This window comes from Urocitellus parryii, chromosome 3, assembly GCF_045843805.1.
Source record: "Urocitellus parryii isolate mUroPar1 chromosome 3, mUroPar1.hap1, whole genome shotgun sequence".
In the NCBI taxonomy this organism is placed as follows: Eukaryota; Metazoa; Chordata; class Mammalia; order Rodentia; family Sciuridae; genus Urocitellus; species Urocitellus parryii.
The window spans coordinates 215,125,011-215,249,677 of record NC_135533.1 but is presented as its reverse complement, the minus strand read 5'-3'; the positions used below and the strand labels follow the sequence as shown (position 1 = coordinate 215,249,677).

Genomic DNA, 124,667 nt, shown 5'->3' with positions numbered 1-124,667 from the left:
CCCCGGAAGCTGCCAGAACCCCTCGCGCTGGTCAGCTGCCCGCTGGTTCTGCGGAGGCCCCCCAAGTCCCGACCCTGCGGCGAGATCAAGGGCACACAAACTCCAGCGTCCCGGTTTTATTGCAAACTCGGGCTGTACCAAGTAGACAATGCTCAGGACGTGGGATGGGAGCAAGGCAGGACTCTCGAGAGCAGAGGCGCGTCTTAGATTAAATGGGTAGCCTCGAGGGGAGGTCCTAGGCCAAGGGTGTGGGTGGGCCCCAAAGGTAGAGGTGGAGCTTGGTCCCAAAGACTGCCACACTAGGGGCTACTAAAAACAATCTAACGACAGAGGGGCTCCAGGGCAATGGGGGCGGGATCTAAGACAAAGAGGTGCCACCGGAGGAGCGGACCCTAAAATAGGGGTGGTTGGCGGGGCTACCGTCTGGCTTAGTGGAAAGTCTCCACTTCCACCACAGTCCAGTCACCCTGTGGGGAGGCCACGTCATCTGGAGAGAAGCTGGTGACCGAAGTGATGCTGGCACGGGATTCGTCAAGAGGAGACAAGAGTTCGGCCCAGCGGCCCAGTTCGGCGTCGCTGAGCGGAGCTCGGGAGCTCCCGGTGACACCACCACCTCCCGCACCCCCTGGACCACTGCCGCTGCCTCCCGCAGTACCCTCGGCCGCCGCCAGCAGCAGCGTCCGGCTCAGCAGGTGCTGAACGACGCTAGCCTGCAGCGCCCCCAGCGGCAGCTCTCCCAGGCGCGCAAGCTTTGGGCTCCGCGAGGACACCCCAGTCCCGGACCCGGTCGCAGCCTTCCCACCACCAGCGCCGGACTCGGGCCCCTGATCCAGTGCTCCTGGTGTGGGAGTCGCCGACTCGGGCCCTTCCGCCTCATAGATGGTGCACAGACCATCAGTTGAGCCAGGCCCGGCAACTGGAGGCCACGGCAGGGCCGATCCTGCCGGGAAAGATTAGACCTTGAGCAGAGAGAGCTGGAAGTTCGGTCCCCAGTCCAACTGGCCCTCCCACAAGCTGCGAGCCCTGCCTCCTGCCCCACCCACAGCCAGGTCCGGCCCACAATCTCCCTTACCTGGCGCGCCGCGGATTGCCAGTGGTGGAGCCGAAGTTCGGCTCCAGGCGGCCGGGTGGCAGGCTGCGAGCTCCGCGTCTGCAGGTGGGGAGGCTGCGGCGCCACCTTCGGGCCCGCTGTCGTAGCCGCGCAGCTCCTCGGGCGTGCTTGTGGCGCTGCTACTGTGGCCGGCCAGGTCCGGGCCGCTCAATGTACTGGACGGGCTGCGCGAAGGTGGCGGCGGCGCGGCGGGGGCCAGTGCCAGGGTCAGCCGTGGACCCGAAGTGGAAGCATCTGGACCTGGGGTCGGGGGGCGGCGTGGAACCTGCGGAGGGGGCGAGGCAGGGGTCTGCAGAATGGGTGAGGACAGTGAGGGCGGAGCCTGTGGGGGAGTGGCCACGGGAGAGGGAGGAGCCTGAAGAGGGGACAAGGCCAGAGATGGGGCATGCTGAGGGGACGTGGTTATGGGAGGGGCCTGCAGAGTGGGCAAGACTGAAGGAGAGAGAGGGGGAGAGTCCAGAGGTGGAACCTGTGGAGGGGGCGGGGCAGAGAGAGACGGAGGAACCTGCCGAGGAGGTGAGGCGGGAGGAGAAAGAAGAGCCTGCAGAGGTGAGGCAGGAGGAGAGGGAGAGAGAAGAGCCTTCAGAGGAGGTGAGGAAGGAGGAGAGGGAAGGGGCAAATGGTATGTGGTAGGGGGAGAAGGGGCCTGCAGAGGGGGCGAAGTCAGAGAAGGTTGGGTTTGTATCAGGGAAATGGGCAGGAAAGAAGGTGTGGCTTGCAGAAGAGGGGAGCCCAGAGAAAGTGAGGCCTGCGGAAAGGAGGAAGCCAAAGGAGGAGTGGACTGCAGAGGTGGTGAGGCCGGAGAAGTTGAGGCTTGTATGGGTGGCATGGTCAAGAGAGAGGGAGAGGGCTGTAAAGGGGGCGTGATCAGAGAGGATGGGGCCTGCACAGGGGGCGTGCCCAGGGGAAAGGAAGGCGACTGCAGAGGCTGTGAGGCCAAAGGAGAGGGAGAAACGAGGGGAGCATCCTGCAGAGGGGATGTGACGGGAAGAAAAGGGTCTTGTGAGGGAGGCATGGCCAAAGTAGAGGGGTTGGCCTGAAGAGAGGGCGGAGACAAGACAGGACTGACCAGTGGAGGGCTCACAGTCAGAGTGGAAAGGGCTGGCAGAGAGGGCATGGTCAAGGGAGAGGAGGGATTCTGTGGAGATACTGGCGGAGAAATAGGGGCTTGTAGAGGGGCCATGGCTAAAGGTTGAGGAGCGGACAAAGGAGGTGTGGCCAAGGGAGTCGGAAGAGGGGACCAAGCCAAAGCCTGGGTGGAAAGCACATTCTGCCGAGGAGGTGAAACTGATGTAGCCATGGGCAACAGGGAGACCGAGGCCTCTGGAGGAAAGGCTATATCCTGGCATGTGGGTGGAGCTTGCAGGGGAGGCGTGGCCGGTGGAGAGGGGAGAGTCTGCAAAGAGAGTGGAGCATCCGTGGATAAAGAAAGGGGCGTGGCTGTCGGGCCGGTTAGTGTCTGTGAATGGGGCGTGACCTGTGGGGAGGATGTGGCAGGAAGATTCAGCAATGCAGGTGGAGGTGGTGTGGTGGGTGGAGAGGGAGGGAGTGTGGCCAGCAGGGGAGCCCCGGAGACTTGGGGAAGTGGTGCCTGTTGTACTGTGGAACCAGGTGGTGAGGACGTGGCCAAAGGAGGAGGAGATACCAGGCCCTGCACTGAGGCTGCGTCCTTTCTCGCTGATGTGGCCTGCAGAGGGCGTAGAGTGTGCAGTCCTTTGGACTTGGGCTGCGAGGTATGTGCAGGAGCTCGCGGAGTACCACGGGCCAAAGCCCCAGAACGAGCTGGGGAGGACAGTGGAGTAGCATTGGAGCCCAGGGGACGAGAGGCCGGCTTTTGGAGGCTCCCACCAGCATTGGGGCGCCTCCTGGCGGCTGGGCTGGGCTCTGTGGTACTGTGTTCTGTTGCACTGCTCACTGATTTCCTGGGCAACTCAGTTGGAGGACGTGGCCGGGCACTTGCAGCTGTTCGGGGGAGTCCTGCTTCTGTGCCCATAGCCTTGGACCTCCGGGCGATGGCTGGGGAGGAGGCTCCTGAGGTGGGCCCTGAAGAGTCTGGAGACAAAGCAGAAAACCGAAAGTGCCAGATACCTCCTGGCTAGTCCCCCTCACATCCAGGAACCACCTCGTCCTAGATCACATACCCTTTCGTGCTCCAGAGCTCAGGACACTCTTTTTGGGTGCTTCTGGGGTTTTTCCTCTGGCCACAGGTTCCTCAGCTGGAGGCTTGAGCCCCTTCTGTCCAACAGGGCCTGGCCTGGGGATAGGAGGAACCAGCTCTTTATTAGACCTCCCAAATTTACATTTTCCCATATGTAAAATGGGGCACATACCCTCTCTGCCATCCCCAAATGACTTTCACCCAATTTGCACCTAGTTATGTGCAAACATTCCTAAGCCCCTAACTCATGTGTAACATTAGAAAGTTCAGCCCAGCAAAGTGACACAGCCTAATCCCAGCAACTTGGTAAATTGAGGTAGGAGGATCACAAGATCCAGGACATCCTCAGCAATTTGGCAAGACCCTGTCTCAAAATGAAAAATAAAAAGGGCTGAGGATGTAGCTCAGTGGCAGAGTGCTTGACTAGCATGTGTGAGTCCCTGGGTTCCATCCCTAGTTCTATAGAGACAAAAGAAATTTATAGCAGTTGAGACTGTGACGCTAACCCTTGCTTAGGGAACTAAGGAGGTGGGGCAAGTTACCTGGCGGTCCCGCTGGCACGCCCCTGGCTGGAGATAGAGCCCTGGCCTGGGGTCTTGGCAGAGGCCCTTTCCCCTCTCCCAGCAGCTGCGGGCCTGGAGGCTGCAGGGAGAAAATTTTAGTTAAGGTGCCCCGGTATGGAGTCTCAGAAGCAAGAGGGATGGGTCGGGGTGGGGTTATGGGCTCAGAACTGAGGGAGCTGGGTACCTGGGCTCCGCGGACCTGCTCCAGCGCTCCGAGTCGGTGCCACTCGGGCTGCAGCCTCCGAAACAGCGGCTCCGCTGACGCCCCCACCTCGTTCCGCCAGGGGCCTTCTTCCCATAGCTCCCGTGGCTCCCAAAACTCGAAGGGCTGCGGCGGTGACTGGGGGAGGAGGCCGAGGAGACCCTGGGGGCCTGGGGGTCGCAAGACCCGGAGGGCGAGAAGCCGGCGACCGCACGGCAGCCGCTGCCTTGGCCTTGTCCTTCTTGTCCATCCCGCACCTGACGAGGAGACCGTCGGATGAGTATCCCAGCTCCTGACCCCCTGCGTTGCCTGTTGGGATCTAGACCCGGGCACCTCGCTGCCCTTCCCCAGCATCGCCCCCCAGGGGTGGGCAGACCTCCGCCCGGGCCTGGTTCCCCTTCCTTCCCACACACCCACACCCACTCACGAGCCGGTCTGCTCCTCCGAGCGCTCGAGTCCCACCCAACCCCTTTCCCCGGAGCCGAGCGGCGGCCCGCCCAGCCCCCTCCCCTCCCTGGCACCGACATCCACGCCCTACCCTTCGCCCCGCGGGAACCCCGAAGATCAGCCTCGGCCCGAGAGGGCAGTCAAAGGGTCCAGATGCGGGGGTCCGGAACGCACGCCCTGTCTCCCCACCGTCCCCCAGCGCCATCCCCCATCCTCCCTCGGGGATGCCAGCACCTGCCACGAGACAGGGCGGCCCCTCGGCCCCGCGAACTGGCTACCGGAGACAAAGAGCCGCGTCCCGGGCCCGCCCCCTCCCCCAGCCCGGCCCCGGCCCGCGCCCGGCCCCTCCACCTGCTCGCGGCTCGCTCACCTCCGGCTCCGGCCTCCCGCCGCTCCACCGAGGGTCGCCTGGGGTGGGGCGGGGCCGGAGCCCCGCGAGCGGCGCGAAGGCCAGCGGAGGGGGCTGCCGGCGGCGGCGCCGGGGGAGCCTGGCGGGCCCCGCCCCTCGGCCGCGGGCGGGGAGCCCGGGGCGCGCGCGCTGGATCCAAACCCGGGAGCGCGCCGAGGGGTGGGGAGAGGCTCGCGTCGGAGGAAGGGGCCGCCTCTCGTTGGTCAGAGGGAGGCCTATTTCCGCGACTCCGCCTAAAGACCCCCAAGACTCAACGAGAGGGACTCGGCGGGGAAATCACTTGGGGACCCCCAGTCCTCCCCACCTGCCCGCACGCACCTGCTCCGACCAGCACCCCGACCACCTGGAGACCAAGGCCCGCCTGGACGCGGATAGGCTGAGCCGTGGCAACAAGGGGGCGGGACCACCGCGCCTCTGGCCCACCGACCAATCCAGACACTGTGTCCCTGGTCCCTGTCGTGGCCTTCGCGACTGTGGAAGCCTGGCCGCCCAGGGGTGTCTGGGGGAATCTACCCCAAGGCTTTTCTCAGACCCTATGAAAGCCCTTAGCTAAGGTGGGATAGGTCTTGTTGCTAGGAGACCACAGCCCTGGGAAACTAGAGGATGCTAGGCAGACCCCAGATTTTTGGAAGAGGAGGAAGGGAAGGATGGGAAAGAGACAAGAAAAACAGTATGGTGAGATATGATATGGTGACAGTATGGTGACCCAGTCTTCTGTAGGGCAGAGCTCTTCCACTTCCACACCCTCCCAGCTCTAGGTCACAGCAGCGAAGGCTTCCCGCCAGATTTGGGCTTTGGGGAGACCAGACTACCAGGGGCTGAGTGGTATCAAAACAAGCGCATGAAGGATCTGAGGACATCTTTTCCGACTGCCTGAATCTAGCTTGAGCAAGTGGGAGGTGTCCTTTCAGATATCTTCACCTGACAGCACAGGGGCCTCAGCGGAGATTGACATGAAGGGTGTTCAACCAAAACTCGGGAGGTCTAGTGGCCTCGGAAATAAAAGGATTCTTGAGCCATTACAGTTGCTAGACAGAAAAAGGACAAGGTCCTGGAACAAGTTCCCACAACTTTCAGAAGCAGAGCTGGATAGAAGTCGGCAGTATGTCCACTGGACCTAGAGATAAAAGCATTTTTATTACAAAAAATTTGGGGAAGGCAGGCATGAATTGTTTCACTGAACTTTCATGGCTATAGATAAAAGGAACAGGGTAACAAAATCATGTAGAGTTTTCCGATAGGAAGTCAGTCCACAAGGGAAAAGTCTTGCTGCTTCTAGAATGGTCAGAATAGTAAGCAAGATGCAAGTGGTGTCCAGGGGTGGCAATGGGATTTGCAAAGGTTTCAACCTACATTCAGGAACATGGTTTTGTTGTTTGGGAACCACTGTTAACTTACTAACTCCCTTATCTCTCCTCCTCCTCCACTCTCTGGTCCTTACAATTAAATTGAGGATATCTCAGAATTTTTCTCTGATCAAGGGGGTGTAGACTAAAGCAGGCAATGGCCATTCTCAGCTGCCCTGTGCTGACCTCCTGATGAACCTCCCCTTGTATCTGAGGCTTTGTCACCTCTATCAGCCAAGTTCTCTCTCCATGTTGTGCTTTCTGCCTTGGTGCCTCCTGCCTCCCAGCTCACAGCCCCTCTTCACCCCATCCCACAGAATCAGCTCCCTGTCACATGGGCACACATGCATGCTCACACATGCACCGCTGCACACGGGTATGCACGCATGCACAGAGACATGAGCAATCCATCTTCTGGAACTCAGAGGGCTTCTTGATGAGTGTGTGGCTAGAAGTAGGAGACTGAGCTTTCTCCATTCAAGCTTGGTGCCCATCTGAATTTCCAAAGATGGAAGAAAGAGAAAGATGGCAAGCTCAGAACTGAATGCCCTTAGCCGGGTGTGGTGGCGCATGCCTGTAATTCCAGCGACTCAGGAGGCTGAGATAGGAAGATCCCAAGTTCAAAGCCAGCCTCAGCAATTTAGGAAGGCACTTGCAACTCAGTGAGACCCTGTCTCTAAATAAAATATAAAAAAGGGCTGGGGATGTGGCTCAGTGACTAAGCCCCTCTGAGTTCAATTCCCAGTATGGGGGGGAGCAGGGGGGGGAGAAAACTGAATGCCTTGCCTTATCCTCCTGATTGGATCATTCTAGGCCTTACCCCCTCCCCAAGTCTCCTGATTGTCACCTATGTCAGCCACTTGTGGCATGACAGCAGCTTGGCTCCCCTGCCTGCCTGTTCACCCATCTCCAACAGCACTCCCCTTCTGGTCACTGCCACCTGCCAGAGGCCTGATCTCCTGCCTTCTGACCGTGATGCAGGGGATCCTCCAAGGCTACATTGACCCCACCCTGTATTCAGCTGGGATCTGGACTCTGTTCTCCTATAAAAACACTCCCCAAGTGTTGATGAACAGGGGAACGTAGCCAGGTGCAGCGGCATGTACCTGTAGACCCAACTACCTGGGAGGCTGATACAGGAGGATCACTTGAGCCCAGAAGATCTGGGCCAACCTGGGCAGCGTAGGAAGACCCAGTCTCAACACAGCCAGGGGAATAAACAACACAGACTAAAGTACGCCTGCAAGAGAATAGGACTCAACAATTAAACAAAGACAACAACACAGAATACTGGCACACTGAAAATAGTAACTGATCTGAAAAGCATTACAAAGAACACACACACACACACACACACACACACACACACGCACGCACTCTATGATTTCATTTAGAGAACATTCTAGAAAATGCAAACTAACCTATAGTGACAGAAAGCAAATCATGGTTTGCTTAAGGATGGTTGGGGGCGTGGCGGGGAGGTTAAATGAACCGCCCAGTACAGCCACTCTCAGGTTACCGACTCTCAGAAATTATGTGAAATAATAAACACTTCTTATAAACTGTTAAATTTAAGGGAAATTTGTTACTCAGCAACAGATCTGTGAAATTCACATTTACAAAATCTTAGGGTATTAAATAACAAGTATTCGTGAGAATGTGGAAATATTGGAATCTTTGTGTGCTCTTGGTGGGAGCGTAAAATGGTGCAGCCCCTGTGGAAGACAGTATAGAGGTTCTTCAAAACATTAAATAGAGGGGCTGGGGATGTGGTTCAAGCGGTAGCGCGCTCGCCTGGCATGCGTGCGGCCCGGGTTCGATCCTCAGCACCACATACCAACAAAAGATGTTGTGTCTGCCGAGAACTAAGAAATAAATATTAAAAAAAAAAAACAAACATTAAATAGATACCACATGGTTCAGCAATTCCAATCCAGGACTTACAAAAAAGAATTGCAAATGACAGTTTAAGGAGATTGTACCCCCTACCATAAGCATAGCAGCATTATTTACAATAGCCAAGTGTAAACAGAATAAACAGAATGTGGTCTATCCATTCAATGGGATTTTATTCAGTTTTAAAGAAAATTCTGCCAGGCATGATGGTGCACACCTGTAATCCTAGCTGCTTTGGGGAGGCCCACTCTAGAGGATCACAAATTTGAGGCCAGCCTCAGCAATTTAGCAAGACCCTGTCTCAAAATCGAAAAGTTTTTTTTGCTAGGCACAGTGGCACACACCTGTAATCCCAGTGGCTCAGGAAGTTGAGGCAGGAGGATTGTGAGTTCAAAGCCAGTTTTAGCAAAAGCAAGGTGCTAAGCAACTCAGTTGAGACCCTGTTTTTAAATAAGATACAAAATAGTGCTGGGGTGTGGCTCAGTGGTTGAGTACTCTTGAGTTCAATCCCCCCTGTACCAAAAAAAAAAAAAAAAATCAAAAGTTTTTTTAAAAAAGGACCGTGGTAAAGTGTGGCTGGATTCAATATTTAGTACCAGAGACAGTGGCGGAGATAAAAAAAATAAAATTTTAAAAAGATGGAAATTCTGATACATGTTACAATGTGGATGAATGCTGAGAACATTGTGCTCAGTGAAATCGGTCACAAAAGGACAAATACTGTATGATTCCACTTCTATGAGGTCCCTAAAATAGACACATTCATAGAAACAAAAAGTAGAATGGTGGGTGTGAAGGCTCGGGGAGGGGGAGGGAGAGTTAATTTCAAAATGAACAAGAGTCTGGCAGTGGATGGTGGGGACGGATGCACAAGAATATAAATGTCTTCCATGCCCCTGAGCTGTGCACTTAGAAACTGGAGATGGTAAATTTCATGTTATGTGTATTTTACCAATTTTTTTAAAACCTGGATATCACCATTAGGTAAGTTGCCATAGGAATGGGATTGCGAAGTGGGAGCTTCCCATAGAACACTTGGAAGGCATTTTCAGGATTTGAGCTACAACCCAGCCATTCCATTCAGACATCTGCAACTGCAGCAGGTTCCCTGCAGTCCTATCAGTGTCCCTGAGCACTCTCAGTGCCCATGCCCAGGGAGGGCCAAAGGGCCAGTCTCCAGAACAGCTCTCAATGACAGATGGGCTGGTGGCTAGGTACTTCCAATTCCCTCACGTCTTTGGTGGAAGAACCTGGAGGTGTCTCCATCATCTCCTAGATTTCCCCCAGCACAGTGGACTTCAGACTGCCCACAGCACTATCCTGCCTTTTATCCTCATTAACAATAAACTGGCTTCTTGCTCCTCCCAGTCTCACTTCCTCGTTTCCCTGCTGCTTTATCCCCAGGATCACCTGCCAGATAAACTATTTGCATCAAATTCCTCCTCTCCACGCGTGAGGCTGGAGGAGATCAAACCAAGACAACCTTCCATTAATCACACATCCATCAATCAATTATTAATGCCTGCTGTGTCAGGCACCATTCCAAGGGCCAGCAGGAAGCAAAAGCCAAGTGACTAGGGCTGCTACTCCACTGACTAGGATTCTTGCACAAGGAGAGAAGCATTTGCATAGATTGCAAACAAACCTCCAGGGCATGGATCCCAAGGACAACCTTTCTGAAAGGTCTGTGCCTCCAGGAGGTCCTCAGAACACTTTTTCCAGGGCCACTGATTCAGCCTGATTTGTTATAACTACAGCACTTGTCGGAATCTGGCACTATCTTATTCCCGCAATTGTTTGTGTACTTGATGTCTGTCTCCAAAAGAAACTCTGGGTCTAGGATGTAGCTCAGCAGAAGAGTGGCTTGAGTAGCACAGGTGAGACCCTGGGTTGCATCACCAGCACCAACAAAACAAAACAAAACAACAAAAGAATCTAAAGAACACCCAAGAAGTTTCTGGACTGCCTGTGGTAGTACCCAGAGGGCCTTTGATTAGGTGATCCTGGCTCTAAGTGCCTCAGGCGGTCTCAGACATTTTCTTTTCCTCGATGGGGGAGGGGGCTGATGGGCTTTCCCTGGTGAAGGGATTTTAAGACCAAGAGTAGATCAAAGTTCAAACCTGGCCGCCTCCAGGTCAAAGAGAGAGGTCTGCTTGATTTGCTATTCTGTGACCCAGGCCAGGCTCCCCACTAGGTGACGGCAAGGTTAGGGTGGTGGTGGGAAGGCAAAGTCTTGGTTACCAGAAGTGGGGTTCCCAGACCAGAACTCCATCCCCAGCTACCAGAGTTCTCTGGCCCCTCCCTGCAGCCCCCAGGATCTGGGAGCAGCCTGCCCCAACTTCCCCGAGGGTGGGCCATAAGTCTGGACAGGGACAGTCAAGCTAGAACCCCCACTGGGCTGGCTGCATTGGGCTAGGCCCAACTCCTACCCCAAGGCCAGAACAGAAGAGGGAAGCCCCCCCCTCTCCTCTGCTCCTCAAAAAGGAGCCATCTTCCATCTGAAGACTCTGGTCACCTGTGTCTTGGTCGGCTTCGAGGCCAACTGGCAGTGCCTTAAGTAAGGGTTGGGGGAAACATTTCCACCCATTGCTGACACCTGTCCAGAAAGACGACCATAACGTAGTTTTCAGAGCCCAGGACGTCCCGTTTCCTCAGTTTCCCCCCTTGCAGCTGGACTGCAGACTCCTAAACCCCTCCGCTGGGGCCGGCTCTGTGCCCACCTGGGCAGAGCAGGATGACGACCCCTGGCCTGTCGGCGATCGTGTGGCGCCCAGAGCCGCGTGGACCAGCGAGGCGGGCCGAGCTGTCCGGGGGCGGGGCGGGGCGGGGCGGCTCTCGGGCTCCTGGCCCGCCCGCTGGCCCTGACTCACCCTGGCGAACCCGCCCGGGAACTCTGCGGGAGTCCCGGCTGCTCCGCTCCCAGAGACCTAGGAGTTGGGCCCGGCGTCCACCCCGGAGCTGTGAGTAAGGGGCTCCCCGCCGGCGGGCGTGGGATGACCAGGTGGGGGTCGGACTGGCGCTGGAATCCCGCGGAGGGAGGATCGCTCAGGTGCTGCAGACTCTGTGGCCTGGGCGGGACGTCCGGGACACACCGGGAGCTGGCGGGTGGGTGCGCAAACAGAGGCAGGCCCCAAGGTCGCCTGTCCTGGGAACCAGGCAGACCCAGCCAAGTAAGGAAACCTTCCACCGTCAGGGGTGGACCTCGAGGGTCCCGATCTCCATATCCTGTACTGCTGCTGGTGACTGAGAGGTCAGACAACTTGTCCCAGCGAGTTTCTCAAAGCCCCAGAGCCTTTCCACTGGGGGTGCAAGTGCACCAGCTGCTTTCTGAGATTTTTGAACTTCAACACTCCCCAGACCCCAAGTTCCTGCAAGGGAAGCTTGGAAACTGTGCTGGTGGGCTGAGTCCACAGGCTGGCCAGAGATCTGCTAAGTGGGCTATGCTCCCCCATTCCCCACCTCAAGTTCCCCTTGTGAAAAAAGCAGGAGTTGAACTTTGTGCTCTCCAGGGGGAAAGCCTGCTGTTTCTTCCTGGCTGTGGGTGAGGAGGGGTCTGCCTCCCGCCACCCCCCACCCACCTCTACTCCAGCAGTAGGAAACTAACCACCACATCATGAGGAGGCAAGAGGCCTGAGGGGCCCAGGGACAGGGAGCAGGAGTGAGGCCCAGGAGAGGGGCCTGGTGGTCCTAGATGGTGAGGCCCCCGTCCTGGCCTTCTGGAACACCCCTTCAGGGTTCTTTTTGTGGAGATGCCATATCACTGTGGGAGGTGCCTTCCTGAGACAGAGCATTGAGGGCCGTCAAGCAGACAGGTGAGGGGATTGGGATGGAAACCTTGACAAGTCACATCTCTCCTCCAAGTCTGGAAAACAAGAGCCCAGCACCCAAGCTCTCCAGGTTGGGAGAAAGGACGCATTGAGAACATCTGATGGCACACATTGAGTGTGGTCTCCGTTGCCATATTTTTTCTGCCCCTACCCCAGTTCCATCAGCCCCTCTTTCTGGGCTCTGCCACCAGCTCTGCTCAGACGTGGGGGGGGGGCACCCTGGTGTCTGCGGAAATTTAATGGCAGGTTTGGGACCAACAGGTTTGAGTCATGGAGACGGATAATGATAATCCCCTGCATCCGCCTCCGATTCATCCGCCTCCCCTGGAGTCACTGAGAAGTCCAAGGGGACCCTGAGGGTTTCTGTTTTTTTTTTTTTTTTTTTAAAGAGAGAACTTTAATATTTATTTTTTAGTTTCCGGCAGACACAACATCTTTGTTGGTATGTGGTGCTGAGGATCGAACCCGGGTCCCACGCATGCCAGGCGAGCGCGCTACCGCTTGAGCCACATCCCCAGCCCGGGTTTCTGTCTTTTTGCCTGTGGTTGTACACCCAGGAGGGTGGGCAGGCAGGGGGTGAAATTTACAACAATGTGAGGTGGGTCGTGAATGGTGACCAGGACAAGGAGTTGGTTCCTACCAGCGTATGTGGGTGGCATTGCTGCCACTGTCCCCAGCAACGAAACAGCATTCCTCAAAGGCCACCCTGGGCGAGTGGCTGAAATTCAACACTCCCTTGTTCTGGGTCTTCCCTCATACACAAATGTGTGTGCTCCAAAATGTCCCCAGGTGTCCCTTTTGGTGGCTACCATGTACAGTCATTCCCTGAGGTTGCTGAGCTGCTTGGGCTTTTCTCTGGATTAGATGCTACTGATGAAGGCTGGAAATATTCTTCCTTGGCTTTTGGTGAAGGCCTGGGAGTGTTAGTGAGCGTGGGGGATGGGCCACTGAGAGAGGATCCTGCACTCTGGTGAATAGGGCGGGCATGAGTGTCCATCATGTATGGGAAGACCCTGGGCGCTCCTTGCCTGCAGACCCCCCATATGAAGGTGGGAGCCTCAGAGGAAACGAAGGGAGTCTCGTGGTGAGGCACTGCCAGCCCTCAGGCTGGTGGGCAAACCTGCATTCCGTGTCATCATCCCCACCCTGACTTTATCACTCAGAAGTCATTACAAAACCTTTGGGGACATGGGGACTAAAAAGGGAGGCAGAGGTATGAGCACAGTTGGCTGAGGGATGAGACAAGAGCCAGGGCTTCCCTTCTCTACCTAATCCAGCCTGTGCCCAGTGACAGGATGGGGACAGGAGACTCTTAGAAGCCTGCTTAAGAGAGAGGTGATGGAGATGGGTAAGCTCCGATGCTGGCAAGGGTGAGCTGCCTAAGGACCCCTGCGCTCTCCTCCCCGAGCCGTGGCAAGTGGCTGCCTGCCTCAGAGGGTGGCGTCCCAGCTTTGTGCCCCTCGCCCCCATCTGTGACTTGGGCTGGCCAGACTGTTTTGCAGTAATGATACCTTGGTCCAAACGGAAGCCAGGGACAGAGGAGTGGGCCGGAAGCCGGGAGCCTGGCAGTGCAGCTCCCTGCCAGTTGTAGGTGTCACCCGGGAGCATTCCACTTGTGGTCCTCCACCCTTGGCCAAGCCAACACTCCCCTCCCTCACAGAGCCCAGTCTCTAGTTTGTACCTCAGGTGCTGGGTACAGCCCCTTAGAAACTCTGGTGTCTCAGTCACACACCACCCCCAGGGCTGGGCCACTCCCTAACCCCAGGGGCCCTGGTAACCAGAGCAGAGCCAGGTTCCAGCCAGGCTGCCAGCCGGCTTTTCAGGTTAGAGGTTGGAGGTGGTGCCCAGGAGCACCCCTGGAGGGGGTGGGGGACCCACACCCCGGAAGTCCTGAGCTGTGGGGCGCTCTCCTGCCCTGTGGCAGTGAGATTCTAGGCTGGAGTCAGGCAGCCCCAAGTGGGTGTTTGGGGGCTTCCAGCATCAAGGGTGGGAGGGGCATGCTGGGTTTGGGGAGAAGGCCACAAGGGAAGGCCGGGGGACAGGAACCCTGTGGACTGTCCCTATTGAGCTCTGAGAGGGCTACAGAGTCAGATCAGGGCAGGAGAATCAGAGGAGAAGAGGAGAAGCTGGGCACATGGCTCCTGTCAGGGAGCACAGGCTATGTCTGCCCCCCTGCCAGGGAGGCACCTCTTCCTCATGATCTCTCTACACTATCTCCCTGTTTGCTGTAGGCAAGATGATCCCCGTGGCCGAGTTCAAGCAATTTGCGGAACAGCAGCCGGCGTTCAAGGTGCTCAAACCCTGGTGGGATGTGCTGGCCGAGTACCTCACCATAGCGATGCTTATGATTGGGGTCTTTGGCTGTACCCTCCAGGTAAAGGACCGGGCCATCGAGAGGCAAGGCTGCACTAAAAGCCTTCCTGTCAAAGCCCTTGCCCGCCTGCAGACCGATTCTGGCCCCTTACCTCCCCTCCACCACTGGGGGTGGCCTCTGAGTCCTCCTGTGGTGTTCCCTGCTTTCACAACACTCTGTCTATCCCTGGGATCTAGAAAGAACTGCGGTTGCTGACTTTGGTAAGACTGTTGACATCCAGTAGCACAGACCGAGTGGCTTGAACACCAGAAACTTGTTACGGTGCAGTTGGTCTAGAGGGCAGTGGAGACCAAGGTGCCGAGGCAGCGGGGTTCCTCCAAGGACTGTGAGGGAGAATCTGTGCCCATCTTTCTCCTAGGCTCTGGCAGCCCCGAAATCTCGTGGCATTCTCCTTGTGTCTATGTCCAAACGTCCCCTTTCTATAAGGACACGGTCCTACTGGATTAGGGTTCGCTCTCACAGCCTCATCTTGATTACTTCTGCAAAGACCCTTTTCCAAAGAAGGCCACATTCACAAGGGGTTGGAGGTTGAGGACTTCAACATCTTTTTGAGGGGAGGGACACAATCCAACCCAACTCCTTTTTTTTCAGACAAGGACCGATGTGGAGGTTTAGCACCCGTCCCCCACAGTCAGCCAGCTGGCCAGGGTCTAGGACCAGGATCTCTTACCTTCAGCCTGCTTCTGTCCCCTGCCCCCTGCTTCATGATCCCAACACTCTGCTTTGCCACCTCCTCATTCTCAGGTGACACAGGACAAGATCATCTGTCTGCCCAGTCATGAACCCCGGGAGAACCTATCAGAGGCTCCGTGCCGGCAACTATTGCCTCGGGGGGTCTCCGAGCAGATGGGAGGTCTCCAGCAGCTCAGCGGCCTCAAGAACAACCTGGACCTGCAGCAGTACAGCTTCATCAACCAGCTGTGCTACGAGACCGCCCTCCACTGGTACGCCAAGTACTTTCCCTACCTCGTGGTCATCCACACACTCATCTTCATGGTCTGCACCAGCTTCTGGTTCAAGTTCCCTGGCACCAGCTCCAAGATCGAACACTTCATCTCCATCCTGGGCAAGTGTTTTGATTCACCGTGGACCACACGGGCCTTGTCTGAGGTCTCTGGAGAGAACCACAAGGGCCCGGCTGCCGGACGGGCTGCAGCGACCGTGGTGACCACAGCAGGGACAGGGACAGGGAAGACAGGTGAGGGAGAGAAGGAAAAGGTGCTGGCAGAGCCTGAGAAGGTGGTGACTGAACCCCCTGCCGTCACCCTGCTGGACAAAAAGGAGGGCGAGCAGGCCAAAGCCCTGTTTGAGAAGGTCAAGAAATTCCGGGTGCACGTGGAAGAGGGTGACATCCTCTACACCATGTACATCCGGCAGACGGTGCTCAAAGTCTGCAAGTTCTTAGCCATCCTGGTTTACAACCTGGTTTATGTGGAGAAGATCAGTTTTCTGGTGGCCTGTCGGGTGGAGACCTCAGAAGTCACCGGGTATGCCAGCTTCTGCTGCAACCACACCAAGGCCCACCTCTTCTCCAAGCTGGCCTTCTGTTATATCTCCTTCGTCTGCGTCTATGGCATCACCTGCCTGTACACCCTCTATTGGCTGTTCCACCGGCCCCTCAAGGAGTACTCCTTCCGTTCTGTGCGGGAAGAGACAGGCATGAACGACATCCCTGACGTCAAGAACGACTTTGCCTTCATGCTGCACCTCATAGACCAGTATGACTCGCTCTACTCCAAGCGCTTCGCTGTCTTCCTCTCAGAGGTCAGTGAGAGCCGCCTGAAGCAACTCAACCTCAACCACGAGTGGACACCTGAGAAGCTTCGGCAGAAGCTGCAGCGCAATGCGTGGGGCCGGCTGGAGCTGGCCCTCTGCATGCTCCCTGGGCTGCCAGACACTGTCTTCGAGCTCAGTGAGGTGGAGGCGCTCCGGCTGGAGGCCATCTGTGATATCACCTTCCCCCCGGGCCTCTCGCAGCTGGTTCACCTTCAGGAGCTCAGCTTGCTCCACTCTCCTGCCCGGCTGCCCTTCTCCTCACAGATCTTTCTGCGGGACCGCCTGAAGGTGATCCGCGTCAAATGCGAAGAGCTCCGCGAAGTGCCCCTTTGGGTGTTCGGGCTGCGTGGCTTGGAGGAGCTGCACCTAGAGGGACTGTTTCCTCCAGAGCTGGCTCGGGCTGCCACCCTTGAGAGCCTCCGGGAGCTGAAGCAGCTCAAAGTGTTGTCCCTACGCAGCAATGCCGGGAAGGTGCCAGCCAGCGTGACTGATGTGGCAGGGCACCTGCAGCGGCTCAGTCTGCACAATGACGGGGCCCGCTTGCTTGCCCTCAACAGCCTCAAGAAGCTGGTGGTACTGCGGGAGCTGGAGCTGGTGGCCTGCGGGCTGGAGCGCATCCCCCATGCCATCTTCAGCCTAGGTGCGCTGCAGGAGCTGGACCTCAAAGACAACCATCTGCGGTCCATCGAGGAGATCCTTAGCTTCCAGCACTGTCGGAAGCTGGTCACACTCAGGCTGTGGCACAACCAGATCGCCTATATCCCCGAGCATGTGCGGAAGCTCAGGAGCCTTGAGCAGCTCTATCTCAGCCACAATAAGCTTGAGACCCTGCCGACTCAGCTCGGCCTGTGCTTTGGCCTCCGGTTGCTGGATGTGTCGCACAATGGGCTGCGTTCCCTGCCACCCGAGGTGGGTCTCCTCCAGAACCTGCAGCACCTGGCTCTCTCCTACAATGCCCTCGAGGCCTTGCCAGAGGAGCTGTTCTTCTGCCGAAAGCTTCGGACATTGCTTCTGGGTTACAACCACCTGAGCCACCTCTCACCCCACATTGCTGCCCTCAGGGCCCTCAGCCGCCTAGAGCTCAAGGGCAACCGTTTGGAGGCACTGCCAGAAGAACTCGGCAGCTGCACGGGACTCAAGAAGGCGGGACTGCTGGTGGAGGATACCCTTTATGAGGGTCTTCCTGCAGAGGTGCGGGAGAGGATGGAGGAGGAATGAAGACAGGGTGGAGAAGGTGAAGGTAGAGGCCTTTGGATGCTTCTGCCCTAGCAGTGTCTTCCATGAGAAAGGGCCACTGGGTCCAGCCAGGAGAGGAGAGGCAGACATGTCAGCTTTGTGGGGTCCAGGAAAGATCCTGGGACTGGTTTGTCTAGAGAGACACAGGAAGTTGTGGATTTGGGGTGGAACCCCATACAAAAGGATTAACTCAAGAATTCTCAGACAAAAGCCACACCTGTGTCTTTGGCTGGTTGGCATGCCCTCCCTCTGGACATTCCAGCTCAATTAGTGTCACATATGGGAGTGGGGACACATCCCGATGGGATTTCCAACCCTCCCACCACCAACAAGCAGCTTACATCTGGGGTTCTCTCCCAAGGAGAGGATACAGACACAAGGGACCAGCTCCCCAACCTCCACCCCAACTTTGATGCTAAGTCTTTATTTATGAGTCCTTTGCTACAGACATGTATGTGTACCAAGAACAATCGTCCTCCTATCTGGTTATGTGCCAAAATCAACTGAGGGGCTAGGACAAAACAGAACATCTCAGGCCCCACCCTTGAAAGACTCATTCAGGAGCTTGGGTGGGGGCCAGGGACCTGCTAATAAATAAGCATGCTAAGTAATTATGATGCAGGTAGTCCTAAGCCTCTATGATGGAAACACTAACCTAAAGAATAGCTACCGGAATGTCTAGATTCTGTGCCACTTTTAGATTCTGGCCCTTTGAGAACCCAGTGAAAGCTGGGCACCTCCTTCCTTAGGAAAAAAACGCTCCTGTCACGCACATGCAAAACTCTGCCAGCCACCTCAGGCAATTGACAGTTCTCCCAGAGGACTATTCATGGACTTCCTAAGGTTGGCCAACACCTGCTGTGGAGTCTACATTCTTCTGAGGACAGGCAAGGGCTTTATTTTTGGATGTTCCCTGAGTGGGGGGACATGTACCTTTGGGTGCTTAATAAATAATCATGATTCTGATCTTTTATGTACACTCCTGTTATTGTCTATGTCAGATCAGGCGAGGTGGGCAGCGACCAAAGGAGGCAGATTTAAAAAGGCTGCTGAACCAGGCTTTATTGAGATATCACTCCCGGGCAGAACTCGATCAGACCCACAGAGGGGACAGGAGAAACTGCTTGAGAGCTCGACTAGACTGGACTTTTATGGGGCTTACAGCAGGAAGGGAAGGACTTGGGACAGGAAAAGGTGTTTTTAGGGTCCCTTGCCCCCTAGGAGTTGGTCAGGGGAGTTGGCTGAACTCCAGGATTGGCCAGGGGATCCTACTGATTGACAGGCGTTAGTCAGGAGATCTGGCTGATTGACAGGCGTTTCTGCCAGCAGGCATCTGATTGATGTTCCTTTCTGCGCAGGATGCTTTTTTCTAAGTCGCCACCACCGACCTAAGTCTAGACCTATTTCACAGAACTAAGTGGCTACACCTATCTGCCAGAATCAAGGATGCCTCTGTCCTAGGAGGAGAGGCACCAAAGGGGCTCAAGAGGGCAAGGTAGAGACCTTCTCCCATCAGAAGGAAAAATCTGGTGGTGTCTTCTGCCTGGATGTTTTCCCAGAGAATCCCTTTCCTTTTATCCTCTTAAATCCACATTTGAGTGTCTGCTCCACCCTCAAGTCGTCATCAGGAGTCTGAAGCCTTCAAAGCCCATCCCAAGGTGTTCCCCCGTGTTGGACTCCAGAGTGAGTAGGGCACTTGGCACAGCTTCACCTCGTGGGTTTGGCCATTGCCAAGTGTCTGCAAAATGTAGATTTTCCCCTGGCACCTTAGAGCAGACACAAGCTGCTATTGAGGGACCCAGGGCTTCAGACAGGGGCATTTCCCCAGCACCCACCTTACCCCTTAAAAGGATCTATTTAGGCTGGGGGGCGGGGGCAGGGCATCAGACAGAAGCACGTAACCCCAGGGCCCACACTAATTCTGGAGGTCCTGAAGCGGAACAGATGGGGGTGGGACGTCTGAAGGTCCCATGCTAGTGTGGCCAGGAATTTTGGCCTTGACCTTGGCCCTGTCATCGAGGTGAGAAGTCACACGGCTGGATTTCCAGAGCCCTTGCCTCCCGCCAGGTCTTGTCCAACCCTGAGCTTGCTGGGACTAGTTGAAATGGAAAGGGCTTCCCACGGATGCATAATTACGGTGAGGAGGCCGCACCGCACGCCAGCGGGCGTTCAGTCAGCAATTAAGCATAACAGGATCCTAATGAAGCACTGAGGAGGAAGCCAGTTCCGTGAGGGTGCGGCTGCCAGGACCCGACTCGGGTCGGGAAGAGCGCACTGCTACGGCAACCACGGGAGACAGACAGCTAGTGCACTCGCTCAGAAGCCAAGCGCGCGACCGCGTCCCCACCTCTTTACGCATGTGCGCCGTTTACCCTACACACCGTTCACTAAATGTGGGTTTACACACAGCGCCTCTTGGCGGAGCGCTCGGGAATTTACGCATGCGCACCCCAGTGGTAGTGGTGCGCGGGTGTGTTGCACGTTGCCCGCCGCGAGCTCTAGGAGGCGTTCTCCCTGGGTTGGGACTAAATACGCACGCGCGGAGTTTCGCACGCGGGCAGGGCGGGTGCGCGCCGCGGGCATGCGCCATCCAGGGCGAGACGGCGGCTCGGCGGGGTCATCCGAGCGCAGGCGCAGTGCGGTGTTTGTCTGCCGGACTGACGGGCGGCCCGGCAGTGCGCGGCGGCGGCGGCGGCGGCGGCGGGGAAGATGGCGGCGTCCTCCCTGGAGCAAAAGCTGTCCCGCCTGGAAGCAAAGCTGAAGCAGGAGAACCGCGAGGCCCGGAGGAGGATCGACCTCAACCTGGATATCAGCCCCCAGCGGCCCAGGCCCAGTAAGCACGGAGGCGTGGGGGAGGGGCAGGTGGGGCGGGGCGCGAGCTGCGGGAGGCCCCGCCCCCGGGACCAGGCCCCGCCCCCGCTTCCGGGGCGCTTGCTGTGCTCCTCCCCGCCCCCGCTGTCAGCCCGCAGGGAGAGGGTCACAGTGACCCGGGGGGCGTGGGGCCGGCGGGTTCCCGAGCTGCCGTTCCCAGGGCCTGGGGGTTCCTTCATTGGGGGTCTGGGAGCTAGTTACCAGGCCGCAGGCCAGGCCTCCGTACCCATTGACCCGCCCCCATCGCCGCGGTCGCCGGAGTATCTGTCACCTGCACTGAACTACACCCGTACCCACGCGACTGTTATCCCATCCGGGCCCCCGGCAAACGTGGTCATGTCCCAAAAGGATTCCCGTCAGTCCCTCTGTAGCAGTGACTGTCAAGAGTTCCACTGTCCAGCCTTGGGTTTAGCTGACAATCCTTTAACACTCATAGTCACACAGCTGGCCTGGGAACACCCGAGGTCACCCCCCACACACACATATAATCCTTCTAACTCCATTCTCCCATTTGACACCATGACTATATCAGGTGGTCCTTTCTTCCCAGCCTGGGATGACCTTGTCATTGGGCTCAGTGACCCCCTCCCACATAAAACAGGCCTCCCCATGCCCCTGTGACTAACTTCAGTGCCACTCTCTTGGTGAGATGTCTAGCCCTCTGGAAATATACACCATCTCCTAGGGTGGTGACTGTCTTCTGGATTCAAATGACTGTTTCCCTCAACACACACACACACACACACCCACCCCAGGCCTGGACAGTTGGGTAGGTCTAGCTCCCCAGTACACAAATGCCTCCTTTCTGATCTATGCCGTCCTCCCTGGCATCTTGTTGTCCTGGATCAACAGCTGTCTTCCCAACCCTTCACACACACACACACCTGGCCTTCTCATTGTGTTTCACAGATACCTATCTCCCAAGTCTTTTCAGCTAGAAAAAATTGGATTTTTCTCCCTCCCCATGGACCCTGTGACTGGCCCCCTCCTCATGATGACCCTTTCTGTCTCTCTTTTGATCTAGCCAAAAAAAAAAAAAAAGTTGTCATATCCTCTTTGGTATGACCCTGGAAGTTATATTTCCTTGTCAGGTTGACAGGAGGAGGAAGGCACCCCCCCTGATATCTCAGAATTCTGTCTACTCCCTGGTCACTGTCGCTTGACCTTCAAGTCTTACCCTCCCTCAGTCCCTATTTAGAGTCCATCCATCCCTCTTTAGACATGGGTTGGTTCGGTTTCCTCCCTGGGGATTCTCTTGGGGGTCCAGAGAAATCCCAGAGGTGAACATACTGTCTTTGGATGTTATTGGGGACTGGAAGCCTGGCCAAGACCAGTAAGGTCCCTGCTGGGTCCTGCAGGACTGTTGTATCCAGCCCCAGCATGAATGAGACAGGATTGGGTATGGGTTCCAGGGTACCTTAAGAGTGGCTGTTCCCAGTGCAGAGCAAGGCCCAGTGAGGCCCATGGCGGGCAGGTCCCAAGGAGTCCCCCCCAGGTGTCTGTGTCTGTCAGCTCCATCCCATCCTCCCCACCTTCCCATCTCTGTCAGTTTCTACCCATCTCTGCAGTTCGGTGCCTCGCGTCTCCCCTCCTCCTCATTATGATTTGATTTCTTTTCTTTTGGACAAATCGGCCATTTCTGTTGTGATTTATCGTGGTGTTGTTTTTTTTCTTCCTTTCCCATCCAGTTATTGTGATCACTCTAAGCCCTGCTCCTGCCCCGTCCCAGCGAGCAGGTACCAGCCTTTTTATCATCGCCGCTTGGACATCTGCACCATTGACCTAACCGCTGCCCTGGCCGCAGAATGCCATCCCCCTAGCCCCATGCTTCATGTGTATGTTCTGTCTCCTCTTCTCACTCTTACTTTCTCTGAGTCCACCAGAGCAGTGTGGGCCCAGCCCCATCTTCCTCTGTCCTCTCATCCCTCCCTCCTTCCTCTTGAGCTCAGGTTTGGACTCCCTAGAGGAGGAAATGGGCTCCCCTAATGAGTGAAAGTCTGTTGCCCACTGAGGGGGTGAGTGAATGTGTGTGTGCACATGCGTGTGTGCGTATAATGGAGAATGTGGGACCAGGTGAGTGCTTTATGCCTGTTTGGTCCATCTCAATAATTGGATGAATGAGTATTACCCCTGTGTGCTGTGCCTGCTCTCAGTACCAGGGATACAACAGTGAACAGAACAGACCCAGTCCCTGCCCTGTGGAACTGAGGATGCAGTGGAGAGCCATCAGTGGACAATGAACACATTCCTGGTTAGGGAGAACGTTCTAGCTGGGAGACAGGCTCTGCATGGGCTGGCTCAGGAAAAGCTGCTGGAGAAGATAGGATTTAAGCAAGGTGTCAGGGAAAGAGGCAGAAGGGGACAGCCCTGCAGATGTCCCTGCTCTGGTGCCAGCATGTTTGGGAGTAGACATAATGGGCAGTTGGGCTATGCTGGTTCCTGGGTATGGTGTGGCCCTGTGTGTAGGAGAGAGCACCTGTGTTGGCAGAGGTGGGGTCTGCTTTGTAGGTGGTTGTGTGCGTGTGGCTGGTGGGACTGTTGTATGTTCTCAATGTTGTGTGTGTGTGCAGATGTGTCAGAGGAAAGGGGGTGCTGGCTCTGCCTGTCTGCATGTGGTGGGGAGGTCATGCCATGTTGTGTTGTGTGTGTCTTCGTGTGCACATGGGCACACTTGCATGTGAGTGTGTGTGCATATTGTGCTGATGGCTTACACATCTAAGGCTCCTCTTGGTTTTCTGTCACTCATTCTCACCGTCCCTCTCCCTCTCACCCTCTTGCATTTACTCTGTCCACATCACCACGTGGCACCCCCTCTGTGATCTCTATTCTTGGGCCTTCGTGTGTCTTCCTTCCCCACTCCAGCCCACCTCAGATTCCTACCGTGCTGCATTTTCTGGGGGGTGGCAGCCCTGGAGGGCTGGTGGACTGTTCAGGGAAGGGGACTGCTTAGGGCACCTGGAGGCGTGGTCCTCACCCCAGAGAGCTGATGATACTGGACAAACTGGGCCCAGATAGCTCTAGGGGCAAGACCTGTGTGGTTCCTAGAGTGACAGCTCATGGGGTTGAGAGCCAAATGTGAGGGAACACAGGTACCCTCAGGTGCCACCAAGGAATCAGGACTGTAACAGGACAGAGCAGAGGCACAGGGACATCAGAGTCTGTGCAGTCATGAGCAATGGGAGGTGAGGATAGTGAGCGCTGCCCCAGCAATGCCCCCATGGCTCTGGCAGGACCTGCATCCTTTGTTGCAGGGTCCTCTGCATGCCCTCTCTCACTGGCTAAGGGCCAGCAGGGTCAGGAAAGGGCCTGGTTGACAACTGGAGCATATTTGTCTTTCTCTGCCCATTGGTCACTGGGCCCAAATGGCAAGGCAGGGGATATGAAGAGGGGAGGGGACATCTGTGGCGGGTTTTGGAAGAGTGGCAGGCTCTGGGATTTCCTGGGAAGGTGACCCTTGGAGGGTTCTTCTAGCCAGTTGCCAGAGGTAAGCAAGCTTGTTACCCTTCTGGGGCACCAGGTCCTCTGGAGTGTGAAGGGTCCAGGAGCCACACTGGCCTCCCAACCCCTGCTTCCCACCCCTTGACAGACCAGGCAGGGAGACCCTTATCCTCAGGGAACCTGCTCTGCTGTCCTGGGCCCCTCTCTGGCCTGTCTCTGCAGTGCCTCCTCTATATAGCTGGGCCCTAAGTCTTGGCTCCTGTCTATCTGTCTGTCTCCTGTCCTCCCACCTCGTAATGCCGCCTGCCCATCCTGGGTGCCTGCTGCCTACCTGCCTGCCTGCCCGCCTGCCTGTAGCATGCCCCAGCTGTCCGCATGCAGGCCACTGGACAGCACCAAATCCCCTCCCTGGCCCTGGCCCCAACCCTGCCCAGCCTTACCAGCCTCTGGAGTTGCTGTGCCACCCAGATCTCCTTACCCTGAGGGTACAGGCCTACAGGCCCAGCTTGGAGCTCTACCCCTGGCCCCTTGGCCCCAGCTCTGTAGACTTGACTGGGAGGCACCTGCTGGCCAGAGGGTGGCTCTCCCTCACCCTGGAGCAGAACATGGGGCAAGGCAGCAAGAAGCCAGGGGCCTGTGCCCACTGTCTCACCAGGGTGGTCTACCTCATTGTTGTTTGGCTGCGTAATGCAGTGCTGGTGGCAGGGCCAGGGCCCAGGCTGGTCCAGGGGAGTAGTCCATCCTCGCATGAGCCACTGTGGGCACTGTGACTCTGGGCCCGTTTCCTGGCAGAGGAGGGGAGAAAGGGATGTGTCAGGGAGGTTGCCTGGCCACAGGTCCCTACCAGGTCCCCACCTCACTTCTTCGTTATCATAGACTTTGGAAAAACCCCCAGCCTCTGGGGACCACCCTCTCCCACCAGCCTACCCCATCCTTCTAGGACAGGGGCCAGGAGAAGGTACCCTAAGGATGGCCCCAGCCAGCAGGGCAGGTGGCTGTGTCAGCCTGGCTGAAGGGTACGAGGGAGGGGAAGATGAGGGTCCCTACCCATCCCCAGAATGTCAGGCCTGGAGCTGAGACCAGCTGGGTGCTGACCCCCTCCCTGCTTCTGGTTCTCAACCCCCCAGCCCTGCAGCTCCCGCTGGCCAACGATGGGGGCAGCCGCTCACCGTCCTCAGAGAGCTCCCCGCAGCACCCCACGCCCCCTGCCCGACCCCGCCACATGCTGGGGCTCCCGTCAACCTTGTTCACACCACGCAGCATGGAGAGGTGAGCTGTCAGAGCAGGCTGGCAGGGGGTCAGGGCCCATTCAGCAGGGCAGCATGGGAAGTGTTGCTGTGCCAGCCCCGGTGAGAGGGTGGTGAAGTCTGGGGAACACTGGTGTGTGGGCTTGGGTTGCTTCAGGTTGGTTAGGAACCCCTTCACCAACTCCTGCTCCCTGTCCCCAGCATCGAGATTGACCAGAAGCTGCAGGAGATCATGAAGCAGACGGGCTACCTGACCATTGGGGGCCAGGTACCTCCCTTGCTCAGCATCTGGGTGGAGGAGGGCAGGGGGTGGAGGAGGGAGGACAAGCCCTGGGGACCCTCCAGCCTTGTTCCCTCTCCCACCTGCCAGCGCTATCAGGCAGAGATCAACGACCTAGAGAACCTGGGCGAGATGGGCAGTGGCACCTGCGGCCAGGTGTGGAAGATGCGTTTCCGGAAGACAGGCCACATTATTGCAGTCAAGGTGAGTGCAGTCCTTGCCTTTTGGACCTCTGTCTCATTCTCTGTGTCCCTGGTGCTAAGGTTCCCTCCTGGCCATCCCTTCTTGCAGCAAATGCGACGATCGGGAAACAAGGAAGAGAACAAGCGCATCCTTATGGACCTGGACGTGGTGCTCAAGAGCCACGACTGCCCCTACATTGTGCAGTGCTTCGGCACCTTCATCACCAATGTGAGCAGGTTCTTGACTGGCCCGGCCCATGGGGAAGCCTCAGGGTGCCCTTTGCCCCCACAGGGTCCTCTTCCCTGGGGATCAGAGCATGACTGGGGTGGACAGGAAGGCACAGTCACCCCAAGCCACATGTGCCACCCCTCCCTCTGCAGACAGATGTCTTCATCGCCATGGAGCTTATGGGCACATGTGCCGAGAAGCTTAAGAAGCGGATGCAGGGCCCCATCCCTGAGCGGATCCTGGGCAAGATGACAGTGGCGGTGAGCTGCAGGCCAGGGCTCATGTGACTGGGTTGACGGCCCCAGGCCATGTCCCCCCTTCACAGGAGTCTTCTGCTGTCCATGCTGCAGATCGTAAAGGCACTGTTCTACCTGAAGGAGAAGCATGGTGTGATCCACCGCGATGTCAAGCCTTCAAACATCCTGCTGGATGAGCGGGGCCAGATTAAGCTCTGTGACTTCGGCATCAGCGGCCGCCTGGTGGATTCCAAGGCCAAAACACGGAGTGCCGGCTGTGCTGCCTACATGGCGGTGAGTTGGGAGCCTGTGGAGCTGGGAAGGTGGAATGGGGTCTGAGACACTGGCCCCTATCCTGAAGGTGCATCCTTTTCTCCCTCCTGGTAGCCTGAGCGCATTGATCCCCCGGACCCCACCAAGCCTGACTATGACATCCGAGCAGATGTGTGGAGCCTGGGCATCTCATTGGTGAGCTGGGACCCTGCCTCCACCCTCAGGCTGGGAGTAAGGAAGCAAAGGAGGGCAGGATCTCCTTCCCCACCAGTCCAGCCCTGCCTGTCTCCCTGTCAGGTGGAGCTGGCAACCGGACAGTTCCCCTACAAGAATTGCAAGACGGACTTTGAGGTCCTCACCAAAGTCCTACAGGAAGAGCCCCCACTCCTGCCGGGTCACATGGGCTTCTCGGGGGACTTTCAGTCCTTCGTCAAAGACTGGTGAGCATCCCTACTTACCCTGCCCTTCTGCTCTGGGAGGCCTCAGGAAGCCAGGTGTGGCCCATTGCTCAGGGCTGCTAGAGAAGGCTGGCGTAGGAAGAGGAGGGAGAGGCCACCCAGGGATGGTACTTTGGCAGCTTCAGGCCGGCTACAACCAGGGGCTGTGCCAGGAGTTGAAGCTGGTACAGAACCATGAGCTGGGTTTGGACCTGTTGATACCTGGCCCAGTGGGTAATTGGTGGTCAGTGGGCTTTGCCACAGGATATTGTGAATGAATGGTGCTGCTTCGGGGCCAGCAGCCTAAACACTCTACCTTAGCAAGGAGAGTAAAGTCTTCAGGAAATCATGCACCAGTCTCCTGGGAGCCCACCCAACTCTCTAGTAGGACCTCCCATTCTAATTCTAGGTCCCAGGCCAGGCCTTACAATATGCTCTGGCTGGGAGACTTCAGGGATACACAGCTTGGCAGGTCCCAGCCATGAACAGATCTGGAAGACCCCTGGCTCACCAGAGAGGGCTCACGCGGGGAGGCAGCCCAGCCTGCCCCACCAGACTCTCACCTCCCTCCCCTTCCTCCTCTTCCTCCAGCCTTACTAAAGATCACAGGAAGAGACCAAAGTATAATAAGCTACTTGTAAGTACGGGGGCCCTGCCCTGCCCTGCCATTTGGGAACCCAACCCCCACCCTAAGCCGAGGCCTGGAGGAAAGACCCCTCATCCTAAGCCCCGCCCCTCGGGTCCACAGGAACACAACTTCATCAAGCGCTATGAGACTCTCGAGGTAGATGTGGCATCCTGGTTCAAGGATGTCATGGCGAAGACAGAGTCACCGCGGACTAGTGGAGTCCTGAGCCAACACCACCTGCCCTTCTTCAGGTAGCCACACGGTGGCTGCCAGCCCCACAGGGGCCAGGGGCTTGGCTATAGGCCCCCCTTCCCCACCTGGCCACCCAGCTGCCCGCCAGGGGAAACCTGGGTTCTGGACGGCCACTGAGGGCTGAGGACAGAAAGTAGGGGACACCCATCACCCCTGACTCCCTGCCCACCAGCCGTGGACAGATGGGCCTACTGGTCCCCAGCCCTCCCCACCCCGGGGTCAGCCGGCTATGTGCGTCCGGTGACAGACACTGTGAATGGAAGACAGCAGGCCGCCAGCAGACTCGCTATTTATTCAGTCGAAACCTCTGGGCTGGGCAGCCCCCAGGGGCCAGGAGAGAGCTCCCACATCTGCACCCCACACTTCCAGCACCTGCCCTCTCTCTCCCCCGACATGTGCTTGCTCTCCATGTCTCTCTGCCCTGTTCCTCTCTACCCCTCTGTCCCTGTCTGGCTTTCCCCAGTTCCTTCTAGTCCCCTGCTTCTCTCCTGGCTCAAGCCTGGGCTCGGGCACCCCACCCCTCTGTGGGAGCTCTGGGTCTACCTAGGTCTCCTTGAGTCCTCACCCCAGGATGGCGGAGTGGTCATTGTGACTGCAGCCGGACCAGGACTGGTTTCTCTCTCTCTTTTCTCTTTCTCTCTCTCTCTCTCTTTGATCTCAGGGGGTCCTTTTTGGAGTTTATTGTATTTTATTGTACTTGGTGGGGTGTTGGGGGGAGGGGGATGAGGAGAGTGTGTCCTCATGGGGTGTGTCGGTACCTTCAGAAACTTTTACCAAAGTCATGTTTAGCTGCTTGTGCTGGGGCCTCCAACTGCTCTCTGGCACTGGGGGGGCTGGGACTGGGGGCTGAGCCAAAGGGGCCTGGGCTACTGCTCCTTGTGGGTCCCAGGCCCAAAGAGGCCAAATACGGGCTCTGGGGGTTCCTCCACCCTTGAGGCTGGAGGCTGGCCGCAGCTTGGGGGTAACTTGAGAGCTTAGGCAGTGGAGGGAGCCCAAGGGGCCTCGGCCATGCAGGATGGCCTTCAGGGAAGGTGGTGAAGGGTGTAGTAGGGAGCAGCGGGCATCAGGGAGGTGGCTGGAAGGCAGGAGTGGGGCCAGGGAGCTGGGGGAGGGCAGGAGGAAGTTAGGATTGAGGGCAGAGGGAGCGGATGTGGAGGTTTGAGGATGTGACAGGGACAGGGATAGGCTTGGCTGGAGTGTCAGGGGAGAGCAGGCCAGGGTGTGGGAGTGTCGAGCCCCTGAGCAACCCTCAGCTTGCCCGCTGGAGCTGGCCAGCCCCCAGGCTACCTTAAGGCCTGGGATGGGGAAGGACTGGGCCAGCGTGCCCTGCCCCCAGCCCACCGCAGCAGCCAGAGCAGGATGGGTGTGTTTCCTTTTTGTTGGTGATGCATGCAAATCAAGTGGACAAGAAAACAAACAAAAAAGAAAAAAAATTAAATCACAAACATAAACCAACCAACACCAAAGGTGAGGAACCTGGCTGTGCACAGCTGAAGCAGCATAGGCCTAGACAGCCGGGCCTCTGACCTGTCTGTTGACTCATTACACTATTATATTCACACATGCCGCATGTTTAAAATGAAATAGAAGTCACCTTCTCTCTGCCCCCCAGGGAAGGCACCTTCGTCTCCTTTGTGAGGGGATGGGGGCGGGGGTCAACAGGCCTGGCCCCTGCCTTTTTGGGCAGCTGGAAAGGCCCTTGGCTGGTCTCACAGCCAGCACAGGCCTGAGGCTGGGCTGCCTGGGTTTGTTTTTATTTAACTTTATTTTCTGTTTTGTGTGTGTCCACCCATGCCCTCCCTTCAGTGTTGAGTGGGAGCCCCGGGGAGTCGCCCCTGCCTCCCAAGACTTCCCCTCCGCCACCAGCCATCCCTCTGGACCAGAGGACAGTCGGGTGGGCAGGGTCCTGGGGTGGCCTGGCCCAGCCCACCGGCCCAAGAACCCCTTCTCAGGCCACCAGTATTGCCCTGTTCCTTTTTAAAATAAAATGCCCTCGTTTGTAAATCCTTAGAAGCTTGAGAATAAAACCCTTCCCTTTTCTTCTGAGTCTGTCGTGTCATGGGGCTGGTAAGACCTGGCAAGGAGAGGTGGGAAGGGGCCAGAGGAGGGGCGCCATTCAGGTGGATGAGACCCCTGCATTGAGAGGAAACTGAGGCAAGCTTGGGAGGGGGTATTTGTAGTGACTGAGTATCAAGTGGCCTTTGTGAGGTACAGGTACCCCTTCTCCCCAGTGATGTGGAGCCAAGCAAGAGAGAAACCCCTAATCCCTGCAGGCCTTGGACACCAGCTCTGGTATCAACCCTCAGTCCTCCACCCCCGCTCCCTGCTTTCCAGGGTGGCAGCCCATCCAAGGCCAGGGTTGCCTGCCCACCTGCTGACCTGAGAGCAGCCCAAGTAGGTGCCACTGCTGCTGGCCCTGCAGTGCTCCAACCTCAACCAGTGCAGCATGCTGGGCACCAGACTCCTGCTGCTGGCTCTGCTCCCAGGGACCTCCCCCTTGCCTAGTGGGCCGATTGGTATGTAGAGGCTCGGGGCATCCTGGGTGGGTCACGCTCTCATTTCCCTGTTGTTACTTTTCAAGACCTCTGCTTCTGGCGATGGGGGTCTGGCTCTGTCCGGGCTGGCCATCTTCACAAGCCCCAGTAGCCACTGTGAGGATCAGGGCTGGGGGAGTGGAACCTTCTTTACAAATGCGTTTTGGAAGTGGGTGTGCAGATTGTATTTGACAGGGACCCACAGAACGTTGTGAAGGTACTGTGTGTGTGCAGAGTCACAGGATAGAGACCCCTTTCTGCTGTCCTGTGCTGCTGCTGCCCTCAGCCTGGGAGCAAAGAGCCAGAAGCAACAAACAAAACCCCAGACTCTGGCCGTCTGGCTGGACTGTGTGCCCTGAAAAGCCTCGGGGAAGGGCACCCCTGTCACCACTTTCCCGTTGGCGACTGCACCGACCTTTTGGGGAACAATACGACCGACATCTCTAACGAGCTGCCTGGGTGAAGGGAGAGACCTCTGACTTCACCCAGTTGACCCTCCGCCACCAGTGCTCCTTGTGGGGAATAGGCTCTGCAGAGAGAGAGAAAGAGGTCTCCCCAGGGGCGCGCAGCCCTGCGCCCTGCCTGGACGGCTGGCTGTTAAGCTCCGGGGCTCACGGGGCTGTCTTAGTAACTCCCCGCAGTCAGGGAACTTAGGGAAACCTTTTCGGAAGAAGGCAGTGGGTGGGGGGCAGGAGGTCTGGACACTTTCCTGGAGGGTTTAAGGGAATGCGTCTTCCTCCTCTGTGCTGCCCTTTTCCCGCTCCCGCCAGCGCCCCCGTTCCCCGGGGGACCTGGCCCCTGGCTGCGCAGGCCCCTTTTCAGTCTGGAGCTGTCTGACGCCGAGGACGCCTTCCCGCGCCGCGCGGGGCCGCTCGAGGTCCCGGCAGATAGCCGCGTGTTCGTGCAGGTGCGGACCCTGGTAGCACCCAGGGCAGGTGGGTACAGGCGGGAACCGGGCGACCCTGATGGCACCTCTGTCCCTCAGGCGGCCCTGGCCCGACCCTCCCCGCGCTGGGGCCTGTCCCTGCACCGCTGCTCAGTAACGCCGTCCTCACGCCCGGCCTCCGGGCCTGCTCTGGTGCTGCTAAGCGGGGGCTGCCCTGCTGACGCCTCGGTAGCCTTCCCGCCACCGTCGCACCCCGATGCGACCCGCCCCGCACGCTTCAGCTTCCGGCTGCGCCCAGTGTTCAACGCCTCGGTGCAGTTCTTGCATTGCCAGCTGAGCCGCTGCCGCCGCCTCCAGGGAGTCCGCCGGACGCGGGAGGCTCTGACCTCGCCGCCGAAACTGCGGGTGCGGAGAGTAAAGCCGGAAATTTGGGCGCTGGAGACCCTCCGGGAGCACAAGCGTCTCAGGCAGCCAGAGAGAAGCACCTCGGGGTTTGGGCATCTGAGTGTTAGGGTCTCTTGGGATCTGGGGCAAGAATCCCGTGAGGGCAGGGGTTTGGAACTGGGGTCTCTCTCTGGCTGGGTGCGCTAGATGCGGAGACCCCCCCCCTCCCCAGGGACCTGAAGAATTCCTCGTGGGGGAAATGAAATGGACACCGAATCCCCTCTGGATTCAGACTGGATGCAGAAGCCTGCAAAGGGACCAATCTGTGGGCCCTTGAGGTCGGGCTCCCAGGTTCGGTGCTGAGAGCCGGATCTTAAGACTAGAGCGCCTGACATTTGACATCTTCTCCCGTGGGGCCTGGAACCCTAAGGGCTGGATTTCTAGAGGGTCTAAAGGTGGCCTCCTGGCTGCCGTGGGGAACTGGATGCTTAGGGGCTACGCCCCCCCCCCCCAGGGGCGGTTACTGGGGATCGAATCCAAGGGTGCCTTACAACTGAGCGACAGCCCAGTACGCACACACTGACCCCACCACAACTTGAGATCAGGTCTCCTCGCGGAGTTGCTGAGGTCGGCCTCAAACTTGCAATCCTCCCCGCCGAGTCCCCGTAGTCGCTGGGATGAATCCGCACCGGGTGCTTAGGTGTCTTCGGAGGGACTTGAGGACCAGCCCCGGGACCGCCGACCTGACGTCCGTTTCTCTCCCTCCCGCCAGTGTCTGCCCCAGGATGAGGCCTGCGCGGGCGTTGGCAGCGGCAGCGGCGAGAGCCTGGGCGCCGACAGCCCCCACCTGCACACGCTGACGCAGCCTATCGTGGTCACAGTGCCGCGGCCGCCCCCCAGTAAGCACGCCGGGTGCCCTGGGGCCGGGGAGGGCAGCACAGCAGCGTCCCGGGCCCCGGCTTAGCGTTGCACTCTCCCACAGGGCCGCACAAGAGCCTCCCGGGCAGGGCCGTGCTCCCCCAGCCGCCCGCCCCGGCCCCGGGGGCCCTGGAGCCCGCGCCGGTGGTGGCGCTGGTGTTGGCGGCCTTCGTGCTGGGCGCCGCCCTGGCCGCCGGGCTGGGCCTCGTCTGCGCACACTCAGGTACTCCCAGCCTCTTCCCCACGTCCAGACCTGCGAGGCCTCAGGCTTCCTAGATCTGCCTCCGCTAGGCCCCAAGCTCCCCGCAGGGGGCGCTCTTACCCTGGCTCAGGAGCCTCTTCCTTCCAGCGCCTCCACTCCCAAGCCAGCCAACTAGAGCTTCGCCCAGTGGCCCTCAGCCCCGGAGGCCCCAGTGAGGCAGGTAAGTGTGTGGGGGGAGATCTGGAGGAACAGCTGGAGAAGGAAGGCGATAATGACCTTTCATAGAGCTAACTCTAGCGGCAGGCATGGCTCTGAGTGTTTTACACACATTAATCTTTCAAATAACCTTCAGGTGGCTATTATAATGCCCACTAGAGACGAGGAAAATGAGGCCCTGAGGTCTAGTAACTTGCCAAAGGTCATAATGTTTGGTGGAGCCGGGGCTGGAATTCATGGACTGGGGTCACTGAGGTGGACTGTGGGGGTCTGGATGGAAAGGTCCTCAGGTACTAGGCAAGGAGAATTTGGGATTCAGACCCAGTTTCCACTCTCCCCGCCACACAAACTGATATAAGGCCAACGCCTGCTAGGAAGGGGGTGTCTAGTTTCTCCACCTTCGCTCAGCCTGCTCCACTCCTTCCCAGCTGGAGCCTTGCCTGCAAGGGGCACCCAACCATGGGTTCAGGAGAAGGCTCTCCAGGACCTGATCCGCAGTTCTGGACACAACACTTTGGGGCCTTGATCCCTGTGCTTCTTTCCTCCCTTCCTCCCACCCCCATCTAAGCTCAAAATAAACTTCTGGACTGATCCGCTTGAGTTCTGGTGGGGTCAGTGTGTGCGTACGGCGCGGGGGACAGGCTTGGGCTTGTACCTGAGACTAGAATTTGCGGGGGAGGGGATTGGCGGAATCCTATGCCCATACACACGTGTGCTGGGGAGTCAAGGGCGATTCGTTCCAAACAGAAAGTAACACTCAACACTGCCATCTTAAGTTTAACATAAGCTCCACCTTCTCCCACCTCCACTCTGCAATCCTTCGCGCTCCTCCAAACCAGACCGTCTCTGCTGTGCACTAGCATCGCCCGGATCCTGCCTTAGCTCCATCCTCGACCTTCTGCCGCTGCTCGGGTCTTCTGGCTGAGCTGGACTCCACCCTCCTCCGAGGATCCATCAAGTCTAGAATTCCTTAAATTCCTTCTCTGAGTTCCTCCCTCCCCTGCGCATAAACAAAAGTAGGAATATTAGCCCCGGCTTAGAGAGGAGAAAACTGAAGCTCGGCAGCCTAAGCCACTCGGTCAAGGTTCCCAGGGCTACCCAACTCCACGGTGCAGGCTTTTGACCACGACCAGACAACTGCCTACCCATCTTCGGGAAGGAAAGCACACAAAGTAGGAGTTTTATAAGTTAGTTCTGGAATGTAGAGAGGACACGCGATCCAAAGCGTAGGCTCCAGTTCATGAATGAGACAAAACGCGGAACGTGGGTCTCAGTCGCCCCCGCCTCAATTCTGGTGCCAGTCTTATCATTCCCAAAGGAGATTCCCTTTGGCTCGCCAAGGTGAAGCCACGCCCCCATCTGCGCCCTTCCCGACGCGGGGCTTTCTGGTCTCTGCGGCTTCCGTAGCCCCGCCCTCCGGGCAAGCGGTCCTAGAGCGCCGGCGCCTCTCAGTAGCATGAAGCCACCGCAGCGGCGGCGAGCGGCCCCGGCACGCTATCTGGGAGAGGTGACCGGCCCCGCGGCCTGGAGCCCCCGCGAGAAGCGGAAGCTCCTACGACTACTGCAGGCGCGGCGGGGCCAACCAGAGCCAGACTCGGCCGAGCTGGCCCAGGAGCTGCGGGGCCGGAGCGAGGCTGAAGTGAGTGCAGTGCGGGTATGGGCGTGGAAGCTAGATCATGGGCGGGGCCAGGGAGTGGGCGGGGCCGCCTAGGCTGCCGCGGTCAGTGACGCGTCCACCACTGCTGGAAGTGTGGGCGTGGAGGCGTGAGGCTGAGGGGTGGGGCTGGGCTGGAGACCCAGTGGGTGCCCTTGGTGGGCGGGGCGTGAAGCTGAGGGGAGGAGCCGTGCTGGGTGGGGGAATGGGCGAGCTGGTCCCTAAGGCTGGGACCTGGCGTGAGGCTGAGGGGCGGGGCCAGGAGAGACGGAGATGGGGACCAACTCCGAGTGACAAGCGGTGGAGACTGGGGACCTGGCAAAAGTCGCAGTTAGACGGAGTGGGAATGAGGAGGAAGCAACAGTCAGGAAATGGGGTGGAGTGGACATGAAGAGGTCAGTTTCAGCGTCCGGGCAGCTCTGGGCTGCAGGAGGAACCAGAACAAGCCTGGCCCTTACATCTTTATTGCCTCGCTGTGCCCACTCTGGGGCCTTCTTCCGGAGCCCCCCGCAGAGCCTCGCGGTTCCGAGGCCGGGCCACGCGCAGGCTAGGGAGCTGTGGCTGCGTGTGAAGTAGGCAAGGCTGTGGACTTCGTTTCTCCTCTGCATCCCTGAACTCAACAGGCCCATTCGGCTTGCTCTTTTCCCCTCAGATCCGGGCCTTCCTCCAGCAGCTGAAAGACCGAGTGGTCCGGGAGGCCATTCAGAGGGTGCATCCAGGTGGCCCAAAACGCAGAGAGGCGGAGCCCCCAGCCCCCATAGAGGTGAGGCAGGTGGGCAGGGCAAGGCTTCTCAGGGCTGGCCTCTGTGGGAGCGGGGACCCCCAAGAGGGTCAGGTCTTGGGAGACCCTTGCTGTCTGACGCCTGCTGACCATGTGCCTTCGGACTTCACCCAGGTATGGATGGATTTAGTTGAGAAGATAACAGGCCCACTGGAGGAAGCCCTGACAGCAGCTTTCTCCCAGGTACAGCTGGACCCCCAGGCCATCAGGGTTGTCCCAGGAGACAGGTTGTACATATAAGCCCAAGTAAGGTGGGACTGGGGACGTGGTTTCAGTGGCAGAGCACTTGTCCAGCATGCAAGAGGACCTGGGTCCTGGGCCCTTTTGTCATTTCTGTGCCCCTGACCAGGCACGAGACACCTTGATCTTTCGTGGTGGTCCTGTCTTGGTGGCCATCTTCTATCCGTTGCATTCCTCAGAGTTGTGGGGAGGATTTGGGAAGCCGGGGAGGTGGAGTGCTCAGCCCAGGCCCCACAGGGCAGAGGGAAATGGGGGATTTTCCTGTTTCCTCTCTGCTGGCTCCACCTGCCAGGTGCTCACCATCGCAGCCACAGAACCTGTCAGTCTCCTGCATTCCAAGCCCCCCAAGCCCACACAAGCCCGTGGAAAGTCACTGATCCTGAACATCACTGGCGGGCAGGGGGACACCACCCCAGAGGCCCCTGGTCCTGCCTCTGAGACGCCTGCCAAATCCCCACATGGCCCTGCTGTTGAGGGAGACATCACCATGGACTTTGAGAAGATTTACAAGTACCTGTCCTGCTGCTCCCGGAGTGGTCATGTCCCAGAGCTCTCAGCAGCTGGTGAGAGGAGTTGGGGAGGGCAGGGGGTATGGGACAGGGGTCCTAGGTGGCAGGTCTTGACTTCCCTTACTCCTTCCCTTTCCATCTATCACCAGAGTCAGCTGTGGTCCTTGACCTGCTCTTGTCGCTTCCTGAGGAGCTGCCCCGCCTTCCCTGCACAGCTTTGATTGAGCATATGACTAAAACATATGCTCACCTGATGGCCCCACAGCCCAGTCCCTCTGGTAGAAGCCCTGGACCTGGGGCTGAGGATGGAAGTGCTTGCTCCCAGGGGCCAGAGGAGCCCAGCCAGACCAGCCCCCATGCCCCTGAGCAAGCCACGCCAGGGGAACCGAGATCTGCCTGGCAAGCAGCTGGGATCTGCCCCTTGAACCCATTCCTGGTGCCCCTGGAGCTCCTAGGCCAGGCAGCCACCCCTACAAGGTGAGGGGCACAGCAGGTGGTAGCAACACCCGAACTAATCTGGCCCTTAGTGTTTTGTAGCCATCACTGGGTTGTCATGAGGATTATTTTAGAAGGTCCCTGACATGGTACTCAATGTGGTCTAGTCTTTAGATGCTTTACATGTCAGGGAGTTGTGCAGGGGTCCCCTGGGGATGGCCAGGCAACTGGGTTAATGGAGAATAGGGATGCAGGACTCTACAGACAAGCATCCTGAACCCCTGGACAGACAGATGGAACTGACCTGCCAAGCCCAGCATATCCTTGTTCTCAGATAGCAGAGCCATAGCTGGTCCCCCATACTGTGACCTCCTCACATGCCCTCTTCCCTCTTTTGTCCACACTTTCATTATTTTCATCCCTGAGCCCTCTTCACTCCCCTCTATTCAATGCCCACCACTGCCGGCTCCTCATTTCTTCCTGGGGTGCCCTATGGCTTCTAATAAAGTTCTCATCTACCTGTCCTGCTCTTTTCCCCATGACTAAACAATGGGATTGGGGCTCTGAGCCTGGGGTCATGTGTACTTTGGGGGCCACACCAGGGAGGAGGGTGCAGTCACCAGCACCAGTTGCTGCCTGGCATGACCTTAGTGTGGCCATGAGGATCCCCTTGGCAACCGGGTGGAGGTGGGTCTTGGACAGGTGTGGTTGGGTAGGGCTTATGGGGAGACAGGTGTCAGACAGGTTTTCAGAGCAGGGCAATGTCACATCATACACGCGGAAGGTAGAAGGCAGCAGAGAATACTGATGCCAACCTGGAGGCACAAGGCCATGGGCTGTGGGAGGCTTAAGTTGGGGTTGAGGTGCCCCAAGCAGCAGGAGGCCAGAGGAAGGGGAGTGAGTCCCCAGAAGTGGCCTTAGAGCTTTAGAAAACCCTAGGAGGGGAGGAGAGAAGCAGAGTTGGAGGGGCCTTAGGAGGAGAGTGAGGAGCAAAGCTGAGTGGAGGAGTGGGATCAAGTCCTTGTCAATCCCCAAGATCCCACATTCCTGGGGGTGTTGCTGGGCTTCCACGCACCAACTACACCTGCTGTAGGCATGGAGTAGGGCCGGTCTGGGGTAACCAGGTGTCCTCCCACAGCGCTCCCTCTCCCACGCCTGACTAGCTGCCGGGGAGGAGGCAGGTTGTCTGCTGGCAAGCCTGTGCCTGCACACAGCTTTCCTTTTATAGAAACGTTCATTTCTCCCCACACACTGCACACAGCTCCCCTGGGGCACACAACACATCTCCTGGGCCAGCAGTGGAGCGCAGCCAGCCTACTCAGTGGCCATAGCCTACAGTGCCAGGCCCACTGGTTCCAAGGCACACTTGATGATGGGGGAAGGAAGGACAAGGCCCAGAAGGTTTGGGGCTGCAGGTGTGGTTCCTGGGGATAATCCCCAAGGTTGGCTGAGGATACCCCATCCCAGTTATCCACAGCTCCCAGCATCTCCCCAGATCGAGGGAAAGAGGTGTGTATTTATTTTAGCTGTGCCTGGCGCTGGGGGACAAGACACTAAATGTCTCCCCCTGAAGCTAGAGAATTGGGTTAAGATTATGCAAAAGCCAGACCTGGGTTCCACTTCCAGCCCAGCTGAACATGAGGCAAGAAGCTAACAGCAAGTCCTTCTTAAGTGCCTGGACCTCAGTCCCCTAACCTGTAGAATGGGGATGCTAACAAAGCCCAGCTCATTTTCACCATACGGAAGAGCAAATAGGCTAGGAAAAGGAGGCCCTGAATAAACACGCTGCTTACCACACAGTCAGCGCTCCATAGTATTTATTGTCATCATCATCATCGCTCTGGCAGGGAGAAGTGAAAAGGCATGAGAGGTGGGGTAGGGTGGCAGCGGGGCCAGCGGGAGGAAGCAGGGGGACCGATGGGGACGGAGGGTGGCATGAGGAAGGGCGTGCTGACCTGTACTGGGGCCCAGGTTTGGGGCGGGGATGAGCCTGCCCCGCACTCCTCTTCCACGGAAGGCTCCACACATCCTGGACACAACAGCCACAATGGGTCGTCAAGGGTCCCTCTCCGGGGCAGGCCGCGCAGGATATTATTAGAAGCAACCATCCAACCCGTGGGCCCGAAAGAGCGCCATTAGGGCCGGAGCTCAAGGAGGGGCTCAGCACTCAATCACGGTGAAATTGAGGATGGTCAGAAGACAGAGGTGTGGAGGACAAGGAGTGTCCCCACTTTCAGGAAAGGACACGACACTCATGCCCACAGGCAGGACAATAGCAGAGCCACTTACACGCTGGAAATGACGGGGATCGGTGCGGGAATCCTTTTCCCACCTGGGATTCAGAGTGCAGCGGAGAAGGGGCAGGGCAAATAAAGGCACGAGGCGGGACTCCGGCCAGGCCAAGGGGGAAAGATGGGCGGGGTTAAGGGAGGGCGGGGCTTCTCTTAACGCCCGGGCCCCGGGCTGGGGATTCCGGGCCAGGATCCTCAGCGCAGTCCTGACCAGGAGGTGCCCCTGCCCGGGTGACCCTCGGAGGCACAGTTAAGGGCCGGCCCGGGACGCCGAGCCCCTCACACCAACGCGTAGTCAAACTGCCCACGCTCGAGCGCCTCCTTGTGGTCGGTCCAGGACGAGGCGGGCATGCGGCTGTAGGGGTCGAGCAAGATGCGCACGCAGCGCACCATCAGCAGCACCAGCACCACGAGCAGGCAGAGCACGAAGGCGAACACCGTGCGCTGCTCTGCGTCCAGGCCCGCACCCACTGGGGGTCCTGTCGATGGCGGCAGCGGCTCCGGTGACAAAGTCCACGTCGCGCTCATGGCTCACATAGCCGCACGCCCTGCGGAGGAGGGGGCCCGCCCAGGGCTCACGGATGAGGCTACGCCCTCCCGCGCCTCCGCGTTGCCCTCTCCCGCCGCCGCCGCCGCCCCCAGGTCGTGCCTCGCAAATCCCCCGCCCGCGTCGCCGTCCCCGGGCTACGCCCATGGCCGGACCGCGGCTTACCACCACCACCACCACGCGGGGACCCAACTCCGGCAGTGCGCGCAGGCGGGGGCGCTGAGAGCCGGGCCAGGAAGCCCCGACCGGCCCAGCCCGCGCACAACAGGTGCGAACGCGCGGCCAGTGGCCCGAGCTACACCGCGGAGGCGAGTCCCCGCTTCCCCAGCCTCACTCCCTTTGTTCTCTGAGGCCGGGGACCCCTTCCCCCACCCACGCCGCCCTCTCCCCGCGCGCCCCTCACCCTGGCTTCAACCTGGACCCGGACGGGCCACCCGGCGGCCTCGCTCTCTCCAGGGACCTATACCAGCTCCGCTCTCGGTCTTTCCCCGGCGACGGCAGCAGCAGCGACGGCGGCCCCGGCTCAGCCCACCCCACCCGCCCCTGGAGCGGCGGAGACCGAGGCAGGCGAGCCGCGCGCCAGCCGGGCCGCCGCGGCTGTTCCCATGGAGACGGGGGCGGGGCCGCCGCGGGGGGCGGGGCTGCGCAGCCAGCGGCGCGCGGGCTGGCTACTCCGTAGTGGCCTGCGCCGGGACGACGCCCCCACCCCAGGCCTGGGCAGACACCCAGCTCCAGGACTCCGCGAGCACTTGGAACCTCACCCGGGAGTGAACAGCAGCCACTCCTCTCCCACCAACACCTCGGACCTCTGGAGCTCGGCGACTGCAGCTCCATCCTCCCCAACAGGCCCTTCAGCCAACACCAGAGAGTCCTAATACCACCAATCACCACTCAGTATGGGCGGCCAAGTTACTCCATCCCTGAGGACCCCAGCCCAGCAGATCCCCTAGGGGAGTTGATCCCCCTACTTTTCCTAGGCACTGGTCTTCCTGTCAACAAGCAGGCAGGGTCCCAGCCAGGGCAAGTCCCTCCTCTGGGGCTGCAGTTTCTTCTCTGACCTTGAACACCTGGCCTCTCCATGACAAGCTGGCCGGCTCCCAGTCACCAGCCACCACCCCCCAACCCCAGAGAAGCACACAGACCATCCAAGCTGCTCTTCTGCACTTTGGTGTTTTATTATTTCCAAACCTCAGGCTTATGTACAGGAAATAAGAGCACTGATAAAGACAGACCTAAAATGGCCTGGCTGGTGTGGCCAGCAGGCCCCTGGGAGCTGCAGCCTTTGCCCCACCACCCTGTCCCCAGGGGGAGTTCCCCTCCTGAGAGCCTGTTGGCACTGTGTGGCTGGTACACCCATGGTGACCCGCTGTCAGCAGCTCCAGTCTGGTGCTGTGGGGCACATCTCCAGCCACCAGACACGTGGCACCTGCAACCCCTTCCTTGTCCAGCTGGTTCTCTAACTCTCTGTCTGAGCTCCAGGCATAGACCAGAGTACTGTCCCCAGAGGTCTATAGTTGCCAGGGGTGATGCCCCTGTATATGTGACCCACATGATCCAGCCGCAGAGCTCCCTGGTCACTGCTGCCTTGCTCAGAGGATCTGCTCTGAGCCGGAGGCAGAGATGTCCAGGAGTCGCCAGGCTGCGTAGGGGTTGAGCTCATCCTGATCTCGGCAGAGGGCCCACATGTACAGCATGCGCAGCACCTTGTCCTGTGGAGCAGAATGGGGCATGAGGGACTGGGGCTCAGGAGGCAAACAGGGACAAGGGGCTATTGACAGGCAGGGGAGGACACATGGATCAGGGAGGAATCAGGGTGCTGGGATGGGTCCCACTGCTCAGGTCTTGGCAAAATTGGACAACCGATGATGCATCCTCTGATGACCAGGCCCAAACTCCTGTCCTAGGTTTCTCCCCATTCCCACCAGGTCACAGAAATTACTGGTTCCAAGCTGGCATCTGTGCAGGGTGGCCACAGGCAGGGTCTTGGGGGTGGGAAGTTGTGCCCCCTCCCCCCAGAGTTCCCCCACTTACCGGGTCACCCTCAACCACCTCGCCTTTGGGATTTCTGATCACCATCACCAGCTGGGCCTGGAAGGTGATGATCAGCACGGGACCCTGCTCCATCATCTTGCCCATGGCCAGCTGCAGGTAGCAGAGAGGGCAGCAAGCCTCAGAGAAGGGCCTAGCCCTCCCTGCTGCTCCTGGAGGTGGGACCTCTGCTGTGGCCCTTCCTCCTGAAGCACTGCCACTCAGACCAGGACTGGTCCACTTCTAGGAGTGGGGGGACATTTCCCATGAGACTCTTCCCATAATTTCAAAGACCAGGACTTAGACTGTGAATGTGCATGAAGGCCACAGGGGGGAAGAGAGAGGGAGCTGGCTCTGACATTCCTACTGCTCCCCAGAGGAAGGAAATCGGGGGGGTGGGGTGGTAGACTAGCCATTGGGGGCTCTCAGGAATGCAATGTCTGGGCAGTGCCCCAAACCTGCCTAATGACACAGGTGCTCCTGGAAGCATGATGGAGTTGCATCCTGATAAAACCATCAGAAGTTAAAAATCGGGGCTGGGGATGTGGCTCAAGCAGTAACGCGCTCGCCTGGCATGCACGGGGTGCTGGATTCGATCCTCAGCACCACTTAAAATAAAGATGTTGTGTCCACCGAAAACTAAAAAATATTAAAAAAATCTCTAAAAAAAAGTAGTTAAAAATATCACTGCTGAACACACACCGAATGCACCCAGCCTACAGCGCATCCTGGCGTAGCCCAGCCTGTCTCAGGCACGCCATGACACCTACATTAGCCTACATTTGGGCAAAATTCTAACACAAAGCCTATTTATAATGAAGTTATTACAAGGAATTTTAAATCAAAATTCTAAGTACAGTTTCTACTGAATGTGTATGCTTTTGCACCATCATAAAGCAAAAAAATCTGAAACCACGGAAGTGGGGGATCACCTGTATCCCAACCACAGGACTATGGAAGTCCCTTTCTGCAAAGGGACCCTGCAGCTCATTTAAACGCCTGCCTATACTGAGTGTGGGTGCTAACCAGCAGGTTGTCCCAGTCCAGGTGAAGCTTCCCCTGTCCCCTGTGTGGACCACAGCCCCCACCCCTCAGGGCTCCACCCTCAGAGGCACTTACGTCAATGTTGTCAATGTCTAGGACGCGTGAGTGGAACTGGAGGCCCAGGGCCTTGGCCTGCTGGATCGGGTGGGCCAGCTGACTGTAGGTCTGCAATGAGAGGCCAACATGCTGGTGTGGACGGCCATCCAGGGCAGGTCACAGACTCAGCTCCACTTGGAACCAATGTCTACACACCCTGGCACCTGGGTGAGCAGACAGTGGGAGCAGAGGCCAAGAGCATGGGTCCAAGAGGAGGTAGGTGCCACCAACCTGCTGGCCTGAATCACACACTTTCCTCTTTATGGGAAGAGTGTGTCTCCCAAGTGAAAGCTGTATTAATCAGCAAACGAGTAATTCTGCTGGAACGCCATCCAAAGCACTCCCAGGGCAAGGGGGCGGATCCTTGGCTGGTCTCTAACACTGGGTATTTACCTCCGCTGGACTCTTGGCCTGGAACCGGATGCCTTTTCTAGGATTTGTCCTAAACCTAAGGGTGCCTCTCTCATGGACCAGCCCCAAAAGACACCCTCACTGCTCTGTGCCTGCTCTCAGACTGCGGACACGGCCCCCAAGACACATGCAGTTATGGACATATTCACTAGAAGCTTCTCTGGGCTGGGCAGGCCCCTAGGATGCAAGACACTCTGAAGGCATATACTTTTTATGGAAATAAATGATTCTCAGAAGAAAAAAAATCGTGCCAATCCTGCTTTTGGCTTTTTAGAGATGACATTTCAAAAACACCTCAGTGAGCAGCTAGAACTTCAGCTGTGTTTCCAGGAGCACCAGCAGCTCTCTGGCAAAGATGATCAGCCACAGCTTAATGGTCCCAAACTAAAAAAAAAGAAAACCCACAACTCATAAATGCCTGCTGGATTAGTCACGGTGCAGGGGAGTATTTAAAAGGGAAACCTGACAGAATCTTCTGCTTTTTCCAAGTTGTTTGTGAGCAGGGTGCAGAATAGAATGAGCCAAAAAAAAAAAAAAAAAAGTCCGAATTGCTTCAAAGAAGCTGGGGAGGAAAAACAAAGCATATGGCCAAAGAGGCAGCTCAGGGAGAGTGAGGAGGGTGAGGCAAGATGGCCTGAGCAGACAGGCGCTGGGAGCTCCACAGGCATGGGGAGGCTGCCAGGAGCGGGGCAGACAGTGTTTGCTCTGGGGATGCCTGCCCAGCCTCCTTGTGCTGACTCTGATGGTGGCCCCAAGGCCCCAAGCACTGACCCTGGGAAGCAGCTGGGCCTTGTCAGGACGTGCTGCTCCCCCCTGGGCAGCAGATCTTGTAAGAACAGCCTTGTTCTTGTAAGACTATAAGATTGTAATCTTGTAAGATTGCCAGGTGCTTTGTACATCTAGGTTGGCAGTGTACCCTTGCACCCCAGTGAGGTAGGTGTGGTGATAAAGTCTGGCTCAGGGGACAGGTGAGCCAGGTTAGTGAGGTACCCGCCAAGCGTGAAATTCAGGAGTGCCAAGGGAACATCTGGTTTCTTTACCCAGGGTAATTCACTGACCTTTTTCACCCTCTGCTTGACCCCTGGACTCCAAGCCTGTGCCCCAGGCCACCTTGGCCACAGGGTCCTGCATCATATCTTTACGGCCACCTGACCAGAGCAGGAAAAGATGCTCAACAGGCCATCCTGGAAACCTTACCTTTACTCCATAGCTTAAATCAATTATGGCTCTTTAATTAAAAAAAAAAAAGAAAATTGTGGTATTGGGACTTGAACCCAGTGGCACTCTACCATTGAATCACATCCCAGCCCTTTTAATTTTTGAGACAGGGTCTCACTGACTTGAGATCCTCCTGCCTCGGCCTCCAAAGCAGCTGTGATGACAGGCGTGCACCACATGCTTGGCTCTTAATCAAAATTAATTTAAGATGAGGGGGGTGGGCAGGAGGCCCAGGAAAACTGGCAACTCTGTGACATCAGGTTGTCCCTTGGCACTGAGTAGGAGGAACCCTTTCTTACTGAGGAGCTTCTGTCTGCATGCAGAGGACCTGACGCCCACGGGCAAAGATGCATGTGCAGAGGGAGGGCTAGAAGGCTGGCTGTGGGCTCTGCATGGGGCGAGCACCTCTGGTGTGGCACTCATGGGCACAGACACATTTGCTGAGGGAGAGATGGGGGACGGGCTGCGGCTCTGTGCCAGCGAAGCATCTGACACAGACTCGCTCCCTTCCAGAGCCAGGGTCGTCCTGCTGTCCCATCCTCAAGCTAGCTAAGCAGGCCTTCTTCACACGTGGTCTTTTGGGGGGTGGGGGGCCTGGGGATGGAACCCAAGGCCTTGCTGGGCAAGCACTCTACCACTGAGCCACAGCTAGCCTTTCTGGTTTTTTTTTTTTTTTTTGGCAGAAAAAGAGAGAAAGAAAAAAAACAGTACTCACAGCTTCATAGCACCAATCTTTGAGAATGTCGAGCTCTCCAGAAATCATGGCCTAAAAAGGGAAAAGAAAAAAAAAAGTGTGAGAACTAAGTGGGCTTTTGAGGTAGAACTCTTGAGAACATTCTCTGGTGGGGGCCTTTCCTCAAAGACCCCTGGCCCCTCAGCCTGTGAGTGTGAGTCTAGAGAAGGACATTTCCACAGGAACCTAGCTCAGGGCTGGATCTAGGAAGGTAAGGGAAGTGCCGGGAGAGGGGCGGGGGGCAGGAAGGAGCCAAGCTCTGAAGGAGAAACTGTGGCCAGGCTGAGGCCCAGCACCCAACTCCCCCACCCACCTCCCTGCCTAAGTGGTGAAAAGGACATGGGAGCGGAAGGACTTCCTGTGGTCCCACAACAGGCCTAAAGAAAGCCTGGCCTGGCTGGGTGGGTGGGTGGGTGGGGGCTGCCCAGGCTCCTGTCACACCCCAAGGGCTACAAAGAGGCAGAGAAAGGCAACTGGCCTTGGCAGGTGGGTGGCTGCAGTCCGACTTAAGCAACACCCCCCTCCTCACAGACGAACGGGGGAACAAGAGCAGCTCAATGTGGATTGTGGGATTGCCAGGGACAAGGCCCAGGAAATGTCCCTTGGTTATGGGTGTGGCTGGGGCACCCTGTTAGAGCGTGAATGCGGTAGGTGCCTGCTTCTCCCTGACCCCAGAAGGCCACACCAGGGCACCTGTGAGGAACAGCCTCAGGCAGGGAGAAGGGAAGTGACACTAGGAGACGCAGGACAGGGTTCTGGGGAGGCAGGGTGCTGCCTGGCGACAAGGAGGAAGGATTCCTAGAGCAGCCAACTCTGGGCAAGGGACGACCCCCAACTGTCACCATCCCTGGAGCAGCGTGGACCACGGTAGGGTCAAGCCCCCTCCTGAGACCCTGTCATGGGTGCACGTAGTTAGGCATCTGTACCCTGGACAAGGCAGAGGGCAGGCCTGTGGGGCAGCTGCAGCCAGGTAGGAGCCTAGAAGTATCTGCTCAGAAGACAGTTCCAGCGGCCACGCTCCCCTGGGGACACTGCCTGGGTAGGAAGAAGTTGGCCAGAGAAGCAACCACCCCAGGAGGGGCCCTGCTAGGGCGTGGCAAGCACCTCCAGGACGTTGGGGATGATGTCATTCTCGCACTGCTTCAGAAACCGGTCCTTGTCGAAGGCCGGGTCCACCCGCAGGATCTCAGTGAGCACCTCTGACATCTCCGTCTTGGAGAACAGGCCTCCTATGGGAACCAGAGCCTGGGGTGAGTCAGGACCCTGGTTCCCTCCCCACTGCCTGCCAGGTGTGGGGGACCCCTCCTGCAGCACAGCACTCACCCAGCAGGTCAGTGACCCTATCGGTCAGGGCCCGGGATGCTCGGATGAGCACGTTGTCACTCTCATCATACTTCATCTTCATCTCAAAGAACCCTGTGGGGGAGGGGGTTGAGAAGGGCCCTTTCCAGAAAGCTGCCCAGCTCCACAGCTTCTGGGGACTCCCTACAGCCCCTGTGAGACCCACAGGGGATCTCTGAGCCTGCCTCCTTATCTGGGCCCAGGACTGCTGCCTGCTGACCTACCTGGCGAGGTCACGGAGACCCTCGGCTGGGGCCCTAGAGGGGCTGTGCAAGTTATGGGTTGCCACCCCTGCTGGCTGTGGCTTCCACTACAAAGGAAACAGAGGCCTCTAGTGGTCCTCCCAAGACAAGGGACAAGGGCAAGTGGCCTGGTGGCTCTCTGGCTCAGCACCTGGGAAATCCCATGCCCAGCACAAGGCAACTCCAGCCCCAGTGGCTGCCACGGGGCCCTGGGCTGGCCCTGACCTCTGAAAGCACCAGGGTTCCTGGTGTCCTGACCATTCTATGAGGGAGCAATTGCCTGGCATCTTGGTAGCAGAATCTATAACTGAACCATCAGGTGGCCTCATAAAGATGACCAGCCCTTTGTAAACGGTCTCCATTTCTACAAAATGGGAATCTGTCCAGTGGCCAGAGTGGGCACACTGACCAGTGTCCACTACTATCACCCCGCCAGAACTTGACAGGAGGGCTGTACTCACGATTGAATACCACGTTGTTGTCTTTGAAGTCCTTCCACTGCTGGTACCACTTGGAGTCCTTGTGCAGCACGACTCCCAGAGCCTCCCTGGGATGGACGCTGGTGTAAGCTGCAGCCCTGGTGCCGCTGGGCCCTCCCATTACCATGGGAGGGACAGCAGAGGGCGACCCCAGGCCCACAGCCACGATGACCCCATCCTCACCTCCTGCCCTCTCTTCTCCCTCTGTCCCACCCTTCTGGCTCCTTCCAATTTTCCTGAGGGAGCCAGAAAGCCCAAGCAGAGACCAGGCCGTGGCAGACCACAGGCATGATCCTGAAGATGGCGTCAGGGCAGTCTGGGACCTACTCGTTGGGCTCAAAGACTTTCTCTTCTTTGAACTTCTCTCCTGAAAACTCCGTCCTTTTCCTCAGCCGTTCAGGCCTGCGGTAAGGCCCAGTCTGCCCCAGAACACTCTGGTCGATCTCCTTCTTCACAGACTCTACCCCCTGAAGGACAGCAGCAGACCTGTGAATGCCTGGGTGACCACCAGCCTCACCCGGACACCACCCTGGCTGCCATGCTGCCTGGCTCAGCTCCACTCACCTGGGAGAGGGCCTTGAAGGCCGCCGTCTTGCCCAGCTTCTCCCCTCCCTTGGACACAGTCTCGGCAGACTGCTTGGCTGTCTTGGCAGCTTCTTCCATCCCCTCCTTGATCTTTCGGCCAAGGTCACTCTTGCTGACTTCGTCAAGACTCTACTGAGACAGATGGAGAGATGGGCATTCACACAGCACCCACCCAGACCTGGACAGGTCCACCACTTAAAGCTGAGACCAGCGATACACACTCAAGAACACTGCATTCAATTTCTGGGGTATAGAACCCCTGGACTCCAGGCCAAATACTGGGTTTAATGACCTCTCCCCCAAATAGGTAGGAGTCCTCCAGAGGGCAGGGAACCACCTGCAACAGGGACTCCAAGGAGCAGCAGTGCAGGGTGAGAGTGGCGGTGAGGGTGCCCGATGCCAGGTCCTCAGACCTGCACCCAGGCTGTCCCTCCTGGTGTCTCACATCCACCTCACCCTTAAATGGGGGCAACGTCATCAGCGTCCAGCAGATGGGCCATAGTCCTGCCTCACCCCAGCTGACCTCCACTCCAGAAGCCTCCCGGACAGTGTGGCTGCCACCACAGTCCTCCGCACACTCACCACACCACTGCCAGGCCAGCCCGTCACATGCCCGTTCCCCCTGCTGTCAACACCCCCTGGATCCAGGGTTACTGTGACCCCAGAGGACTCCTGGCCACATCTGCCCATTACCTCCTTCACTGTCCCCGTCAGCTCCCCCAGCTTCTTTTTTATCGCCTCGCTGGTTCGCACAGTCTCCGACTCGATGGTTTTCTGTGATAAAGAACATGGCTTCTTTTTATTCCTACACAAGTGAGCTTTACCTTATAACCAAAGGCCCCAGGAGGCGCTTTCTCTGTAGCCCAAACTCCCCACAGAGGCCCAGAGGCCTCCCCCACAGGTTCCACACAGCCCACAGCTGGGCTGGTGTCTCAGCAACTGCAGGCTCCTTGCCAAAGCCAGCAGCCTAGGTCCACCTGGCAGCCACCTCCAGAGCACGGGCACCCCAGCCCTGGGTCTTCCTCTGGGTGGCAGGAGGTAGTTCCCTATCCACTTGGCAGCAGTGTTATCTTGAAGGGCGGCTCTTGGCTTCATCTTCTCTTACTCTGCCTTCCACCCTGGCCACCTCCCCCAACCTCAGCCTGCTATCCCCAAATCAGCCCTTCCTAATGATTTGCCATCTAGCTGAACACTCAGTGAGGCATTCCATCCTAGTGAGCAACTTGGGGACACTCAGGGAAAAGGCCTCTTCCATGACCTGCTAGGGATCAATAGAATAAAATACCAAACCAGGTGTGGTGGTGCAAGCCCATAATCCCAGCAACTTGGGAGACTGAGCCAGGAGGATCGCAAGTTCAAATAGTTTCAGCAATTTAGCGAGACCCTAAGAAACTCAGTGAAACCCTCTCTCTAAATAAAAACACTAAAAGGGCCGGGGATGCATCTTAGTGGTTAAGTGCCCCTGGGTTCAATCCCTGGTACATTAAAAAAATATATAAAAATAAAAATAAAATAAAATACCAAGCAACCTGGGGCAAGTATGCCCTGAGGCTCAGCCACTCATCTTTAGGATGGGTAAGCTGTCCTCCTGCAAAGCCCTTACATGGTGTTCACATACAGGTTGCCGAGTCAAGTCCAGGCTGGTGCTTGGTAGCTGCTCAATAAAAGTCAGCAATGGTAATTGATAATGACCCTGGCATTGTAACCCAGTTTCTACCACTACAAACAAAAGTTCTCAGGAGCAGTACACCTAAAAGATCATGTGCCATAGATGACCCAATGTAGACCTGACCCAGCTGGTTAGGAGAGTGAGACTCCAAGACTGTCTCACAGTTCCCAGGAGAAGCTGATGCTGATGATCTGTGGACTGTGTGGGTGGGAATGGGGGGTGGGGAAGGTGACAGGGGGTGGAACCAGAGCCTCGTGCATGTTAAGCACAACTCTACCACTGAGCTACACCCCAGCAACGACACAAAGTGCACTGCAGAGAAACCGCAGAAACAAGAGACCTGGGCAACCCACTCCTGTCCCCTGGGAACTCCTTATCAGTGCAGCAGCCTCACCTCCTCACAAGCAACCCCTTCCTCAACCACAGGGCCCTGCCCTGGAAACAAGTGTGGAAGGGGGGCGGGGTGTGGGGGGACAGAGCAAAGGGACTCACATATTTCCTTCTGGCTTCCTGGAGCGCATCAGACTCTTCCAGCTTCTTGGCTTCATCCCGGAATTTTTTTATACTTTCTTTCATCTCTTTGTTTTTGGCCAATTCTTGTTTGATGTTATCTACCAAGCCAGACAGAAAACCCTTTCTGTTTCCAGAGGAATATGATTTGGACTAGAACAAATGTAAAAGAAAAAGTTAGAGACTGGAAGAACACATATGAAAACACCCAGTAACTACTGAGGGACTGGGAGGCATTCTAAAATTTTTTTATTGATTCAAGTTCAAAAATGAATCTCTTATCTATTTCTCTCCTTTTTGCAGTGCTGGGGATCAAACCCAGGGCCTTGCACATGTCAGGAAGACACTCTACCATGGAGCCACACCCTCAGAAGATGAATTAAAGAAATACCTGATCATAAAGGGTGGTACAGTTAGCCCTTTATATCCACAGGTTCCATGTTTTGGAATTCAACCAAACACACATAAATACATTTTAAAAAAGAAGCTGGGTACAGTGGCACATGCCTATGATCCCAGAGACTGGGGAAGCTGAAGCAGAAAGATCACAAGTTCAAAGCCAGCCCAGGCAACTTAGCTATAACCTGTCTTAAAATAATAAAATAAAAAGAGCTGGTGGTAGAACACCTCTGAGTTTAATCCCCAGAAACTGCATCTGTACTGAACATGTACAGACTTTCTCCTTATTATTCCATAAATAAATGCTATCTCCACAGCATTTACTTCACTAGTTATTTTAAGTAATTTAGAGATATTTATAGTCTAGGGGAGGATTGTGCAGATTCTATGCAAATATTGTGCCATTTTATTGAGCCTACTCAGATTGTGTTATCTATATATCATGGAACCAATCCCTGGCAGATACCAAGGGAAACTGCACATCCAACAGTGGAATATTGAGAAATGAACTCTTAAGCCACAAGGAAACCTGAAATGTACTCTACTAAGTGTTAATGAAGTAATCTGCAGGGCACAGTGGCGCATGCCTGTTAATCCCAATGGCTCAGGAGACTAAGGCAGGAAGATTTTGAGTTCAAAGCCAGCAATGGCGAGGGTGCTAAGCAACTCAGTAAGATGTTGTCTCTAAATAAAATACAGAAAAGGGCTGGGGACGTGGCTCAGGGGTTGAGTGCCCCTGAGTTCAACACTCTGTACCAAAAAAAAAAAAAAAAAGAAGCCAATCTGAAAAGGCTCCAGACTGCATAATTCCAACTCTATGACTCTCTGGAAAAACTGATCAGTGGTTGTTGGGGATTGGGGGAAGGAGCGATGATCAGGCAGAGCACAGAGGATCTCTAGGAGCGAAACTACTATGTATGAACCTGGACACATGTTGTGGTTTAACAGTCAACAGGATTCATTTGTCAGGAGCCACAGAATGTACAACACAGAAGTGGTCCCAGCCAGGCAGGGGTGCACACACCTGCAATCCCCGCAATTTAGGAAGCTAAAGCAGGAGGACCACTTAGCAAAGCCCTCGACTTAGCAAGACCCTGTCTCTAAACATAAAAAGGGGGCTGAGATTGTGGCTCAGTGGTAGAGTGCTTGCTTGCACATGGAATGCACTGGGTTCAACTCAGCACCACATAAAAATAAACAAACAAAGATATGATTCCATCTACAACTTAAAGATTTTTTTTAAAAAATGAGGTAACTCTTTTTATAGCTTTATTTTATTCATTTATTTTTTTTTTATGTGGTCCTGAGTTTTGAACCCAGGGCCTCACATACGCAGGGCTAGCACTCTATCACTGAGCCACAACACCAGCCCAAGATTTAAAAAAACATATATAAAAAGGGCTGCAGATGTAGTGATAAAGCACCCCTGGATTCAATCCCCAATGCCCCCCACCAAAAAATCCCAAAGGTAAACTATGGACTTCAGTAAATAACAATGTATCAATACTAGCTTATCAATTGTAACAGATACCCCCACATACTAGACTTGAATAACAAGGCAAACAATGTGCCCAGATAGTGGGGAGGAGGTAGATGGGAAGTCTCTATACTTTTTGTTCAGTTTTCCTATAAACCTAAAACTGTTTTAAAAGAAAGTCTATTTAAGGCAAAACAAAATACAGTCTCCTTCCTCACCAGAAGAAACAAAAGGACAAATGGCTAGGCTAGGTCCTCATGAGCATGAACCCAAAGCAAAAGTCAACAACACGGAAGGGACTCTCATCCCAGGGATAAACTGTGAAGAACTCTGTAGGTCCTAATTCCAAAATCCAGCACAGGGCTTCTACTCTTCCTGGCCCCTCTAGGAAAACTTTGGCCATTTCTGGTATCCAGCTCTCATCCATGTCACCCAAGAGCCTGGTGACCATCACAAACCTCCCTTTCTTAGCCCATAGGAGAAGAGTCACAGAGAGCCTGCATCTTGGGAAAACCCAACACATCCAGATGCAGAGAGAAACCAAGGTGCAGCTCCAAATACAGGAGCCAATGTCACACACTACTTAGGGGTACATGCTTCGGGTCAAAGCTGGACTTAAATTCTGCTTTGCTATATGTATAGCAACAAAAGGGCTCAATAAAAATAATTTTAAAAATGCTTAAAAAGTGATGTAAGAGAGTCAACACAGGGAAGTGGCCAGATGTGTTTTTTTTTTTTTTTTTTTTTTTTATTTATTTTTTTTAGTTCTTGGCGGACACAACATCTTTGTTTGTATGTGGTGCTGAGGATCGAACCCGGGGCCGCACGCATGCCAGGCGAGCGCGCTACGGCTTGAGCCATATCCCCAGCCCCCCAGATGTGTTTACCTCATTTAGGATATGCCACAATAGCTGAGGGGCTGCTTTCCCAACATCAAAGTTGACTGCCTCCCTGGCCTTTATCAAGCCAAAAGAGAAAGCAGCAGCTACCCTCGTGCTGCTCTTTGGAGAGATGGCCAGGCCTCTGGTTGGTAGGCTGCAGCCTCATTCCCATCCCAGCCTTTCTCCAAAGGAAGTCCAGGTCCTAAGACCTTCAGGGATTCTGCCATCTTGCACCAGCCCTTCCATATATTCTAGGGCTGCAAACTGTGGGTGTAGGGGACTGCACAACTAAGGAAAAGAATCATGGGGCCTGTCCTATATCCGCAGATTCCAGAACAGAATCAGGGGGGTAATTAGCTGCCTGCAAGGAATTAGCTGAGTTGAGGCCTTGGGTGTAGGAAGAGAGGGTGTAGGTTGCCCCAGCATACATTGGGGCTTCCGGTCTCACTCATAGTTGTGATACTAACAAAAGCATGGGCAAAGAGAAGTGACCAGGACAAAGTGAAGTCCAGAAACATCAGAGTGACTCTGATTCAATGCCTAAAGGGCTGTCTCCCAAAAAAGGGGACAACTGTGTCTGATGAGGGACCCAAGGGCAGAGGCAATGGGGAGAAAAGGGGTCTTTTCTAGTCATCAGAGCACTCAGTGTGCTACTCTGTGAGGTACGAGTACCCGATCCCCAACAACATCAAGCAGGATGCTGCCCAAGCACTTCCTGGCATACTGAGAAGATCTAGCACACTGGGCTCTATATCTTCAAACAACCTGGGCACAGAGGCACACCATTGACAAACCCCTGGTATCATGAGCATGGTATCGGGATGCCACTTACCAGTGGCAGCTCTCCACCTGGCCGGCATATCTGGTAGGCTGAACCATGGGGTAGATTGTGGCTGGAAAGAAACTGGACTCCACTGCCAAGGCATCTCTAATTGGAAGAAAAAGGAGAAAGGTCCATTCAAACAATAGTTTGTCTAGGAAGTAAGCAGACCACTCAAAAATGCTGGAGTCACCTGCAATGCATTTGCCAATTTTGACCAAGTGTTTGCCGTATGCTAGACAATCTGCAACCTTCCCAAGTCTGAGAAGCCAATGGAATCTGACAGAAAAGAGAAAATGCTACATCTGCACTTCCAAGGCATTTCCTGCCTCTGAAACTGGGAAGTAGGGACTGGGGGTCAGAGGTCCCAAGAAATGTCAACCTGTGGGGAAGAAGGCTAAATATATCAGTACAACTTAATCCCTTAGCCTGAAAGAGGACATGCTAAACTTCCATGCCAGTGGCAAGCAGTCTTCTTCACAAGCCCACCCCACTCTTGCTAGCCTCCAAAGACAAGAGACCTGAATTTTCAAAGGCAAACTCATAACTTACTGCCCCACCGACAATGCTGAAATAAACCTGCAATGTCCTGATCAAAAGTTGGGCTGCAAGCAGAGCAATTTAGTGGAGTCATTCTGGGAAAAACCCCAGTCAATTTCATGTGAAAGGCACTTTCTTCTCTTACCAAATGATGAATGTTAAGCTGGATTCTATTCTACTCTGCACCCTAACATCAAACACTGAAGCCTAGTGCACTAAAATCAAATGACCTAATAGAACCACTCTTCCATTTCCTGGGCCTTTTCCTTCTCTATTCCCTACCAGTTCTGGCAACCACCCGCAACATCCCAAATTTACACAAGTACCACTACTGCCTAATGGTTAGTCAAGGATAACTCTTGGGAATGTAAATAACTTGTTTTACGTCTCTATATGCTTACACCCACTGATTCCAGAAGCAGTAACATCAGCAATCCTATGAAGTAAAAGAAGCTATTTAATCTGGGAGAGAAATCTCATGCTAGGATGAAACCTGAGTTTAGTTTCACCTAATCTCAAATTTGCCCAATCCAAACACGTGTAAATTCAACCTCTAAGGAGTAATCAATACTGATTCAAAGACACTTTTTATCCTGATATTCAGCTTCCTGTGAAACATTTTCCTTCCTCTTAATCCAAGGCTCTGTATTCAGGTTGATCCATGTTTTGGACCTGTCAGTCACCTAATAGCTCTAGACTGTGGGCAGGTGGCTTAACTCTTCTGAGTTTCTAGTTCCTTCAACTAATGAAACAGGACGAAAGGATCGCAACATGATACACTAGCTTCTGAGTGTGCATTACAAGCCCTGATTCCCATCGCCCTACGGACCCGAGAGTTCTCAATCTTAGGGGGAGAAATAAGTCCCGCACTTCCACGCTGGGCGTGAGGAGAGGCGATGTTGGAAATGCCCTCGGTAGAAGACCTGGCATTTGAACGCAAGCTGTGAATGTCACTTTCTTTGCTTTCACCTGGCTACTTTTTCTTCAAGGGGCACTGTCGCTCGAACCACCATTCACTTCCCCGTGCACATGGAGTCTGATGAGCGAGAGGTGACTAGCTCCCCTTCAGGCTCTGCGCACAGCCGCCCCCAGCTTGGTGTGCTCGGTCCCCTCACTCAGGCCTCGCTACGTGCTCTCTGGCCCGGCCTCAGGTGACCCAAAGACCCAACCCCAAGCCTCCACGGGAAGGGCTACAAGAGCCGAGGGCCTGAGGAGGAGGCCTCAGAGGCTGCGCACCCAGAGCCCCCTAAACCCACTCGCCAGCCCCGCAAGTCCGCTCACCCGCGGACAGCGGCACCAGCCACCCCGCAGCGCCGCCGCCGCCATGTTGGAAGATCCCGTGTGACCTTCTCGCGGCGCGGCCGGATGGCGTCAACCGCCGCGACCGCCTAGTGCACCGTGGTCCCGAGAAAAGCCGGCCCAGCGGGCGGGGTTTCAAAGAGGGAGAGCTTTCTGATTGGGTATGACGTAATTGGGGCGGAGAGAGAACGCGAGCGAGCACCAAAGCCGTCCGTGGTAAGGGCGGGGCCTAATAGCGGTCCCCCGGGAATTTCTAAAGAGCTTGTCTTCTGATATGGCAGGGTTTTGGAAAAACGGAGCATATGACTGGATGTGGGTGGCCTCAAAGGAGGCCCAGGGGGCGGGCACTCCTGTGAAGTTCAGACCTGTGATTGGGCGAGATCGAGAAGGGGCGGAGCCTGAGGGCGAGGATTGAGTCCGTTCGGTGATTCCACTACAGTCGGTTCAGGGATCTGTCAATGTTTGATTGACAGGGACTGACAGACCGGCAAACTATTTGCTCCAAGAACGAGAGCGAAGGAGCTCGCTCTTATACAGCACTTTGAGAAGACACCTATTGGTTCCGACCCAGAACAGGAGGGCGAAGCGATACCAGGCTGGGTGTGGACTAGTCTTGCCCTGAAGTTTGTTTTTCATTTGGAGAATGCCGCCATCAAGTGGTGGCACATTGACATGGTTATTCTGGGGAGGAGGAGGGATGATACCTTGGGGGAGAGAATGTATGTTGCCTGGTTGTCCTCTTGAAGCTTTTTGCATTGTTAACCCCTGATGTGGACTTGTGGAGCTCAGTTCCTTGAAAAAGATGCCACTTGTGCTGTAGAATATTGAGGCAGCATCCTACCATGAGGTTCTATTCTCAAATTCATCACTCCGTGGTTATTTTACTACATGCTATTATTATCTGCTCTCGAGGTTATTTACATGTAGTCACATGCCACATTATGCCGCCTCGATTATGGACAGACCACAAATATGACAAACCATGGCCCCAGAAAATTATGACATTGTAATTGTATCACCTAATGACATTGTAACTATCCTAACAGCCCAATACATTACTCATCCCACTGTGCTGCCAGTTGTTTAAAAATATAGCACATACATTTGTGTACAGTACATAATACTTGATGATAATAAATGACTATATTATTGGATTATTATTATTGAAGTGTACTCCTACTTATTGAATGTTTATTGTAATCCCAGTTCATTGGGAGGTTGAGGCAGAAAGATCACAAATTGGAGGCCAATCTCAGCAACTTAGCAAGTTCAAAATAAAATAAAAAGAGCTAGGGATGTAGCTCAGTGGTAGAGTACTTGCCAAGCATAGTGGGAGGCACTGGCTTCAATCCCCAGCATGATAAAAAATAAATAAATAAAACAGTTCACTGTAGAACAGTTAGCCATGTCACACCAGCAGCAGGTTCACACATCTCATGTTCACCGAGTGCTTGATCACATCAAGAGGCCAAGTTGAGTGATTGGCCTAACCATGTGGGTTTGTGTAAATGCACTCTGTCATTCACTACAATGAGATCGCCTAATGTGTCTCCCTCATTAAGCAAGGCATGGTCACATGTTGTATCTGCATGCTGGAAACATGATGTATGCAGCTACATCTCTTAACAGTTCTAGGATGGTGCCCTATTATTTGTGGAATCAGTCACAGTGGGAGTATTTACACCACAGGAATTGGCAAATATTACAAATCAAAAATTTTTGGTTTGTTTATTAGGAGAGCCAGTTACTAAACACAGCAGAGGATGAGAACATGAAGGACAGTGAACATAGACTCTTCCCAAAAATCTGCTGTGCATAGAAAGTGAAAGGATGACAGCTGGAGGAACATATGGAGAGGAGCAAGAGTGCCTTGTTTGTTTTCCCCAACTTCTTATTTTGCAGAATTTCAAAGCTGCAAAACTTGAAAGGATGGTATGATGAAAACTCACAGGCCCTTCACCTAGATTCACTTATTCGTGTTTGCTATAGCATCCTCTCCCCACTCCCTGTGTTTGTTTGGTTTGTTTTGTTAACTTTTTAACAAATTTTTGCAGTGCTGGGGATGGAGCCCAGGGCTTCACTGCATGCTAGGCACGTGACTACCACAGAACCACACCCTCAGACCTGATTTTGTGTGTTTCTTTTGCTAACCCATTTGAAGGAGAGTTACAGACATCCAGAGGTCTCGTCATTCAATACTTAATCATGAATCTCTTCTGGACACTTTTTACAAGATGACAGCATCATTAACCCCCAAAATATTCATTAACATTGAATAACTAAAAGTAATTAAATAGCTCAATATGGTGGTGATTTCCAATAATCCCAGCTATTCAGTAAACTGAGGCAAGAGGATGGCAAATTTGAGGTAAGCCTCAGCAACTTAGGGAGGCCCTATCTCAAAAATTAAAAGGGCTGAGGGGTGTGGCTGTGTGGTAGAGAACCCCTTAATTCAACTCCCAGAATCCAATCCAGTTTCTCTTATTGCATTTGGTTTTCCTATCTCTTGCGGTTTCTTTTCACCTAGAAGTTCCCGTTATTTTTTCTTTCATGATTCTGGCAACTTGGAAGCCCTGTTGTGTAAAATGCTCCACATTCTAAATTTAACTGACTTATTAAAAATGATTGGTTTCCAGTTTGTCTAGAAGGTGGGAATGGCTCTTTCCTGATGCACCCTAACAGGAGGTCCATCAAGTAAATGTGTTCCACTTTGAAGGATGCTAAATTCTGTGATTTGGTTAGGGTTTGTTTTTACCTTCACCTTTATTTTAATGTTCTTTCTAGTGCTGGGGTTGTTTTTATTTGTTTGTTGGGATGCTGGGGATAAAACTCAGGGTCATACACAAGCTCATCCAGCTCTCTACCACTGTGCTACACCCCAGGTCTCGAGCAACATAGTTCCTTGTGGTTGTTGGACTGACAACCAGTTTTCTTGCTGCTTCTCAGCGGGCCACTCCCACCTCCTAGAGGTGGCCTGAACTCCTTCTTATGTAGCCATCAGAGTCCCTTTCCAACTTTCCCAAGCTTGAAATCTGATGTCCTCTTTTGCCAGAGAAATAGTCTTTGCTTTTAAAAAAGGCTCTTGTGATCAGATTGGGCCCGCCCAGAAAATCTTCCTTTTACCATAAAACATTGCCTCTGGAGTCTCTTCAGGGCTGCTCTGCTTCATAGATGATGACTTGTAAAGGTGCCCTCACCGGTGGAGGGAGTAAACTACCTCTCTTGGCCCTGACATCATTCAGGAAGATGGAGCCTCACTTCTAATCACTACAGCATTGAGCATCAGCTTTCAACATATGAATTTTAATGGACACAACTTCAGACCAGAGTGGTTTGGCAGCCCAGGCTGACTGAGACATCAGTCAACCAACCATGCACCCCAGACTGCCTGGTGCTGTGGCTGGGGACAAGGGACTTTCCCCCAGGTATATGGTGAATGTGTGGTAGAATGGGACAAGGATGGTCAATGGCAAGGTCAGAAGTGGCTGAGGAAAAGAGGCAGTGAGGGAACCATCTTTTGAAGAAATGTCTGGAAGGTCTATTCTTGGAATTATTTCCAAATTTGAGCAATATTTTTTTTTTGGCATTATTTACCTGCTAGTAGGTGACAAGTCACTCCAAAGCTTAGCAGAGAGTAGGAAGTGGTGGCCAGGGCTGGGGGAGAAATGGAGAGTTGCTGTTTAACATGTATAAAATTTTAGACGTGTAGACTAAAGCTCTGATTTGGATATGACTTGAGTCTGTCCCCCAAAGGTTCACGTGTGGGAGGCCTGGTCCTCAATGTGGCAATGAGAGAGGTGGTGGCACCTTTAAGAGGTGAAGTTCAGCAGGGCATACGGCTGCATGCCTGTAATCCTGAGGATGGGGGTGGGGACTGAGGCAAGAGGATCACAAGTTTGGGACCAGCATCAGTAACTTAAGTGAGACTCTATTTCAAAAAAAAAATAAAAAATAAATAAAATAAATAAAAATAAAAAAGGACTTGGAATATAGCTCAGTGTTTTTGTAAAAGCACCCAGGGTTCAATTCCCAGTACCAAAATCAAAAAAGAGTTGGAGCCTGGTGGGAGATCCCTGGGGGTACTGCCCTCAGAGGGGATTGTTCTAGTCAGCCTCTGCTACTGTAACAAATACCCGACAATCAACTTATAAAGAGAATAGGGTTAGTCAGGTGCAGTAGTGCATACCTGTGATCCCAGCTACCTGGGAGGCTAAGGCAAGAGTATAGAAAGTTTGAGTCCAGTCTAATGAATTTAGCAACTAAAATAAAAAGAAAATGGAGTTGGGAATATACTCAATAAGAGGCCCTGGGTTAAAAAAAAAAAAAAAACATGCTGGGGATATAGCTCAGTTGGTAGAGTGTTTACCTTGCATGCACAAGGCTCTGGGTTCAATCCCCAGCACCACAAAAAAAAAAAAAAAAAAAAAAAGGTTAATTTTGACTCATGATTTTGAGCAGCTCAGTCCATGAATAGGCAGATCCATTGCTTTTAGGATTCTGGGGGTGTCAGATGGCAAGGAACAAAGCAAATTGCTCACCTAGGGCCAGGGAGCAAAATAGAGTGAGGATTGGGGTCCCACAATCCCTTCAAGGGCACACCCCCAGTTAAGGACCTCCCACTATGCCCCACCTCCAGGAGGCTCTGCCACCTCTGCAGCACCACTTCAGGGACTGAGCTTTCAGTGCATGGGCCTTTAGGGGAGACTGAAGATCCAAACTGCAGCAAGAACCATGGGAGTCTCACGGGACCCCAAGTTAGCTCTCAAAAGGGTCATCATGAAAAGAGCAAACGGTGCACACCTGGGATCCCTGCTACTCAGGAGACCGAGGCAGGAGGATTACAAGTCCGAGGCCAGGCTGGGCAACTCAACAAGAGCCTCTCTCAAAAGGAAAAAATAAAAAGGGCTGGAGATGTGGCTCAGTGGGAGAGCACCCCTGGGTTCAATCCCTAGTCTCAATAAACACAGACATAAATAAATAAGGCATTAGAGCATCTCTAATCCAATACGGCTGGTGTCCTCCCAAAAAGAGAGTAGGACACATACCGAAGGATGAAGAACTGGAAGACACCATCTGTAAGCCAAGGAGAGAGAGAGAGAGAGAGAGGCCTCAGTGGGAATCAAGCCTGCCCACACGGTGATCTGGGACTTCCTGACTCCAGAGCCATGAGAAGATGAGCCAGCCAGTCTGTGGCTCTTTATTACAACAGCCCCTCTGCGTCTTCCCTCACAGCTCCTGCTGCCTAGAGGCCTCGCCATCTGCCTGCCTTCTCCCAGGCTCCTTCCGTCTTCTGCGCCGCCTTCTCCCTGGCTGAAGCTCTCCATCTCTGGCTCAGCTTCTTGAAGTATGATGGCTGCTGGCACCAGCTGTCTATCCCCTCTGTGCCAGAGCATGTGCTCAACCCACAGGAGCCAGATCTTATTTAAGGCCGCCCCAACAAACCTTTAGGGGACTGTGCGGTCGTGAGCTCTCTTATCCTGACAAGTCACTCAAAGCTTTCAGAGGGGAAGGAAGTTGCCTAGGGCCACAAAGCTAGGGTCAAAGAGATTCGAGCTGGTATGCAACGCCTTTGTCTCAGGCTGTGGTGCAGATGCCAGGCTGCTGGGCCCTGTGTGGGCAAGGTGCTGTGGAAGCAAGTGTGGGACTCTATAGTGGGCCTCGATGCCTCAGAATCTGTGGTCCAGCAGTATTATTCTCTATGAGCCTAAAATTGATGAAATATTAATAAAACTGTACCTGTCATTCTGTATTTTGTAGGCAAGGAAACATAGGCCTCCAGATTTTAAATGAGTCAAGTGTTCTGATGGGAGAAATCCAAAGTGTCAAGAACCAAGGTACAGCTGAACTTGCAAAAAGAGTGTTTTGGCCAGTGTCATTGTTGGGAGAGCAAAGCTTGGCTGGAGAGCTTGGGAGGGAAACTGCGGGTACAGGGACAAGAAGTTATCTTAAGAGTCTGGGCTCTATACTGAGAGAGTGACCAGGAGCTATTGCAGGGTTCCGTGTGTGTTTTTTTTTAATACTTTATTTTAAAAATTATTTATTTTGCCCTGGAGATATAGCTCAGTTGGTAGAGTGCTTGCTTGAATGCATAAAGCCCTGGGTTTAAGCCCCACAAAAAATTATTTATTTTGCAGTGCTGAGGAATGAACCCAGAGGCTTGCTCATGCTAGGAAAGTCTCTATCACCGAGCTACTCCCCTGCCCGTTTTGAGACAGCATCTTGCTAAATTGCCCAGGCTGGCTTCAAACTTTTGATGCTCCCTTCTCAGCCTCCCAAATAGCTGGGATTACAGGTATGCACCACTGCACCCATCCAAGTCTTTTAAGAGAAATTTGGGGTTCACAGCACAATTGAATGGAAGGTACAAAAGATCCCATATCCTACCTGGCCCCTACTATCACCATCCCACCTGGGAGCAGCACACTTGTCACAATGGATTAACCTCCATGGACACATCACTATCATTCAAAGCCATTCACTTTAAGGCTCACTCTTGGTCTTGTTCATTCTATGGACTTAGAAAGTGTTCAAGGACATGTCTTTGCCATTATAGTATCATACAGAGTATTTTCACTGCTCTCAAAATCCTGTGCTCTGCTTATTAATCTCCCTTCCTCAGCAACCCCTGAACTTTTTACTCTCTCCAGTTTTGCCTTTTCCAGAATATCATATAGTTGGAATAACACAGTATTGATCTTTGCAGATAGGCTTCTTTCCTTACTCGTATGCATTTAAGGTCCCTGAGATTTTCATTGCTTGATGACTCATTTCTCTTCAGTGATAAATAATCATCACTGGATGTACCAGAGTCTACCTAATCATTCACCTACTGAGAGGGATATCTTGGTTGCTTCCAAGGCTGGGCAATTGTGAATCATCCTACCATGGACATCCATGTGCGGGTTTCTGTGCAGACAGTCTTCAACTTGTTGGAGAGCTTTAGGTGTGGTGTGTGGCGGGGTGTTGTGCAAGGGCCAGAGCCAGCTGTTTTGTGGAAAGATCCCTCTGGCTGCTGTAAGGAGCCTGCAGAAGTTCCCAGGGAGACAGGCGGACTGAATTTGGTGACTGATCTCGTGACTCCAGAGCCTGTCCTCCTACTGAAGGTGGATGATATATTCTATTATGAAACCAGCAGCCCTCCAAGTCTACCCATGAGTATGGAACACCCACTTGTCCCCACCCAGGCAGGGTTCCTAGCTCCTTCAGGTGGTCCACTGCTCCAGGCTCCATGAAGGCATTTGTGGTCAGCAGGACTCCTCTCCCTCTGCAACCTCATCTCACTTCTTCCAATTATTTACACTTTTCAGAGTCAATTTAGGATGTGAGTGGGAGGGTGGGAATAATCAGCAGGTGCCCAAAGCAGATCCTTTAAGACCATCAGCCCTTGTGAAGAACCCAGTCTGACCTCTTATCAGGCCTGGTTTGTCTCTTGGTGTCTAAGGCCATGATACTTTTGGGGCCCTTGATGGTATTTTGATCTTGTGAAATTATAAGCAACCTTCATATTTCAGCTTGGATTATGCTGTTGTAGAATACAATAGATATGTTGTAATATATGTGTATATATATATTGTAATATATATACATACATAGACACACATACTTTATGTGTGTTTGTGTGTCTGTGTATTTCCTGGCTATTGAACCCAGGGACATTCTACCACTGAACTACATTCTTAGACTTGGGGATTGAATCCAGGGCTTTGTGCACGCAAGGCAAGTACTCTATCAACTGAGCTATACCCCCAGTCCTACACTTTCACTAATACTAAGACAGGTTCTCATTATTGAACCCAGGGCCAGACACAAAAGGTCAAATACTGCAGGATTCACTCACAGGGAGTCCCTAGAGTAGTCAGATCCACCAAGACAGGAGGTGATGGTTATACCAATGACCTGATCATTACACACTCTATGTGTGTTGATATCACACTGAGCCCTGTGAATAAATATGTGTCAATTTTAAAAAAAAACAGCACAAATCTGATGGCCTCATTTCCTACTTAAATCCACAGGGCTGGAGATGCAGCTCAGTGGTACAGTGCTTTGCCTGACATGTGCAAGGTCCTGGTCCAATCCTCAGTTTAGTGAAAATAAAAATAAACTTAGGGAAAGGGGAGTCAGTGTTCAATGGGAACAGTTTCAATTTGGGGAGATGAGGAGGTTGTGGGATGGATGGTGGCTATGACTGCACCACAATATGAATGTACTCAATGCCACTGGACTGCGTATTTCATAATGGTTAGGAGTTAATTTTTATGTTCTATATATTCTGCCATAATAAAAACAATTGTGATCAACAACAAAAAAGATTCAGGAGTTAGACTGCTCCTCTAACTCTGGACAAGGCACTTTACTTTTCTGTGCCGTAGTTTGCCTGTATGTAAAATGGGGATAATATTAAATGCTTCATAGGGTTGTTGTAAGAAATGGAGGAGTCAGCCATCTTTGGTGACATTCATCTTTCAGGGACATGAGTACCACGCTACTGTGTTATTAAGACCTGAGGGAGAAGACAAATGAACAGAGAGCCTTGGAGCTCACCCATCAGCCTATTAGTTTCCAATTCTGCTGTTGACAAATTGTTGCAAACTTGGTGGCTTTTTTTTTTTTTTTTAGAGAGAGAGAGAGAGAGAGAGAGAGAGAGAGAGAGAGAGAGAGAGAGAATTTTTTTTTAATATTTAATTTTAGTTCTCGGCGGACACAACATCTTTGTTGGTATGTGGTGCTGAGGATCGAACCCAGGCCGCACGCATGCCAGGCGAGCGAGCTACCGCTTGAGCCACATCCCCAGCCCCAACTTGGTGGCTTAAAACACAAATTTATCCTCTTACAGTTCTGGAGGTCAGTTTCAATGGCCTGAAATCATTATGTCAGCAGGACCATGCTCCCTGAGGCTGGACATTCTGGAGAAGAATCCATTTCTCACCTTTTCCATCTTTTAGAGAGAGCTAAATTCCTCAATCCCATGTTGTGGACTCTTCCTACCAGTAGCACAGCCTGTGACCCAGTGGTCACAGTGTCTTTGGTCAAATCTTACTCTACCTCTCTTTGGGACGATGTTGGGCCATCTGGATAATCCAGGACCATTACCCCTTCTCAAGACCCTTAACTTAATCCCATCTGCAAAGTCTCTTTGCTATGTTAGGGAACATATTCAGATTGAAGGCACTAGGGCCTGGATATCTTTGGGGACCATTATTCTACCAAAAATGTGGGTCAGAATCCACCCACACCTCCAGGGTGGTCTCTTTTTTGTAAGCTCTGGTTTCCTAACCTGGGAAATAAACCCAGTAATCCCTGGCCACATGATTGCTGTGAGGACCCATTCTACCCCAGTACAAGGCCAGGCCGAGTGCCAACCTACTCCATCCAGGCCTTGCTCGGAGGACATGCAGGATTTGGCAGGCTGGTTTCAGGACCTTCCGCTGTAAGCACCCATTCTGCACCCTGCAGTAGCCAGAAAAACCCCAAAGTTTCAGGAAGACACAGCTGGGATGGGCGCCACTGTGCACTCGTGGATCACAGGCTGTCATCATGGTCGTCTGGGACACTGGGGTCACCTTGGCATTTGGAGCCTCTACCACCTACTTCAGCCCAAGAACCTTCAAGAGACTGACAGACCCCACTGCCTCCCATCCCAAATAGACACATGTACATACCTACACTTTTTTTCAGGGCATCTGCCCCTGAGATTTTTGTTCAAGGCTCCATTTTTAATTTTTATTTATTTATTTGGAACTGGGGATTGAACTCAGGGGTACTCAACCACTGAGCCACATCCCCAGCCCTGTTTTGTATTTAGAGACAGGGTCTCACTGGGTTGCTTAGCACCTCACTTTTGCTGAGGCTGGCTTTGAACTCGCAATCTTCCTGCCTCAGCCTCCTGAGACGCTGGGATGACAGGCATGCACCACCATGCCTGGCAAGGCTCCATTTTAAAAAATCAGCCTTTATGTGTGGGGTCTTGAGTGTGCCTGGACTAAGCTGGTGCTCTCTGAGGGGCCCTGGTGTGAATTTCTTGTTTGCCATGCATTCTGTACATCCAAACAGACCACCCCTAGCACACCATCCATACTTGGTGTCAATCCAGCCAGCTGTCTTCCCAGAAGCAGCACTAAGGAGAAAGTTTATGTTAATCTGTAAGTAAAAATAGCAATCAAGTCCTCCCACCTGGATTCCAGACTTTCCTGAGGGCCCTCAGCCCTTGGTGGCTCTGACCACTTTTGGGCCTAATTCTCCCCAAGCCTTCTACACCGCCCATGGCTGGCTATTTGGCTGGGGTTTGGGGTGTGCAGTTTACACATCTGACCGGTAAGGTCAGTCTCTAGGTCTGACCTGACAGAGAGAAAAGGACATTCATGTGTGCACCACCAAACTGGTCCCCCTTGTCATCTTCCCATTCCTATGGCTCGGCCCCCAATACCCTGCCTCTTGTCCTAGGTTCCTTCAACTGATAAGGGCCCTTCAGTGGCCTGGTCCCTCTTACTCCCTCCATGCAGTGGCTCTGACTGCAATATTCTCTTCAGACTCAGACCCTCACTCCCAGGAGCTCTCTTCCTCCCTCTCCTCCACTTACTCTTAGGACCCTACATCAGAAGTCTTCCACTTGGAAAAAAAAAAAAAAAAAACAATTAGCATGCAGCCTTTGGGAAGAAGGTGAAAGGCAGATTTTGAAACTCTATACATTCCATAAAAAGTACAAAAATAACCTGAAAACCCCTGAACAGAGACTAAGAGAGAATTTCCCAGCAAAGGCCATCAGCATCTGCTGGGAGGGGCCCTATGGGAAGAAAGCTGGCCAGGAGCACAGGGAGAACAGGGGAATGTGGGGGAAAGTTGGGGAGAGAGGGCTGGTGTGGAGAGTGGATGAACAGGCCACAAGCAGAAACCCCAAGGTAAACCCAAGGACTGTGAATATGAAGTGAAATGAAACAGACGAGAAATGTCAACTTTGAGAAGCCGGGCCTCTGGGCTCAGAGGGGGAAAGCCTGGCTTGTGAACTCATCCATGAAAGGAAGATCTGGTTAGAACCAGGAGGGCCATGAGAGCTGGTCACGGAGCACACCTGGGCTGTCTGTGGGCTCCATCCCCACCCCCCACCTCCACCCCCTGTATGGGTTGAGGCCGTGGCCGGCCCAGGCTTACCAAGGAAGGAGGACGTCACCTGGCGCTTTACTTGGCCATGGGCTGCTCACGAGTCACACACGATCACCCCTACACCATCACATCTCAATTATCCCACTTCATTTATTACCAAAATATCACAGAATTCCAATCATTGGTAACATACAGTGTTTGACACAGACCTGATACCTGCAGAATGAACTGAGTGTCGGACAGTTGAGTTGTTTGGAATCATCAGTAACACCCGAACCATCACTCCATACTTCAAAAATACGATTTTGAGAGCTTTGGAAACTGAATTAAAATGTCTACACAGCTATGAACAATTGTTTAATAAAACTTTTTCATGTTTCCATTACATGTAAATATATCAATTTGGCATCTCTATAAAAACTCTGAAAATGGTGCAAAAGTTTCATTCTCTTTGAGAAAGCCATTGACAAAAAATATTCACACTTCACTAAAATTTTGAAAAATGGTCTTCTTTCAAAGCTTCTTTATTAATCTGAAATCTTCTGGATTATCAAAATCTAGGTTTGCTTTTTCCTCCTAAAACACTAAAGAACATTTATTCACAAGGATTTAAAGGAAAAAAAAGAAAAAGGCAATGGGGAGATGGAAAACTGATAAGGGCTCCCCCCACCCTCTTCTTCTGAAAATAATTTTAAAAAGCTGGTTACATAGGCATCCTCAAAAGAACACAATGGGATTCATTTTATTGTTGACTTTTGGACAGCAGTGTCAGACTTTATTGAAAACAAACCCATGTAAAAACAAAGTTAAAATGAAAAATGGTACCTGAAAAATAAATTATTTCATATAAAACAAATCAATAACTTAAAACACACTAGTATACAAAATGTCTAGCCATCTACTGTACAACATGGGAATCAGTTGAGAAGCCCCCCTCCCCCAAAAGCAAGCCACTGTAAACGGAACATCACGTGGGAAAGGAGGTGGCCCCAACCAACGGACAGGCCATCTCTTCTGGGGGAAGGAACACACAGTCCTCCCAAGTCTCCACCAACCTAACTTAGGTACTTGCAGTTGCTGACTTACAAGTTTTTTTCTTTTGTTTTGTTTTTAATGACCAAGAAAAAACTGAACTATATCGCAGAAAAGTTGTGGGAAAATGTACTATAATCATCAGAGGGCAGGGGAAAATCCCTGTTGGGATCGAGATTCAGGTTCAACTGCTCTCATAAGAATGTGTCAATAACTAATGCCACTCAACAGAAAGCACTTGTGACTTCAGGGCTGCCTTGGGAAGAGTGGGGACAGATCCCTGGGAGTAGGATGAATGCTGGGGGTCTCTCCTAAAGAGCCGCCTCAGGTCCCACATAGGTGAGGCAGGTCCTGGGAAGATGGGAAGGATGGAGGTGGAGGGACGGAGTAAAAGCCCTTGCCGACTTAATTCTCACTCTCTTCCATCTAATGCAGGGAAGCCGGCTGCACAAAGCTTGCAGAAATAAAATCAGGCTGAATCTAATAAGAATCAGAATATCCAAGAGATGTCAACTCTGATTTTCAAAGTCATGGGGTAGGTCATGTCTTTAACACCTTATAGACGAGTGGCTCTCGTCTTCAGGCAATTCAGGGCAGGTAACCAACTGCCACTAACCTTCTTGGGGTTCATCTGCTTGTGAGACCCAGCAGGGACCCCGACTGCCAGCTCCGCGGCATAGGCCTTGGCTCCCTACAGCAGCATGGTTCAGTCCCTGGATACACAGGGTTTCCTGAACTAATGCCAAGTGCAGACTCTCAAAGGTTAAGGCAGCTGCCCTTGGCAAGGGGGAGGCTCACCTGCCAGGAGGAGGCAGAACCCACTTGGCACAGTCCATATCGGGGCCCCAAGGAAGCCCAGCTTTCAGAAAGTCACATGAGATGGTGGCTGTGGAGAGGGAATAAGTACCCCAGGAGGGAATCAGTCACAGTACTTCAACTAGAGGCACAGCCAGCACAGAAAGCCACTGCTTGGCACGTTACAATGGAAAGACAGACCAGGCAGAGCCACGCGGGGAGACACAAATAATCCAACCAGAATCAGGTTCACAAAATTGGAGCTGTTGAGGGTATAAGAACTACCATGGGAATTTACTAGGTCAAAAGAGAATTCAATCAAAGCCTCTTTGGTATTTATTAAACTAAATTTTTGATAAACTAACATTATTTTTTCATCAAAATTCCCAAATTTCTCCCACAGAAGAGCACTCACTTTTGCTCCATGTAAATATGATGAATCTTTGTAAAGATTTTAATAAATGGTTTGTTTTGTGTTGGAACTTGTTCTTTTATGGCAGGGGGACTGGGGATGGAACTTGGGGCCTCACATATGCCAGGAGAGAGCTCTACCACTGAGCTACAGCCCAGCTCCTGGGTTGTGACTTTTTATTAAAAAGAGGGATTTTCCCTTTGAAAATGGGCCTAGATAAGACTCAAAGAATTCTCAGAGCCCAGGGCCAGCATCTAGTACCTCGGTGGGAGTGAAAGTTGCTTTTCAGAAGTGCCTTTTCAAAAGCTGACTCCTTCCACACACTGGCACGTTAAAACTCCCAGAGAAATGCCTTGGGTTTTTTTTTGTTTTTTAAATCTAGAAGACTGTTCAAACAGTGAAGAAATGAGGATTTCACCCTACTGAGAAATTCCAGGTGATTCCCAAAGGCTCATGTGCTCCATGGTTCCCTCTCACGTGTCCCAGCATCAGAATGTTTGCTATGGTCCAAGCAGGAGGGCGAGGGCGGGAAGGAAAGCCGTTGAGGCGCTAGCTGCTAGCTCACCACGCTCTTCACGGTTTAAGCTTAAGACAGAATTCTCTCCAGGGGTGGGACACTAGTTAAGGTTGGCAGGAATGTGCAGGGAGTGAGGGGCCTGCAGGCGAGGTTCTGGGATCAGGAATCCCACCTTCCCTCACGGGATGTTGGCCTGAGGAACCTGAAAGGCCCATTTTTCCAGGAAAACATTCTGGTCCCATGGGGAGGAGTGCTCTGGGGCAGCAGAGCAGGGACCCTCTTTGTGTGGAATCTGGGCAAATGGGCCTTGGTTCTGGGTTCCAGGAGGAGGCCCAAGGGCTGGCTTGGAGCAAGGAGGGAAGTATCTGGGGAGGAGAGGGGGTCATGCACTGCATTGGCCCACTTTTATGAGACAAGGCCTGGTGCAGAGCAACCTCTTAGATTTGCGAGGACAATGCACACAGCCCCTCTGTGAGGGATCAAGGAAAGAGGGTGGGGGACAGGCAGCTCAAACGGTCCAAGGGCTTCTGGAAATGCTGACTGCTCTGGAGATGGCTATGCCTGTCGCTCAGCTTTCTACTTAAATAAATAAGAAAATAAATAAGTAGCTAGCTAGCTAAATAAATAAATAGATAAATAATGCTGTCATTCCATGACATTGAAGAACTAAAAAACAGCCTGTCATTACATGCTTCAGACTCATGTCAAGGTTAAAAGTTGCTGATACTGGGTTATCCTGGTTTTGATTCCCTCCACACATTAGTTACTTATATAAAATCAGATCACATTCCTGAGGAGCTTCGGGGATGGGGCCCTGTTTACTCCAGGGGCCTTCCCTCAACCCTTCCTACTAGCTTCCAGATTAAGAACCACCAATCAGTGGGCTACTCGTTCCTGAGTCTTGGATCCAGAAATTCTTTTTCTTTGAGGCAAGTGTTTGTTTCTTAAGGTCTTATGACTCCTCCCTGAATGCTGGGCTGTCTGTGCCTTCCCTAGCCAAAAAGAAAGAAAAGGTAAAACAAAAAACAAAACAAAACTCGAGCAAAACAAAATCAAATTTAATGGTCTTAAATGCAAAAGTAAAAACAAACAAAAAACACAAAAAAGCAAAAGAAAATTAACAGAACAGAACAACCCAAAATGTCAAGGCAGTTATGAAGAGAATTTTGAGGGTTAATCTTTAAAACTACAAATCAAAGGTTTTTGTTAATAGATAACTGGCAAGAAGTAAGTACTTTTCTGCTGAGTGTCCATACGAAAGCAAAATTCCAAAACAAAATTTGACTAAGATAGAAAAAAAATCTAGCACTCACAAGGAGGGATGCGAGAAATACAATGCTCAAATGTTTATGTGTTATTAAAAAATAGAGCTATCTTATGTAGTCAAGCTATGTTAAATGCTCTTGGAAACTGGAGAAATCATTGTGAACAATAGTATCTGATGTGTGGGGCACTGTGCATGCAATGTGTGGACAGAAATTCGGGATGTCAGAGCAGCGACACATTTTCAGGCGTGCCTGGAGCTCAGGTCTGACTCTGGAATATACTGGAGTTTCCCTGAAACTCTTTGGTCCATTCCCATTGGTGCCTGGGCTTATGAAACACCTTTGTGTCCTTCTCTGGAGGGCCCAGCCTGGCCTGACATGTGGGACCCTCCCCTCCCTGGTGGTGGCCCACGTCGGACTGGCCCGCTGCCACTCCCAGGACCACTTGGCAGAGCCCAAGACTGAGTGAGCAGGAGGTGGCAGAGGGACCCGCTTGGGAAAGCCATTTCCTGTCAACCAAAGCATACATTGCTTAAAATGTTGAAGCGGTTGAGAAAACGCACACTCGGCATCTGTCTAACATCTTTAGATTAAAAACTAAAACTAAAAGATCATGTTTTTTAATCCAGTTTGTGGAGACATCAAATGAAACGAGTGTTAGACAGTCTTAGAAGTAAAGCATGCTTCAGTTTCACCACCATCCAGAGGGACTGGTTAGTCAACGCAGTCTACTTAGGTTTCTGTTTAATATATATTTTAAAGGAAATAACTTAAGAAACTTAAAATTGGTCTAACATTGTGGGATTTCAAACATTTGAACATGTCGGTTGCATCCCAGAGTATAAAAACCTTTTCACTTCTCATTTAGACTAAGACAAACACTTGGTGAAAATTGGCGCAAAATGAGTTGTACACTAACAAAAAAGTTTCAACTTCTTCACTCTTAATTATCTATTCCGTACAAAAAAAGCATGAGCGAGTTATTTGTGGGACTTGTTGGTTTTGAAGGAAACCTGTAAGATTTTGTCCCCCAGGCGGTAGCCATTCAGACTTGCTATGGCCATTGCAGCTTCTTCATAGTTTGTCATGGTCACAAAACCAAACCCTTTGCACTTGTTGGTGTTGAAATCGCGAATCACTTTCACATTGGTGACTGCACCAAAGGGGCCAAACATCTGCCAGAGGATCCCCTCATCAGCGTCTTGCCCAAGGTTGTAGATGAAGATGCACCAGCCTGAAGAAGCGTTTCCTGGGACATTGACACCAGAAAGCCCACTCATGTGATCTACACCCATAGGGGAGAACCTAGCAAACAGAGAGCACAACGTTCAGGTCAAGGTCAATGCAGGCCAGCACAGGAACGCAGGAGGGTGGGGGCGGCCAGGATGGGGACGGACAGTTCAGGCACTCTCGAGCACTGGGCCCCTTCCTGTTCTATGTAGCTGGGTTCCCCCAAGCTTGAGCTGCTCAAGGATGGGGTAGGTACTGTGTGTCAAAATGATTTTTCTTAAAAAAAAAAAAAAAAATCAAACCAAGATGAATTCAGTACAGCAGTGGAAGGGTGGGATCTCTATTCCGCAGGGCCTCAACTGCATAGCCCCGTCAGTGACATCTAGCGACAGGTGTGTATGTGTGTGGGGGCCTGTTTAGCTATTCCTGAATTTTAAATGATGGGCACCTCTTCCACATCCTCCTATGAAAGCGAAAGCCCCTGTAGATGCTTAACATTGCCCATCCCCCTGGGGGATGTCTTCATGTTACCTGCATATGTGTACACGTGAGGCTGGAGTTTTCATTTTCCATCTTTGTACACACCACTCATCATGACACTGCTCTCCCAGGGTCATGGCCCAGAGGTCTCTGGTTAGAGCACAACCCTGTGAGGGGCCACTTGTAGGACATAAGAACTTCCACACACAACTCCAGGCTGGCTCCACTCATCCCCCAAACCCAGGGCTGAACAACTGAAGGCTGTGAACTCAAGGGTCAAGTAGGTAACCCCAGAAACCACAGGTCACCTACTTGCCAATACATGGAACCCCTTCCACAGCAACACTTTTATTTACATAAACAACAATCTTGAAAACCATGGACGTTGCAGTAAGAATTAAGATAAATAATAAAACTGTCAGTGTAGCTGTGCTGCCCTCTCATCTAAAATTTGAAAAGTGACAAACTTAGGGCCAATACAGTACAGCAGCTGTGAAGCAGACAGTGCAACTGGAAAAGTCTAGCCTGCTCCAAAATAACATTGGGCTTCCAGCATGGGCCCCTGCAGCTCAAGCCTGCTCCCTGCAGGTCCCACTGGGGGATGGGCAGAATGCTTCAGGAGCTACTAGGTAACAGTCACTCTTCTGACATACACAAAAGAAAAGAGACTGGCCCCTGAGATGTAGCTCACAAGCCCAAGGGTTATTTTCAATATAGCGAAGAAAGAAAATAAGTTAAACAGCCCACACCAGGATGTCTGAATTGGATAAATGTCCCTCATGGCCCTCTGGTGGTCCTGAGGCTGTCTGCGACCACAGTGACACTACAGTGTGACTGACCCAAGGTCAGAAAAGGCACCCAGGTATCTGTGGGACACTAAGCCAAGCAGGTTTTCAATGAGAACTGGAAAGAGGTGCCAACTTTACAGTCCTGAGTCACTCATGTCCCCTGCATTTTCACACAATTATTATTGACAGCCCTCCCTATCCATGGGTTTTCCAACTGGGGTCCAACCAACATCCCAGTGAAGAAGACAGGTAGATGGAAACAATGGCATCTGTCCTGCACTTGTCCAGACCTTCCTACACATCATTCCCTAACCATACTGTACAACTATTTATGTAGCATTTACATCCTATCAGGTGTTCTAAGTCATCTAGAGATGATGTGAAGTACAGGAGGATGTACACAGGTTCTACACAAATACTCATTTTTAAAAAAATGTTTTTAGTTGAATATGGACATAATACCTTTAATTTATTTGTCTCTATTTTTATATGGTGCCAGGTATCAAACCCAGTGCCTTACACATGCTAGGCAAGCGCTCTACCACTGAGCCTCAACCCTGGCCCCGCAAGCACTTGTTTTACATAAGGAAATTGAGCATCTAAGATTTCCGCATCTGAGGGTTGCCCTGGAACCAACTCCCCACGAATACTGAGGGACCACTATACACTGAAAATAATCTGAGGTTCTACTTTACCATCTTTAATTCAAATGACTCTCATTATCTTTGTTGGCTGTCTTTCTCCTGCTGATGGGAACTGGTTTCTTTGACCCTAACAGGCATGAATGCCTTTCCGCCTCAATCTTGTCTCTAAGGGAACAGGAGGGGAACTGATCCTTACTTGATCTTGGGGCTTTTCTGGATGCTCCAGGACCTAACTCCAGTTCCCTGCTGTTCTGGGTTTCTCTTCCTCCCTTTCCTCAGTCGTCCTTCTGGTGGTGGTGCTCTTTCTCCTTCTCTCCTGACTCTCCCGTGCTCCTTCTTCCTGTCTCTAGCCATCATGACTCTCTGGCTATTCCATCACTTTCCTGCTAGACCAGTGACGCTGTCTCCTGGTTTCCTCTCTTTTCCAATTCTTCTAACTGTGACCCAAGTCCCCTTCTCCTCCTCCAGCCTCCTCTAGTCCTCCAGATGCTGCAGAACTCCTTCACACTACTGGCCACACATTCCACATTTTTAGGAGCACCGCTGTTTATGCTATTGGATTGCCAAAGTCAGATTTTAAAACCTAGCTTCTGCCCAGAGATGCTTCCCCAGTCCTGTCTGTGAACCAGGAGGCTGAGACAGACCAGTTTCAGATGGAGCCAGGCTGGGAATGCTGTAACTCCACTGTCAAAATGACACCTCACAAGGTGGCATGTGTGCAAATGAGCAGAGTCTACTCAACCTGACTGCCTGCCACAATAGTGAGAAATCTGTAAAATCACCAAGAAAAACTACCACTCCCAAGAGAAGCCCTGGGCCACTTCTTGACTTTCTGAGAATAAATAAATAATTAAAACAAAGTGGCAGCTTTAAATTGGGCTCTCTAATATGTCGGAAATTTTGTCTTAGGGCCACTGAGTGAACATCTGAAACCTGTTTTAAAACTCTGGATGGGGCTGGAGGTGTGGCTCAGTGGTATAGCCCAGTAAGCTCAAGGCCCTGGGTTCTATCCCCAGCACAGAAAAACAAAACAAGACCCCAAACTATCTCTGAACCAAGAACAGCTCTCATCTAAAAACACCTCCAGGGGCATTTTTTTTCTCACACAGACAGGGAAGGATCTTTTTAAGCTCATGGCTCCACTCACGTGTTACTAGAAACTGCACTGGAACACTAGCCACTTGTCCTCCCCAGGGCTGGTGCCATCCTTTCAATTCCAGCAAAAGACAACACCCCAAAGGAAGTATGGTCAGCCCTCTGTATTCACAGATGCAACCAACTGTAGACTGAAAATGTCAGATCAAGTAAGAATTGATCTGTACTGATCACATAGACTTTTCTCTTGTTCTAGGTTCCCTAAACAATATAGTACAGATAACAACTATTTAAATACCTTTATATCATATCAAGCATCACAAGTCATCTGAAGATGATTTAAAGTATATAGGAAGATGTACACCATTTATATAGTAAGCATCTTGGATTTTGGCATTTGCCCTAGAACCAATTCCTTATGGATACCACGGGGAGATTGTAAATGGCTTAATGGATTTTGTACAGATACTGCTTTTGGTGAGGGGCAGTGGTAGTGATTTAACCCAGAGGCTAGACTCTGGAACTAGACTCCAGCCTTTTCCTTTTGAGACAGAGTCTCACTAAGCTATCCAGGCTGGCTTTGAACTTGCGATCCTTCTGCCTCAGCCTTCTAAGCAGCTGGGATTATAGGTGTGTGCCACCATACCCAGTTATATAGTCACATTTTTGATGAAGATAGGGGCAGAGCTGGAAAATGATCCTGAGGTACAACTGTCTACTAAGATCAGCTAGCATTCCAGGATCGCCCAGCTTGTATGGTCACCCACCCAGCAGGGCTATGTGCAGCTTGAAAGAGTGTGGCTGGCCCAGAATAGAGAGCCAGAGCGTCAACCTCCAGACCCACCTGAACCTCTGCGCCTGGTGATGCACGGGGCCTCCGAACCGCCTCGCAGGCGAGTGGTACAGCTGCGAGAGGAGCGCCACGTTTTTGTTCTGGTTGGGATTGGCTGCAAACTTCACTGTGATGGGCTCGGAGGAACCTGGGGGTTTATGACCATTGAAACTGGTAATTGCCTCTTCTGCTTCCGACCGTTTGTCAAACCGGATAAAAGCAACCCCTCTGGACAAACCTTTTTAACAAACCAACAAAAATGGAGTTAGGGGGAAAAAAAACGCAAGGACTTTTAAAACTGAAAAGCAAAAGTCAAGTCAGTCTACTGTGGTTTAAACTGGATGTCTGGTTAATGAAATAAACAAAAATTAAACCTAAACAGAAAAGCAAATAAATGGATTAAAGAAAACAAACAATGACCAACAAAAGGTTTCAGACTACCAAATTGAAGTAAGGACTCCATAGTCTCAGTGCCAAAAGATATTTTGGTGACAGATATCCCAGACACCCGAACCTACTTTTTAAAAGAAAGCAACATCAGGAGAGAGATGACATCCACTGTCACTAATGAGCTGCCACCTGCTCACCAATGTGGGTTCACAGACATGTGAGGAAGGGTGGGTAGCCAGGTGTGGCAGCAGGGACCAGGTATGAGAACTCCTCCCTGGCTCTGGGTCTCTGTCCCATGGGTGTGCTGTGAGCAAGGAGCGGAGGGTATGTGTGGTTATGTTTCTTCCCAACTTGCCCTGAAGGCCCCATCAGTTGATTGGTGCCTGGTTCAGTCTGCACACCTTCTCCTTCACCCCAGGAAGGCATGGGGTGGAACCAACTCTCTCCCCAGCTCTTTCTTCCCTATCATCTTACCCCTTGCAAACTCCTCTTTGAGACTATGGGTTCTCCAATGACTCCCATCTGTCCTAAGAAATAGATGAGGCCACTTGTCCTCTTGCCAGAATACTGCTCATGCATGTACAACAGAGCAGAGCCCACCCACTCACTGGGTGGATCAGTCACTGCTGGAGCTCCCTCTGGTCCCATTCCTGAGTGGGAAGGGTGTACAGCTATCTGAAGGAAGGCCCCAGGCTAGAACCCAGTCCCTCAGCCAAAAAGCCTGAGACCTGAGGCCTGCTGAAAGTAGCATCTATCTGGTCAGCCTGGATGGGGTTTGAGATGCTGACCCAACTGGGTGAAGAGAGCTTAGGCATCCTTTACCCTACTGCCCATCCATACTCCACAGTCCTGGAAAGGAGAAAACAAGTATACCCCATCCCTTAAAGAATTTGAGGAATGGATTGAGGCTGGATACACTGAAAGGAGCAGCCAGCAGTCCATCGGCTCCTTCTGGGGAGAAGAATGATGAGGTCAAGGGGAAGACCATATTGTGGGAAGTGACGGCTAGAGGGCCTAAGTGATATCTCTGGATTGAAATCATGGGCATGGTCCAGTGGGAGGGGCTGCCCCCAACTTAGCTAAGCACCCTTATTCCTAAGACCAGCAAAGGTTAAGATGGGGTTTCTTCCTTTCAGCACACAGTGAATGACAATGACCAGAGCAGGACAGCCTGCTGAACAGGCATACCACCAACCCACCCCAAGTTTGCTCCCTACTTTTTGGCACCTGTCTTGTGGGACCCAGGAAGGCCTGATTGCCCTCACAATTGTGACACTGAGCGCCCCATGTAAGCACATTGACAGGGACTCACAGGCCAAGGACTCTTTTTTTTTTTTTTTTACAACTGTGAGATACCATAGACACCCCAAGCTAAGTCCTAGAGCCTACACCTCAACTCTCTAAATGGGACTCTCCCCTAATTCTGGGCCATCACTCCTCTGCAGTGTTGTCTTAAAGCTGTGCCCGGCTTGGCACCATAACTGTTTAAACCTGCACAAAAAATCCACCTACCCAGAGGTACTCACTGTCTTAGTAAGGTCAGACCTGGCAATATGCCCGCATGCCAGAAAACTTCTAGGTCCTGAGCTCATTTTCAAACTTCAGGTTAGAATGAATCCCTGAAAACAACACACTTGGCAGGCACTGTTTTTATTTACCCTTATGCAGCATGAATGACAGCTTATTCAGTCCTGGAAACCTAAACATAAATCTAACTTTAGGCAAATATGATTGAAAGCTGTAGCTGGCTAGTTCTTAAACAGAGCTGCCTTCAGGTATCTATCTATCTATCTATCTATCTATCTATCTATCTATTTATTTTTGGTACCGGGGATTGAACTCAGGGGCACTCAACCACTGAGCCACATCCCCAGCCCTACTTCGTATTTTAGAGACAGGGTCTCACTGAGTTGCTTTGCGCCTCGATGTTGCTAAGGCTGGCTTTGAACTCGCAATCCTCCTGCCTCAGCCTCCCGAGCCGCTGGGATTACAGGCATGCACCACCACACCCGGCTTGCCCTCAGGTTTTGTACAATGGCTTTCGAATGAAAACTGCCCAGATCAAACAAAGAAAACCTGAAAAAGAGAATAGTATTTCATATAGGAAGATAGAAATTCATTAAATTATTTGATGAAGGTATACTTTTTTTCCCCCCCAGCCCTGGGGGTTGAACCCAGAGTGCTTGACCACTGAGCTATACCCCCAGCCCTTTCTTTGAGACAGGGTGTGGCTAAACTGCCCATGCTGGCCTCAAATGACAATGGTCCTGCTGCAGCCTTCCAAGCAGCTGGGGGTTATAGGCATGTATCACTGCATACAGCAAGGGCAGATTTTGAAGATGGCTCTGCATTTTTATTTTTTCTTGACAGGGTCTAACTAAGTTGCCTTGAACATGAGATCCTCCTGCTTCAGCCTCCTGAGCCACTGGGACTACAGGTGTGGGTCACAGTGCCCAATTAGAATGTGAAGATGCTTACGAGAATGTCCCAGTTTCTTTCTTTGAAAGCATGTCATCTGAAGGTGAGCTCAAAACAAACCCACCTGCTACACCTCCTCTCCCTTCCCCCTTGGGCCTTACAAGGACCCAGCAAGAGCAGGCTCTGTCCCCAATGCAGATAGCACTGAGCAGCAGCCTCCTTGAGGTTCACAGCCCTAAGCAAAAGGCTATGAAGAGGGAGATTCCTGGGATACTTCGTTGCTTGGCAGAAGTGTGGGTGGAAGCATCAGTTCCCTTTGCAGAACTGGCTGAGACTGACAAAAAAAGCCCAAGGGAGAGAGCAAGGGACCTTGTGTGCCACCTTGAGGACCATGGCCAACTTTGGGGGGCAATACTAAGGTGCTATGGATACCCTGAGAGATACTTCCTTGCAGAGGAGGAAGAGGTACAGATGAGGAAGCTATCTGCAGTGACCATTTCCAGCATGCTGGGTACATGTGTGCTCAAGATGTTGAGGGGAGCTTCTGGGAAAGCCAGGTGGTTGGGATTCCCAGTGGTAAAGTATTTTACTTGAGAGAATCTGCTTCATTAAAAGAAGCAGTACCGAACCACGGCTAGACAACGACAAGCCACAACAGAGTATCCTGTGTGCTAACTGGTCATCCTACTTAGATGCTATGATGTGGGGTGGGGTGGGATGGGACTAACCCTGTGCACACTGGCCAGCTAACTAAATCATGTTAACTGACACTTGAATATTAAGTAAAGGGGACTTCAGGGACCTCCGGAAAGTCTTTTGTAACAAGGAAGGGATCCCACCAAGTAAACAGCTGTCCCCACTTACTCCAAGGCAAGGGCAGAATGAAGGGGTCATGTGAGGGACCTCAGATTACTCTAGCACAGAGTGTCTACGCCAGACTTCAGATTGTACCCAGAGCCCCCATGACATACCAGTGCCCTGCACCTGGGAGCCCCACTACAGAAAGTCCAAAGCAAGCCTCAGTTTTGACAGCCCCAGCCCAAGATTATAGCCCAGCAGCTCACCAGGCAGAACTGCCACCTCTGGACAGGAGAGGCGAACAGTCCCACAGCAAAAAGCTCAGAAGGATGTGGCTGAGTGTGTGAGCGTCCATCACGACTGTCACAGGCACATCTCAGAAGAGCAAGGGCCAGAGGGGCACTGCTGGTCTCTCAAAAGGGAGGTTGCCTCAGAGCTGGGATTTCTATATCCCACCCACCCACTGTGCCGGAACACCGCAGCCAAGGGTGGTGGGCACAGTTTGCAAGAAGAATGTAAAACCCAACCATGGATGACTCAGTAGGCTTTGCTGAGCCCTGTGAGCAGAGAATCTTCCTTTGAGGTCTGTCAGCAAATCCCTATTCCTGCTGGGAAGACAGTGGAGAAATTCTAAAGCAGAAGTGGCCTGAGCCCTTGTCCTACAGATGGGACCACACACAGGGCCTGGCAGAGAACATCCTGGTGCCTATCTTTAAAGCAGTGGGGCAGGCAGTCAGGCTGGAACAGCCATGGATAGGCATCTGTGTACAGGTTCTAAGCTTATCTGTGCCTGATGGCTTCACATACAGCTCAGAGGCCCAAGACCTGTGATGAGATGGCCTAGCAAGGACCACCAGGTGGCCAGGATTGCCAGTGAAGAACTCACTGCCCTTGCACTCTGCGCTTCATATGTACTCCTTGGAGTCGGGTAACCCAATCAGGGAGCCTGAGGAAGGGCATCTGAATCAGCCAACTATGTTACCTCCAGGTAATGAAAAATGGAGACTTGGGACCATAAGAAACAGCTGCACACCATTTACCTGCATTAGGACATGTAGTGGACAGCGGAGCAGCAGCCTTTCTACCCCGTTCACAGGCCCGACTTTGGGTGCCTAAGAAAAGGTGCCGGGAGTTCTTGGTGTTTATACCATAGAACACTGGCCTAATGCTGGAGGCTCCTTTTAATGCCATCTTATTAAAAGCCTCAAACCAAAGTGACTGTCTTGTCGTTTCAATTTTGCCCTTGTTAGGAGAATAACTAACGACATCTAAAAAACAAACAGTACTGTATCTTCCCTAGAAAATCTGGTCCCGACCTGGAGGAAAGCCCTTGTCATCTGTCCCAGACTGCCTGCCGTACCTGTGGTCTGATCCACAAGGACCCGGGAGTTGATGATTCGCCCGAACCGAGAGAACATGTCCTCCACATCCTTCTGGGTCATGGTCCTTGGGAGCCCGCTGATGTACAAGTTGGCATCTTTGATGACCTCTGAGCTTGGGCGAGCATATGACACCTTAAAAACAAAAACCGACTTCCTGAGATTAGGGCAGATACATAGTCAAGGCATTGAGGATAGGGGCATCTGTGTGCAGGTTCTAAGCTTATCTGTGCTTGATAAAATCTAGGGTTAAGAAACAGCACACAGGACACTTTCTCATTATAAACACTTGCCACCCACAGTGTTTTTTCACTTGGGTCTCTCCAACCCCAATAAGGTGAACATTATTTATATTTCACAAAATTGAGAGAATGAGGGCCTCCTATTGGAGGGCTGTAATCCGAACCTGGTCACCTATTCTCCCACCAGGGCCTTATGCTCACTTCAATGTGCTACACAGTGAACCAGTGCTGAGGACAGGACCTGGTCTCTGCCTGAAAAGAGCCTGTGGGGTGGCAGGCACGAGAACTGGGAGTCCCTTCAAAAAAATGTATTACCCCCTGCCAATAATCAAGCTTGTTACTGAATCCCAGAGGGGACCCATAAGTTTTGGGGGCACCTGAGTCCAGCACTTAAGCATTCAGTATTAAATTCCTGTGCTTGAGCGGGGGCAGGGGACAGCTGGAAAAGGTGTTCAGTGCTTTCCCTGGCCAAGGCTGATGGCTCTGTGGACCCCACAGCCTAGAACAGAAACATACTGCCCTTGTGCTCTGTGCTTCGAATGTACTCCCTGCAAGAGCATGGAATGGGAACTAGGCCACCCCTGATGAGAAGGAGCAATTGGCAGGACAGGACACTCAATCAAGTCAGAAGGCTGGGGAGTGAGGAGGGAGCGGGGAGCATGTGCTCTAGTAGGGGTAAGGCTTGGATCTGTGCAGGAGAAAAAACATTCCAAGGGACACAGAACCACACACCACAGGGAACAGACAAGCTCTCAGATGACAATAGAGAAGGATACTAAGGGGCACTGGGTTCCCTCAGGCAGCTGGAGGTCCTTGAGTGGGCAGAGCTGTATATGCTGGACATTCCCTGTCAGCTTTCCTGTCTGCTCCCCAGGTCCAGGGTACCTTGGTTCAGCCTTTGCTCTTCTGAGGCCCTACAGTACATACCTGGTCACTCCATTTTTTAGGTTGGGGGTTGTTGCACACACAATACTGTCTCACCTTGGCCCACAGCCTCCCCAGCATCCTTCTCCATAGAGGCTACAAGTGTCCAGGTCAACTGTCAAGTCAGTCCTAAAGAATACCCTACTCATGCTATTGCCAGAGGACTGCATCCCCAACCAGTTACCTCCAACTTTACTGAAAGTCTTAGTGAAAGGCACTATACCTTGACAGGATGGCTGAAGAAGAAAGGGAGCCTTCCTCACCCCCAGGAATTCCAGCTATTCTGTGCTTTCCCAAGATCAGGATAGAACGGCAAGGAGCTGTCTAGACCTCCCCGTGCTGGGCACTAGCCTCTGCAGACTGTCTAGCCTGGGCTATACTTGGGACCATTCCTTAGCTTATGATGGACTTGCAGGGGGAACAGGCATTCCCAAACTATAATCCTTTGGCATCAGTGAAGCACAACTCAGGCTTTATTACCATGCTTAGACAAAGCCCCGAGGAGAAAGCCCTTTTGGAGACAAATGTTGGAAAAAACTTCCATGCCACTTCTAGGATATCACGTGTCTTCAAGGACTATGATAACTACTTTCCTCTTCTCTCCAAGTTCAGAGTCAAATTAGAATCAAGGACATACCAGAGCACCTGGTACCCAATAGGTGTGCATAGACCCTGGGTGCTGCTCTAAGGCACCTTGGCCAGGAACCCTCTGTATGAAGCTCCTGGTAACACTTATTACCTCAATTTGGTCTCTTCGTGTCCTGTTCTCAGGAAATCTTTTGTAAGGGGATGAATTTTGTGTCCCCATGCCCCAATCCAAATTCATATCCCAATTCATATTCAGGGTCTCAGAATGTGAACTGATGTGGAGATAAGATACTTGCAGATATGCATAGTTAAGATGAGGTCACATAGGAGGAGGGTGTGCCCTAGTGTCCTTATTCAAACAGAAAATTCAGGCATAGGCACACACTGGGAGAATAGAATGTCAGGTGACAATGAAGGCAGAGTGAGGAGATGCTTCAGCCAAGGAATGCCAAGGACTGTCAGTGACCACCAGACGCTGGTGCACAGACAGATCCTTCTCTAATGCCTTTGTAAGGAACTAGTTCTGCTGACACGTTGACCTTGAACTGCAGCCTCCAGAGCTGGGAGCTGCCTGTCTGTTACAGCTGCCCTAGCAAGTTCATACATTCCCCTGACCACATGATTTCCATGAATCCCTGCACCCACTCATGACCCAGGCCCCTCTCATCCCTATTTAGTTAGCTCCACTGTATTTATCGCACTGTGTATTTTAATTAACTGATTGCACAGGGCAAAACATAGGCAATCACTGATGCATCCCCAGCACCCAGAATAGATTCAGATGAAATGCAGACATTTAGTAATCACCTGCCAAATGGGTAAATGACAGTTGCTGGTGGTGTTGAGGATGCTACCTGTCTACATTTCCCCTGGTGCTCAACTCCATGGGGAACAGACGTTACACTGCTCTGGCTCCTGATGCAGGGTCTCCTTCAGTGCAGCTGCCTTTGCTTTGTCTGTAAGAGGCACCCCTGGCTCTGAAGCCGCCAGTCACTGGTGTTTAGTGCCCAAAGTCACAGTACATCTTTATTTACTTATTTAACTTTTTTAGTTGCAGATGGACACAAAACCTTTATTTTATTTGTTTATTTTTTTAATGTGGTGCCGGGGATTGAACCCAGTGCCCCATGCATGTTAGGCAAGCTCTCTACCACTGAGCCATAACCCTGGCCGTACAGTACATAGTTTTAAGCCCTGACTTTAAAGTTGATGTTTCAATGTTGACAACAGTGTGTACCTCAGCACTCTCTAAGAACAGGCCATGGGCCATAGAAGCCATAGGACCTGGTAGTGGGTATGGACCCATGTCATATTTACTGTATGGTAAAAAATTTGGTCTTTGGCCTGTGTTCCTGGTAGGGAGTTCCTAAAACCCTTGGAAGTCCCTTGTTATTCAGGAGACCTTGGATCACAGCTGGTCAGGGTTAGTGCTAAGAGATGGCTCAAGATGGAGTTGGTCACCAGAGAAAACAAGCACATGGTTAGAGGGTTAAAGCTTTGAACCATGACAGCAGTTCATCCACAGGGCAGGGGTGTAGAGGAGGAGGACTAGAGATGGAGTTCAGTTATGTGGCCAGCAACTTAGTCATGCCTACAGGAGACCCCAATAAAAATCCTATATCCTGAAGCTCAGTGGGATTCCCCGATGGTCAACACATGACAGTGAAGGGAGGGTGATGCCCTAATTCCACAGAGCAAGGACTCTGAAGCACTGTTTGGGAAATCCTGTGTATTTCTCCATTTGGTATGCCTGAATTGTGTGATCTGAATCAAAAATAATCAGAAATGTGAGTTCTGAGAGTCATTTTAGTGAATTATGGAACCCGAATCCCCAAATTTGAGCCTGTGGATCAGAACTGCAGGCAGCCTGGGGAACCCAGAAGGATATGTGGCATGTAAGTGAGCACAGTCTCGTTGGGGACCATGCTCTTGAGTTGCAGGGCCTATGCTAACTTGGTGGCAAAAGTGCAGGACACAGTTAGTATCAGATTAATACTGAATAATCTGCAGGAGAACAAGTTCACAACTCCGTGATGGCTTTAATCATATTGTACAGACAAGTTGTCCTTAACCCAGGGGCTCTCAAAGGCAGGCCAGGGCAGGTCATTTGAAGTCTCTTGATCTCCAAGTACCTGCCCAGCACCAGGCAATGGCCATGCTTCAGCAAAGGTTTGCTCTGAATAAAGGAATACACTCTCAAAACAAAGAACATCAGGAGAACTGCTAAAAGATCCAGGCCTGTACAGTCTCAGGAGTGACAGAAAGAGAAACAATGACCAAGGGCTGTCATGTTCACAAGGGACTGGATTCTAAAGAACTAGATAGTGATGGGAAGTAACTGGGAACCAGATTCCACTGGCCAAAGGCAGGGCTACCAATGGTGGAGTGGGCTTTCATGGGTACTTGGCCAGGGTTGTAGGGAGAAGCAGACCTGCCCAGGTCTGCTCTCCTGGAGTTCTGTGAGCTCCTGGTTTCAGCCTACAAAAAGGCCACTTCTGCCAACATCAATTCCAAAGAGGTAACAGGATCAGATTCACACATGGCAGGTGAGTTTTCGCATTTGAGGAAGCAGAACTCCAAAATGGTCTGCTCTCCACTTTGACTTAATGCCTCAGAAACGAGAGTGAAGGCACTTCCCCAATGTGGGAGACAATTACTAAGAGGTGGGAAACCTTAGGTCAAGGATAAACAACCCAGGGCTGGGTTTGAAAAACCAAAGCCTCTGCTCAGGGCAAACACAGGACACATGGCTGCCTTCATCAGCTTCTGCTTTGGAAAGGGCCTTTGGGAGCCTGTGCAGGATACAAGAAAACAAGAGCTACGCTCTTGGCCTGGGGAGCTCACAGCATACTTCTTGCCCACATGGCACAGGGCCTGTTGTGAGTGAGCAGCTCTAGGAGGGTTTGGTCACTGAGTTAACCAAGATGGTGGAACAGTTAAAGAACAGGAACAGAAGGCCACCCACCAGCCTGAACGGGCATGCTCCAGCCAGGTCAGTGTGCTTCCCTGGTAGACTAGCACAAAGGTTCCCAGGGCCACCCCACAGACTGATTGGGGAAACTGACAGCAGCCCTGGGTACCTGTATTTTATAACTTCCAGGTAGTTCTGGTGATTAGATTAGCCAAGGAAGCATGCCACAATGAAAGTACCCGACGTGAACTGAAGAAAACACCTTATTAAGGAGTGGGATGAAAAGGTCAATCTCGTTCTCAATGGCTTCAGATCAAGAGAGATGATTCCAGCAGGCGTGTATCTTAAGAATAAGAGGTCAGTAAGCCAGGGGGCACCTTGTGAAAGCTCACCCTGACATGCAGTAGCCCTGCAGATGGCTAGCTGCTGCAGGAAGCCAGGTCATAGGGAAGGGCCATGGTCAGAGAAGCCAAAAGGCAAACACTCAGGGTTGAAGAGGAGGTAGGGTTCCAGGCTGAGAGAATTACCATCCAAATGGAGGGAATGGCCAGGGGTAGCAGATTCAGGAGAGGAAGGAAAAGGAATCTGGCCTGTGTGACTAGAAAGTACTAACTATCCCAGGAGGGCCACTGCACAACTGGCTCCCTCATCACCTGCCACCACAAACAAAGCCTTACCATAATACCTGCCACTGTCACATGTGGCTTTTCTATTTCTGGTTTACTATCTGCAGCACTTATACCCCTGGCCTCAGGTTCTACAAGGGCACTGAATCTGTTTTGGTCACTGCTTGGACAGTGGGTGCTCAATAAACAAGGATTCAATGAATGTTAAACAAACTGGCCAGAGAATGGTTTTGATGGGATGTGATGAAGTAGGGAGGGAGTGCTGGGCAGGGTGGGACTGTGCTGCTGTCCCCATAAGCCACAAGCCCATGGCAGGAGGGCAAAGTGGGCCATACACTTGCAGGATGGGAGCCACATGGGGATGAAAAGATGCCCAGGTAAGCCTAAGAGACAGGTGGGAGGTCTATGGAGGAAACCACTTGTGAGCCAGCATCCCCTGGAGACACCCTGGGCTAGGGGACTGACCTGGTGTACATTTCTCTCTTTTTTATTTTTGGTGCTGGGGATCTAACCCCGGGCCTTGTGCATGCAAGGCAAGCACTCTACCAACTGAGCTGTATCCCAAACCCTGTATATTTATCTTCATGGGACACTTTATTGGTGGGGCTCAGGGAGGCCACAAGCCACCTATATAAAGTCTGGGATGGTCACCACTGAGTGCACATCTGACGGAACCCCCAGATTCCCTGAAAGCATCAGGCCTTGGAGGAGTAGTCATGCTAACAGTCCCTGAGATAGTGAGAGAGGGGCCAACTAGGACTTAGCCAGTGCAGAAACAGATGAAGTGTGAACAAATCTCTTTACCTTAATGGTTTTTGACTGAAGCCTCAGGCCATTCAGCGTGTTGATCGCTCTTTCCGCGTCCTTGGCAGTCACGTAGTTCACAAAACCATAGCCCAAGCTGTGTCCTGTGGAGATCAAGAGGACACCAATAAACCAGCAGGCAGGTGACAGTCATAAGAACAGCCAATGGGACTTTTCAACTGGGGACAAGGGCAAAATCAGAAAAGAGAAGACCCAGGTGACACACCAAAATGTTAAGAACAGTGGCATCTAGGGGCCTGGATTACAGATGGTGGCAAACCTGTACATTTTTGCAATGAACATAGGTAACATTTATAATTTTAAACAAGTTATTTAAACAGTAATAGCATGCTACTGACTGTATCTGTAGAATGCTGACGACAGTTCCATGGATGCTGGCTGGGATGACCTGGATGGGCGAGGACAAGAAGAACCACAGAGGGACAGACTAGGGGGCAGAACCTGAAGGATGATGGTCTGTGTCCCCATTGATTCACTGCCACCTCATCCCCCAAAATGGAAAGCCTTGCTGAACTCTGGCACCACCTAGTGCCTGTTCCATTTACCTTACCAAACATAAGGCCAACTGGACCTCGTGGGAGGAGCAAGACAGAAAAGGGAACACCCAAGAAGAAGCTAGAACCGAGAGAATCCCAGCTAATTTCTAGGACTTCTCCCAACAGCACAACAGGGTTTTGCTAAGTTACTTAGAGCCCCAATATTGCCAAGGCCGGCTCAAACTTCTAATCTTCCTGCCTCAGCCTCCTGACTTGCTGGGATTAAAAGTGTGTGCCACTATTGGTCCACTGTACCACCACCATTGGCTTAAGTTTAGGGGAGTTATAAGGATGTAAAAACCCGAGTTCTTCGAAGAAAATTAGGGTGACAGGTAGGGTGATCCCAGCCTCTCTTTGTGAAATACACATGACAAGCAGGACACTAAAGAAAGACATGGAATGGCAGGAGGAAAGCCCAGAGAGACAACTGCAGAGGTGTTAGAAAGGAGCCTCAGGGCATGTCCAGTCAAACCCTTTCACTGAAGGAGAAATGAGAGGCCCAGAGATGAGCACAATCCACATCCTCCCACCCAGCTCACGCCAAGACCTGCGATGCCAGTTAGCACCCGCTTCATTCTGTTCCAGAGACAAAGCAGCCCCCTGTGACAAAGGCCTGAGCCATGTAGAGCAGAGATCCTCTCGGCTGCTAAGCTGGCTGCAAACAGAACCCAGACCTCTCTCACTGATAACAAGACCACAAACCTAGCACTCACCCACTGTGAGAATCTTAGGATCTCTACCTCTGTGTGGCTCCACGCCTTTGTCACGAGATTTCTGTGTCTCCAGTCAGCAGAGCAGAATGAAGCAATGAAGTGGGTGCTAACTGCACCACAAGTGTCTGCATGAGCTGGGAGGATGTGGATGGTGCTCATCTCCAGGCCTCCTTCCTTGCTGATAACAAGACCACAAACCCAGCAGAGAACCTAACCCAGTTTTTATTTATTTTAAAAATTTTTTTTGGCAGGGGACAGGAGTTCTGGGGATTGAACCCAGCAGCGCTTTACCACTGAGGTGCATCCCCAGCTCTTTTTTTTTTTTTTTTGAAAAGAGAGAGAGAGAGAGAGAGAGAGAGAGAGAGAGAGAGAGAGAGAGAGAGAGAGAGAGAATTTTTTAGTATTTATTTTTTAGTTTTTGGTGGACATAACATCTTTCTTTGTATGTGGTGCTGAGGATCGAACCCGGGCTATACAGGGAAGCATGCTACCACTTGAGCCACATCCCCAGCACCCCCAGCTCTTTTTGAGACAGCATTTTGCCAAGTTGCTGAGGCTGTCCTCAATCTTGCTATCTTCCTGCCTCAGTCTCCCGAGTTGCTGGAATTAAAGGTGTTTGCCACTGCACCTAGCCTAATCCAGTTTTGCTACTTTCTTTTTCAAATAAAGTTTAATTTTTAAAGATAGTTTTAAGATTTACAGAAAAATTATAAAGGTAACACGTGTAGAGTTCCCAAAGTCCCATCCCCTCCACTTACTCTCCCCTATTAGTAACATCTCATATTAGCAATGGTACATTTGTTATATTTAATATATGAAACCACTAATATGTTATTAACTAAAGCCCACACCTGGTTGTCTTTAACTTCTCCTTTAAGGTTTTTTCCCTTCCTAGGACTCCACCCAAGATTCCATACTACATTTGGTCTTTGCATCTCCTCCGACTCTCTGGGCTGCGATGGTTTCTCAGACAGTCCTTAGTTTTGATGACCATGACAGCTTGCAATAGGGCTGGTCAGTATTTTGTATACCCCTACTTTGGGCCTATCTGGTGTTTTTTCTCATGGTTAGACTGGATGATGGACTTGGGGGAAGAAGTCACGGGGTGAAGTGCCCTTCTCATCATGTCCTATCTTGGGCCAAAGACACAGGCCATCAACATGACATCGCTGTTGATGCTGAACTTAATCACCTAGTTGGGGCAGTGGGCTTGTCAGGTATCTCCACTGTCAAGTTCTCCCCTAGCCCCTACCATATTATCCTCTGGAAGGAAGTCTTAATGTGCATCTAACACTTAGGAAGTAACCCTGTGAGTTATGCTCCTTCTTCTCCTCCTTCACAGTGTGCCAGCTACATGCATTATCTGCAATTCTGTGCAGGCCATTTTGTTTTTTAAAGAAAAGAACACCTCTTCTGAAACACTTGTGAAAAAGAGGAAGGGACAGAAATAAAAGAAGGGAGAGAGGGAGTAGAGAACAAAATCTGATCCTCTACACCCACATTTCTAACAAAAAACTTCATGGGTCTGAGGGATTCAGTTCCACAGTCCTGTCACAGTAAGGAGCTACTGCAACAGGGACCATTGAGCACAAGCAGTTCAGACTAGAGTCTGAGAGCAGATTGTCTGTGGCAAAGACTACCAACCATCACTCTAGCCAGGCTGGATTTATTTATATATATATATATACACATACATATATATATATATATATATTTAGTTATACATGAACATAGTATCTTTAATTAACTAATTAGTTAATTCATTTTTTAAGTGGTGCTTAGGATCGAACCCAGGGCCTCACACATGCTACACAAATGTTCTACCACTGAGCCAAAACCCCAGACTGGATTTTTATTCCCAAGCACCTGCTCTAACCCTTCTCTGCTGGTCCCACTGTGCCCAGGCCAGAGAGCTTGTCCTATCTGTCCACAAACCCCAGAGCATCTCAGCTTCACTCTGGTAGGTACCACTGCTTTGGGGCCTTCTTGTCTTTCTGATCCACCCATGACCCTGGACCACCTGTCTCCTTTGCTGCCAGTTCCTTAGGTGGCCTATGGGATTCTAGGGAAAATCAGACACCACTAAGGACTAGTGTCCCAGGCTCTGTCCCTATGTCTTCCACAGTTCATCCCTGCCTACCCCATTCCTGCTTCCTCACTTCCCACCTACTTGGTGGCCCCCCTCCTAGCTGGTCCCCCAGGGTGGGTCACTGCTGCCTCTGGGGTGCCAGCCCATGGGTCTTCCTGAACTCTTGGCAGTGCTGGGTACTGCTCACCTCTTTGGATGCCACCTCTTCTAAGGCATGAAAATACCACCAGGTTTTCTTCTCCTGACTATCCTCCTTGGGCTCTTCAGTCATATGAACCTCCTGACTATGCTTGCACCCAAACCTGCCAATGTCACCAAGGAAATCACTCATCCTCAGATGGTCACAGCTTTGTGGGGCACCTCCAAATGCACGCATCTTTAAATCCTGATGCACCATGGGGATCTGAAAGATCACTATAGTCTGGCCCAGTAGTGCCATGACTCCTGACTCGGGCTCTTCGCTCACTCGGGAAACAAGGTGTGGTCCTAGGAGTAGGCAGCACCCAGAGGGGTTGAGCTACACTCAACTGTTCCTTTGTAATCCAACCCCTTTGCTCTTTTTGGGATAGAATGTTCCATGGAACCTCCCCTTGTGTGTTCCCTATATAAGAAGAAAGAATCCCAGTGTCTCTCTCTCTCTCTTTCCACAGACCCCTAAGGTCGGAGAGCTGTCATAAGACCCAAAGAACAAGGTATTTCTCTGTCTCTGTGTGATTATTTCGTGCAGCCCAGTTAACCTGGAGCAACCCTGAGTGTTTAGTCGTAAGATGCAATACAGCTTCCTTGGCCTGCTTCTTCTCCATCCTCTTCAATGAGCTGACATGCAATTGAGCACCTATTATGGTGTCAGGTCCTATGCCTAGCTAGGAAACTAATGAGCAGAGCCCCCCAAGATAAAGCTTGGTGGTGAGGCCTGCCTAAGTCATAGCTGGGGATAACCAGGGCCCCTGAGATGAGCAATTCGGTGGAGAAGATGAAGCAGGGAGATGAGGGAAGGAAAGAGGAGGGGACAAGGAGGGTAGGACAATAAATCTTACAGGTAGGATTGAATAAATCTTACATCTAGGATCTGAAGATGTCACAAGCTTGTGCTCTCCTGACTCTCACTTCCCAGAATTGCAGAAACACAATTCTGGCTTCAGGTAAGGTTCTGGGCTTTGGTTCTCTGACTTGTCCATCATTAGCATCAATCTCCAAGAAGTTAAAACTCAGATGTCAGTGGTGATTTGGTATATCTAGGTGGAGCCTCAGATTTATACTTTTCCAAGTCTGCAGATGATGTAGGGGTCACTGTACACAGCACGTGGAGAGACACTACTCTGGAGAAAAAGAGGCTGCTTCTCCATGGAGCATCATTTGTGTGGCCCTGTCAGGCCTCCCTAGGCAAACCTGGACCAGTGTTCTTGCATTCCAAACATATTTTTCTCTGACTTTAGACAAGGGTTAAGACTGAAGAGACAATTTTTGGCCTCTTGTCTTATGTTGCCAGACATAATACTTTATTCCCTTGATGCTTCTTGGAACTGGGAGCCTTGGCTTGATCTGTGGTGCGTAGCTAAGAGAGGTGAGGCCTCCTCTGCAGTGTGAGATGGCAGATGCTATGAGCTCATTCTTTTAAAGGTCTGGGGGCTCCAGGAAATACTTCACTGAGAGACAGAAACTGGATCTTGGGGTGGTAAAAAGAGTGAATTAATTAGGTAATAAAAGTAAGAAACAGGTAAGGGCCCCAAAAGAAAGAAAATGGGCAAAGAATAAGAAGAGTATGTTACAAAAGCAGAAATACCAATAGCCAGTAAATAGATGAAAACGATGATGAACTTCACCAGAAATTTGAATCAGTGCCATGATCGAATGTCATCTGTTACTTCAGAGGCTGGCAAAGAGGAGAAATCCTGCTGGGCTCTGGGGACAGCAGGGTTGAGTAGAAGAGAGGGCAAATTGGCAACAGGGACCAAGAGTTCTTAGAAGGAACAATCTCCCGTCCACTGTTTCACTTCCACGAAGGCTTTCTATGGAAATAACCAGCGAGCAAAGATATATGCCAGGATATTTATCTTGGTGGGACATAATTATAAATATGAAAAAATGGAAAACAGATTACTCTGTACCCACTGTGGTGATGGGATAGTGCAATGCTCAGTGACAGGAAATGTTCAGATGCAAAGTTTACTGTATATCTTGTGGGGGCGCCAGCTCACTTCTATAAAAGTGCACGGTTATTTATGATAATTACTTAACAAAGTCTGGAAGGACATGAACCCAAAAGGTAACAGTGGAAGGATTATTGGTAACTTAAACCTTCCTTCCTTTTTATCTCATGCTTAAATTTTTTCTTTAAGAAACAAAGACATGGGATGGGGTTGTGGCCCAGCGGTAGAGCTCTTGACTAGCATGTGTGAGGCACTGGGTTCAATCCTCAGCACCACATAAAAATAAATACATAAAAATAAAGGTTTTGTGTCTTCATTACAACTTAAAAAAATTATATATATATATATAAAATATAAACAAAGATATATCAAGGAATAAAAGTGCGTAGGCAGGCCAAGTGTGGGAGGGCATTCCTGCAGCGGGAACAGTGTTTGGGAAATACAGAGAGCCCAAAAGTGTGCATTACTGGGAAATGACGGCCTCAGTGCAGCCTGAGAGAGTGGTGAGGGAACAGAGGATGGGAAGAAGGAGCATCTAGGGGTCTTGAGAGCCATGGGTGGGCTTCATCCAATTAGAGGTACATGGCCAAAAGACAGAAGTCAAGAGGGCTTGAGGCTGGGTCCATGAGGTTGAAGGGTGGACTTCCACTCCATGTGGGTCATAAAGAGTCATTGCAGAGAGACGAAACACCAGAGCCAAGAGCAGGGCAGGACTGGGCAGGAAAGTACCGAGCAGCAAAGCTGGATGCCAGAGGCTCCCTGAGGCTAGCGTTTATGAATGGGACAGCCACAACACACACCACAACTCCATCAAGGGGACTTGCCCCTGGCTGGCCAGAAACATTCTGAATATTGAGGCCAGAACACTGGACATCCCTTTTGTCCCTGACCCTCAACAAAAATATGGTAAACGAATGATGTCTGCCAGCATGCACTCTCCTCAATCCCTAGCTCCTTTCCCTCTTCACTTACTCAGTCACTCATTCAGCACTGCGGCTTCGTGTAGGGCTGCAGAGTTAATAAGGCTCCTGCTTCCTGGAACTATTGATGTACTAGATGAGGAAGTTGTAACCTCAGTGCAATGTGGAAACCTCTTGGTGCAGGCCTTCCTGGTTGCTATGGGAACCCAGAACATCTGCCACAGACCAGGCAGGGCCAAGAAAGGCCTCCTCAAGTAAATTCAACTCAAGACCCAAAGGGTTTTAGAGGAGAAGGCTGAGAGGGTCACACTCAGGTTAGGGAAGATGTTCCTTTGCTGCAGTGAGGAGATGATCTGGAAGGAGGACGTAGGACTAGTTAAGAGGTCACAGTGATGATATGCAGGCAAAGGCAATGGTGTGCTAAGTAGGATGGTGCCTAGGGAGATGCAGGAAAGGGGTGGACTGAAGAAATATCCAGGAGGATGAGTGTTAGGTCACAGGTCAGAGGCTACTCTGATTTCCAACCATAACCGGTGGGTGAACAGTGGTGCCATCTACCAAGACAGGAACACTAGACACAAGTGGCCAATTTGCAAGATAAGATCAGTTTAGGATACAATCCATCTGTGGTGATGAAGAACATGGAGTTCAGGAGCACTTTCTGGTCAAGACAGAAGTGGCAAACTTGGGATATGCTGAAGCCAAGGGGATTGAATCTGCTCCTCTAAGTGCCAGCTTTGAAAGAAAAGGAGGGCTATAAAGTAATTAACCCTGGGGACTGCCTACGTTCAAGGCTGTAAAAAGGAATAGCTTCAAGAGAGAAAGCAAGCGAGCATGGCTTCAAGGGTAGAAAGATAGCCAGGGTGGGTGGTTTACAAAAGCCAGAGTAAGCCAGAGTAAGGGGATGCTTCTAGAAGGAAGTCATGGGGAAAAAAGGAAAAACAAAATGGAGTGGAGACCTCCGTCTATGCATGGAAGAATATGCAGATCCATGGCTCTCACCTAGGGGCCATTTTGCCTCCAACAGGACACAGAGCAGTGTCTAGGGACATGATTGGGTTTTTACAACTCCAAGCAGGTGGAGGCCAAGGATGCTGCTCAACACCCTTCAATGCACAGCCTGGCTCCAGATAGAATTATCTAGTCCTAAATGTCAATAGTGCTGACACAGAAAACCCTTGAGCAAGAGGAAGTTGGAGCTGGGCATGGTGGCACCTGCCTGTAATCCCAGTGGCTTGGGAGGCTGAGGCAGGAAGATTGAGAGTTCAAAGCCAGCCTCAGTAACAGTGAGGTACTAAGCAACTCAGTTGTGACCCTGTCTCTAAAGAAAATACAAAATAGGGCTGGGGATGTGGCTCAGTGGTTGAGTGCCTCTGGGTTCAATCCCCAGTACCCCACTTTCGCCAAAAAAAGAGGAAGTTGGGAAGTCTAGAAAGAACTCTTGAACAATGATGGGGTGATCCTGCAGAGACCCAGACAAGCTATTGGTTCCATTATGAAGTAGGAGGTAGTCATCAGCTGAGAGTGAGCGTGGTTATAGGCCAGAGGAAAAACACATTGAAATGGTAGTTATGGGCTGGAGATGTGGCTCAGCGGTAGCGCGCTCGCCTGGCATGCGTGCGGCCCGGGTTCGATCCTCAGCACCACATACAAACAAAGATGTTGTGTCCGCCAAAAACTAAAAAATAAATATTAAAAATTCTCTCTCTCTCTCTCTCTCCTCTCTCACTCTCTCTTTAAAAAAAAAAAAAAAAAAAAAGAAATGGTAGTTATGGAGGCTGGAGACACCCATATAATAAACTGAGTAGGCCAGGATTGGACTCAGCAACATGACTAACTGGCTGGGGGTAAAAGACTTTCTTGCTGGGGTGGGCAGCTGTAGTTCTGATCAGTATAAAGCAAACTGGTGTCACAAAATGACAGACAGACAGTGAAATTTAAGTCCATAGCCCCAGGATCACCTAGTGAAGAAGTTACCATATGCTAGTAGCAAGAGGAGAGAAATGAGGCTCAGCAGGTACAGTGGTGCACACCTGTCAGTCATCCCAGAGGCTTGGGAGGTGGACACAAGAGGATCGAAAGTTTGAGGCCAGCCTCAGCAACTTAGCAAGGCACTAAAAACTTAGCAAGACCCTGCCTAAGAATAAAAATATAAAAAGGGCTGGGGATGTGGCTCAAGTGGTTAAGTGCCCCTGGGTTAAAAAAAGAAAAAAAAAAAAAAAAGAAGAAGAAGAAATGAGGGCTCACTGAGCTTTAGATAAAGCTCCGTGTGAGGACTCTAAAGATGACGAAGTAGAGCTGGGGGCCCATGTAAATCTCCTCTACAACCCCTAGCTCGCTGACCACTGCCCAAGAAGAAGATAAAACTTATCTCTGATTTCATATCATACTTCCACTGGATTCTTTGGCTCCCAAAATCAGTTCATCAAGCCTAGTTGTTCTATTTGCATAGCTTATATTTCTCTGAAAACCACAACAGATCAATGAACATCAAAGAAGTCAGATAAAGTCAGGTAACCCTTACAAATCAGATTCTAATGCTGGGAATATCAATTGTGCTGATATTCCCTTCCACCAGAACACAAATGGGGAAAGGCAAGACTTGTTAGAGGCACTGAGGCACTGGAGAGTTTAAAACCTTTCTGACAGGATTCTTCTTCTTCTTCTTTTTTTTTTTTTTTTGTGTGTGTGTATGTGTGTGCTGGGGATTGAAATCCAGGGGTGCTTTACTTCTGAGATGCATCTCTAGCCTTTTTTTTTTTTTTTTTTTAATTTTGAGACAGGGAGAAAAAAAAGTTGCCCAGGCTGGCCTCAAAGTTGCAATCCTTCTGCCTCAGGCTTCCAAGTAGCTCGGATTATGGATGGGTACTACTGTGCCTGGCAGGACAGGATTCTTATTTAGAATGGTGTTCTAAAACATTCTAATACTGTTCAAATTTTCCTTCTTCTTTTTTTTTTTTTAATATGTGTTGCTGGGGATCGAACCCAGGCTCTTGTGCATGCAAGGCAAGCTCTACCAACTGAGCTATATCCTGAGCCCAAGTTTTTATATTATCTAAAGTTTCTCTTTAGAAAGTGTTTATTAAATAAGACTCTCAGATTAGGATGAAGAAGAGGCTTTTGGGTTCAATGCCTCCATCTGATGAGCTAATTCTCTGGATAGCCATTAGACAAACTTTATAGGGGTCATCCAGGGGTCAGGTGTCTTGAAGTTACTGGGAAAATGTTGAAGGTTGATGAAGCTAGACCACTAGTACACTGAGTTCAATATGTTACTCTTTGTTCATGTATACTTGACATTTTTCATAACAAGAATGAAGGTTATTTTTTGTTTTTAAACTTTAAATTTGTTTATAGGATAGAGAATCCTCACTCCTAAGGGGACTGCTCATTCCCCTCATTAGGTAGGGGGGGGTGGGGGAGGTGAGAAGGAGCAGGAAGAAGATGAGAGCTCCTCAGAAGAATAGTTCTCTGAGGAGAAAAGAAAGAAACAGTGCTTTGGAGCACTGGGTCTTTTCTTTGCTCCAGAATCCCCAAAGCCATACTCTCAGAATGGAGACCAACTCTTAGGTAGGGCCTCAACAGAAACCTGGCCTTCTCCAAACACCTGCAAGCCAGGTGTTATCAGGCCATAAGTGCTGCCACCTCTGTTTCATGGACAGGGACAGGGAGCCTAGAAGTCACACGGTGAGGGAGCACAGGAGCAGGGATGTCAGTTGCTCTGCTCTTGCCCCACAGTGTTCAAGCCGGGTAGAGTGCAGAAGTTCAAGTTGATGGTGTGAAAATGAACAACAGGGTCCTGCTACCAGCTGGACTGTGCATGGGGGTCTGTAGAGACACAGGCACAGGGCTGACAGTACCTGCCCATAGCAGGGAGTCACTCCCACACATGGACTTGCTTAACCTGCGCAGAACAAGCTGTTGGCCCCTTTTAGCTCTCAAAGCATTCTGTTTCTGCTGGGTCCTCAGTTTTCCTCTGCTCTCATGTCTTAATTTTGTATGTGTACTCTGTTTTACAAAGAATCTTTCATCTTTTAGAAACCTATCCAATCTTATGCAAGGGCAGTGGAAAAAGAGAGTTTGAGATTAAAAATGAAACTTCACAGCCATTGCTCCACATCTATGGCTATTCTGCACTGAGGAATGTGACAGAGTCACAGGCAGGCAAGTGAGTGCTTAACAGGACAGCCGCCGGTACCTGCTTCATAAAAACCTCTCATGTCTTTACCTGCTACTTTATCCCGAATAAGTTTTGCAGATTCAACTTCACCAATGCTGCTGAATAGACTTCGCAACTCGTCCTGGGTCATGTTCTGAGGGAGGTAGTTGACAATTAGATTTGTTCTCCCAATGTCGTCCCTGCAGTCTTCGGCCATGTGGTCTTCATAACCATTAGACATTGTATTTCTTAAAAATCTGTAAAGAAAAATAAGATCAAGTAAGTTCCAAATGTTCACACTGCAATATATAAAGGCAAAACTTATGACTAGGTTTATACTTGGGAGATTTTGACTATGGCAACAGAAAAACCTGACCATGAATGCTCATGGCAGCTTTACACATAACTGCCCAAACCTGGAAGCAACCTGAACACTTCTCCTCAATGCATAGACAGAAAATAAACTCCATTCCTATAGTACATCAGAAAATGAAGTATTATTCAGTGCTTAAGAGAAATGAGCTATTAAGCCACAAAGACCAGGAGGAACTTTATTTTTTGTTTATTCTTTGGCGGGCTGGGGATTGAATATAAACCCTCGCACGTGCCAGGCAAACACTCCACTATTGAGCTACACCCCCCAGTCCAAAAGGACGAATTTTAAATGCATATTGCTAAGTGAAAGAAACTATGACATTCTAGAAAAAAGGCCAAAATATGGAGACAGTAAAAAGGTCAGGGATTGTCAGGGATGAGGATGGAGAGGAACGAATAGGTCGAGCACAAGAGATTTTTAGGGCAGCAAGGGTTCTGTAGTGTTTTCTAATGGATGCAGGACATTATATGTTTGTCAAAGACCACTTGACATATAACACAAAGCATTAAGATTGATGTGAACTACAGGCTTTAGTCAATAACAATTATCAATATTGGCTCATCAATTATAACAAATGTACCACACTAATATAAGATGCTTTTAGTCCCAGGTGTGGTGTACACAGGAGAGGTCTGAGGGAACTCACTATAGTTCCTGTAAACCTAAAACCACTCTAAAAAGTAGTCACAAAATAGAACAACTCCAAGTTCACCCACGTCCACTGACAGGGCTTTAAAGTAACTTAGACCCAATTCCAGTACCATGAATCAAGTTCCTGTGAAGAGTGTTTGGGCTTTCTCTCAAGAGCTTCTGGCTGCTTTCTCCCTGTGTCCAGTGCTGATTCTGGCTGGCTACTGCAAGCCTGTGATGTGTACCCCAACATCCCAACCACGGCCACCCTTTCTGTTATCACGCAGGCAGGCAAAATTCCTTGTGCCCTTTATCTCCAAAGACCCAGGGACTGAGCTGGAAAGAGGTTGGTGTTTCTCTACCAGTCAGAGGAGCCTGGTTTTCATGGCTTTCTTAGAAACACCCATCCTGCCACAGTCTTCAATTTCAGTGACCAACATCGAAGCCCAAGATGGATTTAGAGAAATGTCTGGAGTGATGTAGCCTAGAGCAGGAAGATCACTCTTCTTAAGTGTAACCTACACTGGTTTATTGGCAAGTCAGAGTGATGCCTAACATAAACAGTTCTACGTCCCTGCCTCTGAATATGTAGGCACCACCCACCTACCACCCAGAGGTCTCAGAGGGCAGCCCCCCTTTTTCTGGATCCCTGATGTGCAGTGTTATGTTTGAATACCCAGAGCCCACAGTCATAAGCCCTTCTTTAAAAATAGCCTTGCCAGAGTTACATAAAACTCTAAACATCTCTTGCAGAGATTTCCCACCTAGCCCTTGAATCAACACTAGGAGAGGAATTGGGCCTGGCTGCTTTTTTCCTGGTGGAAATGTTCAGGTCTTCCCTAGCCTACCTACTCTCAGGCAAATGTGCATAATTAGTACACTTTCCTAGCATTTCTGCTACTTATTTGAAGGTATCTCTGTTCCTTGCTCTTTATAAAGTAGGTTCACTTCAAAAAAAGACTAGAAAGTTAAACATCATAAAATTAAAAACTTTCTGTAGGGCAAAAAACATCATAAACAAAGACAAGCAGCAAAAAAACAGAAAATATTTGCTGCACATTATTTACATCAAGGGTTCTCAGGTTGGGCAATTCTGCTCCCAAAGGACACTGGGCAATTTTTCTGCAGCCATTTTTGGTTAGCACCACTTGGGGGCAAGGATGCTACTGGCATCTAGTGGATAGAGGCCAATTTGCTATCAACTAAACCTTCTGCAAGGTGCAGAAGAATGCCCATAACATCCAGCCTGAAATGTCAACACTGCTGAGGTTGAGAAAACTTAATTCACAGCATCTAATTTAAAAAACGCAACATATTACATAGGCAGGCAAGACATAGCAAAGTGGACAAGGATATGGTCTACAACTTATGGATGCTGGCAATTCCTATGATGCTAAACCCATGAAAAGCTCAACTTCATGAACAATGAAGAAAAATAAAATGAGATGCTGCTTTCTGCCAGTCAGAAGGAATAAAATCCAGGATAGACAAAATCTACTGTAAGTAAGGATAAAAGGGAGAGAGACTCATTGACTGTTGACAGGAATGGAAAATGGTCCAACCTTTTTGGAGGATAACCTGGCAGTGCCTACCAAAATTTTTCAGGTAAATGCTACCACATGACTCAGAACTGAAGGAATCTATTCCACAAAAACAAGCACACATGTGCAGGTTAATAAGCAAGAACACAACACACGCCATGGCTTGTAGAAGTATAAAATTGAACATAACCTACATATATATTAAAAGGGGATGGCTAATAAATATCAACTTTCGTATTAAAGTTTAATCAAGAAAACCTCCATGAATCTGTTAAATCATCTGTGGCTGTGAGATTTTAAAATAGATCATGAGCTATAAATGATCAAAAATAAACAAATGAACAAAAACATCTGCTGAAGCCTGATCCAAAGAACACAGGTTAATGTGAAATTAACCTATGAAAAATTAAAATGCACACTGAAGTTTTGTTCAAGATGTATTCAAACATTTGTCTTCTTTTATCCTTTAAAAAGTTTTTAATTGTAGACCGACACAATACCTTTATTTTATTAATTTTATGTGGTGCTGAGGATGGAACCCAGTGCCTCTCGCGTGCTAGGCAAGCATTCCACCACGGAGCTACAATCCCAGTCCCCTTTCTTCTTTATTTTTTCCTCTTTCCTCTCCTTACTTTTTCTCTAAGAGTTAGGCATCTCCTCTTCTGTTTTTCCCTCATCCTGCTTTCATGGAGGATGAACTGGACAATGGTTACCCCCATTCTTATCATTCTCCTTGCCTGGTAAAAAGTAGACCTTCTAACATGGGACTGCTCACCATGCTCTGCAGGATGAGTCCAGTCCACTGCCTGTTTATATAAAGTTTTATTGAAACACAACCACTCTTACTTGTTTACATACTGCCTGTAGCTACTTTTTGCTATGATGACAGAGCCGAGTAGTAACAACCTAGTACCGACCATATGGCCCACAGAGCTGAAAATATTTACCATCTGGCTCTTACAGAAAAAGTTTGCTGACCTCTGTTCTAAAATGCAAAAGTTTCACCTTTACTAGAGAAAAATCTTTTGGATTTTGTGACATTGAATTAAGCAAAAATTTCTTAGAATACCAAAAGCTTTCTTTTCTAAAACACTGATAAACTGGCTATCATCAAAATTTAAAATACAGTGCTGGAAGATTTAAAATCCAGTCTGGAGAAAATATTTGCATAAAAGGGCTTGTATTCAGTGTATGTGCACACACATATACACACATACACACACCCACACACTCCGCTTTTTCTTTCAGTGCTAAGGATCAATCCCAGGGCCTCATGCATGCTAGACAAATGCTCTATCATGGAACTACCTCCCCAGCCCCAGAATGTTTTTTACAAGTTCTCAAAACAAACAAAAATCCAATTTCAAAAATACCAAAAGATTTGAACACTGCATCAAGTAAGATAGACAGATGGCAAATAAGTATATGAAAACATGTTTAACATCACTAATCATTAGGGAAATGCAAATCTGGGGGGGAAATGCAAATTAATTATCAGAACGGCTAAAACAAAATTAAATAATAAATGATGACATAATGGACAATGTCAAGTGCTGGGAAGAATGGGGAGAAATCACACCTTTCATGCACTGCTGATGGGAATACAAAAATATAGCCACTTTGGAAAGCAGAGTAATGGTTTCTTAGTTAAATACAGACTTAGCATATGATCCAGCAATCCTACTCACAGTATTGGTGCAAGAGAAGTGAAAACTATGCTCATACAAAAACTTACATACAAATCCTTATAGCAGATTTATTCAGTCACCAAAATTTTGAACACCACAGATGTCCTTTAAGCTGCTCACAGATCAATTATGATATACCATACAATGGAATATAAGTCAGCAACAAAAAAGGAACTACAAATTCATGATACTTTTATAAATCTCAAATACATCATGTTAAGTGAAAGAAAACAGACTCAAAAGGCTACATACAGTTTGATTTCATTTTTATGACATTCTATAAAAGGGCCTAAGCACTAAGCACTGATGGTCCCCAACTTATGATGGTTTTAAGACTTTTCCAGGCTGGGGTTTGGCTTAGTGGTAGGGTGCCTGCCTCACACCTGTGAGGCACTGGGTTTGATTCTCAGCACCACATAAAAATAAATAAATAAAATAAAGATACTGTGTCCATTTAAAACTTAAAAAAATTTAAAAAGAGTTTTCAATTTTATAATAATTTGAAAATCTCATTCTCACTTGGATTATGGATTTTATTCTTTTCCTGAGCTAGTGGTATGCTATCCAATACTCTCTTGTGATGCTGGACAACAGCAGCTCCCAGCCAGCCATGTGCTTATGAGGGTAAACCACCAATACTCTACAGTGTATTATATGGTGGTAATAGTGTATTACATGCATTTTTCAACCATCATTTTCAAATAATGATGAATTCATCAGTATGTAATCCCACTATAAGTCAAGCAGCATCCATGTAAGGATAGATCATGGTTGCCAGGAATAGGGAATGAGGGGAAGAATTGACTAACAAGGACAGCAAGAGGCAATATTTTTGAACAATGAACTTTCCAGTATCTTGATGGTAGTAGCAGTTACACAAGTTTATGCATTGTCAAAACAAACTAAGCCAGGTATGATGGTATGTGTTTAGTAATTCTAGCCACTCAGGAGGCTTCAGGCAGGAGGATCAAAAGTTTGAGGCCAGGCTGGGCAATTTAGCAAGATTGTTACAAAATAAAAAGAGACAGGAGTATAGCTCAGTGATAGAGCCTGTGACTAGCAAGTGTGAGGCCCTGAGTTGAACCACAGTTGTGGTGAGGGGTGGGTCCCAAAGAACAACCACAACAACAAAAACAAACAAAAAAACCCTTCAAACAATCCTATACCAAAAAGAATGAATTTTCCCCACATGCAAATTAAAAAATAATGATTTCAAAAGACAACTTCTGCTTTTCTACCCTGCTTCACAGCCCACTTTCTTGTCCTGACATGCAATCAAGGCTGAACAGCCCCATGCAGGCTAAGGCTCTGGCCAATGCAACAATGGAGAAACAAACCCCCCAAAGTAGTCTCACCGGGGTCATTATGCCCTGCTCTCTACAGCCCTGTCCTTGATCTTTTTCTTTTCCCTAATATTTTTTTAGTTGTAGTTGACACAATATCTTTATTTATTTTTATGTGGTGCTGAGGATTGAACCCAGCGCCTCACACGTGCAAAGTGGGCGCTCTACCGCTGAGCTACAGCCCCAGCCCCTGTCCTTGATCTTTTCCAAGTCTGCATGGCCTGTGACCTGGGCCCAGCCAGTCTTGATATACACTGGATCTAACCACAACCTTACCACCATAACCAGGCCTGTAATCACCCAATTATCAGTGATTCCCAAGTCACTGCTGCCTCCTGCCAGTTCCAAGTCAATTTGCTCAGCCCCTCTGGTTTTCCCTGTTGGCAGTCACAACCCACTGAAGCTCAGAGGTCACACTATTTTACTGGTTCTCTTTTGAAATCATTATTTTTTTTAATTTGCATGTGGGGAAATTCATTCTTTTTGGTATAGGATTGTTTGAAGTTTTTTTGTTTGTTTGTTTTGTTGTGGTGGTGGTTTTATCGCGCTATTAAGAAGTGGCAGGACTTGGTCTGAGCTGTTACTACAGAGCAGTCTCCCCAGCATGAATCATAAGATTTCTGTGATGAGGCGCCCACTGGGTCCTGCCTTGGCCTTGCCTGCCCCGGCTTCGCCCCAATGTGCCATCCTATTTTGGGGCCTGTTTTGGCTGCTCCCTTTACACAGCACATCCACCATCCTTCTCCCTGCTCACCTTTTAAAAAGTCACCTCCACCAGAACAACAGGTGGCAATAGGTCTCAGTGCCTTATGCCATTGCTGTAAACCTTTATTGCTGCTCTAATCATTCTGCACAGTAATTTACTTGCTTTGCACCACTGTCAAGGGGAAAGCCTTGAGGGCCGAGGGCACACTAGTATGGTTTAAGCGTTTCCAGGTAAACCCAGGGGGCCTGGCAAATCCGGCATACATTACAAAGAGAGAATCCCCATCTTCTTTGGAATCATGTGTATCAGGAGCATATTTTTTATGCTAAAGAAGGCCAGTAAGAAACTGTCCTGTCATTCTATTAACACATTCAGTACCAAACTTTCTTGGGATCATCAGTAAACATTACCCCAAAGAATCAGAGTCAACTGCAGGAAGTAGAAAGGGAAATTTTGTGTTAAGCAAAATTATTTCTGCTGATTTGGAAAGGTTCCCAGTAATTGGAAGCATCAGGGAGAGAAGTCTTGCTTAGATGATCTCAAGGTTTTCAACTCTATCACAACTATTTCAAACAATTTTGGTTGTGCTTGTGTGTAATACCAGTGATATCCACATGTGTGGAAAACTTACCCCACACAGAAGATACATGCATATTTATACATGACATAAAAGCATACACAGGTGGTCTACCAGTAAGTTTGCTTTCTATAAGGTATACATAAGAATCTGTCTCACTTTTAAATGACTTAAGCCAGAACAAAACTAGAACAGTCAAATATACCTTCAGGCTCAACCTTGACACTTCACACATCATCTGACAGGGCTTGGACTCAATTTCTAAGGTCCTTTACAGATGTAAAACTCTGAGTCTTCAAGGTAAAAGTCTCAGGTCACCAGGAAATGCTCTGGTGCCAGGAAAAACTAAGGATACCACCTGACCCAATTACGAAGGCTTGGGTGGATACAGCGCACACAGCAACTTACTGGCCTCTGTCTGCGGCCTACAGAGGGGAAAGCAGCCTGGTTGGGGCGGCTCCTGCTAAGTTAGAGCAATTCTGTATCAGCCAGGCTGAGAAGCCAATGTGGGGGCAGGGAGTGTGTGTGTGGGGGGGGAGTGTGTGGAGAAGCAGGTCAGACACAGCCAGAATATAGCACAGTCCAAATGCTCTGTGCACCAGAGGGGACCTGATCAGCTCCAGAGCCCTGCTAAGAGTCCCAGCTCTCTCTAGCTGTTAAAGCTCTGTAACAAAAGCAACACAGCATAGCAGGAAAAAACCTGGGCTCTGGAGTCTGACAAGTCTGAGCTCCAACACCAATCCTACTGCTGACCAACTTAACTACAGTAAGTCACTTTCTTCCCTGAGCCTGTTTCCCAACATGCAGATGGAATGTCAACACCTGCTATACAGCACCAGGCACTTGATAAATGTGTTTCCCAACCTCCCTGTCTCTAGATACAAGCACCCTCATCTCCTCTCTTCCTAGTTCCTCTTCAAATCCCTCCACCCCAAATTACTCCAAGGGTGACACCTCCAACCTGTCCTTCAATTCACCTCTCTCCATTCTTTGTACCTCATCAAGCACCAAGTCCTGCCAGTTTGACATCTGAGATATCTCTACCCCGCCCCCACCTCTCTGCCATCATCCTTAATCAGATCCCTGTCACCTCTTGCCTAGACCAACTCCTAAGGGGCGTCTCTAAACCCTCCAAAGGCTCCTCTTCCTGTCTCTCAGTGTCTTGTTCACAGTGACACCAGCCTTGCCATTGAGTTGTTCTGTACTGTTCCCTCTCCTGTGAACACTTCCTTTGGCATAAAGGTCTCTTTGATGGGTAGCTACATCCAGCCCTTTCTGAACCCACTGCTAACCCTGCCTTTCCTCAGCACAGATGGAGTGCCAACTACGTGCCAGGCACAGAACAAAGCACAGGGCATATAAAGCACAAGAGCACTCTTACCCTGCCACACATCTTCCAGGATCACTTTGACCAGGCTGAGAAACTCACTACTACCTGACCCTTCTGGACCTGCCTGGTCAAACCAGTCCACACAGGGCTCCAAAACTGCCTCTTGGTGCCTTCCTTCTCTCTTACTCTCTCAGGCCACTGGCTACCCCTAGACAGCCCTCCCCACACCTCTCTGGTCACAACAACATATTCAGACAAAAATAAAACCTCAACAACAGATAATCATTCCTTTCAACACATCACCAGAAACAGGCCTCTTAATCCTTAAAATACGGCACATCAAGATCTCTTCTCCCAATCCAAGTTCTAAGTCTTTAGGGAAGCAATTTCTTCTTCTTCCCAGTGATAATGAACAAGCAGCTAAGTTCTGTGTTTCCAAGCTACGACAGTGCAAGTGCTTTGCGACTGACTCTGAGGCTCTGGGTGGAGCAGGGATGGATCTCTGGGCATGCGAGTGAGTCTCTGTGCATAGACCCTGTGCCTTGTCCCACACCTAGCATGTGGTTAGCACTCCATCTGTGCTGGGGGAAGGCAGGGTTAGCAGGGGGCTCAGAAGTGCAAGCAGACTCTTCTGCCACCTTCCCACTTACTGCACTCTGCTCCAGCGATGTGTTTCTTGTCTCAAAACTCACTAAATCACAACTCTTGCCTTCTTGGTTTCTTTTAACAACCACTCATCTTTGGGTCACTCAAGTGTATGCACTTGCTCACTTCCCACACCTAAGCACCCCCAAGTCCTGTGACTCTGAACCCCTAATTATGTCTCAGCACTTTCCTCTCTGTCCTGACCACTGCAGCCTTGAGCCATATTCCTAACTTTTCTGACCTGAAGGAAAGAACTGCCTCCTAATTGGTTTTCTGACCTTCAGCTCTATCTCTCTTCTGCTCTTTCTATGCATATCTAACTGCCTCTTTGGGGACTAATGCTGCTCAGTAGTCCCTCATAACACACAAGCCCTATGCCCAGCAGACCTGCAATTATGGCCACTATTCACTTCATCCTTCTTACCCCAGAAGTACCACATCCCATGTGTTTCTATAATAAATGGAGAAGTTTCCACCTCCATGTTTATTTGCCCCTATGATCCTGCATCCCACAAAGCCCTTCCCTCTGGCCTTTGCCTGACCAACAAACCTGTTCTCCACTCTGGGATTCTGTGCTCACCTAAGTCTGGATAACAATTCCATTTTCTGTGCTTCCACATCAGGCCGTGTATAACCATCACACTCAGCAGAGTGGCTGAAATGATCTACACAGCCATCATATATACCACTGGCTCCCTAAAGCCTACTGTGGGGCTTGGGACACAGCAGTAGAGCAGAGAGATTCATTCAAACCAGGAAAGCCAGGCTCACTTCCTTCCATAGGCTTGTTTCCTTTGGTCTTCCCCTGACTCCACAGTCTCAGGTTAGGCTCTCTACTTCGCTACTGCCATCTAGGGGTGAGAAGCCAGCATTGCGCCTCTCTAACCATTCAGCATTCAATTTGATTCAATAAATTGAATGGGATGAGAACACAAACGAGGAACAGTTGATTCCCGTGGGGGTGGAGAAAGGGTGGTAGTCAGGGTTGGCTTCAAATGGTGAGTGTGCTCTGGGATGGGCTGTGTAGATCACCAGGTGATAGAGAACAGCATTCCAGACAGAGGAAGAAATAGGCATAAAGGGTCAGAGTTGGGAGTCTATGTACAGATGGACAGAATAGAAGGGAGGGTTTGAGTATGTAAGAACTGGCATTCTAAGCTCAGGGCTTCTGACTCTCTTTCAAGTTACTCAAACAGATCAACAAAATTTGCTTTTTCCCACTCAGACTTTTAATAAGGAGGGACAAAACCAGATCCACATTTACAAAAGACAATCTTGCTTCACTGTGGAAAGAGGACAGAGACGAGAAGCAGCAAGTGAAAGAAGTGACGGAGCAAGCATCAGAAGACAGCATTTTCATAATTCTTTCCTTTTCTACCTGATGCTCTGTTATCCCAGACTCAATATAACCAAAATGAAATTCTGCTCCCTCAAACAAGTGCTTCAACAGAAACATTATTTCCTGCCATATCTGGAGGTGTTTATATATCTGGGCCTCTTCGTGGACCCCAAGTTTCAGCATTTTAAAACAGACCTCAGCACAGTTTTGCACACAGATATTCAATGGCAACAGAATGGGACTCCCTAAAACACTGCCTGAAAGGGTGCCCTAGACCCCTGTGATTATAAGCAGTGAAGCCCAGTGGTTCAGGGTAAGCATCAGAGTTCAAATCCTGCCTCAGCCACTTTAGTGCATGAAACAAGTTATACCACATGATCCATGTAAGCCTCAGTTTCCTCATCTCTAAAATGGCAACTATAACATTTCCTACCTCTAAGGCTGGAGACAAATATCTGTGAAACGTCAAGACTATCTGTCAATAAATACTGGCTAAATAAATAAGTACTGACAATTATTTATAACATCAGGTATCCCATGTCTACTACGCAAAGGCCATGCACAACACAAGGGACTCCTCACATACTTAAGTGTGCACAATACTTTTGTCCTTACCATTTCAGAGATAAGAAGACTAAGGCTAAAAGCAGCTGAGCTTTTCAAAGTCTTGGGAGCCTCTCCCATGGTGGAGGGAACTTTTAAGTTCAGGGATGGTTCTTATGGGGGTGGGGAGGATGGAGACACCCCAGGTGTCATCTGGAGATATTCTAGTCCTCACAACTGGGGGCAGGGACAAGGATGTTGCTAGCACCTAATGGGTTGAAGCCAGGGATGCTACTCAACTTCCTGCAATGTACAGGGCATCGCTCCACAACCAAAAATTATGTGACCCCAACTGTCAGTAGAGCTGAGTTTGAGAAACTCTTTTCTGGCTGGTTCATCCTCCCCATCTTCCCCCTTCTGGAGCACTGGCCATCAGGATCTCATATGAACACTTTTGATGAGGGGGCTCTGTCGCTCCGGGGGCAACCCCATACAAAAGTTCTTCTCCACCTGCCCTGTACACAGTAGGTACCAAAACCCATTTTAGTAAACCTAGCAGGAGAAGACAAGGCAAAAGGAAGACCATCCGTCCCCCATTGTTGAGTGCCGTTTGTTTTCAACATATACGTATATTTTACAAATCTAAACATCCCACGCCCCACTAACAGCATTGTTAGAAATGGCGATCAGAAAAAAAAAAAAATTTTTTTTTTCTTTTCTAGGACTCCCATAGGTACTGAAAGGTTTACACACTTCTAAAAGCACTTCAGACCGGCGGCGGGGCTGACAACGACCACAAAAGAATCTGTAGGATTTCCCGGGGGAGCGAGCCCGTGGGCCGTGACCTCTGCGCGGTAAAGACTCTTGCCCCACTCCCCCGCCTCTGGCTCCACTCTCCCGCCCCCGGATGCCGGGCTTCCAAGACTACCGGGGCCACCGCTGCGGAGCCCGGCCCCCAGGCGCGTGCCCACGCCGAGTCCCCCTCGCCCGCCTCTCGTGGCGCCCGAGGAATCCAGTCCTGGGCCTGTCGCTGGCCCCCACGCAAGCCGGCTCCCGCCCGCCCGCCATTCTGCCGCGGCCCGCGCGCGTCCCCTCCCGCCTCGGCGCGGCCTGGGCCTCGGCCGGTGCAGGCCCGCGGGCGCCCGCGGCCCGGCCAGGCGAGCTCAGGCCTGCCGCGGCCTACCCTGTCGGGCGCCACCGAAGGTTCCCCGCCTCACCTGGACGCGGGCGGGCGGGCCCGGGGCTGCTCCGGGGCGGGCGGGCGGCGGCGGCGCGGCGCTAACGGCTCCGCTCGGCCTCGGTAGCGGTGGCGGCGGCAGCGGCGACGGCGACGGCGGCGGCGGCTCCTCCTCAGCGCGCACGACCCGCTCCGGCCCGCGGCCCGGACACGCCCCCCCGGCGCGCGCGCCCATTGGTCGATGTCCGCCACGGCGCGCTGTTCATTGGTCGGCGTGGCTGTCGCGGCACCCTGGAGCGCGCGGCGGAGGCGGGACTTCCGGTCGGCGCCGCCTGCGAAGAGCTCGGCGGCCGGCAGAGACGCGGGTGGCCAGCGATGGCCGCGGAAGGGGCGAGCTGAGGCCCAGTCCACAGAGACTGACTGGGCTGAGGATTGGAGACACTTGTCGGACGTATACCGTGTGTTCCTCACCTGTCTGTTCCGCCGCCGCCGCCGTAAGGTAGGAACGGTCAGCGCGCCAGGGGTAATGGGGACAGGACCCAGGTTCGAATCCCGGCCCCGGCGTTGGCGCACTACGTGTGGCTGGACACGAGCTGACGTCACCACACCAGGCCTCAGTTTCCTCATCTGGTGCTGTAAGGAGGCGGGGCATGGTCGTGGTCACCACTCCATCAGTTTAGTTATTAGAGCAAGCCGGTTCCCAGAAGCTCAGTCTCTCATTCATTCATTACAATTTTATTGAGAGCCTACTAGCTGCCACATACTGTCTGGGCAGCAAACAGATAAAAACGTACCTGTCTGTTTGGATTGACATCCTAGGTCGGCGCTGTCCAGGAGAAATACGTACAAGCCACAAGCTTAATTTTAAAATTGTCTGGTAACTGATATTCTCAATCATTGCTGTGCAGTAGAAATTTAATCCGGCCACAAGTTTGTCAGTTATACCTACAGTTTAAATTGATTAAATTGTGGGCTGGGGGTGCAGCTTATAGTAGAGCACTTTCCTGGCATGTGCGAATCCCTGGGTTCCATCCCCAGCACTGCAACAACAACAACAACAAAAAATTGTTGATTAATTAAATTATTACCTATGTTTAAAAAAAGTAAATAGTTGCAGGTGATGTCCGATGTTAATAATATGTTTTATTTAACACAGTGTGTCCAAAATATAATTTCAACATGTGATCATTGTAAGAAATTAGGAGATGTTTTACATTCTGAACTTTTTTTTTTCTTAATATATGCTTTTGAAATCTTTTACATTTCAAATTGAACTGACTGCATTTCAGGGACTCATCAGTCATCTATCACCTGTCACCACCTGTGCAGTGGAGATGGGGAGGCAGAAGAGAAAGCAAGTGGATCCCACCTCAAGTGATGAAAAGGGTAAGAAGAAAAATAAATTGGGGGGCTGGGATTGTGGCTCAGTGGTAAAGCGCTTGCCTAGCACATGTGAGGCTCTGGGTTCAATCCTTGGCACCACATAAAAATAACGTAAAGGTCATTGTGTACACCTACAACTAAAATAAATACTAAAAAAAAATAAATTGGGGAAAGGGCATGAGAAACATGGGGTTGCAATTTGAAAGAGGGTGGTCAGCAAGATTGAAAAGATGGCCTCTGCAAAAGGAACCAAGGAGACAAGAACACTGAACAAATAATCACATTCTTCATTGTTCAGTGTTATCCCGAAGAACTTTCTGATAGGATGGCATGTTCTATATCGACACTGTTTAATCCAGTAGCCACTGTCTCCATGTTGCTTGTGGACATTTGGCTAGTGCCACAGAAGAACTGAATTTTTAATTGTATTTAATTTCTAACTAAATAGTCACGTAGGGATAGTGTCTGGTGTCGTGGATGGCACAGGTTTAATGCTGTGATAGCAGATGCTCAGAACTGAGTATGTACTTGATGCTGAAGGCTTCCTGTACAATCCCCTGTGGTGAGTGCTATCATCATTGTTACCATGAGTAAGAAGGAAGTCCTTAGTTTGGACGAGGTAGTACTCGTCTATAGTCCCAGCTACACGGAAGGCTGAGGAGGGAGGGTTACTTGAGCCCAGAAGTTCAGAACCAGCCTGGGTAACGTAGTGAGACCCATTTCAAAAAGAAAAATAGAAAAAAAAAAAAAGCAGTCAAAGTCCATTCATTCATCTATACTCTATTATTAATAATAGACTATTTTTAATTACCTTTTCAGATTCTCAGGGATAATAGAGTTACCATTATTCACTCCACCTGGTTCCTGTTAGTAGCATCTTTTATTAATATGATGCCATTAAAATGGACCAATACTGATAACTTTTGGTTTTGTTCTTTTTCTTTTCTTTTTTTTTTTTAGTACTGGGGATTAAACCCAGGGAGTGCTTAACCACTGTACTCAGTGATACTTTGTTATTGACTAAAGTTTATAGTTGATTTATCCTTAACTTGTTTTTCCTCTGATGTTCTTTCTCTCCTCCAGGATCACATCCAGGATCCCGTGTTACATGTAATTTAATTGTCCTATCTAATCTCTTGCCTGTGGCAGATTCAGATTCTCCTTGTTTTTGATGGCCTTGACAGTTTTGAGGAGTGCTGCTCAGGTATTTTTTAGGATGCTCCTCTCTTGGAATTTGTCATAATAAGCTGTGATGGTGGGTTATTGGCAGTAAGACCAAAGAGGTCAATTGCCATTTGTATCATGTTGTGCCAGGCCCAGCAGTCAACATTATTTGAGTCTGTTGATGTTAGCTTTGATTACTTGACTGAGGTAGTATTTGTCTGGTTTTTCCACCATCAAACTACTTCCACCCCTTTCCTTATCGTATACTTTGGAAGAAGTCAGTAAGTGCAGCCCACACTTAAAAAGTGAAGGGTTATGCTCTGCCTCCTGAGGGTGAATATCTATGTAACATAAATTATTTAGACTCCTTCTGCATGGGAGATTTATTTCTTCTCCATTTATTAGTTCATTCAATGATCTAGTTATATTGGCAAGGACTCCTAGCTATTTATTTTATGCTTTAGGTTATAACTCAAAACTACTTTATTTTGTTGCTCAAGCTGTTCCAGCTCTGGCCATCTTTTGGCTCTGTTAATTGGCTTCTGTGACCCTTGGGTGTGTCCATCATTGGTTTTTTTGTGTATTTGGTTCCCTCCCACTTTCCACAGCATTTCCTTACTCCCTGGCATTATAAGATGCTACAGTCCTGGAATCAGCCATTCCTGTAAGGGACACTGGTTCCTTTTTCAGAGAATGGTATTTGAAATTGAGATCTGGGCTCTGGGAGTGCCTGTGGCTAGGGGTGTTATTTCTTTTAGATCATCAATACTTTTTAACTGCCCATAGTACATGAGGTGTGAGTGTACACAACAGTAACCATGTCACATCTAATCTCATGGACCTTGGTCAACTTGAAGAGACAGGTTTGAGAGGGTAGCTCCCACACTCACTAGCAGTGTGGCCTTGGACAAGTTGTTTAATCTCTGAGCTTCAGCCTCCTACTCCATAAAATGGGGATGATGTACTTCCTGAGGGTACTATGAGAATTCAATGAAATAACCCACTTTTAGAAATTCTGCAACAGAGCCTGACATGAAGTGCTTATTATGTCTTATTCTTATGAAGAGTAACAATGAGTTACACAAATGACTATAATCTGCAAAAGCCAGAGTTCCAGAAAAGCATGCAATAGGAAGAGTTAACTAATTTGGGGGTATCTGGGAAGGCTTCCTACGTCAGCAGCCTTGCAGCTGAGGCACGAGGAAGCAGAATGTTACAGGCAGAAAAAAATAGCACATGCAAGGGCCCTGAGTCAGGCGGGGACCCAGCACACTCAGGAGTAAGAAGGGGCCAGCTGTGGAGACACTGGCCACAGAGTAGACTGTGGAACTGGCAGGGGCAGGTCCTATGAGGCCTGATTGACTGGTGAGTTCGGTCCCTGTCCTGAGACAGGAGAAGTGATTGTCCCTGTGCACATATCTGTTAAGGGCAGAGTGGTGCTCTGAACCCAGATCTGCTCAGTCTTAGAGATCTTTTTTTACTGGTTGAGATTTGAGATATGAAGTTGTTGTCTTCTGTTTTGAATTTGTTTTTTGTTTTCGTCAGAAGCAAAGTATCAGCCCTCAGGGTATCAGGAATCAGAGCACACTCCAGCCAGGGTTGTTCCAGGTTGTCCTTGCCACCCCTGCAAGTCACCCTCTCTTCCTCCAGCACAAGCTGTGGAGGCTCCCTAAGTCAAGATACACTGAGGAGGCCCAGTTGGGACCTGGGACACTGTTGCCCTGAGGGAGAAACAGCCATATCAGAACACAAATCCATCTAGTGTGACAAGGAATGGGCACAGATAGGCCTCTGGTGGAGGGTAACATCTGACCAGATTAAAGCACAAGAGAGGGTCTGCTAGGTAGAGGTGGGAAGCTGGGACTGGCAGGAACAGAGGCACAGATGTCCAGGAGGATTGATCAGGGCCAGGGGTGGAGGTGGGAGGGGAGAAGGGAGTGACTTGGGACTAGAGAGGTGTGTGTCCCCAGCTTTGAAGGGCCCCAGAGAGTCAGAGAAGTTGGAACATTATCCCCTAGACTAGGCATCAGCAAACAATGATGGGGTTCTGCCCATGCCTGTTTTTGTGCAGCCTGGAAGCTAAAAATGAGCTTTACATTTTTTATGTGGTTGGGGGAAAAAAGAACAGTTAGTATTTTGTGACATGTAAAAATTCCATGAAATGCACATTGCATTGTCCATAAAATTTGACAGTTACACAACAGAGCTGCTCCCCTGTGCATTGCCTATGGCTGCTCAGAGCTACCGTAGCAGAGGTGAAGTTGCCCCGGCAGGGCCTGTGTCACAGAGGTGCACACTGTGCATGGAACTAACCGTTTTGAAGTTTGTAATAATTATGAATACAGGGCCCCACACTTTTGAAAGTTGGGTAGCCAGTCCTGGCAACAGGCCATGTGCACACAAAGCATCAAATATTTGCTCTAGGACCCTTTCTAGGAAAAATTTGTGGATCCCCGCTGTGGCAGGCAGAACCATGGCTCCTCAAAGATGTCTGTGTCCCAACCTCCTGGAAACTGTGACCATGTGACCTCATACAGCAAAAGGGACTGTGAAGTGATTGGAGTAAGGAACTGGAGATTGAAAGATGATCCTGGGTCATGGGGGCCCAGCGTCACCACAGTGTCCTGCATGAGAGGAAGGCAAGAGGGTCAGACGCAGAGAGGAACTGGAAGACACAGCAGTGCTGGCTTTGAAGACAGAGGAAGGGGCCACGAGCCGAGGGATGTGGGCTCTTCTAGACGCTGGGAAGGGCAGGATGTGGGTGGGTTCCCCCCTGAGCCTCCAGGAGGGACCGACTTGTTAGCATCTTGGTTTTTAGCCTGGTGAGTCTGATTTCAGACTTCTGAAGCCCAGGGCTGAGACATAACGAGTGTGTGTTGGTGTGAGCTGCCAGGGTTGTAGTGGTTAATCATGGCACCAGCAGGGAGTAACAGGCAACAGGCCTCTGAGAGAATTCATCCTTTAGCCAAAAGGATTTTTAAGTGGGAGACTTACATGTGATTTTTGTCTTTCTTTGTCGGAAGGAAGGGAACAGAAGTGAACATGGAATTCAGCCTGAGAAGGAGGGAGGCGCAGAGGCTGTGTGCACGAGGCAGGTGGAGTGTCAGAGCACAGGTGAGCTGGGGAGTGATGGGGGTCGAGAGGAGGGGGATTCCAGATGTTCACAAGGTGACCAGTCAGATGTGGACACAGGTGGCTGTCAGATCAATTGAATACAGAGATATGGGGAAGGTCATTCTATCTCAGCCATTTATAGATCTCAGTGTGTGGGTTGGGCTGACTTGGGGGACGTCAGAAATGGATGTAATGAGATAAGTTCACTGGTCAGCCCTCAGACAAAGCTGAGGCGGAACAGCAGGAACAGCAGCCAGGCAAGCTCAGACAAGCCCAGAGAACCTTCAGGAGGCTCAGGATCTCAGGGGACCTGACTTAAATCTGATTCCTCCTCAAGTGCTAGTAGGTCAGTCACAGGGGAAAATAGAAAGCTTGACTCGTTTTTTTTCTTAGGCAGCTGAGTTGACTTTCAGGTTAGCAACAGCGTGGAGCCGTTTCCCTGGTGAAGTCACACTTGAGGTAGCCTCAGTCCCCACCTTCCAGGCATACTTCATTCGCCATTCCTGTTTGTGCATAGTGTGACCCAAAGGGGTCAGCCCTGGAGCAGTCACAGAAATGCTGGCTTTCCCTTAGGAATTCCTAGGCTAATAAATTCACTTCCCCCAGCTCAGGGTGCTTATCTGTGAATGCAGGTGTTACAGCCACCTTGAAACCGTGCAAAGTAGAGACCGAGTACTTGACACATCATCACAGCACCCATCCAGTAAACACAGCTGTGGTCAGCATCCCCAAGAACAGCAAGGGCTGCCCACCTCTGGTCTTACCATTGCAGCTGTAGGTAATCGTGGGTCTTGGAAGTCCCATTTCCCAATTCATCCCATGTCATGTTCCCCACGACTAAAACACTCAGGGTCACTCCAGGGGAACTGGGCAGCACGAAATAACCACACAAGAGACAGACAAAGAAAGAGCGAGCTCTTGCCGACCCCTTTTATTGAAGAGAAGCCATTCAAATGAGGCCAGGGGTCAGATTTCAGGGGGCTGAGTCTAGCTTCCTGATATCTGCTGTCAGCAGGTTGACATCTAGGAAGGCCACACCCAAAGGCAGAGCAAGAGAAGGGGATACACAAAGGCATTTCCATGGAACATTCTATCCCAAACAGGACAAAGGGGTAGTATCACAAAGGAACAGGTGAGTGTAGCTCAATCCATGGGGTGACGCCTACGTTTGAAGATGTGTCCTCAAATTTCTGGGACCGAGGCAATGTTCAGGTCACTCATTACAAGATGTAGTGACGGTCAAAAGCCTCTCCACTCCAGGCCGGAAGACACAGATCATTCAGAGTAGCTCCCCACAATCCCACTGGATCCAGCCTGTGACACTTGCATCTGGTGTCTTTGTGGCGAGAACAGCAGTGGGTATTTTATCCTCTCTAGAGTCAAAGGATAGGGAAAGCCCCACAGCTCTGGTCCCTAGGGTCATTGGAGTAGCCTGGTCTGTCCTGTTGTCCCAGAGCAATATTGACATTGACTGCATTCACTCTCAGCGTCCCCAAGTGGACCATAGTCAATAAGTCACACTCTTGCCCTCCCTGCTTCTACAGGGACTTAGTTGGCAGGAGCCACCACCACTCCTCTTTGTAAGATTTCTGTGTTGTTTTTGTATTTAACTTTTCTTTTTCATGTCATGAGTTCTCTTTCTTGTGGTGTCTCTCACTGTTTCCCATGTGTTTGGTGGTCTTTTGCAGGCTCCTTTGTATTTTCAAGTGAAAATTCAGTGGTTTCTAATGTAGTCGCAAAGGAATGCGACTGCCAGCACTCTCATTCCAGAACATTCTCATCTCTCCAGAAAGAAACCCTGTGTCCCTTAGCTGTCATTCCCTGTTCCACCCCCCACAGCCACTAGCAACAGTTAATCTGCTCTCTGACTCTCTGGATTGCCTCTTCTAGATACTTTGTATAAATGGAGTTTTATAGTATGTGGCCTCTTGTGACTAACTTTTTTTCACTAAGCATAATGCCCTCGGTGTTCATCCATGCTGTAGTGTGTCACTGGTTCATTCCTTTTTATGGATAAATAATATTCCACTATATGAATAGACCATGTTGTGTTTATCCATTCATCCATTGCAGAACATTTGGGCTATTTCCACCTTTTGACTACAGGGACTAGTGCTGCTATGAACATTCATGTATAAGTTTCCATGTGAACATAATGTGTTCATTTTTCTTGGGCATATACTATCTGGTAGTAAAACACATGGGCACTCTGTTTCACTTTTTTTTAATATTTTGTTTTTTAGTTGTAGATGGACACAATCTCTTTATTTCTTTAATTTTATGTGGTGCTGAGGATCAAACCCAGTGCCTCACACATGTAAGGCAGGCGCTCTAGCACTGAGCCTCAACCCCAGCCCCTGCATTTCACTTTTTTTTCTCAATACTGGGAATGGAACCCAGAGCCTTGTGCATGCTAGGCAAGTGCTCAACCACTGAACTGCACCCCCAGCCTTTATTTTCCACTTTTGAAGAACTGCCAGGCAGGTTTCTCCAGTCTGCTATTTATAAATGAGAAGAAGACTTCACATGCTTCAGTCATGGTAAGCAGTTTACAATTTTAATGTCTCCATCCTAGGCTAGAGAAATAGCTCAGTGGTAGAGCTCATGCTTAGTATGTGCAAGGCCCTGAGTTTAATCCTCAGCACCCCAAGGAAAAGAAGGGAGAAAAGGAATTCTAGCCTTGTTCCTCATTCAACAACCTAGAGGAAGACCCACAGGCATTCCCAGGTCTTCCACAGGTCAAGCAGCCTGGATTCTGGGAGTTTGGACACCTCTTTCTCTTACAGATGAAGCTGACTTGGAGGTCTGGTGGAAGGACCAGTCACTGTACATCAGGGACTCAGCCTTAGTGAGGGGCTATCTGCAGACCTAGAGACTGACCAGGGCAACTGCACCCTTACAGCAGGGACAGGGACCTAGGAGCAGGCAGCTGGACTGGATGTGCCCAGGTGGGAGCAGCAGCCATCTCCCTAGATCAGCTTTCCCACTCCCAGAGGTAGGGCCCATGAATTTGCCAGAGTTTACTTGCAAGATGGCTGCAAGCTGCAAGAGCCCCTGGGGAAGGATGAGCACTTAGGATTCCAGGTTCTGCCCTACCCTGGCAACTTCCACACTCTGTATCACAAGACCCTCTCAGTCCCTCAGATAGGAGACCAGAAAGCCAGATAAAAAACCAGAGCCAGTAGCTGGGTGCAGTGGTGCTTGCCTGTAATCCCAGTGGCTTGGGAGGCTGAGGCAAGAAGGATCATAAGTTCAACGGCAGCCTCAGCAAAAAGCAAGGCCCTAAGCAACTCAGTGAGACCCTGTCTCTAAATAAAATACAAAATAGGGCTGGGATGTGGCTCAGTGGCTGAGTGCTTCTGAGTTCAGTCTCCGATAACCCCCCCCCCCCCCGCCGCCCCCGACCCAAAAACCCCTGCAGCCCGAGCATTTCTTGGAGCACTCCACAGGCTCACCTCCAGGTGTTCAGAATGAAGAGCAAGTTGCTGGATGTAAGCAAAGCCAGATGTTTTCAGTCCATTTAAAGCTCACACAAACTGATAGGAGCCAAAAGGGCAAAGGCCAGGAACAGATAACTCACCAAAAACAGGAGTCCACTAACCTGAGCCTGGGTTGGCAAGTGCCAAGGTTGAGGCCCAGGAGTGGGGATTGGCCAAGGCAAAGGCTTAGTCCAGCACAGGCAGGACCAACCCTCACTTCCTCAGGGGTGGTGCCCACTTTAATCAGAAAGACCCTTTGAGGACATTTACCCACCATATTATAGGGTTTGTGGTCTAACAATGAAAATCACTGGTGAAAGGGCTATCCACAGGAGGGCGTTTCTTCCCATCTTTAAAAGGTCATCGTGGGCTGGGGATGTGGCTCAAGCGGTAGCGCGCTCGCCTGGCATGCGTGCGGCCCGGGTTCGATCCTCAGCACCACATACCAACAAAGATGTTGTGTCCGCCGAGAACTAAAAAAAATAAATATTAAAAATTCTCTCTCTCTCTCTCTCTCTCTCTCTCTCCTCTCTCACTCTCTCTTTAAAAATAAATAAATAAAAAATAAATAAAAGGTCATCGTCAAGTGGAGCCTAGTTCAAAGCCCAGAGATGGGACTGGTTTGGTGAGTCACGTAGTTTCCACTAGAAACCACAGTGAGGAAGCCTACAACCTGTGGAGTGCCCCCAAACCCTGCGCCAGCGCAGTCCAGATGTCCCTCAGCACACACTTGCTCACACACTCTTGTCTCTGAAAAGTGGCCAAAAGCGGTGGGGGCTGGGATCAGCAAACCCTGGAACTTGGGTGTGGAACCTCAATGCTCCGTGCACATGGTATAAGAGAAAGGAGCAGGGTCCCAAGTAGCACCTGCCCCCTTCATGGCCTTACTTATGGCTGCAAAAGGTAAGAAGGGCAGTGGAAGAAGAAATGGGGTACCAGCTGGTGGGCTCCAAGGGCAGCACACAACAACGGACTGATGAGAGGTGTAGGGGTCAAGAGAAGAGAGGAAGGGGCTAGAGGGACCATCTGAAATTGGCCACTCTGGAGAAGGAAAGGAGCCCTGCCTCAGCTCTCCCAGTATATCAGGGGCCTGAGACCCAGAGGCTGCGCTCTTCAGGCCTTTGGGTGGGAGAGAAAACATTATTATTATTACTAGATCTATCTTCCTCAGGGACCAGGCGTGCCAGGACTTCACGTTCCAGAATAGGAGCATGTTCAACCCACACAGATGCTTCTATTCCAGGGGCAGGCCAAGGTCATGAGGAACTAAAAACTGCTTTTCCCAGAAAGGCAGTTGGGGAGTATTGAGTGGAAGCCTTCCAGCTGTCTGTGGGGTCAAGCCCCTCTGAGTCCAGTAGAGGAGGTGGAAAGCTGTAGGCAACATACTTTAAAGAAGGACATCTCTCTTTACACTGTGCACATCTGGGCTGGGTGACTCCTTGCCACAGGGGACTGTCTGGTGTATGATAAAGACATTTGGTAGCATCTCTGGACCATTCTCCCCCGTTGCAACAGCCAAATATTTCTCTGGGCATCACCAGGTACCTCTTGGGAGCCCTGGTGAGAATCATCACTGTGTAGAACAGAACCTATGTGGATGTTGAGGGCCTTGTGCCACATTCAGGTATGTAGGGAGCCTGCTATTCACTTGGATGTTCTTTGATGCAGGGGACCAAACCCAGAACCTTCTGCATACTAAGCATGAGCTCTACAGCTAAACTATACTCCTAGCCCCAAGCCTCCTGTTTTATGTGCCCTGTCCCCTCTGCCTGGAGTCCTGTCCCCAAGCTCTACCTGCCATCTTCCAGAACTGAACCCACATCACCACTCCCGAGAATGTTCTGTGGACCTTCTTATAAGTTTGATCAACATGGTATTGTGGAAGGCAAAATAGTGCCTCTTCCCCAGACGTCCACATCCTCATCCCCAGAACCTGGGATTGTGTTCCCTTACTTACAAAAGGGAGCTTGTGGGACTGAGGATATGACTCAGTTGGTAGAGTGCCTGTCTCACGTGCACAAGGCCCTGGGTTCAATCCCCAGCACCGCAAAGAGGGGCGGGGGGAGTTTGTAGATGGAATAAGTTAAAAGAATTTGAGATGGGGGGTCATTCTGGATTATCCATGGCCCAGTGTCATCACAAGGGTCTTCATAAGAGGAAGACAGGAGGGTCAGAGCTAAAGAGGGAGACGTGGAGGTGGAAGCACAGGTCAGCAACTGGAAGACACAGCACTGCTGGCTCTGAAGACAGAGGAAGGGGCCACGAGCCGAGGGATGCAGGCACCTCTAGAAGCTGGAAAAGATAGGAGAGAGAGGTTCTCCCTGAAGCCCTCAGAAAGAACCAGTCCCGATGACACCTGACTTTGGGGCTTGGCACTGTAAAATAACAAATTTGCCTTTTTCTCGCCAATTAGAAAAAAATAAGTTACCTACAAAGTCTCTGTGTTAGCTTTGCATTGTTAAAATAACTGGGGCTGGGGTAGTGGCTCAGTGGTAGAGCACTTGCCTAGAATGTGTGAGACACTAGGCTCAATTCTCAGTACCACATATAAATAAATAAAGTTCCATCAACAGCTAATAAAATATTCAAAAAATATATTCAGAAGCCTGGGGCAGATGATGATGGTGTATGGGTGCTCCAAGAATCCCATTTCCTGGTAGAACCATGTGGCTCCATTCTAATTTATTTTCTTTGTGGGGAGGGGTTCTGCACAGAATTTAAGAGTTGCACACCACCCCTCAGACTTGACCTCCCCAACCCTGTGGAAATGCTGTGACAAGGTGGAGGCCTCAAAATGCAGAGGGTGGCGGGGGTGGAGGGCGGGGTGCTTGGCTGGGACTGCCCTGAGGGAGGTTACAGTCCTATGGTGACAACCAGAGGGAACTGTAGGTTCTGACAGAGTTCCCATGGCTGGATGGCCTCAGCCCTATGGGAGGAAAAGATTGGACCTGCTTCCAGTATTGGTGGCCTTGGGCTTCTGTTTGATTGGCTATTGGAGGTCCCCTGCAGTTCTGTAAGAATGTTAGGATCTGCTTTTACATTTCTGAAAAAAAAATAAAAAAGAAAGAAAACATTAGTATTCTGATACAGCTTGCCTTGAATCTGTAGACCAATTTAGGGAGTATTGCTAAATTAATCCTGATAGGTCTTCCAATTCGTGAACATAGGATGTTTTTCCATTGATTAGGTTTATTTAATTTTTTTTTTCTTTTTTGTATCAGAGATTGAATTCAGGGGCAGTTAACCCCTAAGCCACATCCCCAGCCCTATTTTGTATTTTCTTTTTTTTTTTAATTTTTTTTAGAGAGAGAGAATTTTTAATATTTATTTTTTAGTTTTCGGCGGACACAACATCTTTGTTGGTATGTGGTGCTGAGGATGGAACCCGGGCCGCATGCATGCCAGGCGATCGCTCTACTGCTTGAGCCACATCCCCAGCCCCTATTTTGTATTTTCTTAAGAGACAGTGTCTCACTGATTGCTTAGCACCTCTCTATTGCTAAGGTTGGCTTTGAACTTGCACACAATCCTCCTATCTCAGCCTCCCAAACCACTGGGATTACAGGTATGTGCCACCATGCCCAGTTTTCACAATGCTCTTTAGTGTTTGGTGTATTAATCCTGCAACTTCTTAGTTAAATTTATTCCTAAGTACTTATTCTTTTTGATTCTATTCTGAAATTGATTTTTAAGTTTCCCTTTCCTTGTTCAATGCTATTGTATGGAAAGACAACAGATTTTTGTAGGTTAATCTTGTATCCTGCAAATTTCCTAACTTCATTTTTTAGCTTTAATAGTCCTCTCTCTCTCTCTCTCTCTCTCTCTCTCTCTCTCTCTCTCTCTGTGTGTGTGTGTGTGTGTGTGTGTGTGTGTGTGTGTATTCTTTAGGATTTTCTACATAGGAGGTCATACCATTCACGAATGGAGAGTCTGCCCTCCATGGATTCTGATCTAGAGATTCAACCAGTTGTAGACCAAAATATTCTTTAAAAGTTTCGTCTATTCTGAACATGTGCAGACTTTTATTCTTGTCATTATTTCCTAAACAATGGAGTATAACAATTATTTAGATAGAGTTTACATAGTGTGCATTCCAAGCCATCTGTAGATGGTTTAAGTATGCTGGAGGATGTGTACATTTTTTATGTAACTGCTCTGCCATTTTATATAAAGGACTTGGGCATCCATGGATCTGGTATCTTCATGCGTCTTGGAACCAGTCTCTTCAGTTCCAAGGGGTGACTCTAGTTTTGCCTCTGTTACCCCTCATGAATGGGATTACTGCCTATCAAAGAGCCAGAGTGAACGAGGTAGGTCCTTTTATCCTTCTGCCATGAGAAAATGCAGCATGGCACTATCTTGGAAGCAGAAGATAAGCCCTTAGCTTCAGAACCAAGTGCAATAAATTTCTATGATTTATAAATTACCCTGCCTCAGGTGTTGTTTTACGACCACACAAACAGACTAAAATAACAGGTCTTCCCATCCCTTCCCTTGACTTAGGGTGTGGCTACATGATTGGCTTTGGCCAATACAGCCTGGGTGGAAGTGACCCCCACCAGCTCCATTTGCAAGGCTGAAGAATCATCATGTGCTTCTGGTGCTCCTCGAACATTCCCATTGCCACGAAACAAACACCTGCGAAACTTCCAAATGAAAAGACACATGCAACAGTCATGAATCCAGTTCACAGACCAGAGCAAGGCCCAGCAGGGCTGCAGTCACTTCCTGGACCCACAAGGGAAAGTAAATGTTTGTCCTGTGACAAGAGAACATAAGCCTGCTTCAGCTGTTCTGTTGCAATCACAAAGTCCTCTCTGAAGGATGGGACAAGCATATTGCTTGTCACTGTGAGGCTCAGGAGGAAAGCTGTGCATAGTTAACCCTGAGCAGGGAGGGCACACAATTAGACAGTGAGCCGTGTGGGGAGGCGGCAGGTTGGGAGGGCTGGGCCTGCGGGAGCTCCCCTGGGGCTGGCAGGAAGGAGAGGTGGCCCATTGTAGAGGGTTTGCTCAAACTCTGTCCACGAGGGTGCATCTGTTCCATGAGACCCAATGGCTGCAAATGGAGGTGGATGTGGATACATGATACCATTTCAAGGAATGAAGCCAGGCAAGCTCAACGTGGGGCCCAGGCTGTCAGGGTAGCAGGGCTCAGAAGCCTAAAATAAAATCCAAGCCATGCTGGCTGCCTAAAGATGCTACTGAGTGAGTGGGGAGGGGTCTCAGGTTGAGGGCCCTGCTTGGCAAAGGCTGGGCAGGAGCCCTGGGGGAGCAGCAGGAACCACAGGGGTGATGAGCCAGTCCCCCTCCCCAGTCCCTTAACTGGCGTGTGCTGAGGATGACCGGAAGCCAGGGAATTGGGGCAGGAGACATGAAAAGGTAGATGGGCAGAAGCCTGTTGCTCTCCTTAAACCTGTGGGCACCAATGGCCTCCTGGACCCCTTCTCATGCATGGCTGGTATGCACTATACTGCCAAGGTCCCCAGATTTGAGATGACCCGTAAGCAGGACTCCCATGGGTGCAGTTTGCCGCTTTTGCCTGCACTTTTGAGTCTCCTGCCCAGTGCTTCCCTCTCCAGTGCATCTTCCGCAGGACCTTGGCAATGCTCAGACATTTGGCCACAACCTTCCCCTGGCTAAATGAATTTCAGCAGCTCCCCTGTCCCCGTGATGAAGGTCACCTTCCTTGGCTTAGCATATGAGGCCCTGAATAGCCTGTCCCTCCCACCTCATCTTCCGCTGTCCACCCCTGCCCCGCTCTCCCACCCCGGCTGTTGTGGAATTGGCAGCTCCTTCTAGCATCCTGTTCTGCTGGCCTCAAACACCTGCTCATCTTTCAGGTCTCCATTCAGCTATTGTTCCCTATGGAGGTCTGGTGGGTGCCCTAGGCATCCTGCACCCTGCGGCTACCTTCTCCAGGAGGCTGACCTCCAAGCCTTGCTGCATCCTGGTAACATCCTCTGGAGAATGGAGTGTCTGTTATTCCCCTAAGGCCCAGCTCCCTGCATATTACTTGCCACCTGTTTTTAAATGTAGATTTTACAATTACACAAGTATGGGGAGCCCAACAGATTAGGAGATGATTGACATTGAAAAGATAACTTTGTTATTCTCAGTTCCCAAGAGGAGGGGCACACCATGCCACACAGGGCCATGTGGGGAAGCACCAAGGGCCCATGAGGAGGCAGAGGGTACAAAGGAAACCCGTAGGCACAAGTCTCCTCCACAGAAAGGAGCAGGTGAGGCAGGTTAAGGAGCTTAGGCTGGCCTTGTTTAAATCATTTCCTAGGATCTGGGCACACAGAAGGGAATTGTCTGGTACCTGGCCCTGAGGTGACTAAGGCAGGTGGATCAGAGTTGGGATTGCAGCTCAGTGGCAAGTTTCACCAGCAGCACCACAAAAATAAAAATAGTTTTTTTTAAATAAAGATATTTTTGTTTTACATTTAATGATCATTAGTAAGCTGGGTGCAGTGGCACTTGCCTGTAGTCACACTCCAGAGGCTGAGGTCTGAGGACGGCTTGAGCCCAGGAGTTCAAGGCCGGCTGCGTTACCTTTTCATTGCTGTGACAAATACCTGAAAAAACTACTTAACTGAGCAAAGACTCCTTTTGGCTCATGGTTTCAGAGCTTTCAGCCAATGCTCTGCTGGCTCCATTGCTTTGGGCCTGAGGGAGGCAAAACCTCATGGTGGAAGGGCATGAAGGAGGGAAGATGTCCTAGTGGCAACCAGGAAGCAAAGAGACAGCGAGGAAGAGGCAGGGGACACAATATACCTCCAGTGACCTCTCTTCAACTAGGTCCCACCTCCTAATGTTTCCTCCATCTTCCAACAGTGCCATCAACTGGGGACCAACCTTTAGCACATGGCCTTTGGGAGGACAGTAAGATCCAAACCATAACACCAGCCTGGGCAGCACAGCAAGACACTATCTTAAAAAAAAAATCATTTGGAAGACTAGATTGGCCCTGTCAACTTAAGGT

The 124,667-nt window shown here is 50.8% G+C and overlaps 7 protein-coding genes and 1 long non-coding RNA gene across 8 annotated transcripts; 5 read left to right on the top strand and 3 right to left on the bottom strand.

The window, feature by feature from the left end:
- Positions 1-11,023: 11,023 nt before the first annotated feature.
- On the top strand, positions 11,024-18,264 carry Lrrc8e (leucine rich repeat containing 8 VRAC subunit E). The gene is made up of 3 exons (XM_026411829.2): positions 11,024-11,092; positions 14,191-14,333; positions 15,078-18,264. The coding sequence occupies exons 2-3, from the start codon at positions 14,196-14,198 to the stop codon at positions 17,325-17,327; spliced, it is 2,388 nt and encodes a 795-aa protein (XP_026267614.1). The 5' UTR covers positions 11,024-11,092; positions 14,191-14,195; the 3' UTR covers positions 17,328-18,264.
- Positions 18,265-19,973: 1,709 nt separating this feature from the next.
- On the top strand, positions 19,974-29,457 carry Map2k7 (mitogen-activated protein kinase kinase 7). Its single transcript, XM_026411802.2, has 12 exons — positions 19,974-20,178; positions 21,905-21,952; positions 24,782-24,923; positions 25,103-25,169; positions 25,272-25,385; positions 25,473-25,592; positions 25,745-25,852; positions 25,943-26,122; positions 26,216-26,296; positions 26,399-26,541; positions 27,130-27,175; positions 27,287-29,457. The coding sequence occupies exons 1-12, from the start codon at positions 20,055-20,057 to the stop codon at positions 27,419-27,421; spliced, it is 1,308 nt and encodes a 435-aa protein (XP_026267587.1). The 5' UTR covers positions 19,974-20,054; the 3' UTR covers positions 27,422-29,457.
- A 66-nt stretch (positions 29,458-29,523) lies between these two features.
- Tgfbr3l (transforming growth factor beta receptor 3 like) lies at positions 29,524-33,150 on the top strand. The gene is made up of 7 exons (XM_026411803.2): positions 29,524-29,934; positions 30,723-30,859; positions 30,938-31,243; positions 31,995-32,121; positions 32,205-32,363; positions 32,490-32,562; positions 32,987-33,150. Exons 1-6 carry the CDS (start codon positions 29,865-29,867, stop codon positions 32,555-32,557), a joined length of 867 nt encoding a protein of 288 aa, XP_026267588.2. The 5' UTR covers positions 29,524-29,864; the 3' UTR covers positions 32,558-32,562; positions 32,987-33,150.
- A 783-nt stretch (positions 33,151-33,933) lies between these two features.
- On the top strand, positions 33,934-36,701 carry Snapc2 (small nuclear RNA activating complex polypeptide 2). Its single transcript, XM_026411808.2, has 5 exons — positions 33,934-34,197; positions 34,865-34,975; positions 35,108-35,176; positions 35,526-35,796; positions 35,892-36,701. Exons 1-5 carry the CDS (start codon positions 34,015-34,017, stop codon positions 36,221-36,223), a joined length of 966 nt encoding a protein of 321 aa, XP_026267593.1. The 5' UTR covers positions 33,934-34,014; the 3' UTR covers positions 36,224-36,701.
- A 2,046-nt stretch (positions 36,702-38,747) lies between these two features.
- On the bottom strand, positions 38,748-39,537 carry Ctxn1 (cortexin 1). Its single transcript, XM_026411847.2, has 2 exons — positions 39,419-39,537; positions 38,748-39,016 (listed from the first exon to the last, which is right to left on the bottom strand). The coding sequence occupies exon 2, from the start codon at positions 38,994-38,996 to the stop codon at positions 38,748-38,750; it is 249 nt and encodes an 82-aa protein (XP_026267632.1). The 5' UTR covers positions 38,997-39,016; positions 39,419-39,537.
- A 632-nt stretch (positions 39,538-40,169) lies between these two features.
- On the bottom strand, positions 40,170-54,858 carry Timm44 (translocase of inner mitochondrial membrane 44). Its single transcript, XM_026411846.2, has 13 exons — positions 54,770-54,858; positions 52,961-53,056; positions 49,354-49,524; positions 47,886-47,966; positions 47,172-47,321; positions 46,935-47,074; positions 46,590-46,675; positions 45,869-45,961; positions 45,650-45,774; positions 44,528-44,578; positions 42,163-42,252; positions 41,047-41,157; positions 40,170-40,724 (listed from the first exon to the last, which is right to left on the bottom strand). Exons 1-13 carry the CDS (start codon positions 54,812-54,814, stop codon positions 40,605-40,607), a joined length of 1,359 nt encoding a protein of 452 aa, XP_026267631.1. The 5' UTR covers positions 54,815-54,858; the 3' UTR covers positions 40,170-40,604.
- Positions 54,859-66,095: 11,237 nt separating this feature from the next.
- Elavl1 (ELAV like RNA binding protein 1) lies at positions 66,096-108,658 on the bottom strand. Its single transcript, XM_026411805.2, has 6 exons — positions 108,581-108,658; positions 96,715-96,902; positions 86,058-86,161; positions 79,944-80,097; positions 74,990-75,215; positions 66,096-71,213 (listed from the first exon to the last, which is right to left on the bottom strand). Exons 2-6 carry the CDS (start codon positions 96,884-96,886, stop codon positions 70,889-70,891), a joined length of 981 nt encoding a protein of 326 aa, XP_026267590.1. The 5' UTR covers positions 96,887-96,902; positions 108,581-108,658; the 3' UTR covers positions 66,096-70,888.
- Positions 108,659-108,878: 220 nt separating this feature from the next.
- Positions 108,879-116,184, top strand: LOC113198962 (uncharacterized). Its single transcript, XR_003302910.2, has 5 exons — positions 108,879-109,039; positions 109,830-109,926; positions 111,007-111,127; positions 114,111-114,201; positions 115,890-116,184. It is a non-coding gene; the product is annotated as an uncharacterized LOC113198962 (long non-coding RNA).
- Positions 116,185-124,667: the final 8,483 nt, after the last annotated feature.

What these genes read in the sequence shown, in the direction of transcription:
- Lrrc8e (XM_026411829.2), top strand. Translation starts at nt 14,196, where the DNA reads ATGATCCCCGTGGCCGAGTTCAAGCAATTTGCGGAACAGCAGCCGGCG. An exon ending in TCTTTGGCTGTACCCTCCAG is followed by an intron (nt 14,334 to 15,077) that starts GTAAAGGACCGG and finishes CCTCATTCTCAG; the next exon opens with GTGACACAGGACAAGATCAT.
- Map2k7 (XM_026411802.2), top strand. Translation starts at nt 20,055, where the DNA reads ATGGCGGCGTCCTCCCTGGAGCAAAAGCTGTCCCGCCTGGAAGCAAAG. An exon ending in TCGGCACCTTCATCACCAAT is followed by an intron (nt 25,593 to 25,744) that starts GTGAGCAGGTTC and finishes CTCCCTCTGCAG; the next exon opens with ACAGATGTCTTCATCGCCAT. An exon ending in GCTGTGCTGCCTACATGGCG is followed by an intron (nt 26,123 to 26,215) that starts GTGAGTTGGGAG and finishes CCCTCCTGGTAG; the next exon opens with CCTGAGCGCATTGATCCCCC.
- Tgfbr3l (XM_026411803.2), top strand. Translation starts at nt 29,865, where the DNA reads ATGCTGGGCACCAGACTCCTGCTGCTGGCTCTGCTCCCAGGGACCTCC. An exon ending in CTTGCCTAGTGGGCCGATTG is followed by an intron (nt 29,935 to 30,722) that starts GTATGTAGAGGC and finishes CGCTCCCGCCAG; the next exon opens with CGCCCCCGTTCCCCGGGGGA. An exon ending in ATAGCCGCGTGTTCGTGCAG is followed by an intron (nt 30,860 to 30,937) that starts GTGCGGACCCTG and finishes TCTGTCCCTCAG; the next exon opens with GCGGCCCTGGCCCGACCCTC.
- Snapc2 (XM_026411808.2), top strand. Translation starts at nt 34,015, where the DNA reads ATGAAGCCACCGCAGCGGCGGCGAGCGGCCCCGGCACGCTATCTGGGA. An exon ending in GGGGCCGGAGCGAGGCTGAA is followed by an intron (nt 34,198 to 34,864) that starts GTGAGTGCAGTG and finishes TTTTCCCCTCAG; the next exon opens with ATCCGGGCCTTCCTCCAGCA. An exon ending in TGACAGCAGCTTTCTCCCAG is followed by an intron (nt 35,177 to 35,525) that starts GTACAGCTGGAC and finishes TCCACCTGCCAG; the next exon opens with GTGCTCACCATCGCAGCCAC.
- Ctxn1 (XM_026411847.2), bottom strand. Translation starts at nt 38,996, where the DNA reads ATGAGCGCGACGTGGACTTTGTCACCGGAGCCGCTGCCGCCATCGACA.
- Timm44 (XM_026411846.2), bottom strand. Translation starts at nt 54,814, where the DNA reads ATGGCGGCGGCGGCGCTGCGGGGTGGCTGGTGCCGCTGTCCGCGG. An exon ending in CAGGTGGAGAGCTGCCACTG is followed by an intron (nt 49,525 to 52,960) that starts GTAAGTGGCATC and finishes CATTTGTTCTAG; the next exon opens with TCCAAATCATATTCCTCTGG. An exon ending in TCATCCCCAACGTCCTGGAG is followed by an intron (nt 44,579 to 45,649) that starts GTGCTTGCCACG and finishes TTCCCTTTTTAG; the next exon opens with GCCATGATTTCTGGAGAGCT.
- Elavl1 (XM_026411805.2), bottom strand. Translation starts at nt 96,886, where the DNA reads ATGTCTAATGGTTATGAAGACCACATGGCCGAAGACTGCAGGGACGAC. An exon ending in CCTTGTGGATCAGACCACAG is followed by an intron (nt 75,216 to 79,943) that starts GTACGGCAGGCA and finishes TTTGTTAAAAAG; the next exon opens with GTTTGTCCAGAGGGGTTGCT. An exon ending in CACCAGGCGCAGAGGTTCAG is followed by an intron (nt 71,214 to 74,989) that starts GTGGGTCTGGAG and finishes TCTGTTTGCTAG; the next exon opens with GTTCTCCCCTATGGGTGTAG.